This window comes from Dendrobates tinctorius, unplaced genomic scaffold (assembly GCF_039654945.1).
Source record: "Dendrobates tinctorius isolate UK_male_01 unplaced genomic scaffold, ASM3965494v1 ptg000079l, whole genome shotgun sequence".
In the NCBI taxonomy this organism is placed as follows: Eukaryota; Metazoa; Chordata; class Amphibia; order Anura; family Dendrobatidae; genus Dendrobates; species Dendrobates tinctorius.
The window spans coordinates 11,085,967-11,223,428 of record NW_027361747.1 but is presented as its reverse complement, the minus strand read 5'-3'; the positions used below and the strand labels follow the sequence as shown (position 1 = coordinate 11,223,428).

At 44.5% G+C, this 137,462-nt stretch overlaps 2 protein-coding genes across 4 annotated transcripts; both read left to right on the top strand.

Moving 5' to 3' along the window:
• The first annotated feature begins 63,474 nt into the window (after positions 1-63,474).
• SGCB (sarcoglycan beta) lies at positions 63,475-113,745 on the top strand. Of its 3 annotated transcripts, none has more exons than XM_073583519.1 (6): positions 63,475-63,552; positions 93,008-93,214; positions 101,720-101,905; positions 105,267-105,458; positions 110,365-110,496; positions 111,265-113,745. In XM_073583519.1, exons 1-6 carry the CDS (start codon positions 63,538-63,540, stop codon positions 111,463-111,465), a joined length of 933 nt encoding a protein of 310 aa, XP_073439620.1. In that variant the 5' UTR covers positions 63,475-63,537; the 3' UTR covers positions 111,466-113,745. The 3 variants fall into 3 exon arrangements, with proteins under 3 accessions (XP_073439620.1, XP_073439621.1, XP_073439619.1); XM_073583520.1 differs by lacking the exon at positions 63,475-63,552 and adding an exon at positions 67,803-67,935; XM_073583518.1 differs by lacking the exon at positions 63,475-63,552 and adding an exon at positions 72,716-72,793.
• A 6,678-nt stretch (positions 113,746-120,423) lies between these two features.
• LOC141096749 (uncharacterized) lies at positions 120,424-124,222 on the top strand. Its single transcript, XM_073583517.1, has 2 exons — positions 120,424-123,018; positions 123,134-124,222. Exons 1-2 carry the CDS (start codon positions 122,927-122,929, stop codon positions 124,215-124,217), a joined length of 1,176 nt encoding a protein of 391 aa, XP_073439618.1. The 5' UTR covers positions 120,424-122,926; the 3' UTR covers positions 124,218-124,222.
• The last annotated feature ends 13,240 nt before the right edge of the window (positions 124,223-137,462 follow it).

Sequence of the window (137,462 nt, the reverse complement as noted above, 5' to 3'; positions counted from 1 at the left end):
GGTGTACTTTGTTTTCATATTTAGTGCTTGAAAAATGTGATTTGTGTGGCTATTTTCTGAGACCTATAACATTTTAGTATTTTTTCCCATTGGTGACCCTATGTAAGCCCTCATATTTACCATATTGGGGTGCAGAGAATGATTTGACCTCATTTTATTACATTTTTGGAGGCGTTGTGGCCACTAAAAAATTGCAGTTCTAATACAGCTGACGCTACGGGGCTCATGAGTGTGGAGCTGGGCCACCTCTCTCCACCGCCGGGCTATAGATCCAGATTAAACCAATAATGGCACAGTAAGCTATCAGCTCCCTCCTCCATCATTCTCCCTATGCGTCTGATGTCTCAGCGCAGCAGGTGTGATGACATCACTACATCGCGCCCGCTGAGCAGAGATTCACACTACACGCTGCAGAGAACAGAGCTGAGTATTTTAGGTTTTTTTTTTAAATCAATAAGTACATTGTGAAAGCTCAATATACTGTTTGAAGGGTTGTGTGTGGGGCATTATACTATTTGGAGGGCTATGTGGGGCCATTATACTGTTTGGGGGGCATTATATTATTTAGATGGTTGTGTTGGGTCCATCATACTCTATGGAGGGCTGTGAGGGGGCTCTAAGGGGCTTCAAGACAAGAAAAATTAATTTGTAAGCACTTTTTGGGGGAAGGAGGGAAGTGTGCGACGGCCCAATTAGGACATCTGTTATGGGGTCTCATTATTGTTATGTACGCCCCTAAGAGCTGGCACCTGCTATGTATGTAGCAGGCTCAGCTCCTGAGCTCGCTCCTAAGGCCGGGGTCACACTTGCGAGTGCAATGCGAGAAACTCGCTCGAGTCTCTCACATCAATACCCGGCACTGCCGCCGGCACTCGTGATTGGAGTGTGCGGCTGCAAGTCTTTCTATGCAGCTGAATGCTCCGGTCCGAACCGCCGGTGGCAGTGTCAGGTATTGAGGCAAGATACACGCACGAGTTTCTCGCATTGCACTCGCAAGTGTGACCCTGGCCCGGCCTAAGGGTTCGATCCTTAGGGCTTGCTCACACTGGTTATAATACAGTGGAGTGCAATGTGAGAAAACATCGCATTGCACCCTGACCAATATTATTCCATGAGTCAGTGCTGATCTGCGAGTCTTTCTGCAGCTTGAATGGGACTGAGGAAAAAATCGCAGCATGCTGAGAGTGGATGCAAGGACCTGATCGCATTCCCCAATGCAAGTCAATGAGTGTGAGAAAGAAATTGCATGGCACACAAATCATGTCCCATTCTTACTCCCCCACCTCAAAGGAAACCTGACATTTCATGAGCTAATTACATTAAATTCTCAGCCCGAACTTTCAGGATAGAGAGACAGACAGACAAACAGTTAAAATAGAATAGATGTCATGTAGAAATTTAATGTCACTAGCCCCCTACATATAATAAAGTAGAATCCTTTAGTGCCTTTCATGTGGCACTTTGAACACATTTTATAAGTGGTCATAAACTTGTAAATAACTCATGAAAGAATAAAGATAAGTTAAAACCAAGCACATCAATGTTTTTCTTGTGAAATTCTCAATAATTTGATGTGTCACATGACCCTCTTCCCATTGAAAAAAATAAAGTTAGATCCAAAATGGCTGACTTCAAAATGGCCGCCATGGTCACCACCCATCTTGAAGAGTTTCCCCCCTCCCAAATACTAATGTGCCACAAACAGGAAGTTGATATCACCAACCATTCCCATTTTATTTAAGTGTAGCCATATAAATGGCCCACCCTGTACTGTCAGTTGATTTTTATATTTGGTCCACTCATCCCCAACACTATACTGTTATGCATGACCCCCCTCATCCCTACCCTGGTATGCATGGTTCCCTCATCCCTATTTTGGTATGCATGCTTCCTCATCCCTAGATTGGTATGCATGTCCCCCTTATCTCTAGCCTGGTAGGCATGGTCCCCTCATCCTTATCCTGGCAGGAATGATCGCCTTAACCCCTATTCTGGTATGCAGGGTCCCCATCTCGTCCTAGTGTGCATGGCCCCATCCTTAACCTGCTATGATTGGCCTCCATCCTGGTCCTGGTATGCAGGGCCCCATCCTTATCCTGGTATGGTTGGCCCCCATCCTGGTCCTGTATGCATGGCCCCATCTTTATCCTGGTATGATTGTCCCTCACCCCCATCCTTGTATGCATGGCCTCATCAGAAAACATTAAAAAAAAAAAACCATTACACTTACTTTCCCAGTGCTCCCTTACAGCATCTTGTTCTGATGCCAACAGCTGCTTTATGCTTGTAAGTAGCGCATGGCAGGGACGTTATGCGCTACTTGCAAGCCAAAGGGTAGCTGCTGGAATACTAATTTCTCTGCATGCCGGGACTGTGTGCGTGGAGAACAAGTGAGTATTCACTGCTCTTCAGTAGCGCACACAGTGTCAGCCGCCGGCTTCCTGCAGCTGCCGGTGGTCACATGTGCCGCTACTTAAAAGAAATGAATATTCATTGCATTCCACTTCTAAATTCATACAACAAAAAAATCTATTTTAAAATGGCGGCGGCCGCGCCTGCGCAGAAGCAGCTATCAGTGATCCAATAGCTGTTACTGCGCAGGCACCGGCAGCACCATCTTTGTAGAGAAAATATAATATTTACACCTCCAACATGGTGCTGGCGGCACTGGTGAAGTCTCAGGCGCCATCTTGGAGGAGGAAATATTTTCTCTCTACAAAAATGACGCTGCCAGCACCTGTGCAGTAAAAGCTATTGGATCACTGATAGCTGGTATTGCGCCAGTACGGCCGGCGCCATTTTCAAACTGATTTTTTTTTTAATGAATTTCAGGATAACCTCAAACAAATGAATTATATACACATTATATATGCAATCCAGCTACACTGCAAGCACCACCACCAGCGCCTGCTTGCAGAGGGAGATTTTTTTCTTCTAAGGTATTCATATGTATGGCTTCCTGTCAGAAGCCATACATATGAATACCTAATCAGAGCACCACATGAAGACTCACACACACAGGCCCGCCCCAGGGCACGAGTATATCATGAACTCAAAACTGAAAATAAACATTAAACAACAACCTCAAGACAGATTTCATCAACCAAGGTATCATTTTAATTAGTATAACAGCACCAACCAGAAGCTGTCTGTAGGTTACTCAGCACAATCCTGCTGACAGGTTCCCTTTAACAAGAGGGGAGGAGGTGTTGCATTGTATCTTAGGAAAACTTATATCTCCACAGAGATCCAAGCTTCAGAGAATGGTAGCTCTGCAGAAACTGTTTGGGTAAGAATACAAGGAGAGAATAAAAGAAAGGACAGTATTGTAGGTGTTTACCATAGGCCATCTAGACAGAATGACGATATGGATGAACTCATTTTTCATTAGATGTCTCTGTTCTCAAAAAAGTACAACAGTCATCGTGGAAGATTTTAACTATCCAAATATTTGCTGAGAATCTCTCTTAGGCACAAGCAATGGATCCAGAAAATTCTTATCTTCTGTTGCTGACAACACTATCTTTCAAAAGGTAGAAGAGAGAACAAGAGGATCTGAAATCTTGAACCAAATTCTTACCAACAGGGAGGAAATGGTTGAGGACGTAAAGGTGGTCGGGAATTTAGGAGACAGCGATCATGCTATCCTTGAATTTTGGATTACAAGAGGAGGAAGACCAGCGAGGACTCAGACTTTAAGGTTGGACTTCAGAAAGGCAGATTTTAATGGACTCAGAAAGAGGGTAGGAAAGGTCCAATGGCTGGATGTTCTAAAGAATAGAAATGCCCAAGAAGGATGGGAGATTTTTCTAAATGAAATTCTCACTGCACAATCAGTAACAATCCTGAAAATAAGGAAGAATTGGAAGCATTTAAATAGGCCAGGAAGGATGAACACAGAACTTAAACACTTGTCAAAAAGGAAAAAAGAATTGAACATTAAATGGAAAGGGGAGCATATCTAAAGAAGAATATAATGCTGTCTGCAGGACAAGTGCTAGAAGAGTTAAAGCCTGTAATGAAGGTTAACAAAAATAAGGTTAACTGTGTAAGATATTAATTTGTATTTCTCTGATGACTTTTAATCTTCCTGTGAACTTTCTGATGAGCCTGAACTTTGACACTGGGTGTCATCTGATCCATTGGGCGTCGTTTTCAAATGCTGATGTGTACTTAAACCCTGTATGCCTATGACTCTTGTACAATATTTGTGGTAAGTCCTGATGAAGGGGTCACCTGAACTCTGAAACGCGTAGAATAAACCATGCTGAGACCTCTACAATTTTTGGAATTCTTCTTGCGGCAGCGCGGGGATGATCCTTCCTTCCTACCTAAGTGTATCCTAGGGTACTGAAAGAGTTAGCAAAGGAAATTTCAGAACCAAAAGCCAGAAGCTTTGAAAAATCATGGAAGCAGGAAACAGAAGATACAGAAGATTGTAGAAGGGCAAATGTTGTCCCTATCTTCATAAAAGGAAAGAAGATGGAGCCAGGAAATTACAGGCCAATGAGCCTTACTTCTATATCAGGAAAGATCTTTGAACAAATTATTAAACAGCATGTATGCAACTACTTGGATAAGAATTCAGTCATTAACCAAAGCCAGCATGGGTTTGTAGAAAATAAGTCATGCCAGACTAATCCAATTTCCTTCTATGATGGAATCACTTACTGGCTGGATCAGGGAAATGCAGTAGATATACACTGCTCAAGTGGCTCAGGTAGTGCAGCTCATCCAGGATGGCACATCAATGGGAGCTGTGGCAAGAAGGTTTGCTGTGTCTGTCAGTGTAATGTCCAGAGGCTGAAGGCACTACCAGGAGACAGGCCAGTACACTAGGAGACAAGGAGGGGGCCGTAGGAAGGCAACAACTAAGCAGCAGGACCCCTACCTCCGCCTTTGTGCAAGGAGGAACAGGAGGAGCACTACCAGAGCCCTGCAAAATGACCTCCAGCAGGCCACAAATTTGCATGTGTCTGCATAAACAGTTAGAAACCGACTCCATGAGGATGGTCTGAGGGCCCGACGTCCACAGATGGGGGTTGTGTTCACAGCCCAACACCGTGCAGGACGCTTGGCATTTGCCACAGAACACCAGGATTGGCAAATTCGCCACTGGCGCCCTCTGCTCTTCACAGATGAAAGCAGGTTCACACTGAGCACATGTGACAGACGTGACAGAGTCTTGAGACGCTGTGGAGAGCGATCTGCTGCCTGCAACATTCTTCAGCATGACCAGTTTGGCAGTGGGTCAGTAATGGTGTGGGGTGGCATTTCTTTGGAGGGCGGCACAGCCCTCCATGTGCTCGCCAGAGGTAGCCTGACTGCCATTAGGTACCGAGATGAGATCCTCAGACCCCTTGTGAGACCATATGCTTGTGCGGTTGGCCCTGGGTTCCTCCTAATGCAGAACAATGCCAGACCTCATGTGGCTGGAGTGCGTCAGCAGTTCCTGCAAGATGAAGGCATTGAAGCTATGGACTGGCCTGCCCGTTCCTCAGACCTGAATCCGATTGAGCACATCTGGGACATCATGTCTCGCTCCATCCACCAACGTCACATTGTACCACAGACTGTTCAGGAGTTGGCGGATGCTTTAGTCCAGGTCTGGGAGGAGATCCCTCAGGAGACCATCCGCCGCCTCATCCGGAGCATGCCCAGGCGTTGTACAGTAGGGAGGTCATACACGCATGTGGAGGCTGCACACAATACTAAGGATCTTTTCCTTGTCATGAAGTTGGATCAGCCTGTAATTTGATTTTCCACTTTGATTTTGAGTATCATTCTAAATCCGGACCTGGGATATTCATTTTGATTTAAATTGATAATTGTTATGTTTTATTGTTCTGGACACTTTCCACTATGCAATGAATAAAAATTTGCAACTGTAATATTTCACTCACAGATACCTGGTATGTGGTATTTTAGTGTTCCCTTTACTTTTTTGAGCAGTGTAGTATATCTCGACTTCAGCAAAGCATTTGATAAAGTATCTCATGCTATCCTTACTGAAAAAATAACCAAGTATGTGATTGACAAGGCTACGGTTAGGTGGATTCATAAGTGGCTCAGTGATCGTGCGCAAAGAGTGGTAATAAATGGTTGCACAACCAATTGGAAAAGTGTTTCAATTGGGGTACGACAAGGCTCTGTCCTGGCCCCAGTGTTGTTCAACATTTTTATAAATGATGTAGATAAGAGAACTGAATATAAACTAATCAAATTTGCAGACTTTGCAAAGCTAGGAGGGATAGCTAACAATAGAGAAGACAGAGAAAGGATTCAGAAGGATCTAGATAAGTTTGAACAATGGGCAGCGACTAATAGAATAGTATTTATTATTATTATTTATTTATATAGCGCCATTGATTCCATGGTGCTGTACATGAGAAGGGGTTACATACAAATTACAGATATCACTTACAGTAAACAAACTAACAATCACAGACTGATATAGAGTGGAGAGGACCCTGCCCTTGTGGCTTACATGCTACAGGATGGTGGAGAACTAAATATGGAGGAAAAAACAAATGACCAGAAAATCTCACAAAACATGGAATAATACAAAATACAATTTATTGATCAATTAACAAACAGGATATGTGGAAACACAGTGAGGTGGAAGATCCAAGTCTGCTTGTACATGCAGAAAAGACCATGGGACACACATACACAGGAGGGAGGGGGGTAAGTATAAATCACATATAGCGCCTAACTGCAAATGAATTTAATTATACTTGCTCTAAGCAAGATTGCACATCCCCCAAAAGGCCTCATAAAGTGCGCACTACCAGACATATATCAATGAAAAGTATCAGCATACAATGATGAAAGTATAAAAAGTTCAATTCATACCTGGTAAGGATAAGAGGCGTCCCACCCAGTGTGTGTCCCCCCCCGACGTGCATTTCGGCGTAACCATTTCACGCCAAAACGCGCGTCGGGGGGACACACACTGGGCGGGACGCCTCATCCTTACCAGGTATGAATTCAACTTTTTATACTTTCATGTTGTGAGTTCATTTTCCCCTCCGTCACTGAGGCCTGGTGAACTCCCTATTCTAGTGAAGGAAGGTAGTGAGCCTGATTATCAGACACCTGGGACTAATGAAGACGATTGGCTGAGTGGAGTCACTGACTGGATTTAAGGCAGCCTACGCCCTTTCTGCCCTGCGGGTGATTTCTCTGTGGACTCTTGGACACCAGTCTGATTCCTGCTCTCCTAAAGCTAAGTTTTCTGTTTTGCCTTTTGCATTTAAGATTTGTTTTTGTTTTTCTTGCTTATTGGATTCTGCCACTCCCTGCTGGAGTGTGCAGTGTTCCTTGAGCTCTGTCTTCTGAAAGTACCTGAGCGCTGATTTAGTTTTTGAAGCTTAGTTGCTTCAGGGCCATTTTTATATCAGCTTGTTGGCTTTTGTCTCTGATAGGGTTTTGGCAGATTGCAGACAGCAGCCTTCCTATCCGTTCCTATCTAGGTAGTTTTTGGGCCCCGTCTTTGCTCAGCCTGTCTTTCTGTCTGTGTAAGTGTTTTCATCTTGCTTCACCGTCATTATATGTGGGGGGCTGCCTATTGCTTTGGGGTCTGCTCTGGGGCAGTTAGATTTCCCCTTTCCTTCTTTAGGCCTATGTATCTCTCCGGCTGTGATCGAGGGGTCTAGGTCATCGTAGGAACCCCCCACGGCTACTGCTAGTTGTGTTGATAGGTTCAGGGGTCTGTAATCTGATAGTTGCCAACTTCTCTGGTTTTCAGGACTTAGCTAGCATTTCTGTTTTTGCCTCCTACGGTGACTCAATCATAACAGAATCACCCGCCCAACCGCAGATCCTGGGGTACTCAATAGCAGGAAAGAATTGTGTTTAAAAAAAAAAAAAGTGTGTGTATATTCTTTCCTCTATATCTCTGAGGCCGTAGGGGGAATTTTTTTTTCTCTCAATGGAGATAAAGCAAGTGTCTGATCGTGTGGAGCAGCTCGCTGCTGAAGTGCGAGGAATTTCCGCCTATCTTGCTCGTTCACATGCTGTTGAACCAAAGATCCCCACACCTGATGTATTTTTTGGGGATCGATCTAAATTTTTGAGTTTCAAAAATAATTGTAAATTATTTTTTGCTTTGAAGCCTAACTCGTCAGGGAGCCCCGCACAGCAGGTTAAAATTGTCATCTCTTTGCTGCGCGGCGATCCCCAGGATTGGGCGTTTTCTTTGAAACCAGATGACCCTATTCTGACTAATGTGAACGCATTTTTTCAACCCTTGGGGTTGCTGTACGACAAACCTAATGCTATTGATCTGGCTGAAAAGACCCTGTTAGCATTGAACCAGGGTCGAGAATCTGCAGAGTTGTACTGTCAAAAGTTCCGAAAGTGGGCGGTCCTTACTACCTGGAATGATAGTTCCTTGGCTGCTCTCTTTCGGAAGGGTTTGTCAGAAGCCGTAAAAGATACTATGGTGGGATTTCCTGTTCCCTCTGGTCTGGACGATTCTATGTCTTTAGCCATTCAGGTTGATCGGCATTTGCGTGAACGCAGGATTACACGAGAGGTGTTGCCACCGGTTGAACAGACGTCTGAACCTATGCAATGTGATAGAGTTTTGTCTAAGGCGCAACGTCAGGAATTCAGAAGGCGTAATAAGCTGTGTTTTTTCTGTGGAGATGCCTCACATGTTATTTCTGTTTGTCCTAAACGTGAGAAACGCTTTGCACACACATTTTCTGTTGGTGGGGTTCAGCCTAAGTTTCTTTTGGCGATTACTCTGATCTGTTCCCTGTCCACATTTTCCGCCAAGGCTTTTGTGGATTCGGGAGCAGCACTAAACCTAATGGACTTGGATTTTGCTAAACGTTGTGGATTTCCGTTGACACCTCTGCAGAAACCTATCCCTTTGAGGGGGATTGATGCTACCCCTCTGGCTAAAAATAAACCTCAGTTTTGGGCCCAGTTGGTCATGCGGGTCGCCCCAGACCACCAAGAAAACTGCAGATTTTTGGTGTTGCATGGTCTGCATGATGCCGTTGTTCTGGGGTTTCCCTGGTTGCAGATTCATAATCCAGTTTTGGATTGGAAGTCTGTGTCTGTGGTGAGTTGGGGTTGCCGGTGTACCTTTAGTGAGGCTCCGGTTTTTTCCACCTCTCCTCAGTCGCATGAGGTTCCTGACTATTTGGCGGACTACTATGATGTATTTAGTGAGAATGAGTCTGCGTCCTTGCCTCCTCATAGGAGTTATGACTGTGCAATTGAACTAAACCCGAGGTGTAAATTTCCTAAGGGTCGGCTCTTCAATTTATCTGTACCCGAGCACGAGGCTATGCGGTCCTATATTAAGGAGGCGTTGGAGAAGGGTCATATTAGACCATCCTCTTCACCCTTAGGTGCCGGTTTTTTTTTGTGGCCAAGAAGGATGGTTCTTTAAGGCCTTGTATTGATTATCGTGCCCTCAATAAAATTACTCTTAAATATCAGTATCCGTTACCCCTGATTTCGGATCTATTCTCTAGAGTCAGAGGTGCTTGCTGGTTTACCAAGCTTGACCTCAGGGGGGTGTATAATCTTATCCGCATTAAGCAGGGGGATGAATGGAAGACGGCGTTTAATACTCCGGAGGGACATTTTGAGTACCTGGTGATGCCTTTTGGGCTCACTAATGCCCCTTCTGTCTTCCAGTGCTTCATGAACGATATTTTCCGAGACTTTGTCGATAAATTTTTGATTATCTATCTGGATGATATTTTGATCTTCTCCAAGGATTGGGATTCTCATGTGGAACATGTTCGGACTGTGTTCCAGATCTTGAGAGAGAATTCTCTGTATGTCAAAGGATCAAAATGCCTTTTTGGAGTACAGAGGATTTCTTTTTTGGGATTTATTTTGTCTCCGTCAACTATTGAAATGGACCCGGCCAAGGTACAGGCCATTTATGATTGGGTTCAGCCCACTTCTTTGAAGGCCCTCCAGAAGTTTTTGGGTTTTGCTAATTTTTATCGGAAATTTATAGCAAAATTTTCTAGTATTGCCAAACCATTGACTGACCTGACCAGGAAGGGTGCGGATGTGTTGAATTGGTCTCCGGAGGCGGTTGCTTCCTTTCAGGAGCTGAAGCGTAGATTTACCTCCGCCCCGGTTCTGCGGCAACCTGATGTCTCACTCCCGTTCCAGGTAGAGGTGGATGCTTCTGAGATTGGTGCAGGAGCGGTGTTGTCCCAAAAGGATCCGGTAACATCTAAAATGAATCCCTGTGCTTTCTTTTCCCGTAAGTTCTCTTCATCTGAACGTAACTATGATGTGGGGAATCGGGAACTGTTGGCCATGAAATGGGCATTTGAGGAGTGGAGACATTGGTTGGAGGGAGCCAAACATCAAGTTGTGGTCCTCACTGACCACAAAAATTTGATTTACCTAGAGTCGGCTAAACGCTTGAACCCTAGACAGGCTAGGTGGGCCTTGTTTTTTACACGTTTTGATTTTGTGGTCTCTTTCCTTCCTGGAACTAAGAATGTCAAGGCAGACGCCCTCTCTAGGAGTTTCTTTGCTGATTCTCCTGTGGTGACCAAGCCTGCCACCATCTTAGGCGAAGGGGTAGTTCTTTCTGCCATCTCGCCCGATTTGAGACTTGCTCTGCAAGAGTTCCAGGAGGACAAACCTGAGCGTTGCCCCAGTGTAAAGTTGTATGTTCCTGACCAGTGGAAGAAGAGAGTGATGTCTGAAGTTCATTGCTCTGCATTGGCTGGTCATCCAGATATTTTTGGTACTAGAGATCTGGTGAGTCGCTCTTTTTGGTGGCCCACCTTGTCTCATGATGTCAGGAATTTTGTGCAGTCCTGTGGGACTTGCTCCCGGTCTAAATCTTGTTCTCGCTCTAGTGGGTTGTTGATGCCTTTGCCGGTCCCCAGGAGGCCATGGACCCATATTTCAATGGATTTCATCTCTGATATGCCGGTCTCTCAAAGAATGACTGTTATTTGGGTGATTTGTGATAGGTTCTCTAAGATGGTTCATCTTGTACCACTCCCTAAGTTGCCACCTTCCTCTGAGTTGGTGCCTCTGTTTTTGCAACAGGTGGTTCGCTTGCACGGGATTCCTGAGAACATTGTATCTGACAGAGGAGTTCAATTTGTGTCTAAATTTTGGAGGACGTTCTGTTCCAAGTTGGGAATTCAGTTGTCCTTCTCCTCTGCTTTTGACCCTCAGACCAATGGGCAGACAGAGAGAACAAACCAGACCTTGGAGTCGTATTTGAGATGTTTTATTTCCGCTGATCAGGATGATTGGGTTTCATTTTTGCCCTTGGCCGAATTTGCTTTAAATAATAGAGCTAGTTCTGCCACTTTGATGTCACCTTTTTTTTGTAACTTTGGTTTTCACCCTCGATTTTCTTCAGGGCAGGTGGAGCCTTCTGCCTGCCCAGATGTTGACACTGTGGTGGAGAGAATGCACCAGATCTGGGACCAAGTGGTGGATAAGTTATCTCTCTCCCAGGAAAAGGCCCAGCGGTTTTCCAATCGACATAGGACCATTGGTCCCCAGTTTAAGATTGGTGATATGGTGTGGTTATCATCAAAAAATATTGCTATGAAGGTGGCTTCTCCTAAGTTTAAGCCTAGATTTACTGGACCTTACAAGATTTTGGAGATTATTAATCCGGTCTCTTTTCGTTTGGCTCTTCCTGTCACATTTAAGATCCATAATGTGTTCCATAAGTCCTTGTTGAAGAGGTTTGTTGAGCCAGTTGTGCCTGAGGTGGCACCTCCGGACCCTGTATTGGTTGAAGGTAACTTGGAATATGAGGTAGAGAAAATTCTGGATTCCCGTCTGGCTAGACAGAGACTCCAGTATTTGGTTAAGGGGAAGGGTTATGGTCAGGAGGATAATTCCTGGGTCTCTACCTCTGATATTCATGCCAAAAGATTGGTGCGTGCCTTTCATCCGGCTCACCCTGGTCGCCCTGGTAGCGTTGTTGAGGGTTCGGTGACCCCTCCTCAAGGGGGGGGTACTGTTGTGAGTTCATTTTCCCCTCCGTCACTGAGGCCTGGTGAACTCCCTATTCTAGTGAAGGAAGGTAGTGAGCCTGATTATCAGACACCTGGGACTAATGAAGACGATTGGCTGAGTGGAGTCACTGACTGGATTTAAGGCAGCCTACGCCCTTTCTGCCCTGCGGGTGATTTCTCTGTGGACTCTTGGACACCAGTCTGATTCCTGCTCTCCTAAAGCTAAGTTTTCTGTTTTGCCTTTTGCATTTAAGATTTGTTTTTGTTTTTCTTGCTTATTGGATTCTGCCACTCCCTGCTGGAGTGTGCAGTGTTCCTTGAGCTCTGTCTTCTGAAAGTACCTGAGCGCTGATTTAGTTTTTGAAGCTTAGTTGCTTCAGGGCCATTTTTATATCAGCTTGTTGGCTTTTGTCTCTGATAGGGTTTTGGCAGATTGCAGACAGCAGCCTTCCTATTCGTTCCTATCTAGGTAGTTTTTGGGCCCCGTCTTTGCTCAGCCTGTCTTTCTGTCTGTGTAAGTGTTTTCATCTTGCTTCACCGTCATTATATGTGGGGGGCTGCCTATTGCTTTGGGGTCTGCTCTGGGGCAGTTAGATTTCCCCTTTCCTTCTTTAGGCCTATGTATCTCTCCGGCTGTGATCGAGGGGTCTAGGTCATCGTAGGAACCCCCCACGGCTACTGCTAGTTGTCTTGATAGGTTCAGGGGTCTGCAATCTGATAGTTGCCAACTTCTCTGGTTTTCAGGACTTAGCTAGCATTTCTGTTTTTGCCTCCTACGGTGACTCAATCATAACACTTTCATCATTGTATGCTGATACTTTTCATTGCTATATGTCTGGTAGTGCGCACTTTATGAGGCCTTTTGGGGGATGTGCAATCTTGCTTAGAGCAAGTATAATTAAATTCATTTGCAGTTAGGCGCTATATGTGATTTTTATTTACCCCCCTTCCTCCTGTGTATGTGTGTCCCATGGTCTTTTCTGCATGTACAAGCAGACTTGGATCTTCCACCTCACTGTGTTTCCACATATCCTGTTTGTTAATATATAGTAACATAGCTATTAAGGTTGAAGGGAGACTTTAAGTCCATCTAGTTCAATCCATATCCTATCCTAACTTGCCCTAACATGTTGATCCAGAGGAAGGCAAAAAAAAACCCATGTGGCAAACAGTAAGCTTCACATTGGGGAAAAAAAATTTCTTCCTGACTCCACATACGGCAATCAGACTAGCTCCCTGGATCAACGCAATATTAAGGAAACTAGTGTATATACCCTGTAATATTATACTTTTCAAGAAAGGCATCCAGTCCCTTCTTAAATTTTAGTACGGAATCACTCATTACAACATCATATGGAAGAGAGTTCCATAGTCTCACTGCTCTTACAGTAAAGAATCCGCGTCTGTGAGTATGCTTAAACCTTCTTTCCTCCAGACGTAGAGAATGCCCCCTTGTCCCCGTCACAGGTCTAAGAGTAAAAAGATCATTAGAAAGGTCTTGGTATTGTCCCCGCATATATTTATACATTGTAATAAGATCACCCCTAAGCCTTCGATTCTCCAAACTAAATAACCCCAAGTGTAATAACCTGCCTTGGTATTGCAGACCCCCTAGTTCCCTAATAACCTTGGTCGCTCTTCTCTGCACCCGCTCCAGTTCAGCTATGTCTTTCTTATACACCGGAGACCAGAACTGTACACAGTATTCTAAGTGTGGTCGCACTAGTGACTTATATAGAGGTAAAATTATGTTCTCCTCATGAGCATCTATGCCTCTTTTAATGCATCCCATTATTTTATTTGCCTTTGCAGCAGCTGCCTGACACTGGCCGCTAAATGTGAGTTTGTCGTCCACCCATACACCCAGGTCTTTTTCAGTGACTGTTTTGCCCAGTGTTTTACAATTAAGCACATAATTATACATCTTGTTCATTCTACCCAAGTGCATGACCTTACATTTAGCCCCATTAAAGCTCATTTGCCATTTATCAGCCCAAGCTTCTAGTTTACATAAATCCTCCTGTAAAATAAAATTGTCCTCCTCTGTATTGATTACCCTGCTGAGTTTAGTGTCATCTGCAAATATTGAAATTCTACTCTCTATGCCCCCTACAAGGTCATTAATAAATATGTTAAAAAGAAGCGGACCTAAAACTGACCCCTGTGGTACCCCACTGCTAACCGTGACCCAGTCCGAGTGTGCTCCATTAATAACCACCCTTTGTTTCCTATCCCTGAGCCAGCTCTTAACCCACCTACACATATTTAACCCTATCCCATTGTTCTCATTTTATGTATCAATCTTTTGTGTGGCACCGTATCAAAAGCTTTTGAAAAGTCCATGTACACCACGTCCACTGCATTCCCTTGGTCCAGTCCGGAACTTACCTCTTCATAAAAGCTTATCAGATTAGTCTGACAGGAACGGTCCCTTGTAAACCCATGTTGATATTGGGTCATAAGTAGAGTTGAGCGACTTTTGGTTTTTTAGGGTCGAGTTTCGTTTCATGAAACCCGACTTTTCCAAAAGTCGGGTCGAGCAAAATCGGCCGACTATAGGGAAAAGTCGGGGATCCGACCGAAACACGAAACCCAATGTAAGTCAATGGGGAATTAAAGTCGGCAGTGAGAGGAGGACAGGAAACACACCTACAGTGCCCATTTGAATGCCAAAAGCATCAATTCTTATTACTTAAGCTTGTCAACCTTAATTTACTTCATAATACTAGTTACGCACTGAAAAATGGGGGTTATTTGGCTACAGTTGTGGGGGGGTAGGGCTGGCTCCAGGTTTTCGTGGGCCCAGGGCCAAAGAGCGCCCTTTAACCGCTTCCCGACCGCCCACAGTAGATAAACGTTGGCGCTTGCTGGGCTTTGTGCAGCGCCGACGTTTATCTACTGTCGGCGGTTTTGTGCCCCCCGGGACCCCCACATACCTTACAACGCGGGGATCCCGGTGCACAATGCATGCTGGGACCCCCGACGTCATCGAGACCTGATTGGTTCAGGTCCTGATGACGTCAGCGTCACAGCAGCCAATGGGAGCGATCGCTGGGAAAGCTGCTTGTTTCCCGGCGATCTCCCTCATTGTAACGCGGCTTCTCCCTCTGATCTCACTGACAGATGATCAGAGGTGAAGCAGCGTTACTGTGTGACTAGATCGCTGCCTGGCACAGCTGTGCCAGGCAGCGATCTTGTCACACAGTAACGCTGCTTCTCCTCTGATCATCTGTCATTGTGAGATCAGAGGAGAAGTCACGTTACAGTGTGCCAGGCAGCGATCTAGTCACATAGTAACGCTGCTTCTCCTCTGATCATCTGTCAGTGTGAGATCAGAGGAGAAGTGGCGTTACTATGAGTCAGATCGCAGCGCAGCGATCTTGTCACAAAAATAAAAAAAAGTAAAGAAAAAAAAAGAAAAAAGCAGGTACACAGGTTAGGTCTAGGGCTAGGGCAAGGGTTAGGGCTAGGGCTAGGGTTAGGGTTAGGGCTAGGGTTAGGGCTAGGGTTAGGGTTAGGGCTAGGGTTAGGGCTAGGGCTGGGTTAGGGTTATGGTTAGGGCTGAGATTAGGGTTAGGGGTGTGTTGGGGTTAGGGTTGGAATTAGAATTGGGGGTTTCCACTGTTTAGGTACATCAGGGGCTCTGTAAATGCAATATGACGCCCGCAGACCATTCCATCAAAGTCTGCATTTCAGAACGTCACTACTTCCCTTCCGAGCCCCACCGTGAGCCCAAACAGTAGTTTTCTCCCACATATGGGGTACCAGCGTACTCAGGACAAATTGGACAACAACTCTTAGGGTCCAATTTCTCCTGTTACCCTTGTGAAAATAAAAATTGGGGGCTAAAAGATCATTTTTGTGGAAAAAAAAATGATTTTTTTATTTTCACGCCTCTACATTATAAACTTTACTGAAACACTTGGGGGTTCAAAGTGCTCACCACACATCTAGATAAGTTCCTTGGGGGGTCTAGTTTCCAAAATGGGGTCACTTGTGGGGGGTTTCCACTGTTTAGGTACATCAGGGGCTCTGCAAACGCACATGACACCCGCAGACCATTCCATCAAAGTCTGCATTTCAGAACGTCACTACTTCCCTTCCGAGCCCCACCGTGTGCCCAAACAGTAGATTTCTTCCACATATGGGGTATCAGCGTACTCAGGACAAATTGGACAACAACTTTTGGGGTCCAATTTCTCCTGATACCCTTGTGAAAATAAAAATTGGGGGCTAAAAGGTCATTTTGTGGAAAAAAAATGATTTTTTATTTTCATGGCTCTACGTTATAAACTTCTGTGAAGCACTTGGGGGTTCAAAGTGTTCATAACACATCTAGATAAGTTCTTTAAGGGGTCTAGTTTCCAAAATGGGGTCACTTGTGGGGGTTTCCACTGTTTAGGTACATCAGGGGCTCTCCAAATGCGACATGGCATCCGATCTCAATGCCTGCCAATTCTGCATTGAAAAAGTCAAACGGCGCTCCTTCCGTTCTGAGCTCTGCCGTGTGCTCAAACAGTGGTTTAGCCCCACATACGGGGTATCTGCGTATTCGGGAGAAATTGCACAAAAAATTTTGTGGTTCATTTTCTCTTTTTACACTTGTGAAAATAAAAAAAAATGGTTTTGAAGTAAAATGTTTGTGAAAAAAAGTTAAATGTTTATTTTTTCCTTCCATATTCCATTCATTCATGTGAAGCACCTGAATGGTTAATAAACTTCTTGAATGTGGTTTTGAGTACATTGAGAGGTGCAGTTTTTAGAATGGTGTCACTTTTGGGTATTTTTTGTTATATTGACCCCCCAAACTCACTTCAAATGTGAGGTGGTCCCTAAAAAAAATGGTGTTGCAAATTTTGTTGTAAAAATGAGAAATCGCTGGTCAACTTTTAACCCTTATAACTTCCTAAAAAAAAAAAATTATGTTTCCAAAATTGTGCAGATGTAAAGTAGTAAAGTAGACATGTGGGAAATGTTATTTATTAACTATTTTGTGCGATATCACTCTCTGATTTAAGGGCATAAAAATTAAAAGTTTGAAAATTGCAAAATTTTCTAAATTTTCGCCAAATTTTGATTTTTTTAACAAATAAGCGCAGCTCCTATCTAAAAAATTTTACCACCATCATGAAGTACAATATGTCATGAGAAAACAATGTCAGAATCAGTAGGATCCGTTGAAGCGTTCTAGAGTTATGACCTCATAAAGTGACACTGGTCAGAATTGAAAAAATTGGCCCGGTCACGAAGGCAAAAACAGGCTCGGGTGTGAAGGGGTTAACACATACCAAAACTCATGATGCTCCGATACGGCAGAGAAATAGCAGTATAGTACAATGAAAAATACTTCACTTCTTACATCTCATGACTGATATCCATTTTAAATTCTCCAATACCTCCAAAAACGGACAGTATATAACTCCATACAGTATTATGGCCAGCGCTTAGTGCGCTATACAGAGTAATGAGGCCCATATATTTCTCCATATGGAATCATTGATCCCATATAATGTTTCAAACCGTATATGATGAGCTCCACATAATGCTATAGTATATGTTGGTCCCAATGGATGAAGCTCCACTGGCTTATGGGCCCAAATAATGCTCCATATATAATGGGCCCCATTTCTACTGCTCTAGTGTATAATGGGCCCTGTAAATGCTGCTCCAGTGTCTGATGTCCACCTTTGGAATGCTCCAGTGTATGTTGGGCCCCATATATCATTCACCAGAGTATAGTGCTCCCCAAAAATTGCTGTCCCAACCTTGAAAACAATTACATAAGTCTCCTTGCTAGGGAATCCCAGCACTACTCTGAACTCCTTGTCGTCCCCATCTTCCATCTCACTGCACTTGGCTGTTTAGGCCCTCCCACCGGCAGAGACACTTTTGCGTACTATGCGGTGCCCTGTGCCAGTGCCATCGCCCATGAGTATGCCCCCCCACCTGCTCAAGGAACCTGCACTTTCATCTGCACCTTCCTCTTTGTCACCGTGTAAGGTGGTATAGTATGTGGGAAGGGGAACCTGAGTTTCCTCTGGGTCAGATTCTGGCAGTGTAGAGTGCGAGGGGAATGTAGTGGTCTGGGTCAATGTACCAGCAGCATCATCCAGCAGTGGCTGGGCCTCAGTGCACTTGTGGCGTCCCCAAGAGTACGGTCGCCACTGTGGCATTACCTTCCTCCTAGGGAGTGTGTTGTCAAGCTTGGGAGCAATGAAGGATCTCTCTAGCAGTGAAACCAACACCCAACACATTTCCCACTCCAGGCTAGCAGGGAGACCTCTGAACCTGACTGCTGAGGAGCTGCTCTCTGTGGTCGGGAGGAGGTAAGATAGGGCACTCTGTGCAGGGAAGGGGAAGTGTGTGGATGTGAGAAGGGGAGCTGGAGGATGAGCAGAGTTAAGGCTCACTCCTAGCTGGAGCGCATGGTCCCGATTCTGGTCTCCGAGTTTGTAGGGACACTGACGTTCCTGCAGCAAAAACCGGGGGAAGTAGCAGCTATAAATGCTCTGTACCCAACTAAGGCTCGGAGACCCCAGCATCGACGTGTGGGAGCCGGAAGGAAAAGGCTACAGCTGTCTGCCATGCAAGCAAAGTCTGAGGAACATCTGTTAGACAGGAAGCGCTTCAGTGAACCACGGTCCTGTGAGTGCTTCCCCCACAAGCGCTAGAAAGGAGACGTTCAGGAAGGTACATGTTGGCGGAGTGTTGGAAGGGAGCTTTCCATTTTGGTCCCGAAGGTTGGCTGAGGTCCTGACCTGGAGGACACAGCACGGAGGCAGGCATCTGTGTAACCTGCAGACTGTGAGTAAAGCTTTGGAACTGCACGCTCTGGTGTCCTACAGTTATTCCAGCACCGCTACATCTGGGTACCAGCACCTACACCGCCTGTGCCTTTCCCCCATCACTACATCTACACTTCCCTGGGACTCCAGCTCCACCTGTGGGGAGCTTCACCATCTTTGCTGCACAACACCATCAGTCCCAGAGGATGTGCATGCAGCGTCGGACCAACATCTATGTTGCCGAACACCACAGGTGGCGTCAAACTACCTATATAAACTCTTTACCATTATACCACGCCATTTACATGGGCGCCCAAGGCCACCGTCCGGGTCACCGCTGCAGTGACACATCCCACTGACACCGGCCCGGTACCGAGTACCCCACAGCCCTGGGAGGGCGACCCATATGCCGACTGCTGATCGGGCGGCGTTATTCCCACGAACCTCCAAACAGCGTCCATGAAGGCAAAGTTTTTGGTTTCCGGGGGAAGTATGATTGCAAAGCTGAACCTTAAAGGAATGTCCAAAAGGGCACCACCAGGAGTGGAGCCTGTGGCTTAATTGGACTCCACTCGGGAAACCACAACCATGCCACCTAAAGAAAAGATGCACACTTTGAAAGCTGTGTCGATTCTGTGTGTGGTGTGGTATGTGTATTTTTAGTTGTGCTAGCGATTTCTCAGCTTTATTCCGTTAACAACCGAGACTCCGGCATGCCCCCGCAGTACGCGTCAAGCTTACTAGAGGGATAAGCGAGGCTCTGGCACCTGAGATCGAGCAATAACAGGTCTAGCATTCCCGTACATGTCCAGGGCTGCATGCACGCTACACTGCAAGGACCAGCTTTTGTCGCTTACAGGTGCAGATAACCTGCTGAACTCCGTTAGTGATGGGGATCTGGGATTCAGATTATTCCCCGCGAACAAACGATGATTTCCCAGTAAGTTCAGTTCAACCGCAATTCCGGAGTTAGGCCTAACCACCATTCCTGAAAAAATTACGTGTCCAAACCACGGGTGCTGTAGCTTGTTTCACAGCTCGGCAGCCGTTCTCAGTCCCAGTATGGATTCAACAACATTGTAGAAAGTTGATAAAGGGTACCGTTTCACCGGATAACACGTATATATGTAGCCTAGTTTACACATTAAAAATATATGTCTATAGATCAGGAGGCAGACTCAGATGTTCTCAGGCCCAGTATGGATTTGACCAGATTGTACAAAGTTGAGAAAGGGTACTTTATCACTGGATAGCAGGTATATATAGCATAGTTTAAACATGTAAAATCTACGTGTTCTCAGTATGGATTACACAGCAATCTAAAAAGTGGAAAAAAGGAAATGCATTTGAGGCGTACACAACTATATACTTTTGGTGTTATTTTTAAATCTTCATATATATTTCTGTCTCAATAATACAGTCCAGCCTCTCCGCAATAGGAAATGAGATGCATGCAATTACTGACATAAAGGCTATTGATTGCAGAAATCTAGGAATTATTATTCACGGGAAAAACTTCCGTCACAATTCTCATAGGCGATGCTGACCCTCAATTAATTTGAGTGTTGAGACAGTGAAAACATTTTTTTGTGAATAAAGTCTTGCTGTATCGCACTTCCGTTGATTCCATCACTGTTACTCATCTCAATCAAATTTTTATCACAGGGAGCGATGTAAACATGGTGCTCACTGGCTATCATGATCTGTCACGTAACTTTGGAGTGCAAAAGACAGAAGCCACAGGCCGTAGGCGATTCTATTTGATTGGCATGAGAGGGCACATTTTAAAATGTGCGCCGGAATGTCACACGTTTGTGAGTAGGAAAACTGTGAAAGCTGATGATAAACCACCACTGCATGTCATTATGAGTCGACGTCCATAAGAAATGGAAGCCATTGATCATCTGGAGCTAGAGCCCGGCCAGCAGGACAGGGCATAGCTACATCTTAACCATCATCTTTCAGTTCAATCAATTTGTAGTGGCACTCCCAGTGAAGGATTTGACAGCCCAGACTACACAGCGGAGGAGCAGGAAGAGGTAAACATTGCAAATGCTGGGGCACTGCCCAAGCAAGGGGGGCACATTCGTGGGCGTCGGTACTGGCACTGGGCCCCTCATAGTACGGCGGTGTGTCTGATGGCGGGTGTGCACCACCACCGTCAGAGACACTTGATTGCACTATGAGGACCCTGTGCCAGTGCCCGCGCCCAAGAGTCAGCCTACCCACCTGTCCAGGGCAACGGCACTCGCACGGTTTCGTGCACTAGGTGGTGACCCCGGCCATGGGGGGGGCAGCCCAGTTAGGGCGGTTTACAAAGTGGCATATGTTGATGTGGGACATTCAGCTGCTGCAAAAGGCGAAATAGGTCAAGTTCGCGGAATAGGAGGAGTACCAAAGCAAGCCATTTTTCTGGCAACCTATGTGTCATCAAGGGAAGGTGGGACAAAATCCTTGGAAACCCATGCATGGTTCATTTTAATGAAGGTTAGATCATCCACATTTTGGGTTGACAGACAGGTCCTTTTTTCTGTCAGGATTGATCCAGCTGCACTGAAGACTCTTTCCGATAGCACACTTGCAGCTGGGCAAGCGAGCTCCTGTAAGGCATATTGTGCCAATTCAGGCCAGGTGTCCAGTTTAGCGGCCCAATAGTCAAAGGGGAATGACCTGTGCGGGAGAACATCGATATGGGAGGAAAAGTAGTTTGTAACCATAGTTGACAACTGCTGTCTCCTGTCACTTTCCATCGATGCAGTATTACCAGTTGTGTGAGCGGTACTGGAAAAATCAGTCCACAACATTGTCATGAAACCCCTGTCTCCAACGCCACTTCTGCTGTGTGCACCACGAACACCTCTGCCAAGCTGCCCCCGGCCCGTACGGCTCGTGTGAGAACCATCACCGCTGCTGTGTGCTGGGAATGCCTCAACCAACCGGTTTACCAGAGTTGCTTGTTTATTAGCCAATATTAGGTCAAGGTTCTCGTGTGGCATGATGTTTTGTAATTTGCCTTTATAGCGTGGATCCAGGATGCTGGCCAACCAGTAGTCGTCATATTGTTCATCATTTTGGCAATGCGGGGGTCCCTTTTTAGGATCTGCAAGGCATAATCTGACATGTGGGCCAATGTTCCCGGTGTCAATGATGCACTGCGAGTGCTGGTTGGAGGAGCACTTTCTGGCAAATCCACATCCCTCCAGTCACACACAAACCCTGTACCAGACCTTGCTACGGCAACATTTTCACTTGCCCCACGAGATGCATCCTCCTCCCCTAAGTAATCATCCCCATCATCATCCTCCTCCTCCTCTTCTTCCTTCACCTCGTCCAGGAGAGGTCCCTGAGCAGACAATGGCTGAATGTCATCAAGGATTCCCTCCTCCTCTTCCTCCTCGTCAACATTGGCTGCAGACGCCTGCTCCTTAAGGTGCGCCAAAGTTTGCATGAGCAGATGCATAAGTGGGATGCTCATGCTAAGGATGGCGTCGTCTGCGCTTACCAGCCGTGTGCATTCCTCAAAACACTGAAGGACTTTACAGAGGTCTTTCAGCTTCCACCACTGCACACCTGTCAACTCCATGTCTGCTCTCAAAGTGCCTGGCCGTGTATGCTCCCACAAATGCATTATGGCCTGCCTCTGTTCGCACAGCCACTCAACCATGTGCAGGGTGGAGTTCCACCTTGTTGCAATGTCGATAATGAGGCAGTGGTTGGGAAGGTGGAGCAATCGCTGCAGCTTCTGCATACGAATGGAGTGTACAGGCGACCAGCGGATGTGCGCGCACAGTCTTCGCACCTTCTGGAGCAGGGCTGTTAACTCCGGATAATTGTTGAGGAAGCACTGCACCACCAGGTTCAAGGTGTGAGCCAAGCAAGGTATGTGGCTGAGTTTTGAAAGGGCTATGGCTGCCACAAAATTACAGCCGTTATCACTAACTACCTTGCCTGCCTCAAGATGTATACTGCCCAGCCATGACTCAGTTTGTCGCTGAAAGTACTCGGCCAGCACCTCCGCGGTGTGTCTGTCGCCCAAACACATCATCTGCAACACAGCCTGCTGACGCTTTCCACTAGCTGCTCGATAGGGGGACACCTCGTGTGCAACAGTGGCAGCTGCAGATGGAGTGCTCGTACGACTGCGCTCTGTGGACGAGCTTTCGCTTATGGAGGAGGAGGGTCGAACGCCTACAGCCAACTGTTTCCTATACCGTGGGCTAGGCAGCACTGTCCCACCACCGCTGTCCCCTGTGGACCCTGCATCCACCACATTAACCCAGTGCACAGTGATGGACAGTAACGGCCCTGGCCATGCCGACTGGATCATGCATCTGTTGTGAGGTGCACCTTTCCACTCACTGACTGCTTGAGTGCATGGACAATGCGGTCTTTCACATGATGGTGGAGGGCTGGGATGGCTTTGCGAGAGAAGAAGTGGCGACTGGGTAGGTCATAGCGTGGTACTGCATAGGCCATGAGTTTGCGGAAAGCTGCGGTTTCCACCAACCGATAGGGCATCATCTCTAACGAGATTAGTTTGGCAATGTGGGCGTTCAAACCCAGTGTACGCGGATGAGAGACTGAGTACTTTCTTGACCTACTCATAGTCTCTGGGAGGGTGAGCTGGACTTGAGAGCTGCATATGGTGGAACTAGCGGTGGACAGGGCGGACTGAGAGAGGGTTGATGATGGTGATGGAGTTGGTGTTCTTTCTGATGGCCTAGATTCAGTCTTTCGTTGATATAACAGTGGGATTCCCTGACTGCTTTGGCCTTGCAACGACACCTAAACATTTGCTGCTGTGCTAACCGGTGGGATTACAGTGGGGGAAACAATGTAGCGTTGCTGACTACCTTCTTTGTGATCAGTTGCACATGTGGTACTTGAGGTTTGGTGTTGTGTCCACGCTTGCAAGTGCATGCTGGTTAAATGTCTAAGCATGCAAATGGTATTCAAATTTTTCAGATTTTTCCCTCGGCTAAAGGTCTTTGCGCACTTCTTACAGATAACCTTGGCCTGATCATGAGGATTTTGTTCAAAAAAGTGCCACTCTGCACTCTTCCTACTTTGGAAGACATTTTGCGGCCTAGCACGCTGTGCTATTTTGACCGTCTGGACAAGCTGTCCAGCAACTCTTTTGATTTTTGGAACCTGTCTTTGGAGTGCTCCGGGCCTGCCAGATAACAGCTGTTGCGATGTCGATGTCTGCTGTGGATGCTCCTCCTCCTCATCTGAGCTATTGGAAGCAGCACCCTCTTCCCCCAATGGATGCCAATCTGGGTCAACAATTGGGTCATCCATCACCTCCTCTTCAATGTCATGTGCACCTTCCTCTGTGTCACCATGTATGGTGGTATAGTATGCGGGAAGGGGCACCTGAGTCTCATCAGGGTCAGAATCTGGCTCATTACACTGCGAGGACAATGTAGTGCTCTGAGTGAATGTACCAGCAGAATCATCTATCAGTGGCTGTGCATCAGTGCACTCCATGTCAGATTCATCTTGGCCTGGGTAATTCACCATTTCACTTGATAACCCAGGCATGGTATGTGAAAACAGCTCCATGGAGTAATCAGTTGTATGGCCTGCGTCATCCTTCAATCTTGGTTGGGGTGAAGGACACGAGGAAAGGTGTGGTTCATGAACATGAGCCTCCAATGATGACTCAGTGCTTTTATTTTTTACAACTTCAGAAGAGGAGGCGATAGAGCTGGAGGATGAGTCAGCAATGTAAGTCAAAACTTTTTCCTGAAGCTCTGGCTTTAAAAGCGGTTTGCCAACTCCTAGAAAACTAAGCCTTCGAGGCCTTGTGTAGCCAGACGATGACGCAGGCTCAACACCTCCTGCATTCGGTCCTATTTTGCTTTTGCCACTACCATCAGATCCACCACCAACACCATCATTACCAGCTGGCAACCCCCGCCCAATTCCACGGCCTCTTCCACCAGCCTTCCTCATTTTTGGTAAAAATGTACACAAAATTCCACAGACTATATAGTAATGTAAAACAAGGTACAAGGTGTATATAGGACAGGGGAGATGTAGAATTTCTGAACACACTTGTGGACACTGTTGGATTGTGTGAGGCCCAGTGAGTATCACACCGCTATGTCACAGGCTCAATGTCGCAGGTGTGAAAAATGTCACTATAGGACAGGGCAGATGTAGAATTCATGAACACACTTGTGGACACAGTTGGATTGTGTGAGGCCCAGTGAATATCACACCGCTATGTCACAGGCTCAATGTCGCAGGTGTGAAAAATGTCACTATAGGACAGGGGAGATGTAGAATTTCTGAACACACTTGTGGACACTGTTGGATTGTGTGAGGCCCAGTGAATATCACACCGCTATGTGACAGGCTCAATGTCGCAGGTGTGAAAAATGTCACTATAGGACAGGGCAGATGTAGAATTTCTGAACACACTTGTGGACACTGTTGGATTGTGTGAGGCCCAGTGAATATCACACCGCTATGTCACAGGCAGAAATTGGCTAGTGTATGACACACTACAAGGTGTATATAGAATTGGGCAGAATAGGAATCTCCCTAGAGTGTAGGTCTGTAAGAACGGAACATGTCCTCGACTTATTCTTACAGAGTCACACAGATAGCTTCACTGTGGCCGTGATAACAGCCGTTTGTCACGCTTACCGCGGCTCCTGTGCCCGCCTCCTCCTTCACGTCCGCGGCTCCTGCCGCTGCTCCCGTTCCTGGTCCCGTGCTGGCCACGGCCTCCAGGCGCGTCCGCCGCTTCCCGCGCGCTCCTGCGGCAGGCACGTGCCCGCCGGCTCTCCTGCGTCCTGCCTCACGGTCAGTCTGCCGCTCCCGGTGCGCTCTGTAGCAGGCGCGCGCCCGCCCGCTCCCCTGCATCCTGCCCCGTGGTCAGCTTCTCTGACCAGCCCAGGACACATGCGCGCCTCTCACCCCAGACCACAGCACAGACTGACTCCGCCCATCTCTCCGCCCCCGTGACCCTGGAGGTCTGACCTGAAAGTCCTGCTCCTATAAAAGGGAGCTGCCCTTTCAGACCCGTGCCTGATTATCTATTGTGTCCCACGACAGATTCTCGGGTCCTCCGTCTCCTGCGTTTCACTCGCTAGCACCCAGCCTTGTGCCTATCCCGCCTTTTGTATTCTATTGATCCCTCTCCATCTTTGTATTCCCTTCCAGAGTCCACCTTTCCTGTCCGTTCCTGCCTTCACGCGTGTGTGCCTTCCTGATCCGCTCCTGCCAACTCCGGTTCCTCCTGCCTGCTCGCCGTTTAGTCCTGCAGCCGTCCCTCCTGTGTTCGCCAGCCTGCCGACCAGCCCGGTGTTCGCCTTTCTACTCTTCCAGTTATCCCCAAGTACCAGCTTCCGCGGCGATAGTCTCCTCCGGGCCTGCCCCTAACACTCCCTGTATAGGGGGTGGTACACCTGGCCTGCTCGCCTGGGGGTAGGTTCGTCGTCGCGGTCCTGTGGGTTCACCTTTGGAGTCTTCACAGCCTCACAGAATAATCAGGCCATGGACCCCGCTGGTACCCCGACCCAAAAGAAACTTTTGTTCCTACGGGAAAATCAGGCGAGGATCATGTCTTTCCTCAAATCCATGGAGTCCCGTTTGTCTTCTCTACAGGCCTCTGATCCGGGGAGTGCCTCCCAGATCACCGGTCTCCAACAGGAGCTCGCCCAGCAGCGCGACACTCAGGCCCACATTTTGAATTACATGGCCTCGGTAGATAACCACCTGCTAGCTCTCCAGACCGCAGCCGCACCTCCGGTTCAGCCCACGACCCCGCTTCCCAGTCCTCGTCTGGCGAAGCCCCCGCAATACAGTGGTGACCCCAAGTCATGTAGGGGCTTCTTAAATCAATGTCAACTACACTTTGAGTTGCTGCCACAACAGTATCCCACCGATCGAGCCAAGGTGGCCTTTATTGTGTCCCACTTAGAAGGGGAGGCTCTGGCTTGGGTTAACCCCCTCTGGGAACGTGATGACCCCTTAGTCGCCCAACTCTCCTTTTTCCTGGATACCTTCCGTAAGGTGTTTGATGAACCGGGTCGTTTGGCTTCCTGTTGTGAGTTCATTTTCCCCTTCATTACTGAGGCCCGAGGAACTCCCTCTTCTGGTAAAGAAAGGTAGTGAGCCTGATTATCAAACACCTGAGGCTGATGATGATGACTGGCTGAGTGGAGTTACTGACTGGATAAAAGGCTGCCGACGCCCTTCTGCCCTGCGGGTGATTTCTCTGTGGGATCCTTGGAGACCAGTCTGAATTCCTGCTCCTCTAAAGCTAAGTTTGCTGCTCGGCCTTTTGCTTTGGTGCTTTGACTTTGTTTTGCTTTGTTTTTCTGGATTTCTGCCATTCCCTGCTGGGGTGTGCTGAATTCATTTAGCTCTGTCTTCTGAAAATACCTGAGTGCTGATTTAGTTTTTGAAGCCTAGCTGCTTCAGGGCCTTTTTCATATCAGCTTGTTGGCTTATGTCTTTGATAGGGTTTTGGCAGATTGCAGACAGCAGCCTTCCTGTCCTTTCCTATCTAGGTAGTTTTGGGCCCCGTCTTTGCTCAGTCTATCTTTCTGTCTGTGTTAGTATTTTCATCTTGCTTCACCGTCATTATATGTTGGGGGCTGCCTATTGCTTTGGGGTCTGCTCTGGGGCAGTTTAGATTTCCCCTTTCTTTCTTTAGGCCTATGTAATTCTCCGTCTGTGATCGAGGGGTCTAGGGCATCGTAGGAACCCCCCACAGCTACTGCTAGTTGTGTTGATAGGTTCAGGGGTCTGCAATCTGATAGTTGCCAACTTCTGTGGTTTTCTGGACTTAGCTTGTATTTCTGCTTTTGCCTCCTACGGTGACTCATTCATAACAGAATCACCCGCCCAACCGCAGATTCTAGGGTACTCAATAGCAGGAAAGAATTGTAAAAAAAAAAAAAAAAAAGGTGTGTATATTTTTTCCTCTATATCTCTGAGGCCGTAGGAGGAATTTTTTTTTTCTCTCAATGGAGATAAAGCAATTGTCTGATCGTGTGGAGCAGCTCGCTGCGGAAGTGCGGGGAATTTCCGCCTACCTTGCTCATTCACATGCTGCTGAACCAAAGATTCCTACACCTGATGTATTTTTTGGGGATCGGTCTAAGTTTTTGAATTTCAAAAATAATTGTAAATGATTTTTTGCCTTGAAGCCTAACTCGTCAGGGAGCTCCGCGCAGCAGGTTAAAATTGTCATCTCTTTGCTGCGTGGCGATCCCCAGGATTGGGCGTTTTCTTTGAAACCAGATGATCCTATTCTGACTAATGTGAACGCATTCTTTCAATCTTTGGGGTTGTTGTATGACGAACCTAATGCCATTGATCAGGCTGAAAAGACCCTGCTGGCATTGAGCCAGGGTCGTGATTCTGCAGAATTGTACTGTCAAAAATTCCGAAAGTGGGCAGTACTTACTACCTGGAATGATAATGCCTTGGCTGCTCTCTTTCGGAAGGGGTTGTCAGAAGCCGTAAAAGATACTATGGTGGGATTTCCTGTTCCCTCTCGTCTTGACGATTCTATGTCATTAGCCATTCAGGTTGATCGGCGTTTCCGCGAACGCAAAGCTGCACGAGAGGTGTTGCCACCTGTTGAACAAATGTCTGAACCTATGCAATGTGATAGAGTTTTTTCCAGAGAGCAGCGTCAGGAGTTCAGAAGGCGTAATAAGTTATGTTTTTTCTGTGGAGATGCCTCGCATATTATTTCTGTCTGTCCTAAATGAGAGAAACGCTTTGCACACACGTTTTCTATTGGGGGTGTTCAACCTAAGTTTCTTCTGGCTATTACTCTGATCTGCTCCCTGTTCACATTTTCCGCCAAGGCTTTTGTGGATTCGGGAGCAGCCCTAAACCTAATGGACTTGGATTTTGCTAAACGTTGTGGATTTCCGATGACACCTCTGCAGACGCCTATCCCTTTGAGGGGGATTGATGCTACTCCTTTGGCTAAAAATAAACCCCAGTTTTGGACCCAGGTGGTAATGCGGGTCGCCCCAGACCATCAAGAAAATTGCAGATTTTTGGTGTTACATAATCTGCATGATACTATTGTTCTGGGGTTTCCCTGGTTACAGATTCATAATCCAGTTTTGGATTGGAAATCTGTGTCTGTGGTGAGTTGGGGTTGTCGGTGTGCCTTTAGTGAGGCTCCGGTGTTTTCCACCTCTCCTCAGTCGCATGATGTTCCTGATTATTTGGCGGACTTTTATGATGTATTTAGTGAGAATGAGTCTGCGTCTCTGCCTCCTCATAGGAGTTATGACTGCAATTGAACTGAGCCCGGGGTGTAAATTTCCCAAGGGTCGGCTCTTCAATTTATCTGTACCCGAGCACGAGGCTATGCGATCCTATATTAAGGAGGCGTTGGAGAAGGGTCATATTAGACCATCCTCGTCACCCTTAGGTGCCGGGTTTTTTTTTGTAGCCAAAAAGGATGGATCATTAAGGCCTTGTATTGATTATCGTGCCCTCAACAAAATTACTGTTAAATATCAGTATCCGTTACCCCTGATTTCTGATCTATTCTCCAGAGTTAAAGGTGCTTGCTGGTTTACCAAGCTTGACCTCAGGGGGGCGTATAATCTTATTCGCATTAAGCATGGGGATGAATGGAAGACGGCGTTTAACACTCCGGAGGGACATTTTGAGTACCTGGTGATGCCTTTTGGGCTCACTAATGCCCCTTCTGTCTTCCAGTGCTTCATGAACGATATTTTCCGAGATTTTGTCGATAAATTTTTGATTATCTATCTGGATGATATTTTGATCTTCTCCAAGGATTGGAATTCTCATGTGGAACATATTCGGACTATGTTCCGGATCTTGAGGGAGAATTCCCTGTATGTCAAAGGATCTAAATGCCTTTTTGGAGTACAGAGGATTTCTTTTTTCGGATTTATTTTGTCCCCGTCAACTATTGAAATGGACCCGGCCAAGGTACAGGCCATTCACGATTGGGTTCAGCCCACTTCTTTGAAGGCCCTCCAGAAGTTTTTGGGTTTTGCTAATTTTTATCGGAAATTTATAGCAAAATTTTCTAGTATTGCCAAGCCATTGACTGATTTGACTAAAAAGGGGGCTGATTAGTGTTGAGCATTCCGATACCGCAAGTATCGGGTATCGGCCGATACTTGCTGTATCGGAATTCCGATACCGACTTCCGATATTTTTTCAATATCGGAATTCGGCATCGGAATCGGAAGTTCAAAGTTGATTGACGGCCTGACGTCATCATGATGCGCGGTGTGTGCGCATCATGATGCGCCGTCATTTCGGGCCTTCCGGGGGTCTCTGCCGGGCTGCCGGGGGGCTGTGTGGACTGCCCGGGGTCGGTACCGGCCTGCCGGGGGGCTGTGCCGGCCTGCCGGTGGTCTGTGCACCCTGTGGGGGTCTGTACCGGCCTGCCGGGGGGCTGTGCCAGCCTGCCGGTGGTCTGTGCACCCTGTGGGGGTCTGTACCGGCCTGCCGGGGGGCTGTGCTGATGTCCGGGGGTCTGTGCAAGCATCGTCCGATGGGACTACAAGTCCCATCTGGCGATGCCTGCTACCATGACAGTGATTGACACATTAGCCAATGATGGGACAGTAGTAGTCCCATCATCCGGCTAATGTGTTAAATGTTAAAAAAAAAAAAAAAAAATACTACATACATACTACATACATACTACATGCTACATACATACTACATATATACTACATGCATGCTACATACATACTACATGCTACATACATACTACATATATACTACATGCATGCTACATACATACTACATGCTACATACATACTACATATATACTACATGCATGCTACATACATACTACATGCTACATACATACTACATATATACTACATACATACTACATACATGCTACATACATGCTACATACATACTGCATGCTACATACATACTACATACATACTACATACATACTACATACATACATACTACATGCATGCTACATACATACTACATGCATGCTACATGCATGCTACATACATACTACATGCTACATACATACCACATACATACTACATACATACTACATACATACTACATGCTACATACATACTACATATATACTACATGCATGCTACATACATACTACATGCATGCTACATGCATACTACATGCTACATACATACCACATACATACTACATACATACTACATACATACTACATGCTACATACATACTACATATATACTACATGCATGCTACATACATACTACATGCTACATACATACCACATACATACTACATACATGCTACATGCTACATACATACTACATACATACTACATACATACTACATGCATGCTACATACATACTACATACATACTACATACATACTACATGCATGCTACATACATACTACATGCATGCTACATACATACTACATGCATGCTACATGCATGCTACATACATACTACATACATACTACATACATACTACATGCATGCTACATACATACTACATGCATGCTACATACATACTACATGCATGCTACATGCATGCTACATACATACTACATGCTACATACATACCACATACATACTACATACATACTACATACATGCTACATGCTACATACATACTACATATATACTACATGCATGCTACATGCATGCTACATACATAGAATTTCCCACGCAGCAATGGCATAAAGTGAGACTAGGGACTTTTTTTTTTTTAAGTGGCGGAGGAATACAGTGCGGAAGGATACCTACCTTCCGTCATTGGATTCCTGCAGCCCGTAGAGAACGGCAGCATCATCTGATGCTGCAGTTCTCTACCCAAGATCGTCGTGGGACACACTCGTGGACTGCTTCGGATCGTGGGTGAGTATTTTTGTGGTTTGTTATGTTAATATTTATTCCGGAAAAGACAATGGCTTCGGGGAACAATGTGACAAGTATTGGTAAGTATGTTACTCTATGTTATATGTACTGTATGTCTATGTATGTATTGTATGAATGTATTGTATGTATGTAGTATATATGTGGTATGTATGTAGCATGTAGTATGTATGTAGTATGTATGTAGCATGCATGTAGCATGCAGTATGTATGTAGCATGCATGTAGTATATATGTAGTATGTATGTAGCATGTAGCATGTATGTAGTATATATGTGGTATGTATGTAGTATGTATGTAGCATGCATGTAGTATATATGTAGTATGTATGTAGCATGTAGTATGTATGTAGTATGTATGTGGTATGTATGTAGCATGTAGTATGTATGTAGCATGCATGTAGTATGTATGTAGCATGCATGTAGTATGTATGTAGTATGTATGTAGCATGCATGTAGTATGTATGTAGTATGTATGTAGTATGTATGTGGTATGTATGTAGCATGTAGTATGTATGTAGCATGCATGTAGCATGTATGTAGCATGCATGTAGCATGCATGTAGTATGTATGTAGTATGTATGTAGTATGTATGTAGTATGTATGTAGCATGCAGTATGTATGTAGCATGCATGTAGCATGCATGTAGTATGTATGTAGTATGTATGTAGTATGTATGTAGCATGCAGTATGTATGTAGTATGTATGTAGCATGCAGTATGTATGTAGCATGTATGTAGCATGTATGTAGTATGTATGTAGTATATATGTAGTATGTATGTAGCATGTAGTATGTATGTAGCATGTAGTATGTATGTAGCATGCATGTAGTATATATGTAGTATGTATGTAGCATGTAGTATGTATGTAGCATGTAGTATGTATGTAGCATGCATGTAGTATGTATGTAGTATTTTTTTTTTTTTTTTAACATTTAACACATTAGCCGGATGATGGGACTACTACTGTCCCATCATTGGCTAATGTGTCAATCACTGTCATGGTAGCAGGCATCGCCCGATGGGACTTGTAGTCCCATCGGACGATGCCTGCACAGACCCCCGAAGCCTGCACAGACCACCGGCAGGCCGGCACAGCCCCCCGGCAGGCCGGCACAGCCCCCCGGAGCCTGCACAGACCACCGGCAGGCCGGCACAGCCCCCCGGCAGGCCGGCACAGCCCCCCGGAGCCTGCACAGACCACCGGCAGGCCGGCACAGCCCCCCGGCAGGCCGGCACAGCCCACCGGAGCCTGCACAGACCACCGGCAGGCCGGCACAGCCCCCCGGCAGGCCGGCACAGACCACCGGAGCCTGCACAGACCCCCCGGCAGGCCGGCACAGCCCCCCGGCAGGCCGGCACAGACCACCGGAGCCTGCACAGACCCCCTGGCAGGCCGGCACAGCCCCCCGAAAGGCCCGTACAGACCCCAGAGAGGCTGTACAAGGCAAAAACAGGGTTTTTCTTATTCCGATACCGGAAGTCCCATAGACTTGAATGGGACTTCCGGTATCGGAATCGGCGATACCGATACTTTTTTTAAAGATCGGCCGATCCATTCCGATCCGATACTTTGAAGTATCGGACGGTATCGCTCAACTCTAGTGCTGATGTGTTAAATTGGTCTCCGGAGGCTGTTTCTTCCTTTCAGGAGCTGAAGCGAAGATTCACCTCCGCCCCGGTTTTGCGGCAACCTGATGTCTCACTTCCATTCCAGGTAGAGGTGGATGCTTCTGAGATTGGTGCAGGAGCTGTTTTGTCCCAAAAGGATCCTGTAACATCTAAAATGAATCCCTGTGCTTTCTTTTCCCGAAAGTTCTCTCCATCTGAACGTAACTATGATGTGGGGAATAGGGAACTGCTGGCCATGAAATGGGCGTTTGAGGAGTGGAGACATTGGTTGGAGGGAGCTAAGCATCAAGTCGTGGTCCTCACTGACCACAAGAATTTGATTTACCTAGAGTCGGCTAAGCGCTTGAACCCTAGACAGGCTAGGTGGGCCTTGCTTTTTACACGTTTAGATTTTGTGGTTTCTTTTCTTCCTGGAACAAAGAATGTCAAGGCAGACGCCCTCTCTAGGAGCTTCTTTGCTGATTCTCCTGTGGTGACCAAGCCTGCTACCATCTTAGGCGAAGGGGTAGTTCTTTCTGCCATCTCGCCCGATTTGAGACGTGCTCTGGAAGAGTTCCAGGAGGACAAACCTGAGCTTTGTCCCAGTGGAAAGTTGTATGTTCCTGACCAGTGGAAGAAGAGAGTGATGTCTGAAGTTCATTGCTCTGCTTTGGCTGGTCATCCAGGTATTTTTGGTACTAGAGATCTGGTGAGTCGGTTTTTTTGGTGGCCCTCCTTGTCTCGTGATGTCAGGAATTTTGTGCAGTCCTGTGGGACGTGCTCCCGGTCTAAATCGTGTTCTCGCTCTAGTGGGTTGTTGATGCCTTTGCCTGTCCCCAAGAGGCCATGGACCCATATTTCAATGGATTTCATCTCTGATATGCCTGTCTCTCAGAGGATGACTGTTATTTGGGTGATTTGTGATAGGTTCTCTAAGATGGTTCATCTTGTACCACTCCCTAAGTTTCCGTCTTCCTCTGAGTTGGTGCCCCTGTTTTTACAACAGGTGGTTCGTTTGCACGGGATTCCTGAGAACATTGTATCTGACAGAGAAGTCCAGTTTGTGTCTAGATTTTGGAGAACTTTCTATTCCAGGCTGGAAATTCAGTTGTCCTTCTCCTCTGCTTTTCACCCTCAGACCAATGGGCAGACAGAGAGAACAAACCAGACCTTGGAGTCATATTTGAGATGTTTTATTTCTGCTGATCAGGATGATTGGGTTTCATTTTTGCCCTTGGCCGAATTTGCTTTAAATAATAGATAGTTCTGCCACTTTGATGTCACCTTTTTTTTGTAACTTTGGGTTTCATCCTCGATTTTCTTCAGGGCAGGTGGAGCCCTCTGCCTGCCCAGGTGTTGACACTGTGGTGGAGAGAATGCACCAGATCTGGGACCAAGTGGTGGATAAGTTATCTCTCTCCCAGGAAAAGGCCCAGCAGTTTTCCAACCGACATAGGACCATTGGTTCCCAGTTTAAGGTTGGTGATATGGTGTGGTTATCATCAAAAAATATTGCTATGAAGGTGGTTTCTCCTAAGTTTAAACCTAGATTTATTGGACCTTACAAGATTGTGGAGATTATTAATCCGGTCTCTTTTGGTTTGGCTCTTCCTGTCACATTTAAAATCCATAATGTGTTCCATAAATCTTTGTTGAAGAGGTTTGTTGAACCTGTTGTTCCGGGGGTGGCACCTCCAGACCCTGTATTGGTTGAAGGTAACATGGAATATGAGGTAGAGAAAGTACTGGATTCCCGTCTGGCTAGACGGAGACTCCAGTATTTGGTTAAGTGGAAGGGTTATGGTCAGGAGGATAATTCCTGGGTCTCTGCCTCTGATATTCATGCCAAAAGATTGGTGCGTGCCTTTCATCGGGCTCACCCTGATCGCCCTGGCGGCGTAGTTGAGGGTTCGGTGACCCCTCCTCAAGGGGGAGGTACTGTTGTGAGTTCATTTTCCCCTTCATTACTGAGGCCCGAGGAACTCCCTCTTCTGGTAAAGAAAGGTAGTGAGCCTGATTATCAAACACCTGAGGCTGATGATGATGACTGGCTGAGTGGAGTTACTGACTGGATATAAGGCTGCCGACGCCCTTCTGCCCTGCGGGTGATTTCTCTGTGGGATCCTTGGAGACCAGTCTGAATTCCTGCTCCTCTAAAGCTAAGTTTGCTGCTCGGCCTTTTGCTTTGGTGCTTTGACTTTGTTTTGCTTTGTTTTTCTGGATTTCTGCCATTCCCTGCTGGGGTGTGCTGAATTCATTTAGCTCTGTCTTCTGAAAATACCTGAGTGCTGATTTAGTTTTTGAAGCCTAGCTGCTTCAGGGCCTTTTTCATATCAGCTTGTTGGCTTATGTCTTTGATAGGGTTTTGGCAGATTGCAGACAGCAGCCTTCCTGTCCTTTCCTATCTAGGTAGTTTTGGGCCCCGTCTTTGCTCAGTCTATCTTTCTGTCTGTGTTAGTATTTTCATCTTGCTTCACCGTCATTATATGTTGGGGGCTGCCTATTGCTTTGGGGTCTGCTTTGGGGCAGTTTAGATTTCCCCTTTCTTTCTTTAGGCCTATGTAATTCTCCGGCTGTGATCGAGGGGTCTAGGGCATCGTAGGAACCCCCCACGGCTACTGCTAGTTGTGTTGATAGGTTCAGGGGTCTGCAATCTGATAGTTGCCAACTTCTGTGGTTTTCTGGACTTAGCTTGTATTTCTGCTTTTGCCTCCTACGGTGACTCATTCATAACAGCTTCCACCACCGAATCTCTATTCAATCTGCACCAGGGCTCGCTTTCGGTAGGCCAGTACGCCATTCGGTTTCGCAGCCTGTCCTCGGAGTTGGGTTGGAACAATGAGGCCTTGGTGGAAGCCTTTTGGCGGGGCCTTTCTAGTCAAATCAAGGATGAGTTGGCGGGTCGAGATACTCCCACTTCCCTGGAGGATCTGATCTCTTTGGCCACCCGCATCGACCTACGCTTTCAGGAACGATCCCGAGAGGTCGCTAGAGAGAGAAGATCTTCTGTAACCTCAGCTGTTCTTCACTGTCCTATTAAGGGAATAGAAGAATCCAGGATATCTATAAACAGAAAGATAGTGAGGAAACACTTAGCTAATCTAAATGAATTCAAGTCTCCAGGTCCAGATGAATTACACCCCAGAGTACTGAAGGAGATAGCAGAAGAAATTTTTGAACCCCTCTCCATAATCTTTGAAAATTCTTGGAGAACAGGAGAAGTCCCAGAAGACTGGAGAAGAGCAAATGTTGTTCCTATCTTCAAAAAGGGGAAGAAGGTGGACCCAGGCAACTATAGGCCGGTGAGCCTGACTTCTATACCAGGAAAGATCTTTGAACAAATTATTAAACAACATGTATGTCAGTACCTAGATAAGAATGAAGTGATTAAACAGAGTCAGCATGGGTTTGTAACTAATAAGTCATGTCAGACTAACTTAATTTCCTTCTATGATGGAATCACTGATTGGGTGGATCAAGGAACTGCTGTAGATATACTATATCTTGACTTCAGCAAAGCATTTGACAAAGTATCTCATACAATCCTTATTGAAAAAATGACTAAGTATGGAATGGACAAGGCAACTGTTAGGTGGATTCATAACTGGCTTAGTGATCGGACCCAAAGAGTGGTTGTAAATGGCTGCACATCCAGTTGGAAGAATGTCTCAAGTGGGGTACCACAGGGCTCTGTCCTGGGCCCTGTATTATTCAACATCTTTATCAACGATTTAGATGAAGGAATTGAGGGTAAACTGATTAAATTTGCTGATGACACAAAGCTAGGTGGGATAGCTAATACTAGAGAAGAGAGAGAGAGGATTCAAAAAGATATAAATAAACTGGAGCAGTGGGCAGCAACTAACAGAATGGTTTTTAACAGGGAAAAATGCAAAGTACTACATCTGGGCAATAAAAATGAAAAAAGCATATACAGAATGGGAGGAATAGGGCTAAGCAACAGCACATGTGAAAAAGACTTGGGTATACTAATAGATCACAGACTGAATATGAGTCAACAGTGTGATGCAGCAGCAAAAAAGGCAAATGCAATTCTAGGATGTATTAACAGAAGCATACAGTCTAGATCACGTGAAGTCATTATTGCCCTCTACTCCTCTTTGGTCAGACCTCATCTGGAATATTGTGTCCAGTTTTGGGCACCACATTTTAAAAAAGACATCAACAAACTGGAGAAAGTTCAGAAAAGAGCGACCAGAATGGTGACCGGTCTGCAAACCCTCTCTTATGAGGAAAGGTTGCAGGATTTGGGAATGTTTAGTTTGCAAAAGAGAAGACTGAGAGGAGACTTAATAGCTGTCTACAAATATCTAAAGGGCTGTCACATTGTAGAAGGATCATCGTTATTCTCATTTGCACAAGGAAAGACTAGAAGCAATGGGATGAAACTGAATGGGAGGAGACACAGATTAGATATTAGAAAAAACTTTTTGACAGTTAGAGTGATCAATGAGTGGAACAGGCTGCCAAGAGAAGTTGTGAGTTCTCCTTCAATGGAAGTCTTCAAACAGAGTCTGGACAGACATATGACTGGGATGATTTAGCGAATCCTGCTTTGAGCAGGGGGTTGGACCAGATGGCCCAGGAGGTCCCTTCCAACTCTATAATTCTATGATTCTTGCGCTCCTTTTGCCGCTCGTAGTCCGCCCCGCTCCCACCCAGTGACAGCGTCTGCGGTCCCGATACCGGAGCCCATGCAAGTGGATCGTCTCAAACCGGTGGAGGAGCGCCGGAGAGAGAGGGTCGAACAGAGGCTCTGCTTTTATTGTGGGAGTGCTGCCCATTTCCTTCGTTCCTGTCCTATACGTCCGGGAAACGCCTCCGCCTAGGACAGGTAAGAGAGGCCTTCCTAGGTAATTTTGACTCCTCTCTACCCTTGACTCTTTCCGTCCTGTTGCATCTAGGTTCTAAACGTTTTTCCGAATGCGCTTATATTGATTCTGGGGCGACTGGTAACTTTATCCAACTCGAGGCAGTTAGGAGGCTTCGGATTCCTGTCAGATCCCTGGAGACCCCTCGGCAGATTGCATCGGTCGACGGCCAACCCCTCCGGGAGTCCGTTACTTAGGTCACCGAGGAAGTGGAACTTCAGATTAGAGCCTTACACCGGGAGAGGATTGTTTTCTACGTACTGCCTTCGTTATCTCATACCATCCTTTTGGGTCTTCCTTGGCTAAGAACACACGAGCCTACTCTTGACTGGCGTTCCGGTGACATTCTGTGATGGGGCCAGCCTTGCCAAAACAAGTGTCTGCTCACCGTACAGCCGCAGAGTTTTCCACGTTCAACATCAACAGAGTTACCTTCCGCCTACTGGGCTTTTTTGGACGTCTTTGACAAGAAGGAGGCCGAGAACCTGCCTCCGCATCGGCCATATGATTGCCCCATCGACCTTGTCTCTGGTTCCACTCCGCCCCGAGGTCGGATTTATCCGCTTTCTCCGTCCGAGACTCAGGCTATGTCCGAATATGTTCAGAATATGGCCAGAGGCTTTATTCGCAAGTCTTCCTCGCCCGCCGGGGCTGAGTTATTTTTTTGTGAAGAAGAAGGATGGGTCCCTCCGTCCCTGTATTGACTACAGAGGTCTCAACGACATCACCATTAAGAACAAATACCCCCTTCCTCTCATTCCAGAGCTATTTGACTGTCTACAGGGAGCACGGATCTTCACTAAGTTGGATCTTCGGGGGCCTATAATCTGGTCCGGATTCGCTCTGGTGATGAATGGAAGACCGCTTTCAACACCCGTGACGGCCAGTATGAGTACCTCGTTATGCCCTTCGGGTTGTGCAATGCTCCCGCAGTGTTCCAAGAGTTTGTCAATGACATATTCCGAGATCTACTCTACTCCTGCGTGGTGGTATACTTGGATGACATCCTGGTGTTTTCTCCGGATCTGTCTACGCACCGAAAAGACGTCCGCCAAGTCTTACTTCGTCTGAGAGAACATCGTTTCTATGCCAAGCTGGAGAAATGCGCCTTTGAACAGTCGTCACTGCCGTTCTTGGGGTACATAATTTCTGACTCTGGCTTGCGCATGGACCCGGGAAAAGTGTCCGCGGTACTCAACTGGCCGTGTCCCCAGGGAATTAAGGCGATCCAGCGGTTCCTGGGGTTTGCCAACTACTACCGGCAGTTTATCCCATATCGTCCCAGTTAATTGCACCAAGATCATCTCTCATCCGTTGGAAATTTGCCTTCCTGAAGTTTAGTGTCCTTGTAACCCCTCTACTACACATCTTATTAAAGGATACATGAAAACTTATTAATTTGTGATCGCTATTACCCAAGTGACCCCCTAACCCTTATATTTGATATGCGATCTGGCCTGTTGGTTAATATTAGGTCTAGCAGTGCCCCCCCCCCCCCCTCTTGTTGGGTCCTGAACCAGTTGTGAAAGGTAATTGTCTTTCATAGTTGTCAAAAAACTATTACCTTTGCTGGAACTGCAGGTTTCGGTTCCCCAATGTATTTCAGGGTAGTTGAAGTCCCCCATAATAATGACTTCTCCTTGAGTCACAGCTTCATCTATTTGCTTTATGAGGATATTCTCTGTTGCTTCCATTATTTTTGGAGACTTATAACAAACCCCTATCAGTAATGTATTATTTTTCCCCCCTCCCCTTATCTCTACCCACAGGGACTCTACATTTTCATTAGATTCATATATATTATCACGAAGGATGGGTTTTAAGGATGATTTTACATATAAACACACGCCTCCCCCTCGCTTATTTGTTCGGTCATTTCTGAAGAGACTATATCCCTGTAAATTAACCGCCCAGTCGTGGCTCTCGTCCAGCCATGTCTCATATATCCCCATTTATTCCTCCATTTTGTTGGCGAGGCTTCTGGCATTAGTATACATGCACTTTATGTATCTCTCTGTACCTCTATTCTTTCTTAAATTATTAACTGTTCTAACCCCACCCCCCATGCCACCTCCACCCCCAATTTCATTATTTGTGCCCAGGTCTCTATCTGCACTGTCTTCCCCTCCTATGAAAGGAATACCCTCCCCCCGTCCCTAGTTTAACCCCTTCACCCCCAAGGGTGGTTTGCACGTTCATGACCGGGCCAATTTTTACAATTCTGACCACTGTACCTTTATGAGGTCATAACTCTGGAACGCTTCCATTGATCCCGGTGATTCTGACATTGTTTTCTCATGACATATTGTACTTCATGTTAGTGGTAAAATTTCATTCAAATAACTTGCGTTTATTTGTGAGAAAAACGGAAATTTGGCGAAAATTTTGAAAATTTCGCAATTTTCCAACTTTGAATTTTTATGCCCTTAAATCACAGAGATACGGCACACAAAAAACTTGATAACTAACATTTCCCACATGTTTACATCAGCACAATTTTGGAACCAAAATTTTTTTTTGTTAGAAAGTTATAAGGGTTAAAAGTTGACCAGCGATTTCTCATTTTTACAACACCATTTTATTTTTAGGACCACATCACATTTGAAGCCACTTTGAGGGATCCATATGATAGAAAATACCCAAAAGTGACACCATTCTAAAAACTGCACCCCTTAAGGTGCTCAAAACCACATTCAAGAAGTTTATTAACCCTTTAGGTGCGTCACAGGAATTTTTTTGAATATTTAAAAAAAAATGAACATCTAACTTTTTTTCACAAAAAAAATACTTCAGGTTCAATTTTTTTTATTTTACCAAGGGTAACAGGAGAAATTGGACTGCAAAAGTTATTGTGCAATTTGTCCTGAGTACGCTGATACCTGATATGTGGGGGGGAACGACTGTTTCAGCGCATGGCAGAGCTCAGAATGGAAGGAGAGCCGTTTGACTTTTTCAATGCAAAATTGGCTGGAATTCAGATTGGACGCCATGTCACGTTTGGAGAGTCCCTGATGTACCTAAACAGTGGAAACCCCATACAAGTGACCCCATTTTGGAAACTAGACCCCCCAAGGAACTTATCTAGATATGTGGTGAGAACTTTGAACCCACAAGGGCTTCACAGAAGTTTATAACGTACAGCGGTACAATTAAAAAATCATATTTTTTCCACAAAAATGATCTTTTCACCCCAATTTTTATTTTCCCAAGGGTAACAGGACCCTAAAAGTTATTGGGCAATTTGTCCTGAGTACGCTGATACCCCACATGTGGGGGTAAACCACTATTTGGGCGCATGGCAGAGCTCGGAAGGGAAGCAGCGCCATTTGACGTTTTTGGCTGGAATTGAGATCGGACACCATGTCGCGATTGGAAAGCCCCTGATGTACCAAAACAGTGGAAACCCCCCACAAATGACACCATTTTGGAAACTAGACCCCCTAAGGAACTTATCTAGATGTGTGTTGAGAATTTTGAACCCCCAAGGGCTTCACAGAAGTTTATAACATAAAGCCGTACAATTAAAAAATCATATTTTTTCCACAAAAATGATCTTTTCACCCTCAATTCTTATTTTTCCAAGGGTAACAGGACCCTAAAAGTTATTGTGCAATTTGTCCTGAGTACTCTGATACCCCACATGTGGGGGTAAACCACTATTTGGGCGCATGGCAGAGCTCGGAAGGGAAGCAGCGCCATTTGACGTTTTTGGCTGGAATTGAGATCGGACACCATGTCGCGATTGGAAAACCCCTGATGTACCTAAACAGTGGAAGCCCCCCACAAATGACACCATTTTGTAAACTAGACCCCCCAAGGAACTTATCTAGATGTGTGGTGAGCACTTTGAACCCCCCAGTGCTTCACAGAAGTTTATAACGCCCGGGCGTGAAAATAAAAAATTCGTATTTTTTCCACAAACATGATCTTTTAGTCACCATTTTTTTATTTTCCCAAGGGTACCAGGAGAAATTGGACCCCAAAAGTTGTTGTCCAATTTGTCCTGAGTATGCTGATACCCCACATGTGGGAGAAAACTACTGTATGGGCACACGTCGGGGCTCGGAAGGGAAGTAGTGACGTTTTGGAATGCAGACTTTGATGGAATGGTCTGTGGGTGTCATGTTGCCTTTGGAGAGCCCCTAATGTACCTAAACAGTGGAAACCCCCCACAAATGACCCCATTTTGAAAACTAGACCCCATAAGGAACTTATCTAGATGTGAGGTGAGCACTTTGAACCCCCAAGGGCTTCACAGAAGTTTATAATGCCAGGGCATGAAAATAAAAAAATCGTATTTTTTCCACAAACATGATCAATTAGTCCCCAATTTTTTTATTTTCCCAAGGGTAATAGGAGAAATTGAACCCCAAAAGTTGTTGTCCAATTTGTCCTGAGTATGCTGCCACCCCATATGTGGGAGAAAACTACTGTATGGACACACGTCAGGGCTCGGAAGGGAAGTAGTGACGTTTTGGAATGCAGACTTTGAGGGAATGTTCTGCGGGTGTCATGTTGCCTTTGGAGAGCCCCTAATGTACCTAAACAGTGGAAACCCCCCACAAATGACCCCATTTTGGAAACGAGACCCCCTAAGGAACTTATCTAGATTTGTGGTGAGCACTTTGAACCCCCAAGGGCTTCACAGAAGTTTATAATGCCCAGGCATGAAAATAAAAAAATCGTATTTCTTCCACAAACATGATCTTTTAGTCACCATTTTTTTATTTTCCCAAGGGTACCAGGAGAAATTGGACCCCAAAAGTTGTTGTCCAATTTGTCCTGAGTACGCTGACACCCCATATGTGGGAGAAAACTACTGTATGGACACACGTCGGGGCTCGGAAGGGAAGCAGTGACGTTTTGGAATGCAGACTTTGATGGAATGGTCTGCGGGTGTCATGTGCGTTTGGAGAGCCCCTGATGTACCTAAACTATTGAAACTCCCCACATGTGACCCCATTTTGGACACTAGACCCCCCACGGAACTTATCTAGATGTGTGGTGAGCACTTTGAACCCCCAAGTGCTTCACAGAAGTTTAGAACGCTCGGACGTGAAAATAAAAAAATCATTTTTTTCCACAAAAATGATATTTTTGCCCCCAATTTTTTATTTTCCTAAGGGTAACAGGAGAAATTGGACCCCAAAAATTGTTTTGTAATTTGTCCTGAGTAGGCTGATACCCTACATGTGGGGGTAAAACACTGTTTGGCGCATGGCAGAGCTTGGAAGGGAAGGAGCACCATTTGACTTTTTCAACTCAGAATTGGCTGGAATTGAGATCAGACGCCATGTTGCATTTGGAGAGCCCCTGATGTGCCCAAACAGTGGAAACCCCCAATTCTAACTCCAACCTGAACCCCAACACACCCCTAACCCTAATCTCAGCCCTAAGCCTAACCCTAGCCCTAACCCTAGCCATAACCCTAGCCCTAGCCCTAACTCTAACCCTAGCCCTAACCCTACCCTAACCCTAGCCCTAACCATAACCCTACCCTAACCCTAACCCTACCCTAACCCTAGCCCTAACCCTAACCCTAATGGAAAAATGGAAATAAATACATTTTTTTAATTTTATTATTTTTCCCTAACTAAGGGGGTGATAACGGGGGTTTGATTTACTATTTATGGCGGTTTTTATATTTGGCAGCTGTCGCACGCTAAAAGACACCTTTTATTGTAAAAATAGTTTTTGCATCACCACATATTGAGAGCTATAATTTTTCCGTATTTTGACCCACCGAGTCATGTGAGGTCTTATTTTTTGCGGGACGAGTTAACGTTTTTATTGGTACCATTTTCAGGTACATGACATTTTTTGATCGCTTTTTATTCCGATTTTTGAGACGCAGAATGAACAAAAACCAGTGCTTCATGAATTTCTTTTGGGGGGGTGCGTTTACACCGTTCCGCATGCGGTAAAATTGATAAAGCGGTTTTATTGTTCGGGTCAGTACGGTTACAGCGATACCTCATTTAGGTCTTTTTTTATGTTTTGTCGGTTTTATGCAATGAAAACTATTTTATATAAAAAAATTATTATTTTTGCATCGCTTTATTCAGCGAGCTATAACTTTTTTATTTTTTCGCTGATGATGCTGTGTGGTGGCTCGTTTTTTGCGGGACAAGATGACGTTTTCAGTGGTACCATGGATATTTATATGCGTCTTTTTGATCGCGCGTTACTACACTTTTTGTTTGGCGGTATGATAATAAATCATTATTTTTTGCTTCGCTTTTTCTTTTTCTTTTTTAAGGGGTTCACTAAAGGGGTTAACTAATGGGACAGTTTTATAGGGCGGGTCGTTACGGACGCGGCGATACCAATATGTGTACTTTTATTGTTTTGATTTTTTTTATTTCCAAAAAATGGATTTATTTGGGGGAATATTTTTTTTTTCTAATTTATTTGGCGATTTTTTTAAAATTATTTTAACACTTTTTTTTATTTTTTTTTAACTTTATTAAATAGTCCCAGGTGGGACATCACTGTCCTGTGACAGATCGCTGATCTGTCACATCACAGATCACTGTGACAGATCAGCGATCTGTCACAGGCAGTGCAGAAGGCTTCCTCATGTCTGCGCTTTGCAGGCACTGAGGAAGCCAGCTTCCTGCAGGCCCCCGAAGGCCCCCGTCACCATCTTGGATTCGGGGGCCTGCAGGAAAGGAGCCCCCCGCAGCAGCGCTGCACATTGCGCTGCTGTGGGGGGCTCAGGGAAGCACGGAGGGAGCCCCCTCCCTGCCGATGCTTCCCTTTAACCCCCGGTACACCGCGATCATGTTTGATCGCGGTGTGCAAGGGGTTAACGTGTCGGGGGCAGTTCGTGACCGCCCCTGACACATTGTGCCGGGTGTCAGCTGTGATAATCAGCTGACACCCGGCCGCGATCAGCGGCGCTCACCACGTGGGCGCCGCTGATTGCGGTAGACGTACTATCCTGTCCATGGGCATAGGGGCCCGGGTCCCATGGACGGGATAGTACGTCGGATGTCAGGAAGGGGTTAAACACTCCTCCAACCTTCTAGCCATTTTCTCCCCCAGCACAGCTGCACCCTCCCCATTGAGGTGCAGCCTGTCCCTAGCGTAGAACCTGTAGCCAACTGAGAAGTCGGCCCAGTTAATTGATCAATAAATTATATTTTGTATTATTCCATGTTTTGTGAGATTTTCTGGTCGTTTGTTTTTTCCTCCATATTTAGTTTTAAGTGCGACTATCTCATTATTGTCCTATTTTATATATCCTATTGCTCAAGTTACGCTATGACATCATGTGGTTATAACTGAATTCTAATTATGTATAATTGAGCAATAGATTGTTTCCATGAAGCACATAGGATGGTAGAGAAGGAGACAGAAGGTTGGTGGGTTGCAGCAGAATTTAAATGGGAGAAATACAAGATTCTACATCTGGGCAAGAAAAACAAAAATTACATCCAGGGTCGGACTGGAGCATCTTAGGCCCACCAGAGAAAACCATTCTTGGGGCCCATTATGTAACTATATAGAAATAAATACAAGACCACCAATTGAGCGGTAAAACGCGCTAATATCAGGGTATAATATAAGGTAGTACACGTCTTAATTATGTAGCAGGGGTTGGGGTAACCCCCTCATAGAATATAATGTAGCCCACTCATAGCATATAATGTAGCCCTCTCATACAGTATAATGCAGCACTCTCATAGAATATAATATAGCCACCTCAAAGAATATCATGTAGTCCCCTCAGAGAATATAATGCAGCACTCATATAGTATAATTCAGCCCTCTCATAGAATATAATATAGCCCCCTCATAGAACATAATTTAGCCCCCATAGAATATAATGCAGCCCCCATAGAATATAATGTAGCCCACCCCTAGGGTATAATGCAGCCCCCTCACATAGTATAATGCAGCCCCCTCATAGAATATAATGTAGCCCCCATACAATATAATGTAGCCCCCTCATAGGGTATAATGTAACCCCCCCTCATACAGTATAATGCAGTCCCCCACAGAATATAATGCAGCAGCCTTATAGGGTGTAATTCAGCCCCTCTCATAGGGTATAATGCAGCCTCCAACCCCACACACAGAATATAATGCAGCCTCCCCTTATAGGGTATAATGCAGTCTCCCCCACACTGAGTAGAATGCAACCTCCCCTCATAAGGTATAATGCAGCCCCCCTCATAGGGTATAATGCAGCCTCCCTCCACAAAATATAATGCAGCCTTTTCTCATAGGGTATAATGCAGCTCCCCTCATAGGGTATAATGCAGCCTCCCTCCACAAAATATAATGCAGCCTTTTCTCATAGGGTATAATGCAGCTCCCCTCATAAGGTATAATGCAGCCTCACCCCCACAGAATATAATGCAGCCTCCCCCTGACAGAATATATTGCAGCCTCCCCTCATAGAGTATAATGCAGCCTCTCCCCCCACAGAATATAATGCAACCTCCCCCCACAGAATATAATGCACACAGGACTCAGTGATATATATATATATATATATATAACACAATACTCACCTCTCTTCCTCGCTCCCATGCTTATTCCAGCTCTGTTCCGGTATCAGCAACTGCACTGTCGTCTGCCTGGCACACAGCAGGTACGCGATGAAGTGACGTCATTGCGCACACGCAGTGTCAGAGGCATGATGCCGATACAGTTGAATGCGGTGCGCACAGAGGGGTGGAGCTGATGCTGGGCCCCCCCATAGTGGCCACGTGGACTGGGGGAGCTGAGGGCTCAGGTCTGCCGGCCCTGATAGCAGGCAGTGTTAGATGCAGCTTGCGGCTAACACTGCCTGCTACTAAAGTGAACTGAATATCCGCCCCTCTCCACACCGATGGGGGCATGTGGAATGGTGAATATTCTTTTCTCTTTAGCAGCGGGGACAGGCTTTAGCCGCAGCAGCTGACTTCTGCCTCCTGTCACCTGCTGTTGCTCCGCTGTCACCAGGGACCCCCATAGCAGCTGTGTGGTGTGCCGCTATTAGTGACACGCCACTGGCTGGGGGCACCTCGAGCAGCAGGGGCCCTAGGCAGCTGCTGGCCCTGTATGCCAGCAGGTGTCAGTGCCTGGGCCCACCGGGCCCACCAGGGCCAGTCTGACCCTGATTACAGGCTGCACATGAGTCAACAGTGTGATGTAGCAGCAAAAAAAGGCTCACACAGTTCTAGGATGTATTAAGAGAAGCATACAGTCTAGATCACGTGAAGTAATTATCCCCCTCTACTCCTTGGTCAGATCTCATCTGGAATACTGTGTCCAGTTCTGGGCACCATATTTTAAAAAAGACTTTGAAAGGCTGGAGCCAGTTTAGAAAGAGATACCAGCATGGTGAGCGGACTGCAAAGTATGTCCTACAAGGAACGGTTAAAGGATCTGGGAATGTTTAGCTTGCAAAAAAGAAGGCTAAGAGGAGACTTAATAGCTGTCTACAAGTATCTGAAGGGATGTCAGTGTAGAGGGATCATCATTATTCTCATTTGCACATGGAAAAATGAGAATCAATGGAATGAAACTGAAAGGCAAAATATACAGATTAGGTATTGGAAAAAACTTTTTGACAGTGAGGGTGATCAATGAGTGGAACATTCTGCCATGAGAGGTGGTAAGTTCTCCTTTGATGGAAGTCTTCAAACAGAGGCTGGACAGACATCTGTCTGAGATGATGTAGTGAATCCTGCATTGAACAGGGTGTTGGACATGATGACCCTGGAGGTCCCTTCCAACTCTAACATTCTATGAATGGCACATGTAATGGATGTGTGAATTCTGGGGCAGCTGTGGGCTGGTATTTTTAGGCTGGGAATAATAACTCAATAACTAGGGACATTACCGGCCCCCAACTCTCTGCTTTACCTTGGCTGGTTTTCAAAAATAGGGGGAACCCACATCATTTTTTTTTTCATTTATTTATTAGCTAAATACATGTACAGTAACTACAGATGTGCAGCACTAATTATATGTCTTACGGTTATCTATCTTTCTATCTATCTCTCTCTTTGCACATCTAACACCTAAACATATGTAATTTCTATTCTGTATTCTATTTCAGTACTTGTCACATGGATGACACACGGATGGCACATGGACACGCATAGCACCAGTACTGGTTTTTCCAATATCAGAATAATATTGGAAATACCAGGACGTGTAAAGGGGACCTCACATTGTAATATAGCTGCATATAGTTAAATAGGTTGAAAAAAGACCTGTGTCCACCAAGTTCAAACTTTCTCCACCAATTATACATTTTTGTTACTAAATTATCTATAACCCACAATGTTATGTGTACTATGAAAATTATCCAGCCCTTGTATAAAAGCTGCTAGGGTGTGTGCACAAGTTGTGGATTCGTCTGTGGATCCGCAGCGAATTTGGCCCTGCGGATCTGCAGCAGTTTTCCATGGGATGTACAGTACCATGTTATCCTATGGAAAACAAAAACCGCTGTGCACATGCTGCGGAAAAATACGTGCAGAAATGCAGCGGTTTATTTTCCGCAGCATGTCAATTCTTTGTGCGGATTCCGCATCATTTTTACACATATTCCATTCTAGGAATCCACAGGTGTAAAAATGCAGACAAAATCCGCACTAAATCCGCAGGTAAAATGCAGGCATTTTGACCTGTGGATTCTGCAGATTCCGCACGGAAAAATCCGCAGACGAATCCGCAACGTGTTCACATACACTCATAGTATCTGCATTACTACCTCTTGTGGTCGGGCTTTCCAGAGTCTGACTGCTCTAACTGTAACGAACCCTTTCCTATTTAGCTGCCGTAATCGCCTTTCTTCCACCCGTAATTAGTGCCCCCTGGTCCTTAGTATCGTTTTTGGAAGGAATAAGTCATACGCCAGTCCTTTGTATTGATTACACAAGTATTTATACATATAAATAAGATCTCCTCTGAGGCATCTTTTTTCTGAACTAAATAAGCCCAACTGTTCCAACCTCTTATCATATGAGAGGCCTTCCATCCCTTGTAATAATCTAGTTTCCGCCTTTGAACTGACTCTGACTTCTCTATATCCTTTTTGAAATGTGGAGCCCAAAACTGGATCCCATATTCTAGATGTGGCCTTGTAAGCAGGTTGCAGGATGCAGTGACAGACAGGAGGTAGAGCAAGGGTTAAAAGTTTTAATTAACAGTTTAAATACTCCACGCAGGGAGGTAACAGTTAGATGGGGGATTAAGCAGTACAATTGGCAAAGGATATTCAAAGTTAAAGAACAAAGGATCAGGAAAAGGCAGTTCTGTTGAATCCGGCTAGAAAGTCAGTAGTTCCTCAGACTATGAAGTCAATAGCGCCGACGACAGCTGGCGCGGTGTCTTTTCCAATGGGATCCTGTAGACAACAATGTCCGGTCTTCTTGCAGCAGTGGTCGGTCTCGGGTACCTTCCACTGCCCCTAGTCCATATACTGATGTAGCAGACTCGGCAATAAAAACTGACAAAATCAGGGCGCTAGTGTCTGTCCCGTACCCGGTCACTCTTACGTGGCATGTGCACTGTACTCACGGGCACAGAGCGTATGGTGCCTTACTCTCTGGTAGTCACCGGGCACACACTGCACATCCCTTTCTCTCTGGTCCCCGCTGTTGGCGGCGGGAGACGGCGGACGCTGGCCTGCGCGATGCTGGTGCTCCCAGGAAGGAGCACTCCTCTCTCTGAACTGCTGCAGAACACCCAGCTTCTCTTTCTCTGCAGCAGTCTCTTTGCACACGACAGCGGCTGCCGCAGCGCCGGTGCTCGGTAGGGCGGGGTCGGAGCGCGCCGCTCACCTCACTGCACGATGCCCCAGGTTGTCGCCAAACTCCCCGCTGCTGTGCGCACTTTAGCTTTATATCCCCCTGCACCACTTGGTCAGGAGGTCTGTCCGGCTTACTATTACTTCCCCCAGGTAACAGGGGATCCAGCCTCAACAGTTCCGGCCCCGGCAAACAGGTACCCGCAGTGCGGTCCTCCCCCTTACACTCTCCCAATTCTCCCATTCTGCCAAAGAGAATTGTTCTGTACATATCGCATGGGAGAAACACCAGCATGGTCAAACTGAGTACTTTGAGACTCCTTTTGAATTTGCTCGTTAGGAGTACTCAGAAATTCAGGTTGAGTGGTAGAGTCAGGTTGGGTTATAGAGGACGGGAGTAGGTCCAAGTCCAATGTAGCAGCTATCTCTGGAGTTTCAGGCCTATGTACTTCCCTTGGACTGGCGGGTGGCGAACTATCCATTTCAGAGAACAAGGCAAGTGGTTCTTCCTCATCACAATAGGGAACCATGGGAGTAAGCGTTTCAGGGACACTTGGCACTTTCTCCCCTCCTTCGGGATCTTGTAACAAGCAGGGACGCAACATACTTCAGTGGACTATTCGGGTAGACGCCTCTTTTTCCCCTTCATGTTGATCCTCACAGACGGAACCATTGGATCCAATTTGGCGTCACCCGATTTGCCTCCACGCGACTGAGCAGCACAGACATCACACTGTAGTCAGTCGACATCTTCTCCCTCTCTTCTCAGAGTCTGACACCATGGCTTTGTCTTGCTCTGGGTGAGGTTCCCCTCCTTTCACTGTACCATTTCTTACAGGGGCAGCATTCTCTCCAGTGGGCATGATCTTTAGAAGGGTGAACGAATCTTCGCCGTCGGCTGTCTCTTATAGGGCAACTTCTTGACAGGTCTCTCATTCCTCCACACGTCCAACACCCACTTATCTGGTGGGTGCGTAGGTCTGAATCGCCGTTCTCCACGGGAGGCAACCCCCTCTGCAATCACTCTTCACCCCACGATATGGGATTAAATTTTGGGGCTACTGCTGAAGTTTTTGTTATGCTCCGCATTTCTCCTCTAACTTCTTTCATTTCTTGCCGTGAGTTACCCCCAGGTATGGGATTGGACTACAAGGTAGCAGCAAGGGCTTCCTTCAGGTTCTCGATTTCTGCCTTCATTTTCCGCATTCCCTGACGTAATTCACGGGACCATTCCGGCTCTTCCTCGTTTGGGGTGGGCACTTCGCGGCCCCAGACCATCCCTGCGGTCCACTGCTCCTGCTACCTTTTGCGCGCTTCCGCCCCCACTTCTGAAAAAGTCATGCGTGGATTAGGTCGCAGGCGCTCACACAAGGCTTGCTTAAGCAGCGCATCACTAAAGCCTGCCACCAACTGATCTCTCAGAATTATATCGGGAGGCCCTACACCTATGTCACCTCGCTTAATGATCGCAGCATGAATCTCCTGCTGCGCGTTCATATATTGGGCCACGGACTCCCCCTCCCTTTGGACACGCCTATACAAGTGCATGTGCAATTCTATGACGTCAGTGGGGTCCCCATGTATTCCCTCTTAGATTTGTAACACCTTGGTAAAGGTGTCTCGCTCGTGGGTGGGCCGGAACATGATGGAGCTCCTCGCTTCTCCGTCCAGGGCCATCACGATAATCTCTGCCTCCATCGCAGGAGTCATGGGGTGCATTCTCATTGTTACCACCATGTCCATCCACGCTCCGGTCTCCTTGCGGGATGCTGGTTTTGGTCGTCGTCGTGCTGTCTCTGTGCTTTTTTCCACTTTGTACTGTGCTTCCGGCCTTGTGGGCTCCCTGGGTCCTCCGCTGTCCGCACATGCGCAGTGCGCACTGTTAGGCCTCGGCCGCGCACTTGCCGGAGGTTTTACGCTGTACTCTGAGGTCCTGACCCGGAAGTCACTCATATCCTGCGTCAGATATATCTGGTTATCTGGTAGCTTCTCCCGTGCTTCCGCGCCTGATTATTGTTTTCTGCACTTGCCCTGTGCAGGTGCTTTCCCAGGTCCCTGTACGCTTCCAGTGCGTTCTCTGCTCTGTCCCTGTACGCCTCCAGTGCGTTCTCTGCTCTGTCCCTGTACGCCTCCAGTGCGTGCTCTGCTCTGTCCCTGTACGCCTCCAGTGCGTGCTCTGCTCTGTCCCTGTACGCCTCCAGTGCGTGCTCAGCTCTGTCCCCGTACGCCTCCAGTACGTGCTCTGCTCCATCCAAGACCCCGTAACTCGGTGTGAACTCTGCCTTGTCCCGGACCCTGTGACTCCTGTGGCTGCTCCTTCCGTCTGGTTCTCGGTGAGTACCCCGATTCTTCTCGTTGTCTTCGAGCCGCCCCTCTGGCACTAGCTATTGCGGTAACCTTCCTCCTGGGCCTGCCCCTAACGGTCCCTGTATAGGGGTCGGTTCCACCTGGTCAGCTCGCCTGGGATTGGTCGGTGCCGCGATCCAGTGGGTCCACTCCAGGATTCATAACACTCATCATACACCTGACTCGCTCAGTCCAGTCTCCCAGCAGAGTGTTGCCCCCTGTAAATATTGGGAGGTTACTCAACATTGCACCCAGCGGTAAGCTGTCTCTTGGGGCACCCCTGACCACTTGGTCTACCACCTTTGCGCCCGTGGACTGCAACCTGCTGACTACGCCAAATGTGAGCAGGTTGCGGGATGCAGTGACGGAAAGGAGGCGGAGCAAGGGTTAACAGTTTTACTTAATAGAGGGATGTACTCTATGCAGGGAGGTAAGAGTTAGATGGGGGATTAAGCAGTACAATTGGCAAAGGATATTCAGAGTTAAAGAACAAAGGATCGGGTAAAGGCAGTTCTGTTGAATCCGGCTAGAAATTCAGTAGTTCCTCAGACTATGAAGTCAATAGCTCTGACAATGGCTGGCGCGGTGTCACTTACAATGCGATCCTGTAGACAACAATGCTCCGTCTTCTTGCGGCAGCAGTTGGTCTCTGATACTTTCCACTGCCCCTAGTCCATGTACTGATGTAGCAGACTAGGGTGCGGGCCACAGTCCTGTACGAGCCCAACGTGGCTCCACAAATATAAACTGGCAAAATCAGGGCACTAGTGTCTGTCCCGTACCCAGTCACTCTTATGTGGCATGTGCACTGTACTCACGGACACAAAGCCAGCGTCGCCTTACTCTCTAGTAGTCAGCGGTCACACACTGCATATCTCTCTCTCTCTCTGGTCCCCGCTGTTGACGGTGAGATACGGCGGACGCTGGCCTGCGCGATGCTGGTGCTCGCAGGATGGAGCACTCCTCTCTCTGAACTGCGGCAGAACACCCAGCATCTCTCTCTTTGCAGTGATCACTTTGCAGACGACGGGAGCTGCCGCAGCGCTGGTATTTGGTGGGAGGGGGGAAACGGAGCGCTGTCCCGGGTTGGCGCCAAACTACCCTCTACTGCGCGTGCTTTAGCTTTATATTCCCCCGCCCCCCTTGGTCAGGAAGTCCATCCGGCTTAGTATTACTTCCCCCAGGCAACAGGGGATCCAGCCTCGACAGTTCCGGCCCCGGCAAAGAGGGACCTGCGGTGCGGTCCTCCCCATTACAGCCTCACCAGTGATTTACAAATGGGGTAGCAATACATTGGGATCGCAAAGATTTTATCACTTTTTATGCTGTAACCAAAATACCCAAGTCCTTCTCCTGTTCTGTAGTCCCGAGTATACTCCTATTTACTGTATATGCAGCAATAGGATTACACCGTCCTAGGAGCATTACTCTACATTTATCAACATTAAACCTCATTTGCCAAGTGTTTGCCCATTCAGACATCTTATCCAGATCATATTGTAATACTGTACTGTCAAGGTCAGTTTTAAACCCCTCCCCGACATTTGACATACTATCCCGTCCATGTGCCCTGGGCCTTAATGCCCATGGACAGGATAGTATGTCATAGCGATCACCTGCGCTCACGCACATTAACCTCCGGCACACTATGATCAAACATGATCACAGTGTTCCGGGGGCAAAGGGAAGCATTGCGCAGGGAGAGGGCTCCCTGCGTACTTCCCTGAGACCCTTGGAACAACGCGATGTGCTCGCGTTGTTCTGAGGGTCTCCTCCCTGCAGACCCCCAGATCCCAGATGGCCCCTGGGTCCTTCTGGGTCCTGCAGGGAGGTGGCTTCTCAGTGCCTACTGAGAGCAGGCGTTGAGAAGCCTCCTGCACTGCCTGTCAGATTGCTGTGCAGTATTCCGCTTCACATCACTTGTCTTAGCTATTGGGTTATTTCTGTGCTGTCTTGTGTATAAATGTGTGATTCTTCAGATTTTATATTAGTCTAGCCTGATGAAGAGACCTGCGTACTCTCGAAAGCTTGCAATTTGTTACCATCTTTTCAGTTAGCAATTAAAAGGTATCAACCACTGAGCACTCTCAATTCTAAATATTCTTCTGACACTATATAGTGATGTCCCACCTGGGACAATATAATAAAGTATAAAAAAAATAACATGTGTAAAAATAATTTAAAAAAAATTCCTAAATAAAGAAAAATAAATATCCCCCCAATAAATTCATTTCTTTTTGTAAAAAATAAATAAGTAAAAGTACACATATTTAGTATCGCCGCATCCATAACGACCCGCCCTATAAAACTGTCCCACTAGTTAACCTCTTTAGTGAACGCCTTAAAAAAAAAAACAAGGCACAAAACAATGCTTTCTCATCATACCGCAGAACAAAAAGTGCAATAACACGCAATCAAAAAGACGGATATAAATAATCATGGTACCGCTGAAAACGTCAACTTATCCCGCAAAAAAACGAGCTGCCATACAGCATCATCACCAAAAAATAAAAAAGTTATAGCGCACAGAATAAAGTGATGCAAAAATAATTATTTTTTTATATAAAATTCTTTTTATTGTATAAAAGAGCCAAAACATAAAAAAATTATATAAATGAGGTATCGCTGTCATCGTACCGACCCGAAGAATAAAACTGCTTTATTAATTTTACCACACGTGGAATGATGTAAACGCACCCCTCAAAAGAAATTCATGAATTGCTGGTCTGTGTTCATTTTGCCTCCCAAAAATCAGAATAAAAAGCGATAAAAAAAGTCATGTGCCCGAAAATGGTACCAGTGAAAACGTCAACTCGTCCCGCAAAAAATAAGACCTCATGATTCTGTGGGTCAAAATATGGAAAAATTATAGCTCTCAAAATGTGGTGATGCAAAAACTATTTTTTACAATATAAAGCGTCTTTTAGCATATGACAGCTGCCAAACATAAAAAACCCGATATAAATAGTAAATCAAACCCCCCTTTATCACCCCCTTAGTTAGGGAAAAATAATGAAATTAAAAAAAAAATTTATTTCCATTTTCCCATCAGGGTTAGAGTTAGGGCTAGGGTGAGGGTTAGGGCTAGGGTTAGGGTTGGGATTAAGAATAGGGATGTGTTGGGGTTAGGGCTGGAATTAGAATTGGGGGGTTTCCACTGTTTAGGCACATCAGGTGCTCTCTAAATGCAACATGGCGTCTGATCTCAATTCCAGCCAATTCTGCATTCAAACGATGCTCCTTCCTTACCAAGCTCTGCCATTCGCCCAAACAGTGGTTTACCCCAACATATGGGGTATCAGCCTACTCAGGACAAATTGCACAACAACATTTGTGGTCCAATTTCTCCTGTTACCCTTGGAGAAATAAAAAATTGGGGACTAAAAGATCATTTTTGTGGAAAAAATATGATTTTTTTATTTTTATGGCCCTATGTTATAAACTTCTGTGAAGCACTTGGGGGTTCAAAGTGCTCACCACACATCTAGATAATTTCCTTGGGGGTCTAGTTTCCAAAATGGGGTCACTTGTGGGGGGTTTCCACTGTTTAGACATATCAGGGGCTCTCCAAACGAGACATGACACCAGCGGACCATTACATCAAAGTCTGCGTTCCAAAACGTCACTACTTCCCTTCCGAGCCCCAACATGTGCCCATACAGTAGTTTTCTTTCTCATATGGGGTATCAGCGTACTCAGGACAAATTGGTAAACAACTTTTGGGGTCCAATTTCTCCTGTTACCCCCAGGGAAAAAAAATTGGTGACTAAAAGATCATGTTTGTGGAAAAAATATTTATTATTTAATTAATCTTTTATTTTTACGCCCGGGCGTTAGAAACTTCTGTGAACCACTTGGGGGTTCAAAGTGCTCATCACACATATAGATAAGTTCCATGGGGGGTCTAGTTTCCAAAATGGTGCCACTTGTGGGGGGCTTCCACTTTTCAGGCACATTAGGGGCTCTCCAAATGCGACATGGCGTCCAATCTCAATTCCAGCCAATTTTGCATTGAAAAAGGCAAACGGCACCCCTTCCCTTCCGAGCTCTGCCATGCGCCCAAACAGTGGTTTACCCCCACATATGTGGTATCAGCGTACTCAGGACAAACTGCACAATTACTTTTGGAGTCCCGTTTCCCTTGGGAAAAAAATGGGGGTGAAAAGATCATTTTTGTGGAAAAAATATGATTTTTTAATTTTACAGCTGTATGTTAAAAACTTCTGTGAAGCCCTTGGGGGTTCAAAGTTCTCACCACACATCTAGATAAGTTCCTTGGGGGTCTAGTTTCCAAAATGGTGTCATTTTTGGGGGTTTCCACTGTTTAGGCACATCAGGTGCTCTCCAAACGCGACATGGCATCCAGCCAATTCTACGTTGAAAAAGTCAAACGGCGCTCCTTCGCTTCTGAGCTCTGCCTTGCGCCGAAACAGTGGTTCGCCCCCACATATCAGGTATCAGCGTTCTCAGGACAAATTGTACAATAACTTTTGGGGTCCAGTTTCTCCTGTTACCCTTGGTAAAATAAACAAAAATGGACCTGAAATAATTTTTTTGTGAAAAAGATAAATGTTCATTTTTTTAAACATTCAAAAAATTCCTGTGAAGCACCTAAAGGGTTAATAAACTGCATGAATGTGGTATTGAGCACCTTGAAATGTGCAGTTTTTAGAATGGTGTCACTTTTGGGTATTTTCTATCATATAGACCCCTCAAAGTGACTTGAAATGTGATGTGGTCCCTAAAAAAAATGGTATTGAAAATGAGAAATCGCTGGTCAATTTTAACCCTTACAACTTTCTAACAAAAAAAAATTCTGGTTCCAAAATTGTGCTGATGTAAAGTAAACATGTGGGAAATATTACTTATCAAGTATTTTGTGTGCCATAGCTCTGTGATTTAAGGGCATAAAAATCCAAAGTTGGAAAATTGCAAAATTTTCAAAATTTTCGCCAAACTTCAATTTTTTTCACAAATAAATGCAAGTTATATCAAATAAATTTTACCACTAGCATGAAGTGCAATATGTCACGGGAAAACAATATCGGAATCACCAGGGTCCATGGAATCGTTTCAGAGTTATTACCTCATAAAGGGAAAGTGGTCAGAATTGTAAAAATTGGCCAGGTCATTAACGTGCAAACTACCCTTGGGGGTTAAGGGGTTAATATCCTACATAGTTTGCTGTCATCATCAAAGACTGACATTTTACTCTCAATCCCATCCCACCGGGCGGCGCTCAAAGCGATCTGCCTGCAACAACCATAGAGGTCTCTATGAGACCTCTGGTTGTCCAGGCAACGCGTCACCGACCCCCGATCACGTGACGGGGGTCGCCGATGAGCTCACTTCCGGCCCGACGGCCGGAAGCGCTAGTTAAGTGCCCGCTGTCAGAGCTTGACAGCGGGATTTAACTAGTTAATAGGCGCGGGCGGATGGCGATTCAGCCAGCGCCTATTGCAGACACATGTCAGCTGTTTATAACAGCTGACGTGTCGCGGCTTTGAGGTGGGCTCACCGCCGGAGCCCACCTCAAAGCAGGGGAGTCTGACTGCTGACGTACTATCTCGTCAGCAGTCAGAAAGGGGTTAAATACTATTTGACCAATGGACGTCGAACGGAGTCCATGGCTCTAAGGCCGGTGTCACACTAGAGAGAAATACGGACGAATGAGAGGCGTTAAAAACACGCATTGCACACGGACCAATGATTCTCTAAGGAGTAGCTCCCATCATCCGTATTTTTCTCGAGTATTTTTCACGGGCCGAAACAATCGCAGCATGCTGCGATTGTCAGCATACTACGACCGTAGTACGCCAATGCAAGTCTATGGGTGCGCAAAAAAAACGCATTACACACAGACCAGATGTGTGACTTGCGAGAAATACGCACCCAGTGGCCATTAGAAAAGCCGGCAATTCAGTGCGCTATACAGTAAAATCACACTGACAGGTTTAATAAAGAAACGAAAGAATAGCTATATACACATAGAATACATATATATACATATACACGTCATTGAGACACACATACACTCACTGGCCACTTTATTAGGTACACCTGTCCAACTGTGTGTTAAGACTTAATTTCTAATCAGCCAATCACATGGCGGCAACTCAGTGCATTTAGGCATGTAGACATGGTCAAGACAATCTCCTGCAGTTCAAACCGAGCATCAGTATGGGGAAGAAAGGTGATTTGAGTGCCTTTGAACTTGGCATGATTGTTGGTGCCAGAAGGGCTGGTCTGAGTATTTCAGAAACTGCTGATCTACTGGGATTTTCACGCACAACCATCTCTAGGGTTTACAGAGAATGGTCCGAAAAAGAAAAAAAATCCAGTGAGCGGCAGTTCTGTGGCCGGAAATGCCTTGTTGATGCCAGAGGTCAGAGGAGAATGGGCATACTGGTTCGAGCTGATAGAAAGGCAACAGTGACTCAAATTGCCACCCGTTACAACCAAGGTAGGCAGAAGAGCATCTCTGAACGCACAGTGCGTCGAACTGTGAGGCAGATGGGCTACAGCAGCAGAAGACCACACTGGGTACCACTCCTCTCAGCTAAGAACAGGAAACTGAGGCTACAATTTGCACAAGCTCATCGAAATTGGACAGTAGAAGATTGGAAAAACCTTGCCTGGTCTGATGAGTCTCGATTTCTGCTGCGACATTCGGATGGTAGGGTCAGAATTTGGCGTAAACAACATGAAAGCATGGATCCATCCAGCCTTGTATCAATGGTTCAGGCTGGTGGTGGTGGTGTCATGGTGTGGGGAATTTTTTCTTGGCACTCTTTGGGCCCCTTGGTACCAATTGAGCATCGTTGCAACGCCACAGCCTACCTGAGTATTGTTGCTGACCATGTCCATCCCTTTATGACCACAATGTACCCAACATCTGATGGCTACTTTCAGCAGGATAATGCGCCATGTCATAAAGCTCGAATCATCTCAGATTGGTTTCTTGAACATGTCAATGAGTTCACTGTACTCAAATGGCCTCCTCAGTCACCAGATCTCAATCCAATAGAGCATCTTTGGGATGTGGTGGAACGGGAGATTCGCATCAGGGATGTGCAGCCGACAAATCTGCGCCAACTGTGTGATGCCATCATGTCAATATGGTCCAAAATCTCTGAGGAATGCTTCCAGCACCTTGTTGAATCTCTGCCACGAAGAATTGAGGCAGTTCTGAAGGCAAAGGGGGTCCAACCCGTTACTAGCATGGTGTACCTAATAAAGTGGCCAGTGAGTGTATATATAAATATATATATATTTATATTTCATACAGTTCTACATAGCAGAATAGCCGCAAAATCAATTGCCGGCTTTTATAAAATCATTCCCCAACCCGACATGAAATGACACATGGTTTACATACAGTAAACCATTTCATTTCATGCTTTTTTATGTCTTTAACTAGTAATTAGATGAGGGTTTGTGTGTAAAATTTGGGAGGTGTAGGTGTTAATTTAAGGGGCTAATTCGCTGTAAAATAAGCGTGGGCTCCCGCAGTAATTTGTCAACCAGAGAGGTAAAGCAGGTGAGTGAGGGCAGATTTTAGTAGCCTTGAGAAGGACCATTGTTTTTGCCCCCCCCGGCTGCAGAAATCTGCCCCCAGACACCCCAGAAAAGGCGCATCTATAAGATGTGCCTTTTTTGGCACTTATCCTCTCTATTCCCATTGCCCTGTAGTGGTGGCGAATGGGTTAATAACAAAGGGTTAATGTCACCATTCGATTGTAAGGTGACATTAAGCCGATTAGTAATGGAGAGGTGTCGATAAGACACCGATCCATTAGTAACCCTAGACTATGAAAGGGTTAAAAGACACACACAGACATTAATTAAAATGTCTTTTAATGAAATAAAGACACCTAGTTTTTGACAAATTTTTATTACTCTGCTATTCCAAAATTAAACCATGATCTGCAAAAAAAACCACATAAAAAAACAACAATATCCTTACCTCTCTGCCGTTCAGTCATGTTCCACGCTGTAATCCTTCACAAGGGGTTAAATAGTTTACAATCAGGAGTGGTGCTAATGCCCCACTGTAAACTACTTCAGAATTGGATTTGGATTTAAGGAATTATCCTAAGGACTGTTGCTGCCGGCAGGAGCTGGTTACATGTGCTACAGTCGTGTAATCTGTCGTCTGGATTTAAGGAACTATCCTATGTACTGTTGCTGCTGGCTGGAACTAGATACAAGTGCTACGGTCATGTTACCTGTCATATGAAGGAGCGTGGACTGTGACTATAGACTATACTTGCAGGAATTAAAAAAGATGTGGGACAACCAAAAGTTGGGAGACAGTCAACATCTCCTGGTATGGGGTAGTAACTACGGGCCCCGGGTTGGGATCTTGTGAACTGGGGGCAATGTATTTTGGCTATATACCCCTAGTTATAAGACCATGGATGTAAGGAATAAAAAATAGTTGCATTGTTAAGCTATCTAGGTATTTATTACAACCTACATTATCAGATCTTCATATGCAGCATGTCAATTCTTCTAGAGTTTTTGGAAGCCTTTATTTCCAGTCTATCCTTAATGCAGCAGCCAGGGTTGTCCATCTGGCTAATCGTTACTCAGACGCGTCCGCTCTTCGCCAGTCGTTACACTGGCTGCCAATTCATTACAGGGTACAATTCAAAGTACTTGTTCTCACCCACAAAGCTCTCCACAGTGCGGCACCCCCTTACATCTCCTCCCTCATTTCTGTCTATCGGCCTAACCGACCGCTGCGCTCTGCAAATGACTTTCGACTAACCTCTGCCCTAATCCGCACCTCCCACTCCCGACTCCAAGACTTCTCCCGTGCTGCGCCAATTCTCTGGAATGCTCTAGAATCATAGAATCATAGAATCATAGAATCGTAGAGTTGGAAGGGACCTCCTGGGCCATCTGGTCCAACCCCCTGCTCAAAGCAGGATTCGCTAAATCATCCCAGTCAGATGTCTGTCCAGCCTCTGTTTGAAGACTTCCATTGAAGGAGAACTCACCACTTCTCGTGGCAGTCTGTTCCACTCATTGATCACTCTAACTGTCAAAAAGTTTTTTCTAATATCTAATCTGTGTCTCTTCCCATTCAGTTTCATCCCATTGCTTCTAGTCTTTCCTTGTGCAAATGAGAATAAAGTTGATCCTTCTACAATGTGACAGCCCTTTAGATATTTGTAGACAGCTATTAAGTCTCCTCTCAGTCTTCTCTTTTGCAAACTAAACATTCCCAAATCCTGCAACCTTTCCTCATAAGACAGGGTTTGCAGACCGGTCACCATTCTGGTCGCTCTTTTCTGAACTTGCTCCAGTTTGTTGATGTCTTTTTTAAAATGTGGTGCCCAAAACTGGACACAATATTCCAGATGAGGTCTGGCCAAAGAGGAGTAGAGGGAAATAATGACTTCACGTGATCTAGACTGTATGCTTCTGTTAATACATCCTAGAATTGCATTTGCCTTTTTTGCTGCTGCATCACACTGTTGACTCATATTCAGTCTGTGATCTATTAGTATACCCAAGTCTTTTTCACATGTGCTGTCACTTAGCCCTATTCCTCCCATTCTATATATGCTTTTTTCATTTTTATTGCCCAGATGTAGTACTTTGCATTTCTCCCTGTTAAAAACCATTCTGTTAGTTGCTGCCCACTTCTCCAGTTTATTTAAATCTTTTTGAATCCTCTCTCTCTCTTCTCTAGTATTAGCTATCCCTCCTAGCTTTGTGTCATCAGCAAATTTAATCAGTTTACCCTCAATTCCTTCATCTAAATCGTTGATAAAGATGTTGAACAATACAGGGCCCAGGACAGAGCCCTGTGGTACCCCACTTGAGACATTCTTCCAACTGGATGTGCAGCCATTTACGACCACTCTTTGGGTCCGATCACTAAGCCAGTTATGAATCCACCTAACAGTTGCCTTGTCCATTCCATACTTAGTCATTTTTTCAATAAGGATTGTATGAGAGACTTTGTCAAATGCTTTGCTGAAGTCAAGATATACTATATCTACAGCATTTCCTTGATCCACCCAATCAGTGATACCGTCATAGAAGGAAATTAAGTTAGTCTGACATGACTTATTAGTTAGAAACCCATGCTGACTCTGTTTAATCACTTCATTCTTATCCAGGTATTGACATACATGTTGTTTAATAATTTGTTCAAAGATCTTTCCTGGTATAGAAGTCAGACTCACCGGCCTATAGTTGCCTGGGTCCACCTTCTTCCCCTTTTTTTCTACCCCAAGATATTAGGACCATCCACAATTTGCATAGTTTTAGGCGCTCGCTCAAAACACATTTGTTCAGAGCGGCCTATCACATTCAGTAATCAAAGTCATGTTATGTTTGTGTGTGTGTGTGTAGCCCATTCACTATCTCCATCTAACCCCCACCCCCTGAAGATGGCTAGACCATCATTGTAAATACATCATTGTAAATACAAACCTGTGCTTTGTATCTCCCCCACCTCATTGTAGATTGTAAGCTCCCACGAGCAGGGTCGTCTTATTTCGCTTTAATTATTGTATTGTTAACGTTGTTACTTATGACTGTTGTGTTTGAAACTGTTCAACTGTAAAGCGCTGCGGAATATGTTGGCGCTATATAAATAAAGATTATTATTATTATTATTTATCATCCATAGATAGCAATGAGTAAGTGCAAAAAATCAGCAAAAAACGCAGTAAAAAACGTTGCAATCAGTTTTTGCAGCATGTTTAGTGAGAAAAAGCAGGTATAGCAGGATGTGAAACCCATTTATTTTTGAGATTTTCTCAAGTTTAAACCAAAATGTCTTGGTCTCCTCACCTGAGATTGGCTGATAGTATTAGTACAGTTTAATTAAATTAGTGATATGTACAGGCCCGGATTGGTAATATGCCCAACCGGGCATTTTCCCGCTGGGCTGCTGTCATGTGGGCCGCGGGTGGCAGCGCCTGCTCATCTAGCCGCTTGCCAGCTGATGCGGCCACTGGCCTGGCTGTTGTTCCTGCCGCCGGCCCTCTGTGCGCACTGCAGGGAGATAAGCCGCCACGCACCTCATCCTCGCCCTAGCTTGAGACCCCCCCCGCAGCCACTCACAGCGTCGCTTGCCTGTTCTCTTCTCTGTACACAGGACCTGTGATGAGGTCACAGGAGGGGAGGAGTCTGGGGTCACATGATCAGGAGCCTTTGTCCAGACCCCTGATCATGTGACCCCTGACTCCGCCCCTCCTGTAACCTCATCACAGGTGCTGTGCGCACAGCCCTGCCTCTTGGTGTCTGCCGGACTCTGCTGTGCTGGTTGTCATGGTGCTGGATGAGGTAAGTATGTGTGGGGTCAGGAGGGGTTTACAGGGCAGATGTAGCAGAGCTGTGTGTGTACGAGGTGTACGGAGCGGAGCCGTGTGTGTACGAGGTGTACGGAGCGGAGCCGCGTGTGTACGAGGTGTACGGAGCGGAGCTGGATGTGTACAAGGTGTACGGAGAGGAGCCGTGTGTGTATGAGGTGTGCAGAACGGAGCCGTGTGTACGAGGTGTACGGAGAGGAGCCGTGTGTGTGCGAGGTGTACGGAGAGGAGCCGCGTGTGTACGAGGTGTACGGAGTGGAGCCGTGTGTGTACGAGGTGTACGGACCGGAGCCGCGTGTGTTCTTGGTGTACAGAGCGGAGCCGCGTGTGTATGGGGTATACGGAGCGAAGCCGTGTGTGTACGGAGTGGAGCCATATGTGTACGGGATGTACGGAGCGGAGCCAAGTGTGTACGAAGCTTACAAAGCGGGCTTTTCCCACGGACACAGGAGTACACGGCAGAGCCCCGAGGAGCATTTTAAAACTCACACATGTCGTTCCACCGGAAGAGATATGCTGGAAGCTGACCGGAAATTAGATAATTTCATGAGGAGATTGTGACGGAACTAGGAATACTTCAGTTCCATCACCATGTCCTCCTCCGACAGCGCAGACAGCAGGATCGCTTTGGAATCGGGGATGCCGGCCATGTGAGCAGATCATGATATGTCCTGCATCGGGAGGCTCAGGTGGGCACTACAATGGGAGCCGGGCTGCTATAGTATCTTTATAGAATCTTTCTTTTATTTCTTTCCCTCATTTTCTTTCTCTCTCTCTCTGTTCTTTCTTTCTCTCTCTAATCTTTCTTTTTTCTTTCTCTCTCTCTGTTCTTTCTTTCCCCTCTTTCTTTCTTTTTCTTTCCTCTCTTTCTTTCTCTCTGTTCTTTCTTTCTTTTCTTTACTTCTTTCTCTCTCTGTTCTTTCTCTGTCTCTCTCTGTTCCTTCTTTCTTTCCCCTCTTTCTCTCTGTTCTTTCTTCTTTCTCTCTGTTCTTTCTTCTTTCTCTCTGTTTTCTTTTTTCTCTCTCTCTGTTTTCTCTCTTCCTTAGTGCCAGCCACTGTGCCCTCAGTACCAGTCAGTGTGATTAGCAGTGCTAAATGGGTGTGGTTGGGCATGGACATGGGTGTGACTAGTTGTGAAATGGATGTGGCCGGGGCGTGGCCTAAAATTTGCAGTCTTTCTCCCTCTTTCCCTTCTTCAAAAGTTTGGAGGTATGATAGGGGCGGCTGTGACCAGGGGGTCTGGTTGCCCAATGGATAGCAGTTCTGCCAGGAATTCTGTCACCGTGCGTACAAAAGGGGACAGAGCTTTGGGAGGAGTACTGTACCTAAAAGCAATAAATAGGACTGAGCTGAAATACTGGGCACAGCTCTGACTACATGTTATATAGTCGTGTTAATCTCCTCTCACGTCTTGTAACCTACAAGTGTACAAAGATATTATATAGTCATCATGTGACTAGTGGCCCTGTGTAACTTAAATGCCAGGGCTGAATTTTAGTCCCAGTTCGGCACTGGATATGTATGAAAGTAAACAAAGCCTGACCTGCTCAATGCATTACACATATGTAAAAATAAAGAATATCCTACCAATGTGTGAAATTGAACAATACCTGACCAATGCAATAGTCTTACCAATGTGTGAAAATAAACAATGTCTACCAACTCAATGCACTATGGTGTAAGCAAAGCTAAACTTTGGGGTCCTAAAAAATGCAGCAAAAAACGCACCAAAAAAATGCAGCAAGAAAAGCAGCAAAAAAGCCAGAAACACCTGCTTTTTGTGTGCAGATTTTTTTTACTGACAAGAGATGAGATTTTAGCTGCAGAAAAAAAATATGCAGCAACGTGTGAATATAGTCTTAGAGGACTAAAACACCGTGTAAAAAAAATATGAAAAATTGTTAAAATATATATATAAAAATCTAAAAGTTAAGCTCACCGCCCTTTTTCTCATTAAAAATAATCGTATTTGGTATTATCGTGATCATAAAATTTCGAACTATTAAAATATAGAATTAATTAGCCAAATCGGTTAATGCTCTAATAAGAAAAAATATTAAAAGGCCATAATTGCTGTTTGTTTTTGGCCACCTCACCTCCCGAAAAATGTAATAACAGGTAATTAAAGAATCATTTGTATACAAAACTGGTGTAAATAAAATCAGAATGTTGCAATAGAATTTTTTGCATCATTTAAATAGAAAAAATGGATGCGTGTTTGGTATCATAGTAGTTGGATTGACCTGGACAAACGTGTTTCTATGTGATTATTATTAAAAACAAGACCCAAAAATCAATAAGGGAATTGCATTTTTTTCACCATTTTATTGTACGGTACTTGGGAGTTTTTTTCTCGTTTTGCAGCACATTATATGGTAAAAATCCCATTTTGGTGCAGATCTTAGGTGGTTATTTTAATGGAGATCCTAAATCTGCAGGATAAACGGCTGCTTTACTTTATTTTGCTGTAAAAAACTCCACATGAATAAGTGCAGAAAATACATAGTGATTTTTGTTGCAGAAATTTAATTTTAGAAATCCTTTTGGAAAATCTGCACCAAACAAGCAATGTGTGAACATTTTAAAAAAGATAAAAGCCCTTTTTGTTACTATTTTTTTTTTTTGCATTTTTCTAATGCTTCAGTTGGGATTTTTGCTGGGAGTCCATAGGAAATGATGAGATGCTCTATGCTCACTGTTTTTTTTTAGCCTGATCTAGGTACTGAGTTTTTCTTTCTGTCACTTTGTGGTGTTTTTCTCCCATAGACTTCTTCTTTGTCCCCTTCTTAAAAAAAAAAAAATGTGTCAGGCCAGTTTCGTACATCTGACTTTCACAGACGAGGTGCAGACTGCATTGTCCAGACCGGCCACAAGTCTCCTGACCCGAACTCAACCTCATCCGTATAAGGTAGGCGCACACCTGAGAGAATTGGGCCAATTATGCAAATGACACTGATCAAACTCTGATCAGGGTGTGATCTGATTCTCTTGGGCGAGGAAAAGATGGAGGAAAAAAAGTCTCCATCCGCGCCATTGTGTCAATTAAATCAGGCTGCATTCAGATGTCATCCGAGTGCAGTCTGATGGTTTCCACACACTCATTGACTCACATGGCTGTGTGCAATCTGAATATTGAATCAAACTCATGCATGTTGCGATTTATTTCTCGGACCGCCTCGGTCGGAGGAAGAAAATCAAACGTGCACGGCCCCATGGAACAACATTGGTCCCTGAGTGTGATCTGATGTTTGTCAGATCGCACTCGGATGCAAAATACAGTCGTCTGCACCTGCCCTAAGGCTGCGAGTCCGGTTCAGGAGAACCACATGTGGGGAAGAGCTGCACCAAATCTAATCATTTTGCACTGCAAAGGGGGAAATCTGCAACAAAAAAGTGACAGGATGTAAAATCTGTAATGACGGGTCATTTTCACTGCAAATTCCTGCCTGGTAATTTGCATGTCATCCCCTACTTCTTGGGTTCGGTGTGTTGAGACCCCTGGTCGCATGTGACATCACATGTAACAACGTCCTAGGGTGTCACACGATATCGGTGATGCAGTTAGGGCTCATTCACACGACTGTATTTGGTCCGAGTGTCACCTGTTCTTTCCTGCGGCGCTCACTCCAATGTTATTTAATGGCCTGCGGATGAGGGATTTTTTTTTTCAGATGACACTCACCCATTCAGGTCTATGGGTGCGTAAGAAACATCGGCGCCTCAGTACAGGACCTAACATGTACAGCTAGAATTCTGGAACAGGACCCTGTACATGGCTGTGCGAGGGACTAATAGCTGAGGGGTAAAATAACATGTTTATTGCTATGCTGTAATGTCAATTGTCTGTACAAGTCCCCTCTATAATGTACAGTGCTGCGGAATATGCTGGCGCAATAGAAATAAAATTATTATTATTATAACAGATTGTATACAGTGACAAGTGAGAAAAAGACATTTCTCTGGATCAGGGCTGCACTCAGGCGGCAGACAGCTGCTGTGCACAGGGGCGGCATTATGCGCTCTGCTACCAGCAGCAGCTACAATTTAGCCTGCACGCTGGTGCTGCTGGTAGCATGCAAAGGCTTGTAATTGATGAGGTCACAGGAGGGAAGGAGTCAGGGCCCCCTGATCATGTGACCCCTGACTCCTCCCCTCCTGTGACCACATCAGAGGTCCTGTGCGCATCAGCCCTCGGTCTATCGATCATCTCTGTCCCTGCTCTCCTCTGCCGCTATGTTTTATTCTCTGCCACAGGACCTGTGATGAGGTCACAGGAGGGCAGGAGTCGAGGTCACATGATCAGGGGCCTCAGTGTATACAAGACTCTGCCGAGCTGGTTGTCATCGTGCTAAGTGAGGTAAGTTTATGTGTGGGGTCAGGAGGGGTTTACAAGGTGGATGTAGCAGAGCCGCACGTGTGCGAGGTGTACGGAGCAGAGCCATGTGTGTGCGAGGTGTACGGAGCAGAGCCATGTGTGTGTGTGAGATGTACGGAGCGGAGCCGCATGTGTGCGAGGTGTACGGAGCAGAGCCATGTGTGTGCGAGGTGTACGGAGCGGAGCCGTGCGTGTGCGAGGTGTACGGAGCGGAGCCGTGCGTGTGCGAGGTGTGTGGAGCCGTGCGTGTGCGAGGTGTACGGAGCGGAGCCGTGCGTGTGCGAGGTGTACGGAGCGGAGCCGTGCGTGTGCGAGGTGTACGGAGCGGAGCCGTGCGTGTGCGAGGTGTACGGAGCGGAGCCGTGCGTGTGCGAGGTGTACGGAGCGGAGCCGTACGTGTGCGAGGTGTACGGAGTGGAGCTGTGCGTGTGCGGAGCAGACCCATGTGTACAAGTTGTTCGGAGCGGAGCTGCGCTGCGCGTGTGCGAGGTGAATGGAGCCGCGCGTGTACGGGTTGTACGGAGTGGAGCTGTGTGTGTATGGGGCGTACAAAATGGAGCCCTGTGTGTATGGAGCTGAGCTGTGTGTATGGAGTGGAGCCATGTGTGTGCGAGGTGTATGGAGCGGAGCCGCGTGTGTGCGAGGTGTATGGAGCGGAGCCGCGTGTGTGCGAGGTGTATGGAGCGGAGCCGCGTGTGTGCGAGGTGTATGGAGCGGAGCCGCGTGTGTGCGAGGTGTATGGAGCGGAGCCGCGTGTGTGCGAGGTGTATGGAGCGGAGCCGCCTGTGTGCGAGGTGTATGGAGCGGAGCCGCGTGTGTGCGAGGTGTATGGAGCGGAGCCGCATGTGTGAGAGGTGTATGGAGCAGAGCCGCATGTGTACAAGGTTTACTGAGTGGAGCCATGTGTGTGCGAGGTGTACGGAGCGGAGCCGCGTGTGTATGGAGCAAAGCCACATGTGTACAAGGTTTACAGAGTGGAGCCATGTGTGTGTACTGAGTGGAGCCGTGTGTGTGCGAGGTGTATGGAGCAAAGCTGCATCTGTACAAGGTTTACAGAGTGGAGCCGTGTGTGTGCGCGAGGTGTACGGAGTGGAGCCACGTGTGTATGGAGCGGAGCCGCGTGTGTGTGCGAGGTGTATGGAGCAAAGCCGCATGTATACAAGGTTTACAGAGTGGAGCCGTATGTGTACAAGGAGTACAGAGCGTGGTAACGTGTGTAAAAGGTGTACAGAGCAGAGCCGCATGTGTACAAGGTTTACGGAGTGGAGCCATGTGTGTGTGTGTGTGCGAGGTGTACGGAGCAGAGCCGCGTGTGTAAGGGTTGTACGGAGTGGAGCTGTGTGTGTATGGGGTGTACAAAACGGAGCCCTCTGTGTACGGAGCTAAGCCGTGTATGGAGTGGAGCGGAGCAAAGTGTGTATGGAGTGGAACCGCGTGTGTACGAGGTGTATGGAGCAAAGCCATGTGTGTACAAGGAGTACAGAGCGTGGCCACATGTGTAAAATGTGTACGGAGCAGAGCCGCATGTGTACGAGGTTTAAGGAGTGGAGCCGTGTGTACTGAGTGGAGCCGTGTGTGTGCGAGGCATAAAAAGCGGAACCGTGTGTGTATGAGGTGTGCGGAGCCATACGTGTACAAGATTTATGGTGGGGAGCATCCATACCTCCCAGCGGGACAGTCCCGTTTTTGAGAGAGAGTCTGCCCCTCTGCCCCGGCCGGGAGTTTACTTTTCCTGCGGACACAGGAGTACACGGCGGAGCCCCGAGGAGCACTTTAAAATTCGCACATGACGTTCCACCGGAAGTGACGTGCTAGAAGCTGACCGGAAATGAGGGAATTTCGGGAGGAGATTGTGATGGAACCGTGGAGGCACTTCAGGGAGTGCTTCAGATCCATCACCGTGTCCTCCGACAGAGCGGACAGCGGGATTGCCTTAGACTCGGGGATGACGGCCATGTGAGCGGATCATGATATGTCCTGCATCGGGAGGCTCAGGTGGGCACTACAATGGGAGCCGGGCTGCTATAGTATCTTTATAGAATCTTTCTTTCTCTCTCTAATCTTTCTTTTTTCTATCTTTCTTCTTTCTTTCTCTCGGTTCCTTCTTTCTCTCCCCTCTTTCTTTATCTATCTCTTTCTCTCTCTCTGTTCTTTCTTTCTTTCTTTCCCATGTTTCTTTCTCTAATCTTTCTTTTTCACTCTGCTTTTTATTTCTCTCTCTGTTCTTTCTTTCTCTCTGTTCTTCCTTTCTCTCTCTCTGTTCTTTCTTTCTCTATCTGTTCTCTTTCTTTCCCTTCATTCTTTCTTTCTCTCGCTCTGTTCTTTCTTTCCTCTCTTTCTCTCTGTTCTTTTCTCTCTGTTCTCTTTTTTTCCCCTCTTTCTCTCCCTCTCTGTTCTTTCTTTCCCCTCTTTCTTTTTTTTTTTCTCTCTCTGTTCTTTTTATCTGTCCCCTCTTTCTTTCTCTCTCTGTTCTTTCTTTCCCCTTTCTTTCTTTCCCTTCTTTCTTCTTTCTCGCTGTTCTTTTTTTCTGTCCCCTCTTTCTCTCTGTTCTTTCTTTCTCTGTTTCTTTCTTTCTTCTCTCTTCTTTCTTTCTCTCTGTTCTTTCTTTCTTTCCCCTCTTTCTCTCTCTCTGTTTTCTTTTTTCTCTCTCTCTGTTCTTTCTTTCTTTTCCTCAATACCAGTCAGTGTGCCCACAGTACCAGTAGAATAAGAGGGGTAGGAAACTAGGTGGCACTGGTCACATTGAGCCTTTTATACTTTTTACTGGTGTATAATCATATGCCCTGAGCACCCCCATAAAGTGGGCCAGCCCCAGACAACAGGGTACAAACAAATCACTATTACTATCAGTCCAAGTGAACAATTATATACATAAAGTTAATGATGTCCGTGTGCCAAGCAGTGTAGAGGATCAGAATACACTGAGACCAGAGCAGCGGGGTATGGTGAGAATTATATGGGGCCCATTATGCTGTATGAAGTAATATATGGTGCTCATTATACTGTATGAAGTAATATATTGGGCCCATTATGCTATATGAAGTAATATATGGGGCCCATTATGCTATATGAAGTAATATATTGGGCCCATTATTCTGTATGAATATATGGGGCCCATTATACTATATGAAGTAATATATTGGGCCCATTATGCTATATGAAGTAATATATTGGGCCCATTATGCTATATGAAGTAATATATGGGGCCCATTATACTATATGAATATATTGGGCCCATTATGCTATATGAAGTAATATATTAGGCCCATTATGCTATATGAAGTAATATATTGGGCCCATTATGCTATATGAAGTAATATATGGGGCCCATTATGCTATATGAAGTAATATATTGGGCCCATTATTCTGTATGAATATATTGGGCCCATTATGCTATATGAAGTAATATATTGGGCCCATTATGCTATATGAAGTAATATATGGGGCCCATTATACTATATGAATATATTGGGCCCATTATGCTATATGAAGTAATATATGGGGCCCATTATGCTATATGAAGTAATATATTGGGCCCATTATGCTATATGAAGTAATATATGGGGCCCATTATGCTATATGAAGTAATATATGGGGCCCATTATGCTATATGAAGTAATATATGGGGCCCATTATGCTATATGAAGTAATATATGGGGCCCATTATGCTATATGAAGTAATATATGGGGCCCATTATGCTATATGAAGTAATATATGGGGCCCATTATGCTGTATGAAGTAATATATGGGGCATATAATACTGTATGGAGCATTATGTGGGGATAGGGGATGACTTTCTGTTTGTTGTGGATCTGACCGCTGGGACCCCAATGATCCTAGGTAACGTAGCTTTGAAGAGCACCATGTAAATAGAGCTGTGGTAAGTCATACGCACTGTGATGCCATTCACATGTGGCTCTTCAAATAACTCCTTTAAAAGAGTGATGAGGGGACGACAAAGTATAGCAAAAACTCAGATTGTGGTGATGAGTGCTATAGTTTGTGGGCTGGTGGGGTTTGTGTTGCAGGGCTGATTTTTTTTGTCCCAGTCTGGCCCTGTGCCCGGCCTACCATTGCCATTATTGACCCTTGTTCTGGATCCTTCTGTGTTGTTCCTGTATGTGCGGATGATGGCGCTGACATCCTTGTGTTTGGACACTTTTTCCTATTTATCTAAAACAAAATGTCCATTATTGAACTCAGTTTTACAGGATAGATATAGAAATTTACTTTGTGTGCCGGGGGTCATTTTGCTGTTCGCCTCAGGCAGCAGAGCGGCTAGGGTCACCCCTGCTCTGGATGAACCGGAATGATTTCATACGCCGGTGTGAACCTGCCTCTAGCAGTGTTTACAGGTCGCGTTACAGCTCAGCGCAGGTCGGACGCGACTTCTCTGCGATTCCGCCATTATTTGTACAGCAGAGCGGGGCCAGCCGTCGTTACAGCGGTTCCCGGACACGCGTTATATGCGGCCCCACAGATTCTCAGTCACGCACACATCGCTATTTATACAGCGCCTGGAATAGTCCAGGCAGTGTGAGCGGCTGCGCAGCTCCACCGCTACATTCCTATGGACCACAGGCGCATACCATGCCCTACGGAGGGGGGAGAGTATTACAGAAAAACCGATTTGTATCTACAGTTGAATGTTAAGCCTTCATCACTACTAGTTTTTCTTTCATTTTACAAATAGTCATGTATCCTATAGAGGACCTTTTCATAGGTCAGTGTGCACCTCCCCACCCCTGTGTATGCTGGTGGTACAGTCCAGGACCTCCTCTGTGTTCTGTTCTGCCGGCAGCATAGAGCGGAGGGAGGAAGATGGCGGCGGCCGAGCAGGTCAGTGCGGAGCTGACCTCGCGCCTGTGTGAGGGTCCGGTGCATGGCTGCAGAGCTCAGCGTCCTGCACGGCGGGGAAGCCATGAGCCTTCTGGGGAGACAGGGCTGCGGAGAGGCTGATAGGAAAGTAGCGCCTGCTGGGGAGGACGGGGCTGGAGGGCATCACTGTCCTGGACATGGCACTGCCCGTTCAAGCTTACCCCATGCAGCTGTGTACATGTGCCCAGTGTATGTGTGGGGCCATAGGTCACCGCCGTGTCAATCATTAGTGAGGTCAGCGCCTGCAGGCATCGATGGCACCATAAACCTATAGGATGTGTCAGGTGTAAGGGACGATGGCACCATAAACCTATAGGATGTGTCAGGGGCGATGGCACCATTACCCTATAGGATGTGTCAGGGGCGATGGCACCATAAACCTATAGGATGTGTCAGGTGTAAGGGGCGATGGCACCATAAACCTATAGGATGTGTCAGGGACGATGGCACCATAAACCTATAGGATGTGTCATGGGCTAGGGCACCATAAACCTATAGGATGTGTCAGGGGAGATGGCACCATAAACCTATAGGATGTGTCAGGGGCGATGGCACCATAAACCTATAGGATGTGTCAGGTGTAAGGGGCGATGGCACCATAAACCTATAGGATGTGTCAGGGACGATGGCACCATAAACCTATAGGATGAGTCAGGGGCTAGGGCACCATAAACCTATAGGATGTGTCAGGGGAGATGGCACCATAAACCTATAGGATGTGTCAGGGGAGATGGCACCATAAACCTATAGGATGTGTCAGGGACGATGGCACCATAAACCTATAGGATGTGTCAGGGGCGAGGGCACCATAAACCTATAGGATGTGTCAGGGGCGAGGGCACCATAAACCTATAGGATGTGTCAGGGGCTAGGGCACCATAAACCTATAGGATGTGTCAGGGACGAGGGCACCATAAACCTATAGGATGTGTAAGGGGCGAGGGCACCATAAACCTATAGGATGTGTCAGGGGCGAGGGCACCATAAACCTATAGGATGTGTAAGGGGCGAGGGCACCATAAACCTATAGGATGTGTAAGGGGCGATGGCACCATAAACCTATAGGATGTGTCAGGGGCGATGGCACCATAAACCTATAGGATGTGTAAGGGGCGATGGCACCGCCACCGAACATCTGTAAGTGACCAGTCAGCGCCAGGCTGTGTGGGGCCGCTCATTGGGAGACGCCGCACCTCACAAGTTACAGAATGGGCATTGGAAAAGTTACCCCAACTTTCAGCAGCTGCGAGCTTTGCGCCTGATCATCACCGGTACCCGCGGAGGAGCGGCAGATCTCCCCTACTACGCTGCTCTCACGACACGCCAAGTTCAGTATATTCCCATACTGGTTTTCATGCAAAAGCCATTTTGATTTCAATGGGGAAAAATGGTGGTAAAAACAAAGGATGATCCTGTTACTTTTTTAATTTAACATGAATGTAAGAAAAAACACAGTATGAATGAGATTTATACCCGTGGTTAAATACTAAATGCCAGATTAGTATCTCACCCCCCCCCCCCCCAAAAAAAAAAAATGCAATCAGAGTATCTGGTATTAAAATGTTAATAAAAACTGCAGCTCGTCATTAGAAGAAAAATAAATCCTCATAACTCCATAAATGATGAAATTAAACCGTTATTAGTGGTCACACATTTATGGTAAAGAAGGTTATCGCCATAATCGTACGGACCTGGAGAATTATGTTGCCGGGTAATTTTTACTGCATTCTTTACAAATGAAACCTTATAATTGCAGAATCTCTTTCTTTTAACTATTTCACCTGACTTAGATGTTTTTTACCCATTTTACGGTACATTAAATGATAAAATGAATGGTGGCATTCAAAGCTTCAACTCGTCCCACGCAGAAACCAGCCCTCATACAGATGTGTTGACGGTGCACCCTGGAGTTGAGCGGATATCTTCGGCTCCCTCCTTATTCAGCAAGCTATAGCGCTTACCGTATAAGCTGCAGTGGGAACCCGGCTTCCTGGATCGCATCGGCTGATCGGTACCACATGTGTCACGGCTGTGTCACAGCACATGTATGGAGAGCCTGTGTGTTGGGCTCTCCGTGCAATATGAGGGAACCCGAACAAACTCACTCAACTCTACTCCCACCACTTTCGTAAACTTTGGATTGGCAGCACAAATGCACGACCGCCACTTGATTCAAGCAAGGGACATAAGTCTGCTATTCTGGCGATCGTAGGTGGGCTCAGTGGTTGGACCCCCACCAATCTAACAGTTATCACCTATCCTGTGGCTAGAAGATGATCTGATATAATCAGAATACCCTTTTTTAACCCCTTCACAACATCTGCCATACATGTACGGCACTGCGGGAGGCGCGATCCCGCAAACCAGCGTACATGTACGACATGACGATTGTGTGGGTTCACTCCCGGCTCGATCAAAAGAGGGCGTCAACGCTATATGAAAGCTGACACCCTTTGGCACTGGCCCCGTGATCGGTGCTAGCTCCAATTTTGGGCGTTTAGCCCCTCTGATGCCATCGTCAATGGTGACAGCAACATTGACGGGCATCGCAGAGGGAGAGTTGTGCTGATTGTCTCCATGGTGACTCCAGGCCGAAAGATGCCCACTGGATCACCTAAGGACGATGGCCTGTAAGCTTCAGCTCAGAGCAGGCGCTAACACACTTCCTGCCTGGGTGCAATGCACAGATCTAATGCTCTTCAATGCAAAAGCATTATAGAGTATTAGATCAGCGATCAGGGCAGGGAAACTTGTAAAAAAATATATATATATATTTTTTAAACTCTAAAAATATTTTAAAAAAATCACAAAAAAAAGAAAAAAAATATTAATTCAAAAAGTATGTGTTTAAAGGGATACTGTCACCTATTTTTTCGCATATAAGATGCGGCAACCTGAAAGATAAGAAAAACGAGTTGGATTATATTCACCGAGGTGGGGGGGCGGTCCGGCCTGGGTCCGATGGGTGTTGCGGTCCGGTGCCTCCCATCTTCTAGCGATGACATCCTCTTGTTTGCTTCCCGTCACAGCTCCAGTGCAGGCGTACTGCCCTGCCCAGTAGAGGACAGAGCAGAGTACTGCAGTGCACAGACGCCGGACCTCTCTGACCTTTGGCCTGCGCACTGCAGTACTCTGCAAATAATCCCCTGATAGCGGTGGCCGCATCTCATATTAGAAAAAATAGGTGACAGATTCCCTTTAATGTTAAAACAAAAATAAAGTACACATATTTTGATATTGCCATGTCCAGAACGACCTGAGCTATAAAACAGTCCCACTGGTTAACTCCTTCAGTGAACACTAAAAAAGTGTCAAAAAACTGCTTTTTCATCAGAACGATGAACAAAATGTGGAATAAAATGTGATCAAAAAGTCGAATATAAGTAAAAATGATATCACTGAAAACATTATCTTGTCCCCCAAAAACAAGCCACCAAACATCTCCATCAGTGGAAAAATAGTTATAGCTCCCAGAATAAAACGATACAAAAACTATTGCTTTTCCATAAAATAGTTTTTATTATGTAAAAGCGCTAAAACACAAAAACATATAAATGTGGTGTAATCATTCTGACCCTTAAGAACAAAGGTGCCTTACCAATTTTACCACACAGTGAATGGCATAAAGAAAACTTCCTCACTTGCTGGTTTTCATTCATTCTGTTCCTCTAAAATCGGAATAGGAAGCAATCAAAAAATGTCATGTTCCTGAAAATGGTACCAATAAAAACGACAACTCGTCCCGCAAAAAACAAGTCGTCACATGACTGTACGCTGAAATATAAAAATATTATAGCTATCAAAATATGGCAATGCAGAAACTTCATTTTGCAAAAAAAAGTGGTTTCAGTTGCTGTTTGTGTGTGACATCAGTCAAGTATAAAAAAACTATATACTGTGTTTTTCGCTTTATAAGACGCTCCGGATTATAAGACGCACCACAAATTTTGAGGAGAAAAATAGGAAAAAAACTTTTTTTAATAAAATGGTGGTGCCTCTTATAATCCAGGTGTGTTATTGCTTACCGGGGGTGGTGGCTGCGGTGAAGCGGGGTCCCAGGGTCGCTGCTGGAGGAGGCAGGAGTGGGGTGATACTGCTGGCCGCAGGAAGGGATGAGAGGGTGCTCCGATGTGCAGCGCGCTGCCAGGGGGGCTTGTGCTGCTACCAGGGGGGCTTGTGCTGCTACCAGGGGGGGCTCATGCTGCTGCCAGGGGGGTCTGTGCAGCAGCCCGGAGCTCTGCCGACATTTACCGGGTGTAGGCCGCAGGGGTGTCCGGGTGTCTCCGCGTGTCCGTCGGCGCTGTGGGTGTCTCCACGTGCCCAGCGGTGTCTCCGGTTCTCATCCCGGGGCTCTGCCGACATTTTGCGACAGGCCAGAGCCCCGGGGCTCCCTCTCGGTTCCCTCTGTATCGGCTGGCTCAGGCAATGCGCTGATGGTGATCACCATATTAACGGAGCCAGCCAATACAGAGGGAAGCGAGAGGGAGCCCCGGGGCTCTGGCCTGTCGCAAAATGTCGACAGAGCCCCGGGATGGGAACCGGAGACACGGCTGGGCACCCGGAGACACCCACAGCGCCGACGGACACCCGGACACCCCTGCGGCCTTCACCCTGTAAGGTATATCCTCTTTGTAAGACACACCCCCATTTTCCCCCCAAGTTTAGGGGAAAAAAAGTGCGTCTTACAAAGCGGAAAATACGGTATATAAATCTGGTATTGCTGTAATCACACCGACCCGAAGAATAAATTAGTCTAATAATCTTTATAATCTTTATTTTTATACAGTGCCAACATACAGTCATATGTTAAAGTTTGGGCACCCCTATTAATGTTAACCTTTTTTCTTTATAACAATTTTGATTTTTGCAACAGCTATTTCAGTTTCATAGATTTAATAACTGATGTACTCAGTTAAATTTCTGGATTCAAATGAGGTTTATTGTACTAACAGAAAATGTGCAATCTGCATTTAAACAAAATTTGACCAGTGCAAAAATATGGGCAACTCAACATAAAAGTGACATTAATATTTCATAGATCCTCCTTTTGCAAAAATAACAGCCTCTAGTCGCTTCCTGTAGCTTTTAATGAGTTCTTGGATCCTGGATGAAGGTATTTGTGATCATTCCTGTTTACAAAACAATTCCAGTTCAGTTAAGTTTGATGGTCGCCGAGCATGGACAGCCCGCTTCAAATCATCCCACAGATGTTCAATGATATTCATGTCTGGGGACTGGGATGGCCATTCCAGAACATTGTAATTGTTCCTCTGCATGAATGCCTGAGTAGATTTGGAGCGGTGTTTTGGATCATTGTCTTGCTGAAATATCCATTCCCTGCGTAACTTCAACTTCGTCACTGATTCTTGCACATTATTGTCAAGAATCTGCTGATACTGAGTTGAATCCATGCGACCCTCAACTTTAACAAGAATCCCGGTGCTGGCATTGGCCACACAGCCCCAAAGCATTATGGAACCTCCACCAAATTTTACTGTGGGTAGCAAGTGTTTTTCTTGGAATGCTGTGTTTTTTAGCCTCCATGCATAACGCTTTTTTGTATGACCAAACAACTCAATCTTTGTTTCATCAGTCCACAGGACCTTCTTCCAAAATGTAACTGGCTTGTCCATATGTGCTTTTGCATACCTCAGGCGACTCTGTTTGTGGCGTGCTTGCAGAAACGGCTTCTTTCGCATCACTCTCCCATACAGCTTCTCCCTGTGCAAAGTGCGCTGTATTGTTGACCGATGCACAGTGACACCATCTGCAGCAAGATGATGCTGCAGGTCTTTGGAGGTGGTCTGTGGATTGTCCTTGACTGTTCTCACCATTCTTCTTCTCTGCCTTTCTTATATTTTTCTTGGCCTGGCACTTCTGGGCTTAACAAGAACTGTACCTGTGTTCTTCCATTTCCTTACTATGTTCCTCACAGTGGAAACTGACAGGTTAAATCTGAGACAACTTTTTGTATCCTTCCCCTGAAAAGCTATGTTGAATAATCTTTGCTTTCAGATCATTTGATAGTAGTTTTGAGGAGCCCATGATGCCACTCTTCATAGGAGAATCAAATAGGAGAACTACTTGCAAGTGGCCACATTAAATACCTTTTCTCATGATTTGATACACCTGGCTATGAAGTTCAAAGCTCAATGAGGTTACAAAACCAATTTAGTGCTTCAGGAAGTCAGTAAAAAGTAGTTAGGAGTGTTCAAATAAAGTTAATGATAAGGGTGCCCATACTTTTGCACCGGTCAAATTTTGTTTAAATGCAGATTGCACATTTTCTGTTAGTACAATAAACCTCATTTGAATCCAGAAATATAACTGAGTCCATCAGTTATTAGATATATGAAACTGAAATAGCTGTTGCAAAAACCAAAATTGTTATAAAGAAAAAAGGTTAATATTAATAGGGGTGCCCAAACTTTAACATATGACTGTATTCCACAGCGCTTTACAGTTTTACATACATTATCATTGCTGTCCCCATTGGCGCTCACAATCCAAATTTCCTATCAGAATGTCTTTAGAATGTGGGAGGAAACCGTAGAACCCTGAGGAAACCCACGCAAACTCCTTGCAGATGTTGTCTTTAGTGGGATTTGAACCTAGGACCCCAGTGCTGCAAGGCTGCAGTGCTAACCACTGAGCCACCGTGCTGCCTATCTATTATACCGCACAAGCAATGGTGTAAAAAATAAAAACAATTCTTCACCTTGCTGTGAATTTGTTCATCCTGCCTCCCAAAGATAGCAGTAAGGCTAGGCTCACATTTATCCTGTGCAATACGCTGAGCGCTTACATCGGGGTTTACGTGTAAATCTCTGAAATACGTAATTCAAACTGAACTTTCAACGGAAGTTTTCCTATAATGATGGAGGCACTGTGGATGCCGTCTGACCTGTGGTCTGGTGGTGTCCGTCTTTTTAAGCATGCATAAAAGCGTGGTTGACCACAGTCATGTTCACCTCTGAAAATAAGGACAACGCTGAACAGAGGCCAGACGGAGTCCAGAGTAACTCCACTGCCTCATAGTGAGTGAATACCTTGGGGGTTCCATCTGCATCATGTCACTCAGATTTAGATGAAAACCCCAATGTAAGTGGTCAGCGTAGAGCGCCAGATAACTTATCATGAATGTTATGTAAAATGTTTGCAATAAAAGCTTAAACTCAGTTCACAAAAACAGCAAGTCCCCACTCAGGTCTGTTATAAGAAATATAGCCTGGTGCTTCCATGTTACTAGTACCACAAAGGCTCTGGAAAAGCCAGCAAATTCTGCACTCCTAAATCCAAAAGCTCCCTCCCTTCTGAGCCTCAGTGTGCCTATACCACATTTAGCATCCACGTTTGGCATTTCTCTAGCGATGAGAGCCTACCTAAATTACTGGTGCGTTTCTCAGCACAAGCTGGGCACAACGGCAGTTTTGCATTTTTCACTCAGCAACATTCCCTGTAGCTTGTTTCTGGAAAACACACATGGAATCAAAATCGTCACTACATCTGTAGATAAATTCCCAAAGGGGTGTAATTTCCAAAATGGGGTCACTTGAGGAGGGATTCTGCTCTTCTGGCACTTAGGAGCTCCGTGTATGGAGTCCACAAACTAGTCTGATAATTTGTTCTCCAAGAGTCAAATAGCGCTCTGCCCCTCCCGAGGCTTGCCGTGTGGCTAAGCAGTACTGTTCAGCTACATTTGGGGTCTTGCCATATTCAGCAGAAATTGTGACACACATTTCTGTGCCAGTTTAACCCATTTCCCCATGTGACAATTTAAAATCTAAAACAAGTTTTTTGTGGTAAAAATGTAGTTATTTTTTCTTCACTGCCCAATGTTATAAATTCTTTAACTCACCTGTGGTGTCAACATGATCACTGCACCCCTAGATTAATTCATTGAGAGGTGTAGTTTGTAAAATCGGGTCACTTATGGGGGGATCTTCTGTTCTGGGACTTCAGGGACTGTGCGAGTGTGACATGGCACCCTTTCCACTGTGCCTCAAAAGTAGTTTTCTATTACCCTTGTGAAAATTAAATATTTGGGGCTAAAGCAACATTTTGGGGGGAAAAATTTATTCTGTGGTTCAAGGTGCTCACCACACCTCTAGATAAATTCCTTGAATTATATAGTATCCAAAATGGGGTCACTTGTGGGTCGGTTTCCACTGTTTAAGCCAGGGCTGTGGAGTCGGAGTCGTGGAGTCGGAGTCGGTGCTCATTTTGGTGGAGTTGGAGTCGGTATAAAATGGACCGACTCCGACTCCTAAAATATATAATAAATTGGGTACAGTAATTCAATGCAGGATGTGCTGAATATTTTTTCATAGTAGTTTGGGAAAGTTATGAAATGTCCTATAAATGGCTGTTCTATTCCTGATCTAAGGCTACATTCACACACAGCGTTTTTCCTGTGTTTTTTGAGGATACGTTTTTCAGCTGCAAAAGTTGATCATCTTTTTAAAAAACTGCATCACCTGAAAGGTTTTTGAGCTCATAGATAATGTTACTCAATAGCAAAAGCAGATTAGAAATCTGTTCTATCTATCCATATCTGTCTATCCATATCGTATCTGTACCAAAAAGAATGAAAACCGGGTAGTACACCAATATATATTCTGTTCTATCTAAATATCTTGATTATTGGATCATAAAAATGATTAAATGTCTGAGGTTCACATTGTACTACAATAAATTTTTCACTTAAATATAAGCAATATGTGTGGGAGTCGGAGTCGTGGAGTCGGAGTTGGAGTCGGAGTCGGTGTAAGGGAAATTGAGGAGTCGGAGTCGCAGGTTTGGTTTACCGACTCCACAGCCCTGGTTTAAGCACATCAGGGGCTCTGCAAACCTGATATTGCGTCCGCTAATTATCCCAACCAATTATTCCAGCGCTCCAAAGGCTTCCAAGCCCTGCCATGAAACCTGACCGTAGTTTTCCACCACATATGGGGTATCGGTTTACTTAGGAGAAATTGCACAACAAATTCTACTTTTAATTTTTTCCCCTGTTATCTTTGTAAAAAAAATGCAAAATTTGAGGCTAAATGAACATTGCTTTAATTCCTGTGAAGCACCTTAGGGGTTAGTAAACTTGAATGTGGTTTTGAGTACCTTGAGGGTTGCAGTTTTTAGAATGGTGTCACTTTAGGGTATTTTCTGTCATATACAGTGGGTTCGGAAAGTGTTCAGACCCCTTTAAATTTTTCACTCTTTGTTTCATTGCAGCCATTTGGTAAACTGATCACTCTGCACCCCAACTTGACTAGACATTTTTGCAAATTTATTAAAAAAAGAAAAAACGAAATATCACATGATCATAAGTATTCAGACCCTTAGCTCAGTATTGAGTAGAAACACCCTTTTGAGCTAGTACAGCCATGAGTCTTCTTGGGAACGATGCAACAAGTTTTTCTCTCCAGTTCCATCAGGTTGGATGGTGAACGTTGGTGGACAGCCATTTTCAGGTCTCTCCAGAGATGCTCAATTGGGTTTAGGTTAGGGCTGTGGCTGGGCCAGTCAAGAATGGTCACAGAGTTGTTCTGAAGCCACTCCTTTGTTATTTTAGCTGTGTGCTTAGAGTCATTTTCTTGTTGGAAGGTGAACCTTCGGCCAAGTCTGAGGTCCAGAGCACTCTGGAAGAGGTTTTCATCCGGGATACCTCTGTACTTGGCCGCATTCATGTTTCCTTCAATTGCAACCAGTCATCCTTTCCCTGCAGCTGAAAAAAAACCCATAGCATGATGCTGCCACCACCATGTTTCACTGTTGGGATTGTATTGGGTAGGTGATGAGCAGTACCTGGTTTTCTCCACACATGCAGCTTAGAATTATCACCAAAAAGTTCTTTCTTTGTCTCATCAGACCAGAGAATCTTATTTCTCATAGTCTGGGAGTTTGTCATGTGTTTTTTAGCAAACGCTATCCGGCTTTCATACAGTATGTCTCGCACTCAGAAGAGGCATCCGTCTGGCCACTCTGCCATAAAGTCCTGACTGGTGGAGGGCTGCAGTGATAGTTGACTTTGTGGAACTTTCTCCCATCTCCCTACTGCATCTGTGGAGCTCAGCCACAGTGATCTTGGGGTTCTTCTTCACCTCTCTCATCAAGGCTCGTCTCCCATGATTGCTCAGTTTGCCTGGACAGCCAGGACTAGGAAGACTTCTGGTGGTCCCAAACTTCTTCCATTTAAGGATTATGGAGGCCACTGTGCTCTAAGGAACCTTGAGTACTGCAGAAATTCTTTTGTAACCTTGGCCGGATCTGTGCCTTGCCACAATTCTGTCTCTGAGCTCCTTGGCCATTTCATTTGACCTCATGATTCTCATTTGGTCTGACATGCACTGTGAGGTCTTATATAGACAGGTGTGTGCCTTTCCAAATCAAGTCCTATCAGTTTAAGTAAACACAGCTGGACTCCAATGAAGGAGTAGAACCATCTCAAGGAGGATCACAAGGAAATGGACAGCATGTGACTTAAATATGAGTGTCTGAGCAAAGGGTTTGAATACTTATGACCATGTGATATTACAGTTTTTCTCTTTTAATAAATTTGCAAAATTTCTGTATTTGTTTTTTTTTTTTCAGTAAAGATGGGGTGCAGAATGTACATTTATGAGAAAAAAATGAACTTTTTTGAATTTACCTAATGGCTGCAATGAAACAAAGAGTGAAAAATTTAAAGGGGTCTGAATACTTTCCAGACCCACTGTACGCCTGTCAACGTCACTTCAAATGTAATGTGATCCCTAACAACAACGGTTTTGTAAATTTTGTTGGAAAATGAGAAATTGATGATTAATTTTTAACCCTTCTAACAAAAAAAGTTATGATTCAGAAATGATGCTGATGTAAAGGAGAAATGTTTGAAATAATATTTATAAACTATTTTATGTGACATAACTCTCTGGTTTAATTATATAAAAAATGAAAGTTTGAAAATTGCATCGTTTTCTCCAAAATCCTGATATTTTCATAAACGTAAAAAACAATCATGAAATCGTGAAAAAAAAAAACATTTTCAAAATCACTGGGATCCATTGAAGCATTCCAGAGTTATTACCATATAAAGTGACTGATCAGAATTGTAAAATTTGGCCTGGTTATGGGGGTGAAAACAAGCTTAGGCCTGTTTCACACTTCCGTTTTTGTCATCAGTCAAAATCCGCCAATTTAAAAAAAAAACGGATCCGCCAAAAAGGTGCGGATCCGTTTTTTTCCTCCATAGACTAACATTAGTGGCGGATTGTGACTGATGGTTGTCCATCTCACCCGCTTTTTGACGGATCCGCCAAGATTTTAGCAGCTCCCAGGCGGATGAAACGGACCCTGCAACTTTTTCTGGCTTGGCGGACCGCTATTTGTAGCTGCGCATGCCCGGCCGGGAGCTCTTTTAACCATATAATACCATTCTCTCTCTCTCTCCGATTTTGCGGCCGCCGATGTCCCCCTCCGACCTCCCGCGATGTCACCTCTCCCACGACATCTCCCCACTGACCTCCCGCGATGCCGATCTCACCTCCGACCCGCAAGATCGCGACCGCCGATCTCACCACCGACCTCCCGCAAGATCGTCACCACCGACCTCTTGCGAGATCGCGGCCGCCGATCTCACCACCGACCTCCCACGAGATCGCGGTCGCCGATCTCACCACCGACCTCCCACCAGCCGCCGTGACGACCGCGGTCCCTTTAAATCACGCCGCTCCACGGATCCGTTCTCCTACGTGGTCCGATGTCATCCGACATCACTAAACGGAGACGGATCAGTTTCTATCATCCTTTGGCGGATTTCAGCTGACCGTCGACGACGGAGGTATGAAACAGGCCTTAGGGGTGAAAGGACAGAAAGTAAAGTTATTATTACAGAGTCTGCATAAAGCAATGTAACCATAGGGGTTCATAAACTGCATGTAAGCTGCTGCCCCATAGGTGATATGTATCTATTCTATTTTTTCTTTCAGTGATGGCTTCTTTTTAGACCTGCTTTATTAGGCTTGTGCAGATGATGGCCATTTTTTTCCCATTTTACACATATGTCAAATTTGTATCTTTAACCCCCTTCACGACATTTGCAATATATATGCGTCATGGCAGGGAAGGACTTCCAGACCAATGCAGTATGTATACGTTATGTCATTCATGCAATCACCGTGACTAAGTGCATAATGATTGCATGATAGTGCCTGCTCTTTCTCACAGTCGGGCACGTGGAGTCATCGTCCTGCGAGGTGGCGACGCCCTCCCTCCGCTACTGTGATCGCTGTAAATGGCTGTTCAATTCTGAACAGCCAATCATGGTGTTTTCAGTTTCAAGTATTTTTTTTTCTTTTTTGTGTGTCCTGCAGTCACTGAGCTCTGATAAGTGACCCAACTCGGTGATCATCGTCCGTGCTTGCTGTTTGGTACACCTTTTTTTTGTCCCTGTCTATTTCCCACTCACCCCTTTGCACCACCTGCTTGCGTGCATCCTGCAGCCACCGAGCGCTGATCTGCACTCATGCTCACTATTTTCCCAGACTTTTTTTGTCGAAAGTGTGTGCATCCTACAGCCGCCAAACCGCTGATCAGGCGCACACCACTGCATCTGTGCTCGCTTTTGGCAAAGACTTTCTTTTCCTGTCTCCTTTTTTTTGTCCCCTTTTTGTACCACATCCGTCCATGTGTTCTACAGCTGTTGAGCGCTGATCGCTGAAACACATCAGTGATCTGCCTCCGGTTGTTGCTTCCCCCCCGAGTCAAAAAAAGAATTTAAAATATTTAGATTAGGGACAGTAAAAATATACTGTAGTAATCGACGACTAATACAGTATTGGTTACTGAACTGAGTCAGATTTAGTGTCCATTGCGGACGTTTAGTAATTTATTTTTTACTGACGTCCATTTAGTAAGTTTGTTTCTTTTACCAAATTTTTATATTTTTGTTTCTATATTCTGTTTTTCTCTTCTAAGTAAAAAAAAAAGGTTTACACCAAGCAATGACCCAAACACACCTAAATAAAATTTGGTGCACACAGAAACACCGCATACGTGAAAAAATGCTGTCCTGCTTGTCCCAAGCCCAGTATTCAGCAGAGTAGGAATACAATTTCCTTGCCTTTGACACTGACAGTGAGGGAGAGGATCCCACGTTCCTTTATTTTTCCTCCTCCTCTAGTGATACCGGACTGCCACGCAGACGCCCTAGGACAGATACAGAACCAGCACCCACTGTTTCTGACCCTGTATGGATCTCACCTCCTGAAAATTGAGCCACAGATTCTGGATTTTATGGTGCAATCAGGAATCCAACTTGACACCACTGGCCTCTCAGAAATTTACTTTTTGAAAGCCTTTTTTTCTGAGGATTTTGTAAATCTCATGGTGTCGCATGCAAATTTGTATTCTCAGCAATTTTTATCCCACTTGATCATTTGCCAGCTGGACCCCTGTAGATGCTGTAGAAATGATAATGTCTTGGGGCCTGGTTCTTCATGTGGGGATATTGCAGAAGCCATAAATTCGGCAATAATGCAGTGTTGACATTTTGTATAACACTCCACTGTTACTGCATGGCTATGCCCTAGACACGCTTTGAGGCCATCCACAAATTTTTGCATTACAGTGATAATGCACAAAGTCCTCGAGATTATCCCAACTTTGACAGACTTTTCAAAGTTTGCCCGGTCATTGACCACTTGAGCAACAAGTTTGCTGAGGTGTACATTCCCGATAGGAACATCTGGGTGGATGAGGCCCTAATACATTTCAAAGGGTGGCTCAAATTCCGGTAATACCTGCCCAGTAAGAGGGTCAGGTATGGATTTAAGCTGTACAAACTGTGCAAGAGTACTTCAGGGAACCACCGAAAAGTTTATGCTTTATGAAGGGAAGGACACCCGGATTCAACCCCCTGAATGCCCCCTGTCCTGGGAGTGAGTGGGATTTGGTGCACCCACTGCTGGATCTCTGTTATCATCTCAATGTAGATAACATTTATACCAGCATCCCACTGTTCAAGTTCCTCTCTGCGCAAGCTACCTCCCGCATGCGGTACTGTCCGCAAAAATCAGAGAGGCCTCCTTAAGACGCTAATTGGGCAGCTGCTCTGAAAGGGTGAGAGCTGAGCCCAGTGTCACGATGACGTGCTGGTGGTCAGGTACAAGGGCAAGAAGGATGTCCTTTTCTTGACCACCATACATAGTGATGGCAGCACCCCAACCTCTGCACCGGTCCACAAACCAAACTGTGTACTGGGGTAGATCTAGGATATGGGGGGAGTTGATCTTGCTAATCAAGTCCTCCAGCCATACAGTGCCATTCCAAATGTCAAGGTGTGGTACAAGAAGCTGACCGTGCACATTGTACAGTTGGCAATGTATAACGTGTTCGTGGTATCACAATGTGCAGGCTAGACTGAGACCCTCCTTCAGTTCCAGGAAGTAGTGATCAAGGCCTTAGGCTATGTGCACACGTTGCGGATTCCGCTGCGGTTTTTTCCACGCGGAAACGCAGGTAAAGTGACCTGCGGTTTTCCTGCGTTTTGGTCTGCGGTTTTGCCCTGCGGTTTCACACCTCTACTATGGTAGAGGTATGAAACCGCACAAACAATTGACATGCTGCGGTTTGTAAACCGCAGCAAAACCGCACCATCAGCACAGCGTTTTTGAAACCCCATAGGGTTTCATTGTACTGTACTTGGTCAGCGGAACTGCTGCGTTTCCACAGCGGCAAAACTGCTGCGGAAACGCAGCAGAAACCGCACCGTGTGCACACAGCCTTAATATTTGGCAGTCAGTCAGGAGCGGGTCCCAGTATTTTCTGAACTGAAGGTGCCTTTGTTGTACCAGGGCAACATTTCTCTAGTGAGTTCCCTCAAACTGAAAAGAGAGGAAGGTTGCAAAAAAAGTGCGAAGTGTGTTACAGAAGGGGGATACAAAGGACACCATTTATCAATGTGACACCTGACAAACTTGGGCTGTGTATGAAAGGCTTTCAGAATCTACCACTCATCCATGGACTAATACATTTATTTCAGACTTACACAACTCACTTTTGCCAACCTGACGTACACTACGTAACTCACGTAAGCCAACCTAAAGCACGCTACAGAACTCGCGTATGCCACCACATTAAAAAAAATTCACATACCAGGAGAACACTAGATCAGTTCTAATATAGGGTGACTAGTGTGGGGGTTTTCCACTGTTTAGGCACATCAGGGGCTCTCCAAATGTGCCAAGACGCCTGCAGACTATTCCACCAAAGTCTGCCTTCCAAAACATCACGCCTTCCCTTCAGAGTCCTGCCGTGCACCCAAACAGTAGTTTTCCTCCACATATGACGTACTCAGGAGAAATTGCACATCTGATTTTGATGCCCATTTTCTCCTGTTACCATTGTGAAAATAAAACATTTGGGGTTAAAATAACATTTTTGTGGAAAAATTTGATTTTTATTTTCACAACTGAACGTTATAATTTTCTGTGACGCCCCTGTTGGCTCAAGGTGCTCATCACACATCTAGATAAATTCCTTGGGGGGTCTAGTTTACAAAATGGGGTCAGTTTTGAGGGATTTCCACTGTTTAGGCACATCAGGGGCTCTTCAAACGCAACAATATGCCTGCAGACCATTTTATAAAAGTCTGCCCCGCAAAATGTCATTCCTTCCCTTCTGAGCCCTGCTGTGCAGTCAAACAGTAGTTTTCCTCCACTTATGGGGTGTCCACATACTCAGGAAAAATGGCCCAACATATTTTGCAGTTAATGTTCTCCTGTTACTCTTGTGAAAATAAAAAAAATTGGGGCTATATGAGAATTTTTCTGAAAAAAAGTGATTTTTTTTTTTTTTTTTTTTTTTTAAATTGTCACTGCTCTAGGAACATCTAGATAAGTTTATTGAGGGGTCTAGTTTCCAAAATGGGGTAATTCGTGGGGGGTTTCCACTGTTTAGTCACATTAGGTCCTCTCCAAACATGACATGTGTCCACTAATTATGCCTTCAAATTTTACATTCAAAAAGTGAAAAGGTGCTCCTTCCCTTCTGAGCCCTGCTGTGTGCCCAAACGGTGGTTTCCCCTCATATATGGAGTATTTGCATGCTCATGAGAAATTGTACAACAAATGTTGAAGTCCATTTTCTCCTCTTACTCTTGTGAAAATAAAAAAAATGAGTCTAAAGTAAAGTTTTTGTTAAAAAGTTGTTCGTTTTTTCCTTCCACACTGCTTCAGTTCCTGTGAAGCACGTAAAGGGTTAAAATAAACTTCTTTAATGTGGTTTTGAGCACCTTGAGGAGGTGCAGTTTTTAGAATGGTGTCACTTTGTTGTAAAAATGAGAACTTTTTACCCTTTCTAACTTCCTAACCAAAAAAAATATGTTTTCAAAATTGTGCCACTGTAAACATATGGGAAATGTTATTTATTAACTATTTTGTTTGACACCACTCTATGGTTTAAGGACAAAATCAAAAATTTGAAAATTGCAAAATTTTCGTTTTTTTTTTTGTTTGTTTTTTTTTTTCCCCCCACACAAAAATACAAGGCATATTGATTACATTTTTCTACTATCATGAAGTACAATATGTCACGAGTAAACAGTCTCAGAATCATTGGGGATCCTTTCAAACGTTCCAGAATTATAATATCATGAAGTGACGCTGGTCAGAATTGAAAAATTTGGCCTGGTCATAAAGGTGAAACAGGCTCAGGGGTGAAGGTGTTAATATCCAGAATTTTATTTCACATATATGATACAAGGAAGAGTCTTTCAGGTCTTTCCTGGATGATGTTATAAGGATCTTCCTGTATTGTCGCATTGCCATGGTGCTGGCTTGCTTTGGACAGAGTCATGTTGCAGTCAGACCACTCTGATGGCTGTCTGACAAGTAGCAGGTAGTTAGTGTAAACAGGTACTTAAGACTATTTAGAAAGGAAAGATTGCCCCTGAAAAACGAGCTAGAAGGTACAAACGGTTGTTGAAAAGGGATGTCACCTCTGCTGAGACGGTGGCTTTAGTAGTCACTTGCTCCTTCCATGTCACATACAATCCTGGATTTCCTTTTTCAGAACTGTGCGTAAGGGCTTATTCACACGTCAGTATCTGTATGCTAAAATCAGGGGTGGAACTTGGAGAAAAACTATAATTGAAAGACTGACACCTGTTCTGTGTTTTTGAGACTCTCCTGGTTTTGGCATACAAATACTGATTAAAAATACTGATGTGTGAATAAAGCCTAAGGCCGGGGTCACACTGGCGAGGAATACGGCCGAGTGAGAGGCGCTAAAAGCACGCATTAGACACGGACCAATGATTCTCTATGGGGTCCCTCGCACCAGCCGTATATTTCTCATCCGTATTCTAGGCTCCGTGCCAATCGCAGCATGCTGCGATTGTCAGCGTACTACAGCCGTAGTACGCCAATGCAAGTCTATGGGTGCGCAAAAAATACGGATTACACACGGACCACACATGTGACTTGCGAGAAATACGCACCCGGTGTCTTTTAGCAAAGCCGGCAATTCAGTGCGCTATACAGTAAAATCACACTGACAGTTTTAATAAAGAAAGAAAGAATAGATATAGACACATAGAATACAAATAAATATATATATATATATATATATATATATATATATATATATATATGCATTCTATGTGTCTATATCTATTCTTTGGTTTCTGTTAGAAACCCTGTCATAGGGCTCCATTATATGTCCATTTTGCAAGCCTGCGAGAAAATCTCGCCATACGGATTACATACGGATGCTTACATGCACAAAATACGCGACCACACCTTGATTACGGATGACATACGGAGCACTGTTTAGGGGCCATTCATCCGTATTACGCATGTAAAATACTGATCGTATTTTGCGTTGGTTAGTGTGACCCCGGCCATACGCTGTTCCTCTGTTATTCCTCCTGGAAATTTAAGAATGAATTGCAAATTAGACACTACCATTCTGTATTTTCCAGGCAGAGTTTGCTGAGTGTATATAGACATATGTTATAGAATGAGAATGGCAATAATGTTTTCATTTCTCTTTAGATACACTACCGTTCAAAAGTTTGGGGTCACCCAGACAATTTTGTGTTTTCCATGAAAACTCATACTTTTATTAATCAAATGAGTTGTCGAATTAATTTAAAATCTAGTCCAGACATTGACAAGGTTCGAAAAAAAGATTTTTATTTGAAATAATAATTTTCTCCTTCAAACTTTGCTTTCGTCAAAGAATGCTCCCTTTGCAGCAATTACAACATTGCAGACCTTTGGCATTCTAGCAGTTAATTTGCTGAGGTAATCTGGAGAAATTTTACCCCATGCTTCCAGAAGCCCCTCCCACAAGTTGGTTTGGCTTGATGGGCACTTTTTGCGTACCATACGGTCAAGCTGCTCCCACAACAGCTCAATGGGGTTGAGATCTGGTGACTGCGCTGGCCACTCCATTACAGATAGAATACCAGCTGCCTGCTTCTTCCCTAAATAGTTCTTACATAATTTGGAGGTGTGCTTTGGGTCATTGTCCTGTTGTAGGATGAAATTGGCTCCAATCAAGCGCTGTCCACAGGGTATGGCATGGCGTTACAAAATGGAGTGATAGCCTTCCTTTTTCAAAATCCCTTTTACCTTGTACAAATCTCCCACTTTACCAGCACCAAAACAACCCCAGACCATCACATTACCTCCACCATGCTTGACAGATGGCATCAGGCACTTTTCCAGCATCTTTTCAGTTCTGCGTCTCCCAAATGTTCTGCTGTGTGATCCAAACACCTCAAACTTGGATTCGTCTGTCCATATCACTTTTTTCCAATCTTCCTCTGTCCAATGTCTGTGTTCTTTTGCCCACATTAATCTTTTCCTTTTATTAGCCAGTCTCAGATATGGCTTTTTCTTTGCCACTCTGCCCTGAAGGCCAGCATCCCGGAGTCACCTCTTCACTGTAGACGTTTACACTGACGTTTTGCATGTACTATTTAATGAAGCTGCCAGTTGAGGACCTGTGAAGCGTCGATTTCTCAAACTACAGACTCTAATGTACTTGTCTTGTTGCTCAGTTGTGCAGCGAGGCCTCCCACTTCTCTTTCTACTCTGGTTAGAGCCTGCTTGTGCTCTCCTCTAAAGGGAGTAGTACACACTGTTGTAGGAAATCTTCAGTTTCTTGGCTATTTCTCCCATGGAATAGCCTTCATTTCTAAGAACAAGAATAGACTGTCGAGTTTCACATGAAAGTTCTTTTTTTTCAGGCCATTTTGACAGATTAATGGAACCAACAAATGTAATGCTCCAGATTCTCAACTAGCTCAAAGGAAGGTCAGGTTTATAGCTTCTCTAATCAGCCAAACGGTTTTCAGCTGTGCTAACATATTTGCACCAGGGTTTTCAAGGGTATTCTAACCATACATTATCCTTCTTACACAGTTAGCAAACACAGAATACCATAAGAACACTGTAGTGATGGTTGCTGGAAATGGGCCTCTATACACCTATGAAGATATTGCATTACAAACCAGACGTTTGCAGCTAAAATAGTCATTTACCACATTAACAATGTATAGAGTGTATTTCTTAATCATTTATTGTCAGCTTCATAGGAAAAAACTGCTTTTCTTTAAAAAATAAGGAAATTTCTATGTGACCCTAAACTTTTGAACAGTAGTGTATTTCATGCTACAAGAAGGGACCAGTTGTTTCCATTCCCAGGAAACAGCTCAGGTACCGACTGTTAATCTAAGAGATTGCAGCGCTTTAGAAATCCTTCCTTTAAATTAAATGTATGAGCAGAATTTCACCCCCCAGCAATACCTCTAGTTGGCCAGTCCATTCCTCCGTTACAGTTAGCATTGTATGTTAATTGAAAAGGAATAAGGCTTAAAGACAATTTGTAGATCTGAAGCCTCTGTTACTCCAGCTGTATTCCCTGCCCAGCGCCACCTCCTCATGCTTGACTCATAGTGTCTGCTGTGTGACTTCAGACAAAGGAGCAGTCAGTCAAGCAGGAGGAGGTGACGCTGGACAGGGTACAGAGCTGAAGTGACAGAGGCTTCAGATCTACAATAGCCCTTAAGACTAATTTGGGTTTAACGCACAAAACTTCCAATTTAAAATGTAATATAATGGTTAAAAATGGGGATTAAAGATGTGTCCTAATACAATCATTTAAATGCTATGTTTTTGTCTTTTACCTTAGAGCTCCAATGGACCAGTCAAGAAGTCGATGCGGGAGAAGGCAGTAGAGCGCAGAAATGTGAATAAGGAGCATAACAGTAACTTCAAAGCCGGATACATCCCAATAGATGAAGATCGCCTGCATAAAACCGGCCTGAGAGGCAGAAAGGGCAACTTGGCCATTTGTGTGATCGTCCTACTGTTTATCTTGGCTGTCATTAATTTAATTGTAAGTGCAGGCCACACTGAAAGGTGATGGATCAGGAATAATATCTGAAATTGACAAAGCTGAGCTCAGGTTGTTGCTATTAACCTTTTAAATGCCGCTGTCAATACCTAACTTGATCCCATCGGTCCCCAGATACGTGCACCTGTGGGTCACCATGTTAGATGTATACCTTCTGAAAGCCCCATTACTGCCATCTTGGTACTCCTGTGAAGTTCAGCCAATGCCTGAGTTTCAAAGGGGACCGAGTTTTTCACGATCTATACTGTAGTATAGCAGTATATAGCGTAAGCGTTAAATATTTGAATCGCCTCCCTTTTTCCTCCATTAAAAACAAGGAATTCAAAAAAGTAAACACATTTATTGCCATGTCCTTAAAAGTTCGTACTATCAAAGTATAAAACTAATAAACTCATACAGTAATTGTAGTAATGAAAAAAAAAATCAAAAGGCTATACAAAGGGCGTTCATTAAAGATTTCCCCTGACCCAATTCCTGTGGACTGAGAGCAATGAAACTTGGCACAGTTGTTAGTCCTTCTTTATATAGGTGCCACGTAGGGACACACACTTCTCCCACCTCTTTAAGCAACTGTAAACACCTCGCTTGTAGAAGTCGACAGGGTGCTCCAAAAGCCATGTTGTGACTTTGGAAATCATAGACTCATCATCTGGAAAAGGCTTGCCCTTCAAAAATAACTTCATTGTAGAATAGAGGTGGAACTCCGATGGTGTGAAGGGAATAACGTGGTTGCATTAGAATTTCAAAACCACAGGAGCATGCTTCGATTTAGGTAACATGTGAGTTGTGAACTAGTGCTTTGTCTTTCAGAAGCCAGACACGTTTTGGCGAGCATGCCACGTCTCTTGGTTTTGATGGCCTCCTGCAATTTCCTCAGCAGTGTGGCATTGTATGCCCTAGTGATCATGGTACCCTTTGCTCAGAAATCCATCAATATTACCCTGTGCGGGTCCCAAAATACTGTGTGCATAACCTTGCCTGCTGATGGTTGGGCACATGCCTTCTTTGCAGGTGGTGAGTAGTGATGAGGGAATATACTCGTTACTCAAGATTTCCCAGGCATGCTCGGGTGATCTCCGAGTATTTGGATGTGCTCGGAGACTTAGTTTCTGTCGCCATAGCTACATGATTTGTGGCTGCTAGACAGCCTGATTACATGCAGGGATTCCCTGTTTGTTAGGAAATCCCCACATGTATTCAGGCTGTCTAGCAGCCGCAAATCATGCAGCTACGGCGACCAAAGCGAAATCTCCGAGCACATCCAAATACTCGGAGATCACCCGAGCATGCTCGGCAAATCTTGAGTAACGAGTATACGCGCTCATCACTAGTGGTGAGTCATGATGCTTCCTTTGCATCGACTGAACTTTACTCTTAAGATAATAGTGATGGACCCAGCTTTCATCCCGTGTGATCAGTCTGTTGAAAAAGTCCTCCCGGTTTCCACAGCACATCGTCACTAGAGCCTGAGAGAATTCGACTCGTTCCTGCTTCTGGAAAGTTGTGAGCAGCTGGGGAACCCAGTAAGCGGATACCTTATGCATGTGAAGATGGTCTTGAATGATTTTTTCCACGGACCCCACACTGATCTTGACATTTTGGGCTAGGTAGCAAATGGTTACGCGGCAATTTTCCATAATGGTGACCTCGACTTGTAGAGTGGTATCGCCCTGGAATTGAAGCGGTTTGCACTGAAGTCCGACCACATTTGAATTGACAATGCCAGTTCTTGCCTTCATCCTGTGATGGGGAATCATCACCATAAACCTCTTTCATCTCATCAAACGTCTCCTTTGGTGTGCGCCCTTTCAAGTAGAGGAACTTGATGACTGCTCTGTATTCCGCTGGGTCCATTATCAAACCTCACACCACTTCAGCACCTGTAAAATCAAGACCGTTATTAGTTCTGAGTTGCAAATTGGCACATAACCTTTAGAGACTTATATCAGTACACACATGCAGTTTCAGCGTCCTATGATAAATAGAAGTGGGTCAGGGGAAATCTTTAATAAATGCCCCTCCTACCGTAATTGTGTTTTTTTTTTTTTTTTTTGGTTTTTTTTTATAAGTGCTCAGCTCTCAAAAACTGCATAAAATGCGATCCAAATGACTTGTGTACCACAAAATTGTATCAATACAACTGTTATCTGAGGGCACAAAAAACAAGCTTCAACACAGCTCAGTACAGGAAAAGATAAAAATGTTACAGGTCTCGCTAAATACCCAAATTTTTATTTATTTTTTTTACAAACTTCAGAATTTTCTTTTCTCCTGCAAAAAATATGTGCAAGTTTGGTATCTCTGTGATCATAGTGACCTGGAGAATATTGTTTCAGTGTCTGTTTTTACCACAGAATGAGCAACGTAAAAAAAAAAAACAGAATTGCATGTGCTGGCTAGCTGGAGTGTGAGAGCAGCTAAGGCTGTGTGCACACGCTGCGAAAAGGTGCGGATTTTGTACAATCCGCAGGTGAAACCGCAGGTCAAAAGACCTGCGGTTTTACCTGCGGATTGCTCTGCGGTTTTGCCCTGCGGTTTTTATCTCCTCAATGGAGGAGATGGCAAACCGCAGGAGAATCCGCAGAAAGAATTGACATGTCAATTCTTTCTGCGGATTGAAAACCGCAGATAATCCGCGCGGAAAATTCCGCACCGTCTGCACTGCGGTTTTTGATTCCCATAGGGAATCATGGTACTGTACACCGCAGCAGAAACTGCTGCGGGTCCGCAGCGGCCAAAACCGCTGCGGAACCGCAGCAAAATCCGCAGCGTGTGCACACAGCCTCAGAGGAGAAGGGCCATGAATATCATCGGGCCACATCTTGGCTGTGATTCCAAACAGCCTCCCCATTTTACAAACACCTTAAAGGAGAGAGGAGCAGTGGTGTCACACCAGCGGATTAAATGATGTCACAGCAGCCAGCAGGGCTGTGGAGTCGGTAAGCCACAGTTGCGACTCCGACTCCTGGATTTTATTAGGCTGCGGCTCCGACTCCTTCATAAATGGCCAATTCATAACAACAAATTTACTGTTGTAAAATATTAAACATCGTGCTCATTCAGTTTCTCACCATCATATAAGTAATCAGACCACTTAGAGCAAAAACTACATTTATTAGAATACAATTAGAATATAGCAAATAACTTTTATAAACTTTTCTAAACTGTAAGTAAATATGCAATAAACACTTTTATGCAGTTAATAAGAAGAAATCTATAAATTTGTCCTCAGAATAAGTATTGCCTCTGTCAGATCCTCCTTCATGGATGCGCTCAAATCTGATCTAATTATTTTGAGAGCAGAGAACAACCTCTCTACACTAACTTGTGTTGGTGGCAAAGCAGTAACCACTCGAGCAACATCTCTGACAATGTCAGGATACAGAGGAATCGCTTGTTGCACTGTTATTTTTGATGAACGGTCAAATTTCTCAATTTCTTTTAGTGCACATGAAAAATTCTGCTGAAATGTACTGGCTGTGTTCCTGGATGGGGATGAAACTTCTATGAGGGAACGCTTTGCACGGTCCTTGTGATCCAAATATTTTTCGAAATTAAATTCTTCATCAGTTGATGAGGGTGAAGATGTGGCAGGACGACCAAATTCTTCTTGTTCCTCCTGACTGTTCTGCAACCCTTTCATCCTTACTGCTATTTCAAACAGAGCTTCTTTTCCTTTACTTAGCTGTTGATCATCTAGAAGAATCTGATGCATTGGGTCTACATAAACAGCTGCCAAAAGAATGTTATTTTGTAATAGTAGCTCCTCTGTCCGTTTCATTGATGTAGCAATGCCACTTGCAATTAACCCTCCTCTTTGGGACAGGCGAAACATCAGGTTCTTCCACTCCTTTAAGAAAATACCTGGAGTTAAGTCCTCTGCTTGTAATTTTTTAGTCACTGTAAATGGGTGCTCTAGCAATTTTTCCAGCTCAGTCACCTGATTCCACTGACTTTCATTTAGCGTCAGTTGAGGGTTAGCCATGTCTACAAGAAAGGTTTTCAGTTCAACCAAGCGCTGAATCATTAAGTAAGTACTGCCCCATCGTGTGGCTTGATCAATAATTGCCCCTTTTCCAGCACGTCTCTTCAAAATTGAGTCAACTTTAGGGGTTCTGGCAACAGTAGCCAATTTTCTCACCTTGCCAATCAGTGCAGCAGCATGTCCTTCTTGCAGACTGTCTCTTATAGCCAGCTGTAGCGTATGCACAACACAGCGCATGTGATGACTGAAAGAACATATTGACACAGTTTCAACAAGATCATCTAAACTATCATGTTGCTGTTCATCTGAAGCAACTTCAGTTTGCTCCTCAGTTACAATACTGTGTTCCTCTATTTCAAACATTTCTGTGTCTGTGGACCCAGAATGTTCTTCTAGCTGCTGGTCACCATCATTACTCTCATTCATTAGCTTAATAGTACTTATCATATTTGAAGCATTGTCAGTTATGACAGAACTTGCTCTTTTTTAAGTTCATAGTCTTGCAGAACCTTTTCCACCAACACCTGGAGAAACTCACTGGTGTGATGAGCTTTGGTGTCTTTTACTGCCAATGTCTTGGTAACTATTTAATTTTTGTCACAAACAAATCGGACATTGATGGCAAAATAGTTCACTCTGTGACGTGTGCAGGCATCCATTTTAAGAAACAGAAAGCGTCCCTTGAGAGTTTTTTTAAGTTCTTCCTTTTGTTTAAAAGCTTCTTCGATTACTAATTTTCTAATACTCTCTCTCTCCAGAGAAACACCAAGCTTGCGGGCCATTTCCCCATTCAGACACATAAAAGCTGGTCGTGAAAATAATGAAATAGGCACACTATCCTTTACAACAAGCTCTATGATCTGTTTTTTAAATGTATCTACTGTCATTGTCACAGTAACTTTGTCACTGACAAAATATCTTGCAACTGATGGCTGCAAAGTTCTCTGCTCCTTTGTTTGGCTGGAAGAGCTGGGCACTGGTTCATTGGTTTGGATGCAGTCTTTATCACCCACTGCTTTCAGTACTTCTGGATGAAAGCGCTGTAAATGTCTCTTTAGATTAGAAGCTCTGGTAGGAGCATTTTTATCTTTGACTGAATATGCACTCATCTTGGCTTCACAGCATTTGTTTTCGTCTGGATCATTTGTCATACACTGACAGACATAATGTTTTCTATCTTGAGTGATGGTGAAATGTTCAAATACAGCTGATTTAATGTGATGCTTCTTTGACATTCTCAGGTTTTTAATTCTGCATTCACAATCCAAATGACAATTGTTTTTCCTAAAAACAATTGTACAAAATTATTGCCAGGTCGTACAACTGATATAGTGGTCAGTAATACTGTTATTATTCCTCATGTACTCACAGTTAACTGATGCAAAGTTTGTTGAAAGGATAATACTTCTTACAGTCTTCCTCTTCTGAGTAGCAGGCAGCTGTGAGATGCTTGGAAGACGCACACCTAGTATGATCTAGTCTAGAGGAGGAGCTTTACTACTAAGAATTTGCAACACATTTTCACTTTCAGTTTCATACATTGTAAGTAGGGGGGTTGGGGCAGCATGAGGTTAACCAAGTATAAGATTAGATAAGGGCAGTGGAGAACAGTGACACACAAGAAGTAAGAAATGTCTCTATCTCCAGCAGAACTGCTTATCACTGTTGTTCATAGTTTGATAGAACATATATATTTGAGTAACATTTAGAAAATTCGTATGAAAGTTCAATTATGAAATATTAATACATTTTTTTTTAAAGCTGGAGTCGGTACATTTCTACCGACTCCGACTCCAACCAAAACTAACTCCGACTCCACGACTCCGACTCCACAGCCCTGGCAGCCAGAGCAGTGGTTTCACATCAGTATGTTACACCAGCGAGATCAGTGATGTCGCACCAGTGGGAATCAGTGGTGTCGCATCAGTGGTGTGGCACCAGTGGGAATCAGTGGTGTCACACCAGTGGGAATCAGTGGTGTCACACCAGTGGGAATCAGTGGTGTCACACCTACGGGATCAGTGGTGTCACACCTACGGGATCAGTGGTGTCGCACCAGTGGGGATCAGTGGTGTCGCACCAGTGGGGATCAGTGGTGTCGCACCAGTGGGGATCAGTGGTGTCGCACCAGTGGGGATCAGTGGTGTCGCACCAGTGGGGATCAGTGGTGTCGCACCAGTGGGATCAGTGGTGTGGGATCAGTGGTGTCGCACCAGTGGAAATCAGTAGTGTCGCACCAGTGGGGATCAGTGGTGTCGCACCAGTGGGGATCAGTGGTGTCGCACCAGCGGGATCGGTGTCGCACCAGCGGGATTGGTGTCGCACCAGTGGGGATCAGTGGTGTCGCACCAGTGGGGATCAGTGGTGTCGCACCAGTGGGGATCAGTGGTGTCGCACCAGTGGGGATCAGTGGTGTCGCACCAGTGGGGATCAGTGGTGTCGCACCAGTGGGGATCAGTGGTGTCGCACCAGTGGGGATCAGTGGTGTCGCACCAGTGGGGATCAGTGGTGTCGCACCAGTGGGGATCAGTGGTGTCGCACCAGTGGGGATCAGTGGTGTCGCACCAGTGGGGATCAGTGGTGTCGCACCAGTGGGGATCAGTGGTGTCGCACCAGTGGGGATCAGTGGTGTCGCACCAGTGGGGATCAGTGGTGTCGCACCAGTGGGGATCAGTGGTGTCGCACCAGTGGGGATCAGTGGTGTCGCACCAGTGGGGATCAGTTCCAGACTGATTGCAGCAAACGTACAGCTAGTTAGAATTACTAGTTTCTAGGCAAATTTGAGATGTTGCTCACTTTAGTGTCTCAAACAGTAAAAAATAAGAAAAAAATAATTATTTTTTTCATATTTTCCACAATTGCCCAAAAAATATAACTGTTCATCTTTGAATGCCACATTGCATTTCATTAGCATATGAAAACAGAGAGAAATTTTGGATTGAAATCTTGTAACATCTGCCAGAAAACTGATCTGACGTGCACAAAAATGTGTCTGCTAAGGCCTCTTTCACACTTCAGTTTTTTACAATCAGTCACAATCCGCCAGGTTTTGAAAAAAACGGATCCGCAATTTTCTTTTGAGGATCCGTTTTTTTTCCCATTGACTTCCATTATTGGCGGATTGTGACGGTTTGCTGTCCGTTGCATCCGTTTTTTTTTGCGGATCCGCCAAAAGTTGCTGTCCGTCACCATCCTCAAAGATTTCAAAACGGAGCTTGCAACGTTTTTTTCTCTGGCGGATCCTCCAGACACTGTTTTAACCCGCAATTCTTTCTGGGTGCCGGACCAAAAAAAAAATTCTCTCTCTCTCTCCTGCGATTCCTTTAAAATTCTTCATTTGTCGGATCCGTCAAAAAACGGACGGGTGGCATCCGTTGTCATCAGTACTACAACGGATCCGCCATCCGTCCTTTTGGCGGATTATGACTGATGCAAAAAAACTGAAGTGTGAAAGAGGCCTAATCACAATGATTGTAGTGTGTAACCAGATATTTGAAAGACAACTCCGTTTTAGGATTTGTTGGATCATTTTTTGACAATTATTTTGGATGAGGTAGATGGGAATTAGTTCTACACTGAAAAGAAATATCTGAAGGTATAAACAGGCAGGTCTGACCAATTTCATCGGGTCAGATCGGACTGATTGCTTCTAATTCTGTGTGTGTTAATCAGACTTAGGCCGGGATCACACACAGCGAGATACGGCCGAGTCTCGCAGGTTAAAACCAAGCTCTGGAGCGGAGCGTGCAGCCGCACAGCAATACATGGAGCTGCACGCTCCGCTCCGGAATGCCGGTGCCAGAGCTTGGTTTTAACCTGCGAGACTCGGCCGTATCTCGCTGTGTGTGATCCCGGCCTTATGTCCATTTCTGTACAGCAGTAATATGGATCCATATGACCTTTGTGGCCGATTCGTCCTTTGCGTTCTTTTTTCTTTTGCTTGATCTTGTGGTATGCGTTAATGTTTTTTGCGCCAAATTCCTCAAAATGACACACATGGTTCATGAATTTAGCACACAATAAAAAATGCAATTAATTTTTGTCTTTTACCTTTCTTGCGACTTTTTTAGGGAAAAAAGTTGAAAACTCCTCTAAATGTGGAAAAATTTTCACCACCAAAAGAATTCAGGTGTACATAAATCACTCCAGGTTCGGACTGGAGCGCATTTGTTCAGAACAGGTTGCCACATAAAGAAAAAAAGAGTCTCACTTGATGAATCGCTCACAATCATCTGGAAAACAAAAAACACACACATTGACGAACATAAAAGTGAACACCAGCAAACACCTATAAAATAGGCTTTAAAAAAGGTGCAAATTGAAAAGGAAAAATCTGCACAAGTCAAAAACTGGCTAAAAACACCAAAAAACTAGACAAAATAAAAACAAATGCAATAATAAATTGTCCCATTGTGTTGTGCCTTCATGAGTGACTGTTCTCCCCTAGAGGCAATGTTCTTACTTTAGGATCAGTGTAATGAGCTGTTCTTGTGCTTTTCTAGATCACACTGGTAATATGGATTGTCATCCGTATTGGACCTAGCGGCTGTGAAAGCATGGAGTTTCATGACAGCGGCTTACTACGGTTTAAACAAGTTTCTGACATGGGAGTAATACATCCGTTATACAAGAGCACCGTGGGAGGACGTCACAACGAAGATCTGGTGATCACAGGCAACAATCAGCCTGTAGGTGACATATATAACTCCTAGGATCGCTCTGTGAGCAGTACGGACTGTGCTGTAGAATTTTTCCTATTCTTCCTGCCATAACTGAGACATCTATTCAGAATTATGTTAGTCCGTAACCCCTAATCATTTTATAATTTAAAGGGAATCCGTCAGCAGGTTTTTTGCTGTGTAATCTGAAAGCAGCATGATGTAGTGGCAGAGACCCTGATTCCAGTGATGTCACTTACTGGACTGCGTGTTGTTTCAATAAAATGAGTGTTTTATCAGCAGGAGATTATTACTAGAGGACTAGTTGTCTAGTGACCTGTAGTCTTCCTTCTCTATATAACCCAGCCTCCCACCACTGATTGGCAGCTTTTTGCCTATGTATGGTGTGCGCAGAAAGCTGTCAGTCGGTGTTGGGACAGGGTTGTACAGGAATCAGCATTCAGAGAACTGGTTGATCTGCAGCAGAAAAAACTGATTTTTACCAAAACTGCTGCAAGCAGCTGACCACTGGAATTAATGAATCAATGACCCATCACTGGAATCAGGCTCTCTGTCCCTACATTATGCTGTTCTTAGATTACATAGCAAAAATCGGGTGACAGATTCCCTTTAAAATCTGCTTTTAAACTTTTTTTTTTTTCTGGCAGCATTACTAACGGACTTTACTGCCTCTATGTTGCAGCTAGCTTTGTTTATATATTCACGTGTAAGTGCAGTTTGCATTCATTGTTTGTCCCAGTAACACCCAGATGTCCTCCCAGAATTGGCTTTTGTTAGAGTTAAGCAAGGATGTGCATGACTCTTGTCCTGCGGCTTCTCAGCCAGAGCTGTGAGAGCCACATCCTACTTGCCAGAATAATCAGTGCCTCTTTTGATTAGTAGATATCTGGTGTGATGCTGCACACATGACATCAATTTGGGCTTACTAATCAGAAGCGGCATTGGGGATGCTGGGAAATAGGAGCAGGGTCACAGGGCCTCATCTGATGGCCACGGACTAGTGATGTGGCCTATGGACCAGGGTAATACAGATCTTTTTGCTTCAAGAGTAACCATTTTGATTTCATAAACACATGAAAATATGCAAAAAAGTGATATTGGATACCGGCACCAAACAGTTTTATTAGAAGAGTATCAAAATGTCACATGATAAAGAAACTCTGACGCACTAGAACGCCCAAGATCCTAGAATATTGCCAGGTATCATGGGAACATATGTTTCCAAAAAAAATATACGATCACATGCAGCGATGCAATAACCAAAACATAAACAAATGGGCAATTGGCAATCAATTGAAACCTCCTGAAATTTCTCATGGACACAAACCTACTGACAATAATAGTACATGAGTACGGTATCATTCTTCCGATTCATGCCCTTTGTTGTATGCCTAGAGTAGGTAATTGCAGGAAAAAAACCAAACAAATGGAAAGGAAGCTACTAATTATCTAAAAAATATATATATTCGTTTTATTAAAGACATATTAAGGTAAAGCACATATAGGACAAGGTATCTAAAAAGCGGAACTGAAGAACACCAGGACAGAAGTATACAGACTACTGTACATATAGGATAATATTAATCTCCAAAAATCATCCTAGCGCGAGAACTATGATTAGCATAGATTAATGTATAGACAATATAAAGTGCCATATTATGTCAGAAATTGAATAAAGCTGTGCAAAAACCCTCCATAGATTGTATGAATGTAAAGTGTCTATTGGCAGAGCACCAAAAGCGTAAACCGTGTTGTGTGGTTGGGTCCGTCCATAGGGTATGCAGACACTAGGTATAGATTTTGATAGTGGTTGCTCATTAAAGGGACTGTCAGCCCAAAATGACTGTTCAAACCAAGTACAGGCGCTCAGTGCATCATGGCGGGGCCAAACAAATAAGTACACCTTGCCACCTACTAGTTTTTCATCTGTAACCTCCCTTTTCTGGCTCTGTGGAGCTGTCAATCAAAGACGAGGGAAAGTGGAGCTAAAGAGAAAACAAGCAGGTGGGAAGAGGTGTATATAAATGTTTGGCCCTGTCATGGTGCATCGAGCGCTTGTGCTTCATATCGACATTCATTCTGTGCCGACTGTGTCCCTTTAAGGCCACGTTCACACATTCAGTATTTGGTCAGTATGTGTAAGCCAAAACCAGGAGTGGGTGATAAATCCAGAAGTGGTGACGAGTTTCTATTATACTTTTCCTCTGTTCCGCTCCTGGTTTTGTCTTACAAATTCAGATGGAAAATACTGACCGTGTGAATGTGGTGTAAGAGTGAAGGAACAATCAACCCCTCAGAAATGGCAATAATAATCACACACAGTACAAAGTTGTCACTTAATAAGCGGTCCTGCAGGTGTGTCCCTGCACAGCTTAGTCAGTAGGACTGCTTTGTGTGATTGATACCTTGTTTAAATACTAATATTGCCAATAGGTTTGTATTCATGAGAAATATTATACTTCAATTGATTGTCTAGTTTCTATGTATTGGCAATATTTTGTTTCTGACTAAGGGCACAAGAGTTTATCAGCTATTATCATGTAACATTTTGGCATTTTTACACATGGTGCCAGTATCCAATTCCTCTCTATTGCAAGAAGTTCACGGTCGGTCAGCATTTTGGAGAAGCACATCGAGTGATATAAACAAATCTGACTATTCATATGGTGAGCACTGTTTTCCTGTTTCATTATTAGTGTTACATCTGAATATAAGGAACATTGTAATACATATTTGTAAAATACGACAAATTTACCTTTTACTCATGGAATACACTTACAATTTAAATTCATAGGTTACATCTGTACTCGATGAATACAAATTTCCTATTACTGAATGATGACAGTTGCTGCTCCTAATGGAGAAGGCGATGAGCTAGAGGCAGATACAGACATTCTCTGCTGCAAGTTTTCCTTAAATGACAGTTACACTCCTGTTTCAGGAGAACTTGCAGCAGATTGTCTGTATCTGCCTATAGCTTATTGTCCTTTCCATTGAGTCATAGGAGCAGCAACTGTCATCTATTCAGTATTAGGAAAGTCTCATTTATTCATGGGTAGTGCTGAGCGAACGTGCTCGGATAATGTGTATCTTGGGCTTGCTCGGATAATATGTTTGAGTCCCTGCAGTTGCATGTTTTGCGGCTTTTAGACAGCAACATGCAGCCGCAGGAACGCGAACATATTATCCGAGCACGCCGAAGATATTCCGATAACATGTACGTTTATCCATGAGTAAAAAGAAACAGATTTCTCTGATGAGATCTATTACAAAGTTCCTTATTTTCAGATATGCTTTGATTATGAAGTAAAATGACAGGTACTTTTTAACACCATTTACAGATCTTGTGTTATATATTCTTGGTTCAAAGGTGATTCTGCAGCAAGGTTCGACTGTATTGAAAGTGGACAAGAACAAAACCTCCATCACCAGTGACGTTGGCATGGAGTTTGTGGACCCTCGGACTCAGAACACTTTGTTCAGCACAGATTATGAGAAACATGAATTCCATTTGCCAAAAGGAGTAAAAACACTGAATGTACAGCGAGCGTCTACAGAGAGGGTAACATATATAATCATTGTGTACATCTACATTGCCGGCAGGTTTTCTTATGCCCCTTTCATGTCTCTTACAGGTACAGAAACTCATGTCTGTCTTTAGTTATAACACAAGTACAATGGTTTTTCATGTGTAAGGGGGTGTGCACACATTGCAGATTCTGCTGCGGATGCGCAGCGGATTTGGCCCTGCGGATCTGCAGCAGTTTCTGCTGTGTTGTACAGTGCCATATAAGTCTATGTAAAATGAAAACCGCAGTGCACATGCTGCGGATTTTTCCGCGTGGATTTGCTGCGGTTTCAAAACCGCAGCATGTCATTTCTTTGTGCGGATTCCGCAGCGGTTTGGCACCTGCTCCATGACAGGTGTCAAACCTCAGGGGAAAACCGCAGACAAATCCGCCCAGAAAATTCCGCAGCAGAATCCGCAACGTGTGCACACACCCTTATCTACACTCTACATAGAAAGCATCCCCACCATGTCAGTTTGTGCTGCAGATGCACAGTGTGGTAAATTCTCAGCAAAATCCCATCTTGGTGTAAATGTTTGCAGCAGATAAGTCCCATGTTCCCGTAACAACAAGGGATATTTCAGTTTTTGAATTTTATTTTTTTCACTCCCCTTCTTCCCAGAGTCATAACTTATTTTTTCCATCATTATGGCCACGTGAGGGCTTTTTTTTTTTTGCGGGACGAGTTGTACTTGTGAACGACACCATTGGTTTTAACATATCGTGTACTGGAAAACAGGGAAAAAATTCCAAGTGCGGTGAAATTGCAAAGAAAAGTGTAATTCCTGAGTTGTTTTCTTTTTTTTTTTTTTTTCTTTTTTTTTTTTTACCCTGTTCACTAAATGCCAAAAATGACCTGCCGTTATGATTCTCCAGGTCATTACGAGTTCACGGACACCAAACATGTATAGGTAATTTTAATTTAAGCATCTCCATTTTTCGTGATCTTGGGCTCGGTGAGGGCTTATTTTTTGCCCGCCGAGCTGACTTTTTTATTGATACCATTTTGACTGATACCATTAGCTAATTATTGCATTTTATTGATATGTAGTGGCGACCAAAAAAACATAACTGGCATTTTGAATTTTTTTGTTTTTGTGCCATTTAGCGATCGGGTTAATTCTTTTTTTATGTTGATAGATCGGGAGATTCTGAACACAGCGACACCAAATATGTGTATATTTATTTTGATTGTGGCAAAAGGGGGTGATTTTAAATTTTATATTTTTTTTATATTTTTAAAAACATTTCTTTTTACTTTTTGCTTGCTTCAGTAGTCTGCATGGGAGACTAGAAGCTTCAGTACTTTGATCGCCCCTGCTACACACAGGCAATGATCAGATTGTGTGTAGCAGAAATGCTGACTTGCTATGAGTGCCGACCTGGAAATGACAACCATAGAGGTTTGCTGCAGACCTCTGGTTATCATGCAGACTCATCGGTGACCTGTGATCATGTGATGGGGTCACCGATGGACAGGATTAGTGACATGCTTCCTGTAAGCTGGGCTGTGGAGTCAGAGTCGGGGCTCATTTTGGTGGAGTCAGAGTCGGTGTCATGGAAATTGAGGAGTCGGAGGTTTGGCTTACCGACTCCACAGCCGTGTTATGAGGGAGTTGGAGTCAGTGTAGTTGAAATTGAGGAGTCGGAGGTTTGGCTTTCCGACTCCACAGCCCTGGTATGAGGGAGTTGGAGTCGGTGTCATGGAAATTGAGGAGTCGGAGGTTTGGCTTACCGACTCCACAGTCCTGAAATGAGTGAGATGGAGTTGGTGTCATGGAAATTGAAGAGTTGGAGGTTTGGCTTACCGACTCCACAGCCCTGCCTGTAAGCGCGAGTTAAATGCCGCTGTCAGAGATTGACAGCAGAATTTAACTAGTTAACAGCCGCTGGTGGATCGCGATTCCACCCACGACTGTTGCAGGCACATGTCATCTGTTATGTGCCTGGAATGGTGCTGGTGTCTGCCCGCACCAAACGGGGAATCCGACATGTGCATACTACTACATCACATGTCAGAAAGGGGTTTTCCAGTTTCAGAAAACCCTGGTCTCCCCTGCTGCAGTTTATTTTAAACAGATTTTCTTTTTTCAGCCTCCCTTGGTCCAGCGCTGAGTGTCCGCCTCTGCTCCGCTTTCGTTATGTCAGCAGTGCTACAGTCAATCAGTGAGCTCATGGGCTATGCACGAGTTGACAGTATGAGCTGCTCAAATCCGCTGAGCTGCAGCATTGGCGGAGACTCCTGCTTCACTCATTATGCTTGCGTTGAGGGAGGTCGCACCCATCTAGTTAGAATCTAGCCGCCAGAATGCAAATCATATACTTGGGGGTCATATGATGGCCACTCATTCACAAGTGACTTCAGACTTGTAGCTTAAGATCGGATAACCCCTTTATCTATTTCTGTGTAAGGGGGAGGAATGTGGCCGCACCTGTCACGGGCTCCAATGGCCACACAATTTGAGGACAAAATTAGCTGGCATTGCAGGTGAACAGTTTTGAACATGCAGCCAGTCGCACTTGAGGTCTCACATGTAGTATAATAGCCACTTCTCCATTGATGGAGGAGGAAATTAGGGGAAAAAACCCTGCAAATTAAGAATGTTTTAAAAAATAGAAGTGTTAATCCGCTATCTTTATCAATTAACAACATGCAAAGTGAAAGAACTAAAAGGTAATCTAAAATCAATATTTGATGCGATCACCCTTTGCCTTCCAGACAGAAGCAGTTCTTCTAGGTACACTTCTGCACGCAGTTTTTGAAGGAGCTCGGCAGGGAAGTTATCCCAAACATCTTGGAGAACTAACCACAGACCTTCTGTGGATGTAGGCTTGTGCAAATCCTTCTCTCACATGTAATTCCAGACAGACTCGACGGCGTTAAAGGGAATCTGTCAGCAGGTTTTTGCTACCTCACGTGAGAGCAGCATGATGTAGGCGAAGAGACCTTGAATCCAACGATGTTTCACTCAGGTTACTGGGTGCAGCAGTTATGTTACAAGCAGAGTTTTTAGATTTGGCATGAAGCAGTGCTGAAGAAGCTATCCCACCCACATCAGGCTTTGCATATACATTGTCTATTGACAGTGAGGTGCTTATCACAGAAGGAGGCATTGCTGGACCAGGCAGTACTGATGTGTCCAATGATAAGCTCCAGGTGTTAAAACAATCATAGTTTGATAAGAGAGGCATAGCTGCAATTTGTGTTTTAACCCCTACAGTATGCTATCTTCAGATTACATAGCAAAAACCTGCTGACAGATTCCTTTTAAGATCAGAGCTCTGCGGGGGCCGTATCATTACTTCCAGTTCTACTTTTTTCTGAAGATAGTTTTTAAAAGGGATGCCCCCTTCAGATAATCCAGGTCCCGAGTGCTATTTGTTAGAAAAAACAAACAAACCATGCTTTACTTATTCTCCTAGGGCCCACCTTTGCTCCTGGCAGCTAATCGCTGGAGGCAGTAAGTAAAGCCTGGTTTTATTTTTTTTCTATATAAAAAACTGTGCCCAGGGATCAGGATTTTTTTTTAATATTCGCTGTATATTTGTTTGGGGTTGTTGTCCTGCTGTAGAATACATTTGGAGCCAAAACGCCTCCCTGATGGTACTGCATAATGGATAAATATGTGCCTGTATTTCTCAGAATTGAAGTCACCATTACTCCGGAGTCTTGACCAAAAGTCCCAACTTCATTTGTTGCTAAAATGCAGCCGCAAACTTGCAAAGACCTCCACCATGTTTTACTGCTGCTCTAAGAATTTCATTGTTGTACAGCTCTTCAGCAACAAACAGCTATCTGTTACAGCCAAATATTTCAGAATTTGACTCGTCAGTCTAAAGCACCTGCTGCCATTTTTCTTCACCCCAGGTCCTATGTTTTTGTTCATAGTTGAGTTGCTTGGCCTTGTTTCCAATTTGTAAGAATTGCTTTTTAGCCACAATTCTTCCATGAAGACCACTCCTTGCCAGATTCTCTGAATGAATATTAGACACGTCCCTCTGGTTTCTGCTATGTTTCAGCTGATGGCACTGCTGGACATCTTCCGATTTCAAAGGGAAGTAAACATGATGTGTCTCTTATCTACTGCACGTCTGTGGTCCTCAATGTTGCCTGTTTCTTAGTACTTCTTCAAAAGAGTTTGAACTGCCCATCTTGAAACCCTAGACTGCTTTGAAATCTCTTCCTAGGAGACACCTTGCTGATGCAGTATAACTGCATTATTTCTTGTTGCTGTAATCCAGTGTTTCTCAACTCCAGTCCTCAAGACCCACCAACATGTCAAATTTTCAGGATATCCTTAGCATTGCACAGGTGATTTCAACACCTGCTCAAGCATTATTTCCATCACCTGTGCAATACTAAGGAAATCCTGAAAACATGACCTGTTGGTGGGACTTGAGCACTGGAGTTGAGAAACACTGCTGTAATCGGTCTTGCCATGGTACGATCTGTCTTGCCTTGAATTGAGACATGAAACTAGCTTCGGAAAACTCACCTTTGTAGCAGAGATTGGCTGTTCCTCACCCAGTTGTAAGCATACAGAGCTGTTTCTGTTGATAACTGTTTCTCAACCTACATAACGAAAATAATGATCAATATCACATTTGGTATACCTCCCTATTATACTACAAAATCCTTGACTGTGTGCAGGTATACCTAGAAAAATTGATGCTGTTTGGAAGGCAACGGGTGATCACACCAAATATTGAATTTAATTTAGATTTTTCTTTTGATCATTCACTTTGCACTTTGTTAATTGATGAAAATAAACTATAGCACTTTTTTGATAGTGTTCTTACTGTGAAGTATTTCTTCCATACCTACCTAAAACACTTGCACAGGACTGTGGTCTATTTCACATTTCTTGTTTTTCTAATTATTTTTATTATTTACCGTAGATTACCAGCAGCGCAAGCAGCGATCTTAAAATTAACGTTGATGGGCAAATCACTGTACGTGGAAATGAAGGAGTGTTTATAACGGGAAAGACTATAGATTTTCGGACTGGTGGAAACATTGTACTAAAAGCAGTAAGTATTTACTAATAATGTGATTCTGCTGTGTTATGCATTTGTATTTAATCAATTTTGATTTTATATTTTTTTTTTCTTGCGTTTGTGATGCTTGGGTTATTTTATTGTCTCTGCATCAGGTAAAAATATGGATCATTGTAAATGATTTGCAGCCTTGCAGGATCTGGAGTATTGGATTGTTATGAGCAACATGGAAATTTTGCTTTGTTTGCACAAAATACTTTCCTGAGAGAGATTATAGGAAGGTTTGTAAAGGGTTATTCCCTTGTCAGCCATTCATGGGAATCTCTGCACTATACTGTTTCTGTAGCTCCCATACAAATAATTGGGTGTTAGGCCGCTCTCGCACATCTGTGTTTTTCATCTACTTCTTATAGTCTGCGGTTCAGAGATGGTTTGTTTTTCATCCAATTTGCAAATCAAACTCTGGTTCTTTAGAAAAAATAGGACCGCATGCAGACGTCATCCATCTGTCATCCAATTGCTGCACTTTTTTACTGTTCAATGGGTAGGAAAAGCTTTTTTCTTTCAAAGAGACCAAACATGGATGAAAATTGATTCTAGCAAATGAAAAAAGGTTCTTTTGTTTTCGTATGCGAAAACGCCCAAAGTTGGGAGAAGTATGGAAGTTCCTGAAAAAGTGTAGTTTAGCATCGGCACCGGTTTCCACAACTCTTCCTCCAGTGGTCAGTAACAGCCCTTTAATTTCCAATACTAAATGCTAAACCTGGGAACCTAAAACCTCTCATGTCTTTCTCCCACCAGGAAAACAGCATAGTACTGAATGGCAGCGTGATGGTCACTCCCTCCCGGTTACCTACCTCCACAGGGGAGCTGATGTTCGATGATGGGACAGAGCGTTACAAGCTGTGTATGTGTGCAGATGGGACGCTATTTAGGGTGCTGGTGGAGAGTCGTAACATGGGCTGCCAAACCTCAGTTAACCCTTGCGGTGCAACATTTTAAAGCACAAAGCCAAGCCATCAATTCATGCAGTATTTTATTTCTGTTGTTATTTGTTTTGTGTGATTGTCTGGGTTTCCGTTCTATATCGCAAGCCTTTTTGAGCAATATTATCGTTTTCATATATTTGAAATAACATCCTGAAATAAGGCCCCAGGAATATAATGTCTGACAGGGATTGCATATGTTATACATGACATTGTGAATCGGCATCGTTATTTATATAAGTGTAGGCTTTGCAGTAATGACCTAAAGGTTAGAGTTGGGCGCATCATGATCCATCGGCCAGATTGGTAATCTCTGATCCCTGGACGGGAGGTTCACAAATCATCGTCATTGGATCGTGATGCACAGATGACATTGTGCCAGCCTGGCTAATCATAAGCTCTGCCGGGGATCCCTGAAGGTAAGAGATCACAGAGCTGCCATTACTGGGATGGGCAGATGGACTAGAGTCCCGCAGATCGATCCACCCAACTCTGCTAATGGTGATCGTATACAAGAGGTGGTCTCCATACTATCCCACAATGGCACATGTTGAGGAAATAATTGGATTGGACATGTTGAACTTCATTATGCCCAATGATTGTGTTCCAAGAAATGAGAAATTGCTCCAAGAAAATGGAAATGGAGTTGGGAGGACTAGCTGTTAGCTACCAGTGTACAGCTTTTATTTTTTCTGTACTAAGAACAGGCCTAATCTACTTTTCAGGCTTTTGACATAATTTCAGTAGTTTCCATCCAGAATGCCCAGGAGAGAACAATCAGGATCAGATTATTTTTGCAGATCAAAGGCAGGTATAACATAACAGCAAAATGAGAAGACATGCTGTACATAATCATTGTAAACAGATTATTTCCCTGGGGATTTCTGCATTGTAAATGGGTGTTGGCAGGTACATAGTTCATGTGAAATATATGGATAGTGTGAATAACACTACTAGTCTCCTGCACTGGCCAAAGACATGAGATGTATCTGAGGATCACTGTCAGATCTAGGCTTTTTCAGTGGAATCTGATATTAATTATATGTTTCTGATTCAGCACAGATATTGCAGTATCAGCAGATCTCACTACATTCATCTGGATCTGCCAATGTTCTGCATACACTGTAGGAAGAAACCCAGTGCCTACACACTATATCATATCATTCTAAAGCCAAAGGCAATATTATGGAGTTGTACCCCCTTAAGCAGCATTCACTGTACTGGGAAGGCTTTCTACAATATTTAGAGTGTATTTGTAGGAATTTTTTTCCATTCATCCTGATGGCCAAATTACAGAAAATAACATCCCTCCTCCATCAAACTTTATAGTGGGCACAGTGCAGTCATGTAATGTTCTTCTGGCATTTGCCAATCCCAGACTTGTCCATCAGATAGAGAAGTGTGATTTACCGTTTCCACTGACTCTTGTTATTGTGCTTGATGATGTAAGGCTCGAATTCATTCTAGCTGCTTGGCTATGGACACCCATGCCATGACGCTCCCAGTGCACAGTTTCTCCGCTGATATTAATGTTAGAGGAAGTTTTGACTTTTATGCCCTCTGGTCAAGAGCCATTCTTTCACAGATGTTAGTGAAGGCAGTCTGCATGGCGAGGAGCCGTGTTTTATATACCCATGGTAATGGGACTGAGTTCATGATTAAGACCTGTCCCAATACTTTTTTATGTAGTTTGTGTCATTTGTACGGCCAACTTTGCATCTTCAGTTGCTGTTAATCATTGTTTCTTATACATTAACCTAGTTGTCAACTTGGATGGACCAATAATCATTGAACAAGCGTTCGTAAGGACAGTTGTTTCTGATTATCGGCCCTAATAAACATGCTGACGATCACCCGACACACAAGAAAAATGCTCGTTCATTGGGTGATCGAATGATTTATGTTGGCAGCGAAATCACTGTCGACAGCACATCATCCTGTGTAATCAATGGTAATAACTTATAGGTGCAGAATAACTGTTATCGGCCTCTTGCACAGAGTGACCAGTAAGCATACGCTAATCAGCTTGTATATCATTGATGGCACTCGTTAACTGGACGAATTACCTGGACACAACAGTTATGTGTTTTAGAGGATAGCCTCTATTCTCGTCAATATAAAGTAGATGATGACTGTCATATATGTCCAGTTGTCTCATGTATCCTCTGTATTAATGTGATTATTAATGTAACATTTTTATTTTAAATGTTTTCTCTGCAAAATGATTATTTTTCATTGTATACAGTTGTATTCAGAGGTAATTCGACAGTGACAGAATTATCATAATCTGTGTACACCACCACCATGGAATGGAAACAAAGCCAAGACGGTTTGATAGAAATGTCTCTCTTAAAGGGAATATCCAGTCCAAATCAATAAGTCTGTTGTTACTGTGTGGAAGATTCGCTGATTTCTGAGCAGGTACCGGCAGGGTATGTGTGAGTTATACATACTCCCGGCCAGCCTCACTTCATACAAGTGTGATAGCAGCATGTGAGGACTGACAGAAGGAGAATGCTCCCTCTGTCACTCATCAGCACCTTGGAGGCAGGGTCTGATAGGCTAGCTGTCAGTCAGAAACTGACAGCTTAGATAATACACTTCACTGCATAAGGCTACTTTCACACATCCGTTTTTGCTATTCCGGCGGCGTGCGGCGAAAAGCCGGAGTGCCGGAAACGGTCCAGAACGGATGCATCGGAGAGAGATGCGTCTGAAGTTCCGGCGCTCTGTATGGGCATGATCCGGGCATGCGCAGAGGGAAAATGCCGGAAAGCGGTGGCCGGATCAGGCGAAAGACTGATCCGGCGGCCGGAAGTCCTCATTCGCTTTCATTGTGACACAGTGCCGGGAGCGCCGCATCCACGCTTGTCCGGCTTTTTACGCCGGATAAAAAAAGTTACAGCATGCGTTCTGTCCGACCGCCGGACACCATGTTTTCGCCGGATCCGGCAAAAAACGGAACAAACGCTGGCACATGCGGCGCGATCCGGCGCATGTTATGATCTATGAGAAAAAACCGCATCCGGCGGTAAAAAAAAACGGATCCGTTTTAACACACACATGCCGGATCTCGCCTGACGGCGAAAACCGGATGTGTGAAAGAGGCCTAAGTTCTTCAGTGTATTATCAATGCCTTCAAAGGATCATATGCTCAAGTCCCCTGGTGGGACCAATAAGTATTGTAAAAAGATATATAATTAAAAATATTTACTTTTGGAAGAAACAAAGCCTTGCAAAAACTGCACATATTTGGTATTGCGATGTTTGTAAGGACGCATGCTTTTGCTCTATATTAACATGCACAGTAAACATCATATACTGTGCCATTATTACCGTTTTTGTTAATCAAGCCAAAAAAATTGAATTAAAAAGTGGTCAAGTCTTATGTATCCCAAAATGGTACCAATAAGAACTGCAGATCATTCATTATCCAAAAAAACTTTTGAAAAATGAAAAAGGCTCTCACAATAAGACAAGAAAGGTATCTTTTGTTTTTTTTAAGTGATTTTTCATGTGTAAAAGTACCGCATCTTTTGCTTTGTAAGATGCCCCCACCCCAATGTGAGGAGGAAAATTCAGTTTTTCTTTAAAAAAAAGGAAAAAAAAAATTTACATGAAAGCGGAAACTGCACTATCACTCACCGTGACCCAGTGGAAGCTTGCGACGACCAGTCATGTGAAGCGGGTGGTAGGCTGTACATCATGGCTGCAGGTGGCGGGCGTCGAGTTGTCAATCGTGGCGGCAGGCTGCCAATTGTGGTTGAGGGATCCCCCATAACAGTAGATCATCCCCAGATCCCCCATAACAGTACGTCATCCCCAGATCAGCTATAGCTGTCATCCACAGATCCCCATAAGCGTTATCCATGGATCCTCCATTACTGTTATCCATTCATGTTCTTAGCTGCGATGCCCCCATAACTAAGAATAATACAGTGCTGACAGTTGTTTCAATACCGTAAAAATACCGTTCTGAAAAATACCGTACTGTTGGCTGCTGCTGCATATTATGCATTTTTCAAGGGTATGAAACCAGAAAAGGCTAGCATAGAAAAATCCCTTTAAACTGGAGGTAAAAAAATATGCTGATGAGCATGGGAACAGAGCAGCGGAGAGACATTTCGGACCTCCTCCAGCTGAAAAAAAGAGTTGCGGAAACTGGAAGATGACCTAGAAAAAGCAGAAAAAAAATCAAATATGGTTTTCGTGGGCGTGGTGCAAAATGTCTAGTTAGGCATGTTAAAGAATGGATAACACTCCACAGAAATAATGGCTTTTCAGTGTCTATAAAAATGATCATACAGTTGTGGTCAAAAGTATTGACACCCCTGCAATTCTGTCAGATAATACAGTTTCTTCCTGAAAATGATTGCAAACACAAATTCTTTGGTATTATTATCTTCATTTAATTTGTCTTAAATGAAAAAACACAAAAAGAATTGTCCTAAAGCCAAATTGGATATAATTCCACACCAAACATAAAAAAGAGGGTGGACAAAAGTATTGGCACTGTTCGAAAAATCATGTGATGCTTCTCTAATTTGTGTAAGTAACAGCACCTGTAACTTGCCTGTGGCACCTAACAGGTGTTGGCAATAACTAAATCACACTTGCAGCCAGTTGACATGGATTAAAGTTGACTCAACCTCTGTCCTGTGTCCTTGTGTGTACCACATTGAGCATGGAGAAAAGAAAGAAGACCAAAGAACTGTCTGAGGACTTGAGAAACCAAATTGTGAGGAAGCATGAGCAATCTCAAGGATACAAGTCCATCTCCAAAGACCTGAATGTTCCTGTGTCTACCGTGCGCAGTGTCATCAAGAAGTTTAAAGCCCATGGCACTGTGGCTAACCTCCCTAGATGTGGACGGAAAAGAAAAATTGACAAGAGATTTCAACGCAAGATTGTGCGGATGTTGGATAAAGAACCTCGACTTACATCCAAACAAGATCAAGCTGCCCTGCAGTCCGAGGGTACAACAGTGTCAACCCGTACTATCCGTCGGCGTCTGAATGAAAAGGGATTGTATGGTGGGAGACCCAGGAAGACCCCACTTCTTACCCCGAGACATAAAAAAAGCCAGGCTGGAGTTTGCCAAAACTTACCTGAAAAAGCCTAAAACATTTTGGAAGAATGTTCTCTGGTCAGATGAGACAAAAGTAGAGCTTTTTGGGCAAAGGCATCAACATAGAGTTTACAGGAGAAAAAAAGAGGCATTCAAAGAAAAGAACACGGTCCCTACAGTCAAACATGGTGGAGGTTCCCTGATGTTTTGGGGTTGCTTTGCTGCCTCTGGCACTGGACTGCTTGACCGTGTGCATGGCATTATGAAGTCAGAAGACTACCAAGAAAATTTGCAGCATAATGTAGGGACCAGTGTGAGAAAGCTGGGTCTCCCTCAGAGGTCATGGGTCTTCCAGCAGGACAAAAGCTGGGTCTCCCTCAGAGGTCATGGGTCTTCCAGCAGGACAATGACCCAAAACACACTTCAGAAAGCACTAGAAAATGGTTTGAGAGAAAGCACTGGAGACTTCTTTCTAAGGTGGCCAGCAATGAGTCCAGACCTGAATCCCATAGAACACCTGTGGAGAGATCTAAAAATGGCAGTTTGGAGAAGGCACCCTTCTAATATCAGGGACCTGGAGCAGTTTGCCAGAGAAGAATGGTCTAAAATTCCAGCAGAGCATTGTAAGAAACTCATTGATGGTTACCGGAAGCGGTTGGTCGCAGTTATTTTGGCTAAAGGTTGTGCAACCAAGTATTAGGCTGAGGGTGCCAATACTTTTGTCTGGCCCATTTTTGGAGTTTTGTGTGAAATGATCAATGTTTTGCTTTTTGCTTCATTCTCTTTTGTGTTTTTTCATTTAAGACAAATTAAATGAAGATGATACCAAAGAATTTGTGTTTGCAATCATTTTCAGGAAGAAACTGAGTATTATCTGACAGAATTGCAGGGGTGTCAATACTTTTGGCCACAACTGTATATGAATCCAAACACATTTCTGACTTTACTGGATCACTATCATGGTGCTACAGGTTCATGAGGAGATGTGGTCTTGCTATGTGCCCCAAAACTAGAATTGCATAAAAAATGCTGCAATTATATGAATCCAAGATCCTGTCTTTCCACAAGTTTGTACTTGACACCATAAAGAAAAATGATTTTGAAATGGGCAAGATTGGGAATATGGATGACGTCCCTCTAACCTTTGATATGCCATCCTACAGGACAGATGATGTAAAGGGTGCCAAAACCATAATGGTAAAAACTTTGCAACATAAAAAAAAACCACTACACGGTTGTGCTGATGGCACGAAACCAACACCAATATTATGTTTTCCTTTTGAAAAGTGCCAAAAGAAGCTGTCACATGAGGAGGAGTTGTGCATGTTCATGAGAAAGGATGGATGGACAAGAATGGAATGAGATTGTGGGTTGACTGTGGTCCAAACCTGGAGGACTTCTAAAAAAAAAAAGTTAGTGCTTGATCAGTTTAGAGCACACATTAGTGAAACCACAAAAAAGTGCAGAGACCCATCTTGCTGTAATTCCAGGGGGGCTTACCAGTCAGCTGCAACCCCTCAACGTTTCAATCAATAAAGATTTTTAAGTCTTCATGTGAGAAGAATGGAACAAGTGGATGGCTGCTGGCAATCATGATCTCACACCTTGTGGACGAATGAAGAGACCCACTGTTCCTCAAGTTTGTGAGTCGGTGAAAACATCATGGCAGCTAGTGAAGGATGAAACCGTTATAAGGTCATTCCAAAAATGTGGAGTTTATCAATGACTTAGATGGCAGTGAAGATTGTATGATGACAGTGAAGAAAGCAACACCAGTGACTGAGAGCAACTGAGCTTCTTAGGGACTGATAGTAGTGATGAGGAATTCCTGGGGTTCCCTGACGGCCAGAAGAGTGCCGTATCTGAGGATTAAAGTTTCATGTTACTTACATTGCATCCCTTGAGTGTACATTTTAGCACTATTTGGTTCAAAATATTTTTTTTCTTATTTTTCTCCTTTAAAACCAAGGTGCATCTTATAATCAGGTGCGTCTTATAAAACCGTATTTTTTTGGATTATGAGACACACTTTTTTTCCCCCAAAATTGGGGGGAAAATGGGGGTGCGTCTTATAATTCGACTATACCTTACCGGCCGTGGTGGAGCAGGGTCGCTGCTGGCGGAGGCAGGAATAGCATGTTGCTGCAGGCCGCAGGCTGGGATAAGGGGGTATTCGGATGTGCGACATTGCGGGTGTTCGGTGGTGCGGGGGGCTCCGCCAACATTTTGTGAAATCCCGGGACCCCTGCACTTCCATGATTTACATTGCAGTGGACTCCGGGAAAATGGCTGCCGAGGCGGTGCATGCGCAGATGGAGATCTCACAGCACCAAGATCTCGGGAGATGATATCTCAGTGCCTAGATATCTATCTGCGTATGCTCCGCTCCTACGGCCATTTTCCCAGAGTCCACTGCCAAGTAAACCATGGAAGTAAGGGGGCTCAGGGCTTTCACAAAATGTCAGCGGAGCCCCCCCGCACCACTGAACACCCCTTTCTCCCAGTCTGGAGTCCGCAGCATTGCCCCGCTCCTGCCTCCGCCAGCAGCGACCCTGGGACCCCGCATCACTGCAGCCACCACCCCCCGGTAAGCAATACGACGCATGGATTGTAAGAAGCACCACCATTTTATTAAAAAGGTTTTTTTCCTATTTTTAGTCTCAAAATTTGGGGTGCATCTTATAAACCGCAAAATACGGTATATATTTTTCCTAAAATACAAAGTGCCACCTTAGAATGATAACCTAACAATTATACCTAACAGTGAATGGAGAATAAGAAGTAAAATTGGTCTTTTTTTGTTCATTTTACCTCCCAACGAGTGTAATAAAAAAAAAAAAAATGATCAAAAAAGTTTCATGTACCACCTGGAAGATCGCTGCTGGATACCCTGAGTAAGATGTGAGTGTTGCAAAGCAAACGGAAGATTCATTAAAGAGATAGCTGATGTATGTATACAGTCTTCCTGAAACGTGTTACTGAAGATGCAAATGGAAAAAAAATATTTTACATATTTTCAATAAATTTGGCCTGCCAAAAGACATTATTTTTTTTAAAAAGAGTATTAATTGTACAAAGGTAATACAAAATAAATTTAAAAGTGGTATTGTCATAAGCATTCTGCCCACAGAATAAAGAGTACCCCATATACAGTATGTGCAGCATAGTTAAGGCAGTGTTATAGAATGTTATTATAATGCATAGTTAAATAGTGATGTATTTTACCTCTTCAATAAATACTGAATATCTCTCCAGTTACATCTTGGCAGCTTTGCATCAATCCATTGTACAGAGATTTTATTTATTTTTTTTTTTTAAATGATAATTCTGCCACTGTTCACATATGTCTGAATCCAGCTGTAGAATTGAAATCAATGGTTGAATATAGGGAATTAGTGCATCATTGGAATCAAAATTGCAGTTGTCTGTTTTGTTCTGTCCCCCTGTACTCAGACTATATGGTCCTATGAAAATTTTTAGGAGTGCAAGCAAAACTCAGATATGCCATTTGCCAAGAATGGCTCTTGAAATCTAAAAGCCCGTTTCTGAGATAAAATGTTTTATATCGTAATAGAATAATACTATAACCTTTTTTTTTCTTGTTTGGTTTGAAAACACTAATATATCTGACCTTAAACAAGGTGCACTATTACACCAATGCAGTATTATATATGTATGTGTGCTGCGGTTGATAATATATTTATTTGTGGTATGACAGAATTTGAGTGTTTGTTTTTTTTCCAGATTTCTGTAAAAATAAAGACAATGGAAAAATAAAAAATAACACCTGTACATGAATTTGATATTGTGTGTTTTGTTTCTAAGGCTATGTGCACACGTAGTGAAAGTTGCTGCGGATTTTTAAAAAATTCGCAGGTCAAAAGACCTGCGGTTTCACACCTCTACAATCGAGAAGGTGTGAAACCACTGCGGATTCCGCACAAAGAATTGACATGCTGCGGATTTGAACCCGCAGCAAATTCGCACGGAAGAATTCGCAGCATGTGCACAGCGTTTTTCATTTTACCATTGAAAACAATGGTACTGTACAACGCAGCTAAAACTGCTGGTCCGCAGAGCCTGAAGCGCTGTGGATCCGCAGCAGAATCTGCAGCATGTGCACAGCGTTTTTCATTTTACCATTGAAAACAATGGTACTGTACAACGCAGTTAAATCTGCTGGTCCGCAGAGCACGCTTGAAAAATTGACGTTTTTATACACCTGAAAGACTTTATGTGCATATATATAACCTTACAGAAATGTCCTTTTTTTTAACGCCTTCCTGAAGTAGGACCTAAGTATTCCAGGTGTATGGTATAGGCTCAGGAACTGTTATATAGCTGCCATGTGTCTGTAATAGCAGCAACCCGAGGTCACTCCAATTGCTGCTGTATAACCATTTAACTGCCTCTGTCAATCACTGGCAGCTGCATTTAAATGAACTGGTTGCTAGTGCGTGCCTGCTTCGGCCCCCTTCATGTACACTCTCCCCCTAGCGAAATGAGTGCAAGGCCCCAATGGGTTGTGATGGCAGCGGAGCACTTGCAAAATGCCCTCAATTCTGTCATTGTTCCTCCCTACGAAGCCAAGCATGTGGCTGAGCTTCATAGGAGAACATCATGTTCACTATATACTTTAATACTTTGGCATTGCAGTATAATCAAAGAAGCAGTTGCAAATTCAAGTCCCCTAAGGCCTCTTTCACACATCAGGTTTTCGGCGTCAGGCGCGATCCGGCGCTTTTGACTAAAACCGGATCCGGCGAAATGCAATGCCGGATCCGGTTTCCCCCCCATTGACTTGCATTAGAGCCGGATCGAGCCGGATGGCCATGCGTTTCATCCGATTTTCGCCGGATCCGGCAATGTGACGCGATCCGGCGTCTGGAAAAAACGGCTACTGTAACGTTTTTTGTCTCCGGCGAAAAAGCCGGACATGCCGTATCCGGCGTGTCCGGCTTTTTCATACAATGAAAGCCTATGAGCGCCGCAATGCGCCGGATCCGGCGACAGCCGGATCCGGCGGCCGGATCCGGTTTCTTTGGTCTGAGCATGCTCAGTAGCTCTGCCCACAGGACATATATAAAAGCAAGACAGTGGGACCCTCAGCCACACCCAACATGCCACCCAAGCCAAGAACCAGGAGCAGGAGAAGGCAGCAGACATTTTCAGCAGCAGCACCATCAGCACCACCCCAAATGGAGCAGCATGCTGAACAACGGGAGGGGAGTCCAGCAGCAGATGAGAGACGGTAATTATCAAATCCCCCATTCCTCCAAACTAGGGCTATGGAATATCAAGATATTCATTGGCCCTTTGTTTCTCTTTATTCAACAGCCGCCCAATAGATGCAGCAGCAGCAATGGCAGCAGCAGAAACACCACCCACAGCCATGGAGTCTGGCCATGAGGAAGACAGCACATCTTCTGGGAGCCCTCCCTCGCATCGTCAGCGTTTGACGGTAAGTTTTTATTTCCAAAATCCATCATCTCTGTAATATATGTGTATTCATTGCCTTTTATTTCAAAACAGGAATCACAAGATGAAGAGGAGCTCCCAGAAGAAGAAGGAAGGGGTGGACAGACACTTGGAGTGGGCTCACAATTGGTAAGTTTTTTGCATCAAACGCAGAAACACAACATCACACTACACACAACACATAGAAAACAATGTTCTGCAGACCACACACAGCAAATGCCTACATCCAAAGACATAACATTTTTTGTTTTCTTCTCTAGTCTTCCCAATCTGGTGCTCGGCCAAGAGGTCCTCGCAGTGCCTCCCAGGGTCGTCGGCGACAGCAACGCGGCGGTCACCAGCGTGTAAGTATAAATATTTTTGCTTTGTTTTTTTTGCACTTTTTATTTCATTTCTTTTGTGGAGGCTAATTATGTTATTTTTGTCTTTTTCTTTAACAGCCTTCACAGCGTGCTCCCGACTCTGACGGTGAGGATGGAGGGATTGATGTGGACCGCTTCATCGATCTCGTCAGAGAAAGGATCTCGTCAGAGAAAGGGAGCCGCTCTGGAATATGGCTGACCGCCGCCACGCTGACCTGATCGTTACCCGACGACTCTGGGAGGAAATCTGTTCGCTCCTTGTGGACCGCTGGGAGGACCTCGAAGCTCGGGCCCAGATTAAAGAGCGTAAGTATATACAGTACCGGTTGCTTGATTTAAACCAGTGTTTCCCTAACTCCAGTCCTCGTGGTCCCCACGGATCATGTGTTCAGGATTTCTATTTACTTTGGAAATCCTGAAAACATGACCCCTGGGGACCATGAGGACTGGAGTTTGGGAAACACTGATGTTGTATACTAACCACTTTGTCCTTTCTCGTTTCAGGGGAGAGAATTGTGAAGCGGTGGCGGTCTGTGAGGGATCGTTTCAAGAAGGAGTTCAATAAAGAGATGCGGGCCCCGAGTGGATCTGGAGGACGCAGGAGCAAGTACAAGTACGCACGAGCCCTGTCGTTCCTCCGGGAGACAATGCTCACCAGAAGGTAAATATTACACACCATATGTGACAAAAAAATGTTTACATGTAACTTTTTTTTTTCCAGCCAGGGCCATACCATGTCACTATTTTAATTGTTTTTTTTTCTCTTTATTCCACAGCACGGTGAGCAGCACTCGGGAGCCTGCACGATTGGGCCCTTCTGAGGCGATCCCTGAGGAGACCGGCACCGAGGGATACTTCGACCGCCCTGGTACATCTGCACCTTCCCACACATTCGACCCATCTGTCCCATCCACCAGCACCAGCACAGGAGCATCGTGGCCGCCTACATTACATGAAGCTGCTGGTGAGGAGATCGCTTTCCCTTTACCCCACCCTTCTGCCCCTGCCACCTCTAGTACACCTGCGGGTACTGAGCGGCAGAGGGGTCAGGAAAAGAGTTATGCGCCAGAGTTCTTGCATCTGAATGCATCTTTCCAGAACTGTCTAAAAGTCTTGTCAGAGCAAATCTCCGCAGGCTTTCAGCAGATCAACTCCAGCATTCTGGAGGTGAAGACACTTCTGCAAACCATGCATTCAGAAGCAAGATCTTCGCCAAACCACACCTTTTTCAGGTCGGTTGTGGAGCGCATGGCAACACTATCTCCTACCCAGCAGATGCATGTAATGCATTCGTGCCACGGTGCTCTACAGCAGGTTACCTCCCAACCTCCACCTCCCACCACTGTAGTTCCTCCACCTGCACCCCCTCCAGCCACTTTCCATCCTCCCCCTCCTATTACATCTGCACCCCCTCCAGCCACTTTCCATCCTCCCCCTCCTATTACATCTGCACCCCCTCCAGCCACTTTCCATCCTCCCCCTCCTATTACATACCAGCAACCTTCCCAGTACCAGCAACCTTCCCAGTACCAGCAACCTCCCCAGTACCAGACATCTCCCCACTTCCAGCAACCTGCCCCGTACCAAACTCCTTCCCCGTACCAAACTCCTTCCCCATACAACTTTCCATCAACATCATCTGCTCCTACAGTCCCTGCCCAACCCTCCACCGCCCACCACCTCTTCTGCCTCCCACATGTCCACCCATTCTGTAGCTTTTTCCACACCATCACCTCTAACTGTTCCTTCCCCACCACGATCCCAGTCCTCTCTCCACACTCCCATTGTCGAAGTGTCCCGCAGCCCCTCCAGCAGTATTTCCACCCCACACTACACCGAGTTATAATGTTTTTTTTGTAATAAAAATGCCCATTTGGTTGGTTTCAAACCTTTATTAAAAAAGTTTTTTTAACTTTAAAAACAGTTTACACAAAAAAAATATTTTAAATAAAAGTTAAATTATTGTTTACACTGGTTGTCTGTCATTTCTTTCTGCGGCGAAATATGTTTAAAAAAAAGGTTAAATACAGGGTATTTAAAAGGTAAAAAGGTATTCAAAACCAGGTATATAACTGTGGGTAAATTTTAGCTTTTTGCCACAGTTGTGTTCCTGGTTGTGTTTGAAGCAAAGTATTTCACCTAAAAAGTTGTGTTTATTGTTGGTGATTTCCTAACAATGTACACAACTTTTGTTAAAAGGTGAAATACTTTGCATAAAACACAACCAGGTACACACCTGTGGCCTAAAGCTAAAAATAGTAAGACCATGACAAGATAGCCAACTTTGGTTGGCAAAGGTATATACTGTTGGTACAGAAGGTACACAAGTTTGGTTAGGGCACAAATCTTTCACACTCGGTCATCCTGCCAGTGTACTCTGCCTTGAGGTGACATAAAGTATAGTGCAAAATTGTCCCTCATTACTGAAACCGTCACAGAACTTCTAGTGGTAATGTCATGGTAATCTTGCAAGGTGGTTTCTTCAGAGGTGTCCTCAATGGAAATGGGTTCCTTGCAGATAACAAAATTGTGGAGTACCACGCACGCTTTGATCACCTCGTCCACAGTTTCTGTCTTGAGGTTGATCGCAGTCAATAGGACCCGCCATTTGGCTGTCAGAATACCAAAGGTACATTCAACCATTCTTGCTCTTGTGAGGCGGTAATTAAAAATGCGTTTTGGTCTTGTCAATCCTCTGCTAGAGTACGGTTTCAAAAGGTGTTCTGACAGCTGGAAGGCTTCATCCCCTACACAGACAAATGGCATAGGTGGACCAGATGTTTGCGGCAGCGGTCTAGGTGGTGGGAACTGGAAGGTGTTTCCATACAGTTTACGCCCCATGGCAGACAGTTTGAAAACTTGAGAGTCATTGGAGCGGCCATAGGCCCCAATATCAACCGCAATAAATTTGTATTCCGCGTCAGCGATGGCCATGAGGACAATTGAAAAATATTTCTTGTAATTGAAATATTCCGATCCCGATCCAGCTGGCTTTACAATGCGGATATGTTTCCCGTCCACAGCGCCCAAGCAGTTGGGAAACTGACATATCTGTTGAAACTTGTCAGCAATTTCAATCCACCTCTCTGTTGTGGGCTCTGGTAAAAACTCTTCAGCTAAGGAGTCCCACAGTGCACGGCATGTGTACTTCACAATTCCAGATATGGTGGAAATCCCGAGTCTGTACTGGAAATGCAGTGACGAAAGGGATTTTCCAGTTGCAAGAAATCTGTGGGGAATTAAAAAACAATAAATTAGTTTTAAATCACAGCATTACATACCAAAACTGAGCTATAACACTTGGAGATACAAACTACCACCAACAAGATTGCAGTGAAAGTGTGCTCTGATGCGATCACATCCAATAAATGTGGCTTACCTTAAAGTCACCATCAGACGCTCTGCGGGTGAAACAGAAGCGGCAATAGGTGTCCGCTTTTCTTATGAGGTGTGCAATGCGCTCCACCAAGTAATCAAAATTCTCCATTTTCATCCTAACATATCCAAAAAATTTATCCGGGTTTCGTCGAAGGTCCATGCAGAGTGTAGAATAGACCCCACGCGTCATTCTCTTGGCTGTGATGGGGTGGATCCACAAACGTCGTCTACGATGCCTGATGCGCTGCTGTCTCGCTCTCTCCTTCTCCAGAACAATCACCCTCAAACGATTCGCCTCCGCTATAAAATCTGCCAAATTCTTCAAAATATTTCCAATGACAACATCCATCTTCGCCAGTAACTTGCTCTTCTCTCCAACCTGCACTTTCTCCTCGACAACCTGTCAAAGAAGGGCTGTAGGAACACTCTATATATAGTTTTCCAGTAGCCAATCCCGTTCGGAAGGCCACAAGGGTCAATTTTAAAAACCGGATCCGGCGTAATCCGTCGAAAAACGGATAGAAAAACGGATGAACCGGATGAGACGGATCCGGTTTTGTCTGTCAAGAAAAAGACGGATCCGGCAGAAAACCGGATCCGTCACATCCGGTTTTACTAAACATTTGCCGGATCGCGCCTGACACCGAAAACCTGATGTGTGAAAGTAGCCTAAGGCAATTAAAAATAAAGTAAAAAAATATATATAATTAGTTTTACATTCTTAGAACATGTATTCTACATTTTCAATCAAATCCCCTTGCCCAATATATTCCAGAATTGCCATATTTTGGTCACCACACCTCCCCCTAAAGTAAAGCCATAAAAAGCTATCAAAATGGATGTACCCCAAAAGTGTGATAATAAAAATGTCAGTTCTTTGCATGGAAAATAAACCCTCATACAGCTCCGAGAGCGGAAAAATTTTAAAGAAAAGTTTTGAGTCTCGGAAAACGGTAACATAAACCAAATGTCAATTTTTACAGCCCTTAGATGAAAAAAAAAGTTAATGGCTGGAAATGTACCCTCCCGAACAATCGTATTGTTTAGTTATTTCTTAACACCAATTTTTTCCCTCCATTTTATAGTATAATGATTAGAATAATTCACAATTACATCTTGTCCTGCGGAAAAAATATAAATGGCTTTGTTGACAGAACAAAAAAAAAAATTCTGGCTCTTGGAAGAATAGAATAAACTAAAGTGCAAAAATAAAAATTGGTCATGGTGGAATTGGGTTATTGGGGTCGCCTCAGCTTGGCAATCAATTCACTATTAAGAGTAATATGGGTGACATAAAGGGTTTACTGCTTGGGAAGCACCCTATTAATCACTCACAGTATGTTAGGTGTGAAGAGAAGATGTAGCACACATGACTCACCTGATTTATTGAAAATGTTGTAAATAGCAGTGGTATCGAGGTTAATAATTAGCCATGGAAACCTCTCTACAATCTATCACAAGTATGTTATCAACACTTGTAGCAATAGATTTAGGGTTACTATACACCCATGCTTATCACTAAAGAATGCAAGGAATTTGGGCAAGTTTTGCTTGGGCTACATTATATTTTATTTTATATTACATTGTAAGTGGAGCATGCCACAAAATTGTGCTTCTCTGTATGAAAGGTGAAGCTTACCGAGGTAGTGTCCCATAGTGAGAAACCTTTGGTCTATGGAGACACATTACAGGTCTGTGCAGATCTGATATCATCATTAGAGCCAAAATAACATTATTAGGGGGAATTTCATTTCCACTTTGCCAGTGTTCTAGGATAGGAAAAGTTACAAAATGTGCTTCAAGTTGTATTTTGCACGACCATTTGGTAACTTTTTGTCTTTTCACCAGTAGTAAAAAGGGAAAAGGAAAAGTAATGGCACTCCAAAAGTGGAAAAATAAAAAAAGTTTATTCGGCAAATCAAGCCATATTAAAAACAAGAAGCCTGACACGTTTCAAGTGCGTCAAATGCACTCTTAGTTATGACGAAGAGTGCATTTGACACACTCGAAACATGTCAGGCTTCTTGTTTTTAATATGGCTTGATTTGCCAAATAAACTTTTTTTTATTTTTCTACTTTTGGAGTGCCATCATTTTTCCTCTTTCTGTGATTGCTACGCTTACTAGCTTGGATGTGCACCCTCCTGCCTCATGTGTTTTGGCTCAACCAATTTGGACATATGGACTGATTTCGTAGCAGCTGTCTCCCTTCCATGTAGTAAAAAGGAGTGGAAAACCGGCAAATGACAGATCGTGTGCGTGTGACAGCTGATAGTTGGTCTTTCGCTGTCACACGCAGCAATGCGCGCTGGCCAGCGGGAGACCAACGATGAAAAAATGGCCCAGGACATTCGAGCGTGATCAGCGATACCAGGCAGGGCGGCCAGTCGCTGATACATGTCACACACAGTGATATCACTGGCGAGCTCGCTGTTGAGTCACAAAATCAGCGATCTCGCTCTGTGTGACGGGGCCTTTAGAGCGTTTCTGGGATCAAGACACTCTTGTATCTTTCATCCAGCCACTGACGTTCTGGATTGTAAGTCATGGGGAGAGCAAAGGAATTGTCAATGGATCTACGGGAAGAGGTAGTTGAGTACAAAACAGGAAAGGGATACAAAAAGATATCCAAGGAATTGATAATGCCAGTCAGCAGCATTCAAACTGTAATTAACAAATGGAAAATCAGGTGCTCTGTAAAAATAAAACCATGGTCAGGTAGACCAACAAAAATTTTGTCCACAACTGCCAGGAAAATTGTTCGGGATGCATAGAAAAAAACACAAATAACATCAGCTGAAATACTGGACTTTCGGGGGCGTGGCCTAGCTCACTAGCATGTGAGACTTAGGAATAGGGAGCTCCTGAGAAAAACCTCCCAACCCGACTCTCAACACGACTATTTCATGCCATTCTGCCTGGATACCTTTTAGGAAGGACCCCTGACCCTATAAGGAACATTTTGACACCAAAACCGACGTTTTTGGACCTCCTGGAGCATAGAAACCATCTGAGGCCTTCCACACCACTGGGCCGCAAAGCCTCGGACTAAATTACCACTGTGCAGCCACCCGGACTTCCAGGGCTGCAGCCTCCCTGCTTCCAGAGCCTCAATCAACACTCCACAACCCTTCAGGACCTGCTCCCAGCTCACCCACACTAGCGACGCTAGTCAGGACCCTCAACCTGCAAGTGGGAATCAGCATTTTATTGTAAGGCTTACCCAGCCTTCCCCTCTGGTTCCATAATCAGGGACGCAGCTGTGTCTCCCTTGAGACCCCGGTCCAGACGCTGCAGCCTGCAAAAAGAAGCTCACCACGGGAGATCGTAGGGGCTGTGAGTATTACACGACAGATCGCCCCGACCTCCTCCCCTTAGCTTATATAGACTTTCTGGAGAGCCATAACTCTGCCTAGAGTCGGCGCTCTTTGTCAGCAGAGACGCGAGATCGCAGCTGCATTATAAACTGTGATGCTGCAAAGTCTCAGAACGCATCTCAGTCTCCAATTCCACCACACCTGCGACCTCTCCTGAGCGTCTTCCATTGGGATCGCAGCTGTGATCCCAGCAGAACGCATCCTGAGATAAATAATATCGCCCACTGCGACCCCTCTGCGCATCCTCATTTGGAGTCACAACAGAGATCTCGAACAAATTTATTATCCCTCTGAGATCGCTGGTGAAGTTTTTGCGGTTCAGCATCCAAGTGGATCCTCTTACAGCATCATGAGCGGCATTAAAACCAGGGGGAAAAATTTAACCTCGCCCTTAAATAAAGCTCAAAATCCTCTGAAATCTGACAAATCATTTAACAACCGACATCATTCAAGGGACCAAGTCAATGCTCGGAGCCCCATTAGATCTAGATCTCCTCCGAGAGACCTCTATCACCAAGCGGATCGTGGTAGAAAAGTTACATTTGTACCAGAAGTCCAATTTCAAGAAAGCATGGACTCCTCCATAAGCGCCAAGCGGAGAATGCCGGGAACCTATGGTGAAAAATACTCAAATACGGCAGGGATATCTGAGTCTGAGGAGGAAACTAGTGACTACTCCCCAAACACAACTCCAGCCAAAAGCAGGTCCAAGATGGAAACACTTGGGTCTAATTTGGATCTCGACATTCCTCCTCCGAAATCACAAACCTCGGATAACATGGAGGTCCTATTCAATAAGTTAAGTGCCCTACTTGACAAAAAACTCGACATTCAAAGTCAAAGACTTGACCTGCAGTTTCAAGAATTCCGCGAGACGGTGGAGAAAAAATTAGTAAACCAGGAGGAGAGGATACATAAGCTCAAGCAGAGATCGTCAGAATACTCAGTGGACCTGGAATACCTATCTTCGGAAATACATAAGCTCAGGACCAAGATGGCGGATCTCGAAGATAGAGGCCGCAGAAATAATCTAAAGATTAAAGGAATCCCGGAGAGCATTTCCCAAGATGAACTTTCGGGCCATATTCAGGATATCTTTAAGCAGGCCATCCCTGATCTAAAACCATCTGACCTTATCGACAGAGCCCATAGGCTACCCCGTCCTCCTAAGCTCCCTATAAAGGTCCCTAGAGATACCATTCTCAGGGTGCACTTTTATCAAACTAAAGAGAAGATTCTGAACTATCTGAAATCCAACAAAACTTTCCTGGATCCACACAAGGATCTTAAAGTGTTTCCTGACCTTTCCAAGGAGACTCTGGATCTATGCCGATCATTCAAAAGCATAACATCAGCACTGAAGGAGAAAGGCATCCTTTACAAATGGGGATTCCCCGTGAAGCTGCTGGTTTTCTACAGAGGGAGGACAATACCTCTGTTCTCACCGGAAGAAGGAGCAGACTTCCTCAGGTCTATTAAAAAAGCTCAACCTAACCATGGCAAATGACTTAGGCCTTCGCCATGGAAGATTACCTTGTTTTAACAGGCAGCTTTGGCCTGATTAACCTCGTATTGGAGGTTTTCTCTTTTTTTTTTTCCCGTCCACATTCTGGACCCCGTTGTAAGGAGGTAGTTTCGTAATTGAACTACTTGAACAATTTCTTTATTGTGTTAACCCTTTAGTTGCAGCTAAATTCAAAGTTGACAACAAGTTAACTAAAGGTTTGGTAGTTAGCAAAGTTCTATAAGTTTTGGTGTTGCTAGTTCAACCTTCTCCTTGAGCATCCAGCGTAACTCCGCTGCAGACTAACCTTAGTCACACCGCATTGTAACCATGAGCTTCAAAGTGGCATCGTACAATGTCAGGGGCTTGAATAGTCCAAGAAAGAGGCATATCCTCTGGAAGGAACTCCTAGATTCTCGTGTAGACATTGCCTGTATCCAGGAATTAAAATTCCTACACGAGAATCACCCTTACTTTAATCATCATAAATATCCGCATATTTTCGAGTCCTGTAACTCGAAAAAGAAAGCTGGAGTATTGACAATGATTGGGAGTTCTATCCCCTTCGAAGCCTTGGAGGAACCCAAGGACGAGGGGGGTAGATTCCATATCTTGGTGTGCAGACTGAATGATCAGGTATGTACACTGGTCAATATCTATGCTCCTAACCGAGATCAAGTGTCATTCCTCAACAAAGTCATGAAAAAGGTGTCTATTGTGAAAAGAGGTGATTTATTCCTTTTAGGTGACTTCAACATCACTCCCAACAATATTATGGATTCTTCTTCAAGCTCAAGACCTAATCATGATAACCTCAATGCATGGTTAGATAAAAATGAGTTACTGGATGCTTTCAGGTGTTTAAATTCCACATCAAGGGAATATTCACATTTCTCTGAGGTGCATCAATCCGCATCCAGTATTGATTTGATTGTTACAAATGTATTTTCTCTCACTAGATTTACGGAAGTCTCCATTGGAAACAACCATTTCTGACCACGCTCCGGTTTTTGTGGTTTTTTAGTGCAAACATTTTACATAATCCAATCCACAAGACTGTCATCCAGGAAGCTTTAGATAACTTCTTTAGAGAGAATAGAACTGAAGTGACAAACCCATTCACTAATTGGTGTGCTCACAAGGCAGTTGTGAGAGGCGTCATTATTAGCATTACGTCTAAATTAAAGAAAGAGAATAGAGAAAAAATTAACGCCACTCTACTATCAATCCGTATACTTGAAAGTACCATTGTGAACCTTGCCTCACCATCTCCCACCCTAAAATTAGAACTTGCTAAACTAAGACAAGAACTCAGGACTCAGCTGAATTCCCCCTATGAAGCAATAGTAAAATCTTCTAAGTATAACTATTACACGTCTCTCAATAAACCCACGAGGTAGATGGCCAACCGAATCAAAAACAAAAGAATTCATAATAAAATTAATAGAATTAACTCGATTAATGGTAGCTCTAAACTTTCGCATCCCCAGGAAATAGCAAATGAATTTGCGAACTTCTACGCCAAGCTGTATAATTTAAACCCTGACCCTAAGCCGCTTTCCCAAAACCTAGAAAAAATTGATAACTATCTATCAACAATAAATATGCCTTCTTTATCTTCCGATGATATAGTGTTCTTGTCAGCCCCGTTTACTTCTATTGAAATTGAAGACACCATCAAGAAACTTAATCTTCACAAATCCCCAGGTCCCGATGGACTAACCAACGCCTATTACAAAGCCTTCAACAAATCTCTCTCCCCTCACCTTACCGAGATGTTCAATTATGCCTCAGGAAAGGGAGCGTTTCCATCCGAAATGCTGATGGCTTCGATCTCGGTCATCCCCAAAATGAAAGGGGATCCTGAAGCCATAGAGAACTTCCGCCCTATTTCACTAATTAACACAGACATTAAGTTGTATTCTAAGATCATAGCGAATAGGCTAAGTCTGATAATTCCTAAACTGATAAGCAATGATCAGATGGGCTTTACAAAAGGGAGACAACCAGCCGATGCAACAAGGCGAATCATCAATACCATAAAATGGGCTAACTCTTCGAAAACACCCATGGCTCTGTTGTCACTCGATGCCGAGAAAGCATTCGACAGACTTAGTTGGTGTTTTCTCAAGCAGACACTCAAAAAATTCGGGTTCGATGATAATCTGACATCCTCCATCATGGCCCTATATTCAGACCCAAGAGCCAGTGTAATTTGTAACAACCATGTCTCAGAGCCACTTACCATATCAAATGGCACTAGACAAGGCTGCCCCCTCTCCCCCATTCTATTTAATTTAGCTATGGAACCTCTGGCCGAACAGATCAGAAAAAAACCCAAAATAGTAGGATTTAACACCTTAAATCGTCATCATAAGATCAGTCTTTTTGCTGATGATGTTATCCTAACTTTAACCAAACCCGAGATCTCCATCCCTGAGGCTCTCTCAGAAATTAACAAATTCTCATCTTTGTCCAATTTTAAAATTAATGAACGCAAGTCTAACATTCTCCCGCTAAACATTAGTAAGGACCAAACCAGATGTATTAAAACTGTAACCTCTCTTAACTGGTGTGACAAGGAATTTGCTTATTTGGGAATCATGGTGAACAGTAACCTCACTGGGTTAGTTAAATCCAACCATAAAAAACTTTTGAATTAATAAATAAGGATTGCGTGATTTTCAGGGATAGATCTCTATCATGGTGGGGAAGGATCCTTACAATAAAGCTTTTTACTTTGCCAAAAATATTATACATTTTAAGGTGTATACCACTCCCTATCCCTTCTATCCATCTTTCTTACAGGCACAGATTAATTCTTTCATTTGGGGCTATAAGAAGCCCAGAACAGCCACTCAAACCTTATTTAAGAAAAGATTGAATGGAGGTATAAGCATCCCTAACATCACAGCCCACTATTATTCTTTGTTACTTAAACAAAGTGCCCATTGGTTAATAGATTCAGATCCCCCGGCTTGGCTTGACTTAGAGTCTACACTTAATAACAATAAGCACCCTAGATCCATAATCTATAATGCCATAGCTAACGACCTTCCAAACTCTGTTGCTCATCCAATCTTTCAAGCTGTTGCACTCGCCTGGTTTAAGATCTCTAAACCAAAGAGAGGATCCCATAAAACGACCATCCTTAAGAAACTCCCCCTAACACTCATTTACTCTATGACTAACCATTCATTATCCCCCATCTGGGCAGATTTAAAAATAGCAAACTTAGAAGGCATTTTTAACGGGACGGAATTTTTATCCTTTCAAACACTAAAAACTACATATAATATCTCCTCGTCCCTGTTTCTCGAATACCTTACTCTTAAGGATAATATAAAAATATTTCTCGACAAGAAACTAAACTTCACTGAGTCATCCATAAAAATACTAAATAATTGTGGTCATCGTATTTTCTGGAGTCATGGCTTTGTTTATGATAACTACAACCAAGATACGGCCTTGACAAAAAGCCCTTCAATGCTGAGTTGGGAGAAAGACTTAAACTCTTCCTTCACTGTAGAAGACTGGGAGGACTCTCTCTCTTTATCATATCACTCCGTACTCTCCATGTCATTGCAGGAGACCCATTTTATGGTTGTATCACGTTGGTACTATACCCCCAATAGACTTGCCCATATTGGGACTACAAACTCGCCTCTATGCTGGAGGGACTGCGGTCAGAAGGGAGACATCCTACATGTTTTCTGGAGTTGCCCAACGGTTAATATCTTGTGGTCGCAGATCTCCTCCCGCATCATTAGCAAACTTACAGGCAAAACCACAACCCTCACACCTCACTCGGCCCTACTTTCCCTTAATCTAGAGGAATTGGACCCTGCCTTAAAAGATATAGTCATACATGTTTGTCTTGTGGTAAAAAATTCCATTGGAAGAACCGTTTCCTTCCCAAAGTTGATGATATCTTACAGTTGATCGCACAACATAGATCCCATGAGTTGCATTTCGCATTGGCTAATAACCAATTCAGTAACTTCTACAGGAAATGGTCTAAATGGGACCAAACTTTCCCTACTCCTATTACTTGAATGAATCCTTTAACACTTAGTAATCTTGATATAAGAAAGGCTGTTTTAGTTTTGCCTCTGACATAATTGATCTTGTATCTACTATTTGACATAGGGTTAGATCTGTAATGACACTCATTATACTCATTTGTGTGTTTCTATGTTCTTTATTGCTATTATTCTATTGTACAATCTTGTATTCTACATATTTAGGCGTTGGCAAGATACGTTTGTAAAATGACATCATTAATGCATGTTTTGCATTTTCTGTACGATGTCAACTTGTAATTTCCCGACCTCCCCTTATCTTTCCTTCTCTTCCCATTCCCATCCCTCCCCCCCCCCCCCCCCCCCCCCGTTTTCCCCTCTCCCCATTGTTTAAAATAATAAAATCTTTGGAAAAGAAATACTGGACTTTCTGAAAACAAGCAGTGTGGCTGTTTCAAGATGCACAATAAGGAGGCACTTGAAGAAAAATGGGCTGCATGGTCAAGTCGCCAGAAGAAAGCTGTTACTGATCAAATGCCACAAAGTATCTCGACTATAATATGCAATGCAAAACAGCACAGAGACAAGCCTCAAAACTTCTGGAACAATGTGATTTGAAGTGATGAGACCAAAATTGAACCTTTTGGTCACAACCATAAACGTTACATTTGGAGGGAGGTCAACAACGCCTATTTGCAATCATCAGCCAGGAAGGTGCGTATGGGACGTACTTGGACGTTCCAACATGACAACAATCCAAAACACAACGCAAAGTCGACCTGTCATTGGCTACAGCAGAGCAAAGTGAAGGTTCTGGAGTGGCCATCTCAGTCTCCTGACCTCAATATCATTGAGCCACTCTGGGGAGATCTCAAGCATGCAGTTCATGCTAAACAGCCCAGGAATTTACAGGAACTGGAGGCTTTTTGCCCAGAAGAGTGGGAAGTTTTACCATCTGAGAAAATAAAGAACCTAATCCACAACTACCACAAAAAACTTCAAGCTATCATTGATGTTAGAGGGGGCAATACACGGTATTAAGAAATGGGGTATGTAAACTTTTGACCAGGGTCATTTGGATGTTTTCGGTTATCATTATGATTTAAAAAGAGAAAACAGTACTTATGCTTATTGTACAGGCACATTACAGCCGTTAAAGGCATCACTGCTGCCTCGCTCATTACACAGGCACAGTCCTGTACAAATTCTGGAGTACAATATATTAGGTAACAGCAGAACAGTGACTGCAGCTCTCGGTGTAACTGGAGTACAATACATTAGGTAACAGCAGAAAAGTGACTGCAGCTCTGGGTGTAACTGGAGTACAATACATTAGGTAAGATCTGAACAGTGACTGCAGCTCTGGGTGTAACTTGCGTACAATACATTAGATAACAGCAGAACAGTGACAGCAGCTCTGGGTGTAACTGGAGTACAATATATTAGGTAACAGCAGAACAGTGACTGCAGATCTGGGTGTAACTGGAGTACACTACTTTAGGTAACAGCAGAAAAGTGACTGCAGCTCTGGGTGTAACTTGCATACAATACATTAGGTAAGAGCAGAACAGTGACTGCAGCTCTGGGTATAACTTGAGTACAATTCATTTGGTAAGATCTGAACAGTGACTGCAGCTCTGGCTGTAACAGGAGTATAATACACTAGGTAAGAGCAGAACGGTGACTGCAGCTCTGGGTGTAACGACTACAATACATTAGGTAAAGGCAGAACAGTGACTGCAGCTCTGGGAGTAACTGGAGTACAATACATTAGATAACAGCAGAACAGTGCCAGCAGCTCTGGGTGTAACTGGAGTACAATACATTAGGTAACAGCAGAACAGTGACTGCAGCTCTGGCTGTAACGAGTACAATACATTAGGTACCAGCAGAACAGTGACAGCAGCTCCGGGTGTAACAGGAGTATAATACACTAGATGGTGGCCCGATTCTATAGCATCGGGTATTCTAGAGTCTCTGTTAATAAAAAAAATAGTTATATACTCACCTTCCGACGGCCCCCGGACTCTGTCCCGCCTCTCACCACGCTCCCGGCATCTTCCGGTCCCAGTAATGCTTAGTGAGAAGGGCCGGAGATGACGTCACTCTCACGTGAGCGCAACGTCATCAGCGGTGTTTCGCACAAAGCATTACTGGGACCGGAAGATGCCGGGAGCATGGAGAGGAGAGAAAAGTCCGGGGGCCGTCGGAAGGTGAGTATATAACTATTTTTTATTTTAACAGAGACTCTAGAATACCCGATGCGATAGAATCGGGCCACCATCTAGTTCTAAATATTCTTCCAAAATAGAAGGACATTTGTTTGGGATGGTGAGTGCCATGCTTTCTTTTTTACATGGTGAATTTCTCTAATGATCTTTTTAGCCCTAGGCCTGCAATGATGACAAAGGCGCATCCTTTATAGAAGGAAGGTTTAATCATAATCACAGACAGCTATTTATTAATTCTTTACTGTAAGAGCAGTGAGATTATGAAATGCCCTGACATATGATATTGTAATGGTTGATTCACTACAAAAGTACAAGGAGGCCTGGATGCCTTTGTTGAAAAATATAATTTTACAGGTTATGGGTTAAAAATTCTGTGATTGGACATTGATCCAGGGAACTAATCTGATTGCCGTATGTTTAGTTGGGGTGAACTTTTTCCCCAAATATGGGGCTATTAGTATCTGCCTCATGGTTCTTTTATTTTCCTCTGGATTTATATGAGGTCATACAAGTGAGGTTATATGCTGACGTTAATGGACTTTTGTCTTCTTTCAAGATTAAAACTCTGAAACTTTATTCCGGTATTTCCCAATG

Excerpts from the sequence above, each read along its gene's own strand:
- SGCB (XM_073583518.1), top strand. Across the intron at positions 105,459-110,364 it reads AGCGAGCGTCTACAGAGAGG|ATTACCAGCAGCGCAAGCAG; the intron begins GTAACATATATA and ends TATTTACCGTAG. Across the intron at positions 110,497-111,264 it reads GAAACATTGTACTAAAAGCA|GAAAACAGCATAGTACTGAA; the intron begins GTAAGTATTTAC and ends TTCTCCCACCAG.
- LOC141096749 (XM_073583517.1), top strand. The coding sequence starts at position 122,927 with ATGCGGGCCCCGAGTGGATCTGGAGGACGCAGGAGCAAGTACAAGTAC. Across the intron at positions 123,019-123,133 it reads GAGACAATGCTCACCAGAAG|CACGGTGAGCAGCACTCGGG; the intron begins GTAAATATTACA and ends TTTATTCCACAG.